Below are 144,179 nucleotides of genomic sequence, written 5' to 3'. Positions count from 1 at the left end.
CATTCATTTACTAAGGAACAGCAAATATGTTTATTTTTAAAATTTCATACATATTTCAGTTCCCCTTTTCAGTCCTAATTTTCTATTTGTTTATTACTTATACAATCAAATTAAAATATAGATTATATAACAAAAATCTTTATATGTGTTTAGTATCCTCTCATGACTTCAGAGTAAATTAAATTTCTTGCAGTTTGAAGGGGCAATTTTTCCTTTCCTACATCCTGCAGACCTTAGATTCATTCAGCTTCTGAGTGTGATGTCCACTATGGATAACACACTTCACCCCACTGCCACATTCAAAGGAGCCCATCCCAAGTGTTATGGCTTACAAGACATTAACACTGGTGTTTATTCTCTCTGGTATCTTAGTTTCCCGATAATAATACATTTTACAGCCTGATTTGCAAGCAATTTTCAAAAGTCTCCCCCACCTCTAACTGAAACATCTTGTGTAATGCCTGGTACAGTCCGCCTTAATCTGGGTTCTTTGAATCCACATTCCTCATGCTTTACACTCTACAGGTGACAAGGAAGAAGAATTTTGCATGTCAGCATGTGTTGGGACCTGGTCTGAGACTGTACATCTGAGGAAGCACAGTGGACCCTGGAGAGAGAAGGGGTGATACAAAGATTGTGTCATTACTGTCTCAGACGGTATCTTGTTTCACACCTTTCCTTTTATTCCTCTATAGACAAACTGAAGTCTCTCCTCCACTCTGTGTTTATTTCTGATTCAAAAAGTATGATATTGCACCATAATTCATGGTTTATATATCTATTCTATTAAACATTTAGCCCATTAAGTAGAGAGTTTTATTCATTTGTGTATTTTCTGTGCCCAGGAAGATGTTTACTGTAAAGCATAGGCCCAATAAATCTGTTGAACGAAAGAATGAAAAAATATGGAATATATTAAGTTTATTGTTATGCAGTGAGAAAGCATCAGTTTGAATGATATGGCTAAAGTGAAACACGCATCTAAGAATTAGCAAATGTTAGGGTGTTCAGTTTCAGAACACCTAGAGAATGCAGTGTATGTGGAAATTGTGTAATTATCCATAAAAATCTGAGTCAAACAAAAACTAAAAAATTTGTATATATGCATATATATTTTTAAAGTAGAAATGTTGTTCAAGTGACAGTTTCTGAGTCAAGAATTACTAGCAATAAAAATGGATGGCTGAATAAATACGCGAACTTTTGAGATTATATGTATCAGGTATAGAAAGGAAAATAAACTCGAGCAGATTACCCCAGTTTGCAGTTTTTAGTGAATTTTTCATGCTAACTGAACTTTACAGTGCAATCAGATATGTTGTATTATTAATGATCCCAGAAAATAACATTTTGGCTTTAAAAAGTTAACAGTGTGGAGAGAGAAGCATCAATTATAGACATAATATGTAGCGAGAATCTGTTTTCTGAAAGTCAGCTTTTTGCATTAAAGTCAGGAATATGAATTATGAAATATAAGTGAACCTAAAATGTAATAATTAGTATTTTTTGAGAGCATTATACATTTAAATATTAAATACTCTTTTGATTTTTGTCCATATGCTGTTGCATCTTTTTTTTCCTCACTCAGCTTTCTAGTTAGATGGTGGTTAATATTTTGATAAGAAAGAGTGAACTGAGTATAATCTTTCTTAAAGTAAATATGATTTTACTTCTGCTCCAATAAGAATGCTCAGAGCTGAATAGGCATATCTAAATCCTTTAGAGGAACTCATTCAATGTGAAATTGAATAGATGTTCTGATAACCAACAAAACATATCTTCTCAGCAACTAAATTCAATATATCCAAACTTGAACCTTTCCTCCAAATCTTCATCCCTGTCAATGGCAACAGCATTTATCTGATACCATATAGACACCGTTCTAGAAAAACTTTTTTATTTCTTCTTTTCTTCTCTGTATTCCTACATATCTGAGCTTCAGTTTCCTTATCTGAAGAAATAAGATATAAGAGATAAGATATATAATAAGATGGAAATAAAGCACCATATAAAATCAACTGACCTCACTGGCATGTGGTAGATATTGATAAACGTTAGCGCTCAATATCAAAACGGCTTGCACCAGCCCCAGTGCCAAGTCTGCCTGAACCTTCATATTCAACATATGGTCATTTGCACAGACCCAGCTGTCTGGATTATTTTAATTTCCTATTAATTGTTTCTATATATCATCTATGAACTCTTAGATCTTTTTCATTTTCATTGTACACCAACTTTACAAAACCATACGTTGTCATCTAATATATAGCAAAAAAATTTCAAATCATATAAGTCAGAAACCNTAGATCTTTTTCATTTTCATTGTACACCAACTTTACAAAACCATACGTTGTCATCTAATATATAGCAAAAAATTTCAAATCATATAAGTCAGAAATTTAGCAGAAAAATCTACATTTGTAATCCTGATATTAAAACTTTGCATTAATTCACTCCCGCATACCTCATCTTTATTCACAAAATTGTTTCTGTTTGATTTTAACTGGAGTTTATTGAGAAACGACTCTGAGATTGTTAAAGCCTGACATAATTCACATTAAGGGTAGGAATGGCAATATTACAACTACTCTAGAAAGCAATTTGCCAATGCTTAGTAAAATTGAAAATTAGAATATTTACGTTTCACCTAACTACTCCTAGGGATACATTCGATGGTAATTTCAGCTACTCCATATGGTGAGATGTGTATTCTATTCATTGGAGAATTGTTTGTAATAGGGAAAAAATAAAACAGATACATCCATACAGCTATAAGTAGGAGTAAATATCACCATGTAATGACTATAATGCAGCATTGTATTGGGAATTGTTTTGGGGTAGCAATGAACTGAATGTTTTCCCCCCAAAATTCATATTTTGAAATCCTAATCCTAATGGGATGGTATTTGAAGGTGGAAACTTCAGGGAATAATTAGATTATGAGGCGAAACTCTCCCAAATGGGATCAGTGGCCTTATAAGAAGAGGCCAGAGAACTAGCTACCTCTTTCCACCACATGAGGATAAGTAGTCAGCTGAGTGCAGCCCAGAAAAGGGCTCTCATCAAAACCTGACCACACTGGCATTCTAACTTCAGACTTCCAGCCTCCTGCATTGTGAAAAATATTTTTCTGTTTATAAGCCATCCGGTCTATGATTATTTTGTTTCAGCAACCTGAACTAAGAGAGAGGTATAAGCAAACGGGATGCAGAGTCATGACTTCAGGATGACTGGAATGGAGAGGAAGAATTCCCATAATGGACTAGAATGGATTAAGAAGGAGTGGGAGCTGGATGGTCTTGGTAGCAGTGTAGAAGTTGAAGGGTCCATAGCAGTTTATGAGTAAATTTCCTGGGCACTAGGGAAAGCATCAGGCATGCAGGTATAATAAGCGTGGTCAGGGCACCTTGTGTCAAATGCCAGAGTAAGATAATTGCCAGTTTTTAGACACCCAAAGATTTTTTCTCTAACCCTACAACCTGCCATTGCAATAGTACTACTTCTTCCAAACCTACTGTGTATCATGATATTATCATGGAAAATACTTGTTGAAATGTAGTGATATATCATGTAGTTTTATCATATAATGAATGATAACATGGTATACTATAGAATAATATGACACAAAAGCAATGACCAGATGATATCACACATCGTTAACATTTATTGAGAATGATTGTGAACTAAATATTTTTGTGTCTCTCCAAAATTTGTATGTTGAAGCATAATGACCAGTGTAGTGGGGTGAGGAGGTAGGGCTTTTGGACATGGTCGGTCCATGAGAATAGCGCCCTCATGAATGGGATCAGTGCCTTTATTTCAAAGAGACTTCACCCCTTCCACTACACGAGGTTAGTGAAAAGATAGAAGTCTAGGAAGAGAGCCTCCACCAGATGCCAAATCTGCCCTCACATTGATCTTGGACTTCCCAGCCTCCAAAACTGTGAGAAATATATTTCTATTGTTTTTAAGTTACCCAGTTTATGGTCTTTTTTTGTTTGTTTAATACCCCGAACAGACCAAGGCAATGGTTTATTTACTATGTGCCAGACACTCTTCTGGTTTCATTTATTGGAATTAATACTTTCAATCCTCAAAACAACCATAGGAGAAAGATATTCTGAAAATTACTATTGTAGACATGTAGTTTTAGGAAGGTTGGATAATTTTTCCAGGATCATACAACTAGTTGGTGGTGTAATTGTAATCTGTTTGCTTTGAGATTACAGATTTTAAATATAATTCAAGTTGAGTTATTATATAATTCTCAGAAGCTATATATATATTTATATACACATATTTTTATGTATTTATGTACATCTTTACTTATATATATATATTTTATATACATTGTGTATGTTCTATGTCGCAAAATTCAAAACAATAATTTTGAATGATACTGGATTGAGTTTCATTAATGGGAAGTGGCAGAGATCAAGGAACAGCAAACTAGAGTAGATAGTGGGGGAGATCACCAAAAGAGTCGAATCCCATCAAGCTGTCTAGAGAAAAATTGAGTGCCAGTATTCTCCTTCCTTCTAACTTTCTACTTCACATCAAATGATTCTATAAGTGAATGAATTGTACTTTAATTTTCCAGATGGATATTTGAAACAAGATAAGGTAATAGCAGTTTTCGATGTAGTTCTTCAGTCTGAGATATCTGATTTTACTGTATCATACATAACTTAAAAAATGTTTAAAGTTTATGAGGTTGGCAATTTAGTTGGTTTTTGTTGTTGTTTTCCTGCTAGGTTAAACATGAATGAATGGTCTGTTCTACCTAAAATATACCTTATGTGTTCAGATCTACTCTACAGTTTCAAATATGTCAAAGCCTGCCTATATCATGTCCACAGCTGGTTCAGACTTACCTAAAAGTCTCAGCCAGTCCTCATCCCTGGTTTGTAAATGTTTTCTTTGCTTTTGTTCTTTTTTACTTATTTGCTATTCTAAGCATATGAACCTAGCAATATAAGCTATTTGCCTGTGTTTGTTGGTCCCATTAAACTGCCTTTTAAGGGCAAGGAGCAAATAAGAACTCTAAATCTCAAACCACCTATTGCAATGTCAGGCACCTGGGAATGCACAATAAATATGAGTGGATGACAAATAGTGGAGCATAGAGAGGCATAAATAAAGACAGAGTGGAAATCTAGTGCCACACAACTCTTAAGCAACTTGCCTTGCCCTGATAAACCTTTAGAGTTAAGGTCAAAACATCACCAAGTTTTGTGTTGATTAGCTCTATACACTCTCCCTTTTACAGTAGAAGGAGCATAATGCTTAATATCGATTTTACTCTGATGATTGCTTAACAAGCACAGTTATGTCTAAGTGACGGATGAGACAAGTGACCTGCCAAAGGGGCAATGGGAGAAAGAAATGTATCTACTGTAAAGGTAAAACAATTAGAATGAAATATAGGGACCAGGCTTTGCCAGTGTTGACTTGCTGAGTCAAACTTCAAGTATGCCTTTTCTTAATAGGAGGAGGAAAATGAATTGCCTGGGGATATTCACATATCTTTGCAAAGTATCTATTTGATTTCTGAATTTGGTTCCAAAATAATTATGCTGATTATTCTTACATAGTGACATTGAGATTATGTAATTTAGGCAGCATGGTCATCATTGTGTTATAGAATGTTCTGCCTTGCTGAAAAAGGTAAGATTAAGAAAATGTAGTCGCTGCGTTAGACAACAGAACTGTTATGCTTTTGCCCCAAAGTGATACTCGAGCCTTTATGTCTTTTTAAAATTATTCTTATTTTGTTAATAAATATGACACAGCAATATCACTCACACTGGTGGTGTAGCATAAGTGTTGGAGTTTCCAGTTCTTATATAGAATAATCCTTAGTTATCTAAACGTTTGCTTACCAACCTGCCCTTCACTAGATCCCATGATAAACTGGAAACAAATGTGAAAAGTTACTAAAGTGCCATATTCTTTTGCCTGGGATTTGTAAACCATTTTAATTTGTTCATGTACCATCATTAAACACGCTTTTCTATAAGAGCTCAAGCTAAATTGACAAAGAATTAAAAACCCAAATTCAGCTTAATTTAGTGATTAAATAAATTAAATGGAGAGAAAAACATGACTGAAGTAAAGCCTGCCCTGAGACACAGGTTAACGGCAAGATTTAGCCCAAAATGGAAGTTTTATATTAGCAGCAGTATCCACATTTTCTGAATTCTCTTTTGAAACCTACTCAAAATTCAGATTGATATTATTCATTATTTCACCTACTATGCCTCTAGACATTTATTAATTTTAACCTGTAGCTGTTTAACTTATGACCTACAACTACTGAAATGACTTCTAGGGTAGTTTAATATTTATGTTGCAAAGGGCATAAAGCAGGTTCAAATAAGCATGGGGTTGGAATTTTTCATGCATTTTTACTGTTTGGTGGTATCAGAACTAATTGGTTTCAACAAAAGGATCTTGGTGGTGGAGAAAAGCTAAAGCCAGGGTACCCATGTTTGCTAAACGTAGCTTTCATTACTTGCAGAAAATTCTGTGGTGTGCCCTGCCTGAAAACAAAATGTGAACGTCAGGAGTTTTAATTTTTTAAATAACAGTAATAATTGGGCTTGCATGCTAGGGACAGGGAATGGGCAATTGGAATGTCTGGTACTTCATTTGACAAATACATATTTTTAATTATTGTGCACCCAGCAATGGGCAGGGAGAAGAAGAGAGAAAGAATTACGATCAGAAGAAAGAAACAAGTAAGATGAAGTACATAAGGGCGAAATGAAAAGTTAATTCTGCAGCATTGAATTCATGAACACTGGTCTTTCCTTTATAGAGGGAGTACTACCGTGTGTTCTTTTTGTTAAGGGTGGAATCATGCTAAAAGAACGGAAACGTGTTAAGGATACTTCGTACTGATTAACTCTTGTTTCCCCAATTTGTTAATTCGCCTTCATTTTTCCCCCTTTCTTTGTTGAGAGTGCTCAGAGGGCATTTTCATTTGCAGAATAAGAAATGATAAACATTAGCATAAATCAATGAGATACTTATTATATGTCAGGCAATCCAATATTCCTCAGATACGTTCAAACCAAGAGGGCGAAGGGCGGCTGCAATAGCGAACAGAATAAGTAAAGAACGGTCAATCTCCTCATCTCTCTTTACTGACAGCTTACTGATTTCCTTGCCTTATTTTTCAAGAAACCAGCTAGAAATATTAGTAAAAACTATCAGAAAGTACAAATTTTTCACTTTTTTCTAATGAAAATCACGACACATTTGCTTTTATCTCATCTTATGTATAAGAGCACTGGTTTTAACCATAATTTCACATGATAGCAGTCAGCTGTGCATCCGTGGGCAGCAAAGGAGTGGAGCCACTGCTACTGGAAATTTTCTGGAAATGCTGACAGCCCTGGCAGCCCACTTTTTCTCTTCAATAGCCACTAAAATGGCGGAAAGCAAACATAAAAGTGTGTCTTGCATAAGAATGCCATCTATTATGTGTGTTAAAGAAGCATTTGAGAGCACTTATATAAGAACAAGTATGCGTAACACCAGCATGCAGACACACACGTGCACATACACACCCAATTCTATACAGATTTATGTAAATTGTACAGCAAAGTATTTTAGGTAGGGTGAATTTTTGTTTTGCATTTTTGCTGTTATAAAACAAACTGCATTTCCAGTTGCTTACCACTTCCCCACTTCTCGGTGTTTTCAATCAGGACACTTAGGCATGTTTGGGATATTGAAATATATATATATATATATATATATATATTCATAAATGTAAAAGCATAGCAAGCAAACCTTATAGGATAACACATATGGTGAACTGAAGCAGCTGGTGGCTGTTTGAGTTGTGCGCATTTTTCTTTTCCTACAGTTTGGTTCAGCTGGGTGCAGTTTTCTGTGCTCACCCAGTATTTCTCACAAATTATAGCATACATAAGCAAACACAGAATTCCCATTACATTTAGAGGTTTCACTAATATATCAATCATGTGGGAACAAATTTGTGGTTTCATAAAAGCATTTTTGTAGAACTGACTAAATTTGTGTATCCTGATTCCTTCTGTATGGCCTCAAGGCTGTGCAGCTCTGAAACAATTTTCAATATAGTACATTTCTTACTTGCCTGTTGAAATCTGGTACTCATAACTCTTTTACGAGAGATAGAAACTAGTGATAATAGAGACAGAATGAGAGAGAGGGTTCAGGAATATTCACTACAACATTCTGTTGTTTGTTCATGGAACATCTACGCATGCAGTTGTAAATCTTGCCTTCCTCTTGCATACAATTTAGAACATTAAATTATTATAATAACTGGTATGGGCATTTCTGACTTGGCAATATGTCATTATTTAGAACTTAGAGAATACACACACACACAAAGTAGAAGTCAGCATCCTTCCTAAAGGGTTCTCCATAAGGTTCTCTGGGTTATCCAAAAAACTATCGGTGGCCTCCACAGCCACAGATGATGAACCCACATTTTCAAGTCAGTTCTAGAAAGGTGCACGGAAAGGTTTAGGGTGTTAACTCAAAGGTGTTTGCATCACTTCAAGCATGTGTGAGACTAGAAAGCTGACAATAAGTTTTTTAAAAGTGAGGAAAGAAAAATGGATGAAGAAGAAAATAGTAGAAGGAGAATGATATATTATAAATCAGAGGTCTCAAAAGTAGTCTAGGGACTTAGGGGTTTTCCAAGTTCAAAACTATTTGCATAATGATTCTAAGACATTATTCCCTCTTGTTCTCTCAAGAGAAAAATGTAAGGTTTCCTAGAGGATGTACATGCCTTGTGACATTGCAAAAAATTAAAGTAGAATAGATTTAATAATCTACTTGTTTTCCGTTAAGCCAAAATGAAATGTAAAATAATGACACTCTGTCACTCATATTTGTATTGGAAAATACAGTAATTTATATATATATGTTATTTATATTAACATATAAAGGTTGTATTACTATTTGTTAAACTAATATATAAATATTTTATAAAATCAGCTTAATTCTTAATACGGTAAATATTGATAAATATAATCCATATAAAAAGTTATTTTAGGTCTTCACTAATTAATAATTTAAAATCGTCTTGACCAAAATGCTTGAGAAACAATGCTATTAATTAGTTTAAAAATTCTACTGTAGAAAAATAAACAGTTGGAAAAATAATTTTGAAATTATTTATTTATTTTTAAAGATTTTATTTATTTTTTTTGTCAGAGAGAGAGAGCACATAAGCAGAGGGAAAAGCAGGCTCCCGACTGAGCAAGGAGCCCGATGTAGAACTCGATCCCAGCACCCCGGGATCATGACCTGAGTGAAAGGCAGGTGCTTAACGACTGAGCCACCCAGACATCCCTGAAATAATTTATTTTTATGTTAGGGCCCCAACACATTCTTGAACTCATAATCCTGGAATTGAGACCTGAGCTGAAATCAAGAGTCCTTTGCTTAACCGACTCAGCTACCCAGGCACCCCTGAAATAAAACTTTTAAAAGTGTTTTGATTAATGCCTATATCATCAGTGTATAATCTCATAAAGTGATCTGTTTAGTAACAATCTGGGTCGATATTTTCTGATTTTTTATTTAAAAAAATTCCCATTAGTTTCAAGTCACACTGAAAATAAATGGTAAAATCAAGGAGAAATAGTTATCTGTTGCTGTTGTTAAATATGCTGAGTCAAATTGCTGGGACCATAGACAATCTTAACTTTGTGAAATCAGGAAATGCTGTTAATTTAAAGATTTTATTTATTTATTTATTTGTTTTAGAGAAAGAGCATCAGTGGGGATGAGGTGGGAGCAGACAGGGAGGGAGAGGGAAAGAGAATCTCGAACAGACTCTGCTGAGCTCAGAGCCCCATGCAGGCCTTGATCTCAGGATCCTAAGATCATGACCTGAGCTAAAACCAAGAGCTGGTTGCTTAACAAACTGAGCCACTCAGGCGCCCTGGAAATGCTGTTAATTGAAATGAAATCTCCATGAAAGCAAAGTACTTACATGAAAGCAAAGTACTTGATCTAAAATGATTATATGGAGGCACCACATTCTGAAAAATAAAATGTGTTAATTACAGAGACACTAGCTGTTTAACAATGACAGCCTATCCACTCGAATTCTGGGTTTGACTATGCACCCTTAACTTGGCATAGACAAAATGAAGCTCTTTGCTTGTCCACAAACCTGTATGCCCTCCAGTTATCGCAATCTAAATTTTACTACCATGAACTGAGTGAGTAGCTCAGGGAAATAAAAATAAGATGGCAAGCTAGATTTTACCTATAAGCTCTAGTCTGCCACCTTTTCTATCTCCTAATGTTATATGATCTCAGGAAAAAAAAAAAAAAAACTAAATTACTAGTCCATTGCCACTAAGTAAATTCTTTAAGAGCAGTAACAAATGTTTTAGAAGTGGTGTCATTTCTGGTGTCTTTATTTTGAATCATTTTCCATTTGTATAGATACCATAATTGATTGGTTCTAGGACTTGGTTTGTTTGCATTGTTACGGATATGTCTGTTTGAAGCATTCATGGAAGCAATATTGGCTGAGTTTTTTAAATCTTGTGAACATTTTTCATTAGATGAATGTACGAACTGGGATGAAAATTATTATATAAAAACAAATCCACTAGCATTTTAAGACCTTTAGAATTTAACCTAAATCAGAGATATTTTACTGCATTGATCCTGTCAATCTTAGACTTTTATCAAGTAGATTTAATTTGGTCCATTGACTTAGCAAACCAAAACCTTTTTGGTTTAGTTAACTTCATTTCCTCCAAGATTCTTTTTTGGAATATTTATATCTAAAATATGATTAAATTCCCCTGTTGCTACTTCTGTGATATGCCAGCTTCTTCCATACCTTCAAAATTGGGCTATTAGTCCATCAGTGTTTCTGATTGGAAACTGTTTGACTCTTGCTTAGAAGTAGATAAGCACAATTTGTTTCACTGACCTCTAGTCTCCCTAGAAGTTCCGGGTTTGGTCTTTTGATGTCATAAAATAAAATAAAGAAAATTATGATCTATAGACCATACTCAGTTTGGTCTAATATTGAAGGTTATTTATTTTCCTCCTCTATGTAGGTGAACAATAATACTTCTTTAGATTTATGTTATTGATATGTGTATCTTTGTTTAAATAGAATTGAATGTTCCCTACCGATCTTTAGGTCTTTCTTTCAGGAACATTTTCTTTCATTTTTTTTTTTCAATATCAGTTTTCTTATGTTTGTAATTATGTCTTTTTAAGGGACACCACTCTTTTTCTCTTTTTTCTTTTTCTTTTACCTATTTTCAAATCGGTTTTTATTTACGTTTGTATATTTTGATTTATACAGTTTTCTCAAGCTTAATTTTGTTAATTTTCATCTTTTTTTGTTGCTTCTATTCAATTTTGATTTCTATAATAATACTTTATTGCTTTATATATTTTTATTTTCTTTTGTATTTTATCACTTATTCTGTACTATCTATAATATTTTTATGGAATCTTCTTTATTTTGACCACATAAATCTCTTTGAGAGCATATACAAAAGAAGAATGATAGCTAACATTTATTGAACACATACACAATTTCTTCAAACCTAAGTGAAACCATTTCACACTTGTTAGGGTATTTCTAATCCATAAATCTTAAAAATGTATCTGGAATTTAATAAACACTAAGATGAACTAGCTTCTCCATTATATATTTTATTTATCCCATTTAATCTATAACATTGCTCTGAAATATTGATTTTAGACATATAGATGAGGAAACTGGAATTATATAGGTGAAGGAATTATATAGGTGAAAAACAATAAAATAAAAATTACAACAAAGACATAGGAAATGGAGATGTTAGATGCCAAAGCAGATGCTAATTAATCTTAGGTGAGATAGAATGTCACTCTTTCTCTGCAGCCTCTCCAGAAGCTACAATGATAAGATAAAGGAATTCATATCAGTTTTATATGTCTATAAAAGATACTTATCTCTGCTTAGAAAAATCAATCCCATGTTCAAAAAAAATGTTGAAGAATAATAAAAATATTTTCATTATATTAAAAGTACTAAGGACCTAGATGTATGTGTATGACTCCCACGTGTCTCTGTGCCAGGAACCCATCCTGAAAAATGATTCTAGACCCCAGTGCCTTCTCAGAAGAAAATAAATTTCTGGATAATGATAACCCTTGAGACTCAAGCAAGAAAGATGGATTAGTATGAAAAAGAAAAGTTAAAGTTAATCAAGGAGGCTTTAGTAACATAAGCAGTTTTAGTATTAATGAGATTTAGTCTCATAAATGAGGTGATTTTTTCAATGATGTAAAATGATTCTGAATTCTTCAGAGAATGAATGCAAGGTTTTAATCCTGCCTTTAGATTACATTATTACCACCAGAAAAGGACTTTTCTAGCTTTACTTCCTGTTACTTATACAATCTAGATATGATATATGTGCTATTTCAAACTCTATCTCTGATCCAATATGATAACTTCTTGTCCTTCCTGTATCAGGTTTGGATGTACTATTATGGTTTGATTTGGAGCAAGAATGTGATTTTCTTTACTTAATTACTTTACACTCAATTCAGAGTTTTGTTTTAGTTTATTCTCGTCAAAATTATACTGTGTTTAGTGTTGATAAAACCAACAAATTCATTGATCTTTCAAGAGGTCCTGTATAATTGGTAACAAAAGAGAGAAAAGGCTAATTTAGCAAAAAAAAAAAAAAATTGAAGTGAAGGCATGGAAGTATTGAATTTATAAGTCAGGCAGAGTCAATTCTCACTGTTCTTTGAAGTGCTCAATACTGAAGTGATATAGATTGAAATTATGTTATGTTATTCCTGGGCCAGTCAAAATTTTGGGGAATTACAGGGAGGCAGTTTAGCTGAGAGTTACAGAGGACGAGCTTTGAAAGCAGGTGGAACCAGGTATGGACATTGCAATTCATATGTGGGAGTACCTTCCATAAGGAACTTGACTTTCATAATTTTCTATTCATTTTATTTAACCTCTAAAACAAAGGCAAGGTATTATATATCATTCAAAGATTTTTGGGAAAATTAGATGAAATAACAGATGTAAAGTATTTAGGCTGCTACATAGTGCTCAATATATGTTAGCTTTTATTTGATTGTTTGTATGTTTTTATGTTATTTGCATAGTAATTTCACATGGCCGGTCATATTGGTAAACATCGAAACGACGTTGTGAAAGCTTTCCTTTTACTTTCAGTCAAGGGCAAGCTCTATGATACAACAGAGAAGAGGTATTGCATCATTTTTAAACACTAGGTCCTTGAATTTTTAATTCCAGTGTTTTGGGACCTGCCTTCATTATTAGTGCATCATTGGGTTCTCTGTTGCCAGACTGTGTATTACAACTTTCTATGCAAATTGCCTCCACATGCAGAGATCTATCTTGCAACTTCAGTACTCAAAAAAAAAAAAAAAAAAAATCACCCTAGCGCTCTAGAGCATTTAACTCGAAATTTTAATCTTTTAAAATTTAACTTAATTATCTTCCCAAATTGCCCCAATCTAGCTTGCCTAGGGTTCTAATCCAGCATTCCTACCCCCATTCCTTTCATAACATAGCATATACTTGTTCTTCTCTTAACATATGGACAGTTGAATTCTAGTGGGATGATCTGGGAACATTTCATTGTTTTGTTATAAAAATTATATCCAAAATGCTCCAAAGTTGAGCCTATGAATAAATATTTCTGATTATTTAGAAAAAATGCTATATATCTTATTTTGTAAGCTGTAGAAATATCAATTAAATGTTATAAAAGATAGTTTTAGCATTTTACTTTATAGATATCATTCTCTGAAATTATAATGAAAATCAGTGTATTCAATCATTAGATAATCCTTAATGCAATTCAGGATCCTTCAATATTCATAATTTAAGACTGAATTGTAATAAAATGGATTGATTTAATGTGTAAAAAAGTTCTTCACAAATATTATTTAAACCTAAATAATAGTGAACAATTTTGTACTCTAATATTGAATGAATTTTATTATATTTATTACTTAGGCTCTTAAATTGGTTAATTTTGTTAACCAAAAAAAGAAATTCATGGAGTCCTCTAGTTTAAAGTGGGAATCTGAGAATGATATTTACATAACAACCTCTTGCTATAACACCTCCTATAAATTACTGAAATGAGTAAAGATCTGGACACTACTTACTTTCTGGAAATTCTAAAAATTTCTGATACATGTCATAAAATTATATTTATTCATGCAAAGACCTACTATTAGGACAAGATTATGAAAACAAATATCCAGTGTTTATTCAATTAATGTTAAAAACAAATATGAACAGTGAAACAAAACTTGCTTGGAGAAAAAGAAGGAAATGAATTGGTAGAATTTAAATAAAACTCACTGCTACTATGCAGAGATGGGCTGAAGATGGCACTGAGATAGAGAGCAAGTGATGGCAGCAAATATCTATTAGGTGCTTGTCCCTGGGGTCTGCACACACAGATAGCTTTCATTCTATGAGAATCCTCCATGGAGTCAGCAGTATGCCCTATAATAGACTATGTGCTGAAAATAATGAGAGTACAGCACATGGGGCTCCCACGGGTGACAATAATGCAAATAGAGAGAACCTCTATTCTTAAATAACTCTCACTATCACGTTAAGCCTAAAAAATAAACCTGTGAGTGCATAAGTGAGATATGCCTTATAGGTACATAAGTATTAATTATATACAAATACGTACTTGTCCTGCTAAATATCCATGTCAAATAGTTTTAACTTAAATATATTTCCTTTAATAACTGTACATAGTTTGTATCAGTTAAATATCTCTAACTCATATTGTATCAAAGATATTAAAAATTCTAATATTTAATTTATACCTTGTTCTATAAGCTGACAATCCATATATACATGAATACATATAAGTATATATGTAAGTACATATCTAGTATTTAATATCACTTTTTCCTTCTTGCAAAATCAAAATGCAAAAATGTGATTATTCTGTAAAAGAAAATACCCATAAGTGAATTATATTGTAAAAATCAGTGAAAAAAATCTAGGCCTAAACTTTATGAATAATCTATTTTATAGAAGTTATTTCTTCTGTGAGTAAAACATTTTTTATCACAGAAAGTCTCAGGCAAGTGTTGTATAAGCACAACTAGAGTACATTATGAATAAATAAAGCAGCACTATCTGTAAGCAAGAATTTTATTCTCTATGGTGGAAATTCCTTAATCGTAAAACCTCATCGATTGGTATCCTTTTAAAAAAATGTTAGAAATAAAAGATAGCATAACAACAATTTATCAATGTATTTTCCCTTAAATGATATTTTCACCGTTCAATATATGCTGAAAATAGTTCAACAACGATTGCGATTGACAGGGTAAGGGAAGAGTGCCCTCTCTATAACATTACATCAAAGGTAGAAGAAAGAAAGAGTGGTTTAGTTTAAAAAATCTTTTATGGTGGGAACCAACACAATCATCCTTCTATTATTAGGTGTTGAATTGATGACAATTTTCAAGTGTCAGTAAACAGGGACACCAAGCCATCTATAGCCCTCTCAGGTGTTTACAGATACTATCGAGTCTCTAGGGATTTTACAACTGCCCTTAAAGCTATACTTCTTCCATTATGATTTTTCCTTTTTTACTATATTTGGGCTTTGCCTGAGCTTTCATCAAAGGTCAAAGTATAAGTTTATTGCCTGAAGGCCTGCTTTTTGAGTCCAAAGAAAGTGTCAACTAAAATAAAAGATCTTCCACTAACATATCCGCTTCTATCCTCAAGTTCACCAGCACCTTTATAATGAAACTAAAGATAAATTCCCTAGCTGGGCAGAGGCAAGTACAGGGCTATAGATATTTCTGTGTTTACAGTTATATAATAATTAATTAAAATGCTTTTAAACATACTACCATGTATACAAGCATAATGTGAAGCATTTCTTGGTCTGTTCCCATAAGAATTGTTGTCACTTCCCTCTTAAATAAAGTAAATGTCATTGTACGTACTACCTGCCCATTATTCCGTTGGGATCACACCAGGTGATTCCCAAGATCAAGGTAACAAGGGTACCATCTTTTCTCTCTACAGATTGAGGTAGCAGCACAAAGCTAAGTCCAAGAGAAACAAAGGAGTGGAAGGAGCTAAAATTGCAAAGAGGCTTGTCAATTTCCATAGCTACTCTCCTTTTTTTAATTATTGTTTTAAGAACACTGAAGATGAAATACACCTCAACAATGTTTAAGTACACAATATAATATTGTTAACAATAGGCACAATGGTGTAGAGAAGATTTCTAGGACTTATTCATCTTGCACAACTGAAATGTTACACAACATTAAATTAACAAACCTCCCTTTCTTCACCCCTCTAGCCTCTGACAACATCCATTCTACTCTCTGATTCTCTGAGTTTGACTCTTAGAGATACTTCATATAAGTAGAATTATGCAGTGTTTGTCCTTCTGTGATTGACTTATTTTGCTTAGCATAATATTCTTAAGGTTCATTCATGTTGCTGCATGTGACATGATTTCCTTAAGACTTTATAAAATGTTATTATATGTATACACAACATTCTTTTATTCATTCATGCATCAATGAACATTTAGATTATTTCCACTCCTTGGCTATTATGAACAAAGCTACAATGAACATAGGACTGCAGATATCTCGTTGAGATTCTGATTTCAGTTCTTTTAGATAAATACCCATCCCTGGGATTGCTGGATCGTATGATACTAGCAGTTTATTTTTTTAGGAACCTCCATACCATCTTGCATAGTGGCTGTACCATTTTTTTTAAGAAGACTTTATTTATTTATTTGTCACAGAGAGAGAGAGAGATGGAGCAAATGAGCATAAGCAGGGGGAGTGGCAGAGGGAGAGTGAGAAGCAGGCTCCCCTCTGAGCAGGGAGCCTGATGTGGGGCTCGATTTCAGGACCCTGGGATCGTGACCTGAGCTGAAGGCAGACGCTTAACTGACTGAGCCGCCCAGGGGCCCCATGGCTGTGTCATTTTTTATTCCCACCAACAGCGTACCTCTTCTATTTCTAAACTCCCAAAGTCCTGGCAGCGGAGTGGTTTATTCTTTTCCTATAATATTCTTCTTCAGAACTTAAATATACTTTCTGCTAGGTCCAACATGGAGGGCCTCAACATACGGAGTGGAGAAAGACCAATGTCCAGACTTCTAAGTGTATTATATCCTTGTTTCAGATGAGACTGGTCATTAATTACAGTGTTTGTAAATGAGAAAATGCAGAGGAGGACTTTGAAATGGCCCAGCCTCAGGAAATAGGAGCAGGAACACTTGTTGACTGAGTCAGTTCACCCAAGTTCATCAGTTAAGGTTCAGGAAAGAGTTGCTATTTTCACATAAAATCATTGTGAAAAATAAATGTAAGAAACTAGATAGAGAAGCCAGTGAGGCAGTTTGCAGAGCATCAGTTTGGGTCACCTAATGCACCCTGATGATCGTAGAAGTCTCCCAAGGAGCTCAGTGTTTTCCAAAGACTAATGGGCACTCATGGGGGGGGAAAGAAAGAACAACAAAAACAATAACAACCATAAGGAATCCATATCACACAAATTCCTGGAGATTTAGAGAAAACACAAAACTGAAATGAAAAACCTAAGCCAAAACCTTGTTCCGTCTCTTAGCAGCAATGTCATATGAAATGTCACTTTACAACAGTTGTAAGGATTACACACTATTAGACTTATGGTTTGCTAAGCCATGTTCTGGAGATTAGTAAAGAATAGGAAAACTGTTAGGTGATGAAGTTGAAAATTCATTGTGGTAGATTCTTTCTCAAATACTTCAAACTTGTAAATACCCTACCACCTCCTCCATCTTTCCATTTGGTTATATGATAGGCACACAGACTGCAACATCTTTGTTCTTTTTTACATTTATAGTCCTATACAGTATTTATTTTTTATTTATTTTTAATTTTTTATTAAATTCAACTTAGTTAATATATAGTGCATTTATTAGTTTCAGGGATGGAATTTAGTGATTCATCAGTTGCATATAACACCTAGTGCTCATTACATCAAGTACCCTCCTTAATGCCCATCACCCAATTACCCCATCCCCCACCTACCACCCCTCAAGCAACCCTCAGTTTGTTTCCTAGAGTTAAGAGTCTCTTATGATTTGTTTCCCTCTGTTTTTATTTTATTTTATTCTTCTTCCTTTCTCTATGCTCATCTGTTTTGTTTCTTAAATTCCATATGTGAGTGAAATTATATCGTATTGTCTTTCTTTCACTTGTTTTGCTTAGCATAATAACTTCTAGTTCCATCCACATTGCAAATGGCAAGATTTCATTCTTTTTGATGGTTGAGTAATATTCCATTGTATTTGCATACCACATCTTCTTTAACCATTAATCTGTCAAAGGACATCTGGGCTCTTTCCATAGTTTGGCTATTGTGGACACTGGTGCTATAAACATTGGGGTTCATGAGCCCCTTCCAGCTGCTATGTTTGTATCCTTTCGATAAATACCTAGTACTGCAGTTTCTAAATCGTAGGTAGTTCTATTTTTAACTTTTTGAGGAACCTACATACTGTTTTCCAGAGTGGCTGCACCATTTCACACCAACAGTACAAACAGGTTCTCTTTTCTCCACATCCTCGCCAATATCTGTTGTTTCCTGAGTTCTTCATTTTAGCCATTCTGATAGGTGTGAGGTGGTATCTCATTGTGGTTTTGATTTATTTCCCTGATGCCAAGTGATGTGGAACATTTTTTCATGTGTCTGTTGGCCATGTGTATTTCTTCTTTGGAGCAATGTCTGTTCATGTCTTCTGCCCATTTCTTGACTGGATTTTTGTTTTGTTTTGTTTTGTTTTGTTTTGTTTTGTTTTGTTTTTTAGGTATTGAGTTTGTTAAGTTCTTTATAGATTTTGGATACTCGCCCTTTATCTGATGTCATTTGTGAGTATCTTCTCCCATTCTGTAGGTTGACTTTTAGTTTTGTTGATTGTTTTCTTCGCTGTGCAAAAGCTTTTTATCCTGATAGAGTCCCAATGGTTCATTTTTGTTTTTGTTTCCCTTGATTTTGGAGACGGGTCTAGCAAGAAGTTGCTATGGCTGACATCAAAGAGGTTGCTGCTTGCCTTCTCTAGGATTTTGATGGATTCCTGTCTCACGCTGAGGTCTTTCATCCATTTTGAGTTTATCTTTGTGTATGGTGGAAAACAATGGTCCAGTTTCATTCTTCTACACTTGGCTGTCCAATTTTTCTAACACCATTTATTGAAGAGACTGTCTTTCTTTTTCCCATTGGATATTCTTTCCTGCTTTCTCAAAGATTAGTTGACCATAGAGTTGAGGGTCCATTTCTGGGTTCTCTATTCTGTTCCATTGATCTATGTGTCTGTTTTTGTGCCAGTACCACCATGCTGTCTTGGTGATTACAGCTTTGTAATAGAGGTTGAAGTCCAGAATTGTGGTGCCTCCAGCTTTGGTTTTCTTTTTCAACATTCCCCTGGTGATTCAGGGTCTTTTCTGGTTCCACACAAATTTTAGGACTGTTTGTTACAGCTCTGTGAAAGATGCTGATTGTATTTTGATAGGGATTGTATTGACTGTAGATTGCTTTGGTTAGTACAGACATTTTAACAATATTTGTTCTTCCAATCCATGAGCGTGGAATGTTTTTCCATTTCTTTGTGTCTTCCTCAATTTCTTTCATAAGTATTCTATAGTTTTCAGAGTACAGGTCTTTTCCCTCTCTTGTTAGGTTTATTCCTAGGTATCTTATAGTTTTTGTTGCTATTGAAAATGGGATCAATTCTTTGATATCTCTTTCTGTGGCTTCATTGATGGTGTATAGAAATGCAGCAGACTTCAGTGCATTGGTTTTATCTCCTGTGACTTTGCTGAATTCTTTTATCAGTTCCACTGATTTTTAAAAAAGATTTTCTTTATTTATTCATGAGAGACAGAGAGACAGGGAGGCAGAGGTAGAGGGAGAAGCAGGCTCCCCACGGAGCAGGGAGCCCCATGCAGGACTCAATCTCAGAATCCTGGTTTTATGACCTGAGCTGAAGGTAGACGCTTAACTGACTGAGTCACCCCGGCACTAATTTTACCAATTTTTTGGTGGAGTATTTTGGGTTTTCTACAGAAAGTATCATGAAGTCTGCAAAGAGTGAACATTTGACTTCTTCTTTGACAATTCGGATGCCTTTTATTGTTATCTGATTGCTGAGCCTAGGACTTCCAGTACTATGTTGAATGACAGTAGTGAGAGTGGACATCCCTGTCATGTTCCTGACCTTATGGGTAAAGCTCTGTTTTTCCTGTTGAGGATGATATTCACTGTGGGTCTTCCATATATGGCTTTTATGATGTTGAGGTTTGTTCCTTCTATCCCTACCTGATGAACATGGATGCAAAAAATCTCACCAAGATACTAGCTAATAGGATCCAACAGTACATGAAATGTATTATTCACCACAATGAAGTGGGATTCACTCCTGGGCTGCAGGGGTGGTTCAACATCTGCAAATCAATCAGTGTGATACACCACATTAATAAAAGAAAGGATAAGAACCATATTATCCTCTCAATAGATGCAGAAAAAGCATTTGACAAAATATAGCATCCCTTCTGGATAAAAACCTGGACTGAAACATCATTACATTGGAGGTCCATATCACGTCCCAGGAAACACCTTCTCTGACAGTCTTTCTCAACTCAATAGTCGCTCAAGCCAAAATCCTGAATTCTACCTTGACTTCAAAATATATGTCCTTAAAAAGATTCAAGGTGATGGAGACACTTTTCACTTGAAATTGAAAAATCCAAGGTCTCTTAAGAACTAGGCTGAGAACTGGCATACTGTCAGACCAGTCTCATTTTAATGGCCCAAGCAAGTCATAAGCTGCATACCAAGTAATGAGATGGAGAAATAAACCCAGCTCTTTTCATAGGCCTTTGTACTTTGTCTCCTAACAAAAGAAGTTGAGATAGGAAGGTGAATAAGTGGAGATGATAATGCAGTCCCCTAAAGGAATTGTTCTACCTCCCTTTTGTGTATTTGTATTTATTCATGGAACAAAATATACCAAATGTCCACTCTGTACCAAATTTATATAGGTACTGGCAAGATAGTCTGCCTTCATTTTTTATAAAGATATGTTTAATTGGAAGAGTTAAAGAATTAAATAAGGATAAGGTAAGAAATTTACAACTTATAATGAGTATTACAAATAGATAATAGGATATTATGACTTTAGAGAAAAAATGTAATTTGTTTAGCCAGGTAAGTGGCATATAGTTGAGATATACAAGGGGCAAACATGGTAGATAGGTAGGTAGGTAGGTAGATAAATTATAGATATGATAATTTGAGACAGAGCTGTACAAGTAAATGTATACCTGTATGCATGTGTGCCTGAGTGTGTATTGGTCAAAGCATAGGTTATGGGATCAGAAATACTGGATTCAAATTCTGCCTTCTGCTCACCAAGTGTGTGACAGGAAGAAGCTGTTTAAGCTCTCCATTGCTGCAGTTATAGATATTTAATACAATATAATAACACTGAGAGCAGATACATATGAGTTATAAAGGACAATTTCAAAAAGTTTTTCAAATGATGATAGGCTTAAACTTTCAGAATTATACTTTATGTATTACAATAATGTTAACATCCTGAATATTTATTTATACAAAAAGTTACTTCGTATATTATGAATAAAAATAAAGGGCATTTTGAATATTTATCTTACTCATTTAATATTCAGGTTATCTGTATGAAATAAATGTGATTACTATCTTCATTTTATAACTGAAGAAACAAAAATTTATAGAAGCTAATCATTTGCCTGAAGAGACAAAGCTAAGACAGTTGAAACTGGAATTTGTGCCCACACAGTCTGTCTAAAACTGTATGCTTAGCTACTGTACTCAATGCCATTGTATGCTTTGGAAAATTTTAAAAACCTTTTGCATTTGTGTCATTTGTGTTACACAAGTAACAGGTGAATTTAAAAAGGAAAATAGAACCATTGCTCTTATTTTTTTTTTCCTACATTTGAAATGTCTCCCTTGGACACCCTCACTTCCATTTCCATATTTAGAGGTGATCACTCAGCAGTTCAGTGTAAGCGCTTTTAAAATTATTTGACTTTATTTTTTAAAGCAGTTTTAGGTTTACAATAAAACTGAGAAGGAGTTACAGAGATTTCCCATATATTCCCCTACCCCACACATGCAGAGAGGCTCTTCTGTTGTAAACATCACTTACCAGAAGGGTAATTTTTTCCTTTTTCTTTCTTTCTTTCTTTCTTTCTTTCTTTCTTTCTTTCTTTCTTCCTTCCTTTCCTTTCCTTTCCTTTCCTTTCCTTTCCTTTCCTTTCTTCCTTTCCTTTCCTTTCCTTTCCTTTCTTTCCTTTCTTAACCAAGAATGAACCTACAGTGATACGTTATTATCACCAAAGTCCATAGTTTACCTTAGGGTTTGCTCTTTTTTTTTAAGAATTTATTTATTTATTTGACAGAGAGAGACACAGCGAGAGAGGGAACACAAGCAGGGGGAGTGGGAGAGGAAGAAGCAGGCTCATAGCAGAGGAGCCTGATGTGGGGCTCGATCCCAGGACCCTGGGATCATGACCTGAGCCGAAGGCAGACGCTTAACGACTGAGCCACCCAGGTGCCCCTTAGGGTTTGCTCTTAGTGTTTTATGTTCTATGGCTTTGGACAAGTGTATAATAACATATATCCTTCATTATAATATCATACTGAGCATTTTCACTGTTTTAAAAACCCTCTGTGCTCACCTATTCATCTTTTTCCACCTACCTTGTGACCACTGATCTTTTTACTATATCTATAGTTTTGCCTTTCCCAGAATGTCATATAGTTGGAATCATATGGCATTTAGCCTTTTCAGTTTGGCTTCTTTCACTTAGTAATAGGCATTTAAGGTTTGTGTGTGTTTTTGTTTTATGGCTTGACAGCTCATTTCTTTCTAGTATTGAATAATGTCCCATCGTGTAGACGCAGTAGTTTATTTATACCCTTTTATTTTCCTCTAAATTTTATATAAAAAGTCAGTTTCCCGAGAATTCCATCCTAAGATTTTTCTTGTGTAAGCTTAGCCCTTCAATTCCAATCATACTAATACTTTATAAATTAAATGTTATGTTGAACTCTCTTACAACTATACTTCTAGTCTTAGTTTACTTATCCCATTGGCAAACATCTGTATTTCTGACAACCTTCCAGACATTTAATCTTAATGATCTACAGTAACTTCAGCAAGAATAACAAGAGTTTACCCAAACTTGTTTTTAATTCCCAATTTTTCATCTAGTTAAAGGGGTACCTGGGGTAGCTCAGTTGGTTAACTGTCCAACTCTTAATTTTGGCTCAGGTCATGATCTCAGGGTTGTGAGATTGAGCCTCACATTGGCTCTGGGTTGAGCATGGAATCTGCTTAAAAGAACAGCAATGTTCACAATAACCAAACTATTTAAAAGCCTACATGTCCATTGACAGATGAATGGATAAAGAAGATGTGGTGTGCACGCACACACACACACACACACAATGGAATACTACTCAGCCATCAAAAATATGAAATCTTGCCATTTGCAATGATGTGGATGGAACTAGAGGGTATTGTGCTCAGCAAAATAAATCAATCAGAGAAAGACAATTATCATATGACTTCACTCATTTGTGGAATTTAAGAAACCAAACAGAGGGGCATAGGAGAAGAGAGGAAAAAATAAAACAAGATGAAATCAGAGGAGACAAACCATAGGAGACTCTTTTTATTTTTTTTAAGATTTTATTTATTTATTTCACAGAGAAAGAGCACAAGCAGGGGGAGCAGCAGGCATAGGGAGAGGCAGGCTTCCCACTGAGCAGAGAGCCCAATGTGGGGCTTGATCCCAGGACCCTGGGATCATAACCTGAGCCAAAGGCAGACACTTAACCAAGTGAGCCTCCCAGGTGCCCCAAGAGATTCTTAATCATAGGAAACAAACTGAAGGCTGCTGTAGAGGAGGGAAGTGAGGAAGTCGGATAACTGGGTGATGGTTGTTAAGGAGGGCATGTGATGTAATGAGCACTGGGTGTTTTATAAGACTGATGAATCACTAACTCTACCTCTGAATCTAATAATACACTATATGTTAATTAATTGAATTTAAATATTTTTTTAAAAATAAGGAAGTTTCTCTAAATTAAATAAATAAATCTTTAGAAAAATATCAGTGCAGATCCTGTTATCCAATTTCAAACTTATTATCAATGCACAATTATTCTTTTCAAGCTGTAATGCCATTTTCTGACTGACAATTTCCCACTGATAGCGATCAGACATTTATTATTTTGAACATTTATTAATATTGTTATATTTGCAAGCTTTTCAATTTTTTTCTGACTTCCATATCTTCCACAGATGGTACTTTTGCCACAAATGTGATCATTTTATCTCTACGCTTAATGTTTTATAATGATATCTGCTTTTTAATGCTTATTGGTCAACAAACAAGATACCTTAACATATGATATATGGCTGTTTATATTTTGTTCCCAAACTTCCTTTCCTGAAACTCCACACCACGTGTTTTCTAGTTTATTAACACTAGAATCATTTCCTATTAATTGTCCTAGTTAATTCTCTTACACATACCAAATTCCCTTATTCTTCTAACCATCTGTACATTTTGGTAGAAATTAACCTTTCAAAAATAAGTATAGGTTTGATTTTATTTACTAGATGTCATGATTCTTCTATCAATAACATCTTTTGTAAATAGATTTAAAAACTGTCTCCTAATAATCTTATTTAAGATATTCAATAGCATCTTCAAAATACCTGCTCACATTTTGAGTCAAGTTTCTAGTTTTGTTACTCATTTATCTGAGAATGTTCTCAATTGCACTGTGCTTTGCATTCTATTGTTCAGTAATAAATTGAGCCATCTAAGGAATAATTAACAGCATTCGTTTAAAAGTTAATGTCATGGCATTAACTAAAGTATATTTTCTCGAAACTCCCTTTGAATGACTATGTTAATATTTACAAGTTTATATTAATAAATTTTATTTACCTTTGTGTATATATAAATTGTGTGTGGGTGTGTGTGTGTGTGTGTGTGTGTGTGTGTGTGTGTGTGTGTTAGTCAATCATTACATTTTATGTATGAGACACCAGTCTAATGGTAAATGTTCTGGTGCAAGTCCTATGATGGTCAATTTTACTTTAATGTATCAGTATGAATATTCATAATATGTAGCAATTTTACAAATGTGCTTGAGTAGGCAGCAATAATTGCTGCAATATGCTGAGAGTTAAATTAACTGAAGAAAACAAAAGTGGCAGGAACTAATTAAAAAACTGGAACAAGAATGAATGGGAATTTTTTTAAGTGCCTTATGAAATGTTTAGTAGCCAATTCATTTGTGGGAGGAAAAACATATTATAATTAAGGGATTATTTTTGTTCAGGATACATTGAATTTTTGTTGTATTTTTACTAATTATTTAGGCATTACCAAACATATAAAAATAATTAGTTGAAACAGATACTTCTCTGATATGCATGGAAGAATTCTAGTTTTAGGGGGAAATAATTATTAATTCGATAAGCATTTTTATTGTATATCTGCTAAATATAAACACAGACTAAATGATTTGTGGGATTGAATACTAACTAAAATACAATGCTTGACCTAAAAAATAGCACAATTTATTAGGAAAGATATGTGTATAAAGATACATTTTTGATTAATTTGTTAGAGGGATCAAATAAATTTGTTAGAGGTATCAAATAAATTTGACCAAAGTGATGAGGTTGGATGCTGAATCATACTGAACATTAGAGAGAGGTTTAGGAAGAAGATTATTTTATGGAAAGAAAATAGAACATGATATTGTGGTAAAAATGCCATGTGTTCACAGAAATTGTGTCTTATTCTTCCTTGGTACCAGCAAGAGTCAACTATGCTCCAGCCTGCTTGGCAGCTGAGTGTTTCCATATTACTGAGCTTTAGCCTGGGGAGCATTTCCAGACCTTCCTACTCTCCATGTTCTTGCTGGGAGCAAAAGACTCCAAAGCCATAGGGAATATGGAACCCAATAATAGAGTGATCCTGATTGCATGATGCTCTGTTTAGTAAACATCATTTTAGTGAATACCATGATAGAGAGATATGAGTGAGAAATGGTCGGTGTGTGTTAAACCACTGAGGTTTGCAAGTTCATCTCTTATGAACAGATGTCCAACTAGAAAAGGAAGCATATTCTCTATTACTCCAATTTACACAGGTAATAGTTAAGATGGAGGAGTATAGTGATAAGTAAAAATACAAAAATTTGATAGCTGATTATAAAGAGAATCATAGGAAAAAGCAACTTTTGAGTTTATTTTCCACTTAACAGGATAAGATGAGATAGATATAATGAGATAAGACAAACAGAACAGATGTAAGCAAGATTTCTCTGGCAGCAAATGAGAGGATCGAGAAGAGGAGATCTGCAAGTAGGCCAAGTTTAGAAGAACTAAGGTGATTCCACAAAATGGAAGTGTAGGTCTAAAATAGTTTTAAGGATAAAATTAATAGGCTTTTATAAAGGAACTTCGTAAGTTGGACAAAGAAAAAATCAGAGTCTATCAACAATTTAACACACAATTGAGAGAAAGGTAGAGAAGCTTGATGGAATAAACCACACTCAGGGTTGAAATCTGTTAAGGGATGGCCTAATGACTGACCTTTGATCTCCCAGGCTCAGAGTAGATTCTCAGGAATGTGTTGGGTCGTTTTGTGCCACTTATTTGTGTGTGGTGAGTGGGTAACATGGGGCCAGAATCTCAACTCAGAGGTGAATGAGGAATGACCTCGCTGGAATATCATGCATGGCCCAGTTTTTATTGTGACAGTTTTTTTGTTTGTTTTTTTTTTTCCTAATGAGAACTGGTGAATCTGGATATCATTGAACAATTGAATTCTGATTATCTGGAGTCAGTCTGCTTTGAGTCAAAATCTTTGAATATCTCTATCACTTGGCATTAAAAATACATCATGTAATTGTGTCTTTTGATAATTTCCCTCAATCTCATCATCATGTGGTAGAGAATCTCCGCACAGAAAAGAGTAAACAGAAAATTAAGCAAAAGAAGATGTCTGTAAGGAACAATGGAAAGTCTGTATTAGTTCTGTCATCTGGTTCAATTGAGGATACATTGAGACAAACAAGTTTTGTCTTAATTGGAATGTTTAATTTATTGACATACATTGTTATCTTTCTTCTTTTGGTCTGATGTCTACTGCCTTACTTTTTTTTTTTTTTTTTTTTTTTTTTTTTTTGCTTGTCTCAACTATTTTATATTCCTTCTCTCCCCAGTTAGCTCCTTTGGAATTCCTATTAGTACTAACATACACTCTTTAACTACTCTTTGAGTGTTACCCTAGCAACATGAATCCTTGACATATTAGACCCCCATTTAAATGAGAAATTTTACACTTCTCAGATATTATTAGTCCCTTAAAACATTTTACCCCTCTCAGCTTTTATGTAATTGTTTAATTAATTCAATTGCTCTCTCTCTATATAAACCTTATAAGACATTACATTTTTTTAGTTTTAAATAAATATTAATTTAGATTTAATTGTATAGTTGCCATCCCCATTGTTCTTCATTTCTTTCTATATTTCTCTACTTCCCTCTGGGACCAGATTCCTTCTGCCTAAAGCACTACTTTAATATTTTTTAATAATAGGTCTGCTAGAGCATTGCTCAACATTGTACTTCTCTATGCTACAAGTTTTATGAAGGGATACCTCTCTTTCCTTTTTGGAGGGAGATGCCAACATTTAACACATTGCAGGGGAATATTAAAAATTAAACAGGAAATGTAATTGCTAATGGCTTACTTTTTTCCCCCTCAACACTTTTTTAAGATTTATTTATTTATTTGAGAGAGAGAGAGAAAGAGAGGGTGTGTGTATGTGCACACTAGTGGGGGGAGGGGCAAAGGGAGAGTTAGCTTCAACCTGACTCTCCTGCTGAGCACGGAGCCCAAGGAAGGGCCCAATTTCATGACCCATGAGATCATGACCTGAGCCAAAAAGAAGAGTGAGCCACTCAACCCCTCAACTAACTGAACCACCCAGGCACCCCTTTCCCCAATATTTTATTGCTCTCAGCAAACTCAAGAACTCATCTCTTACCTCACTCTTGTTTGACAAACTTCTCTTTAGTTTGCAGATGAAAACTTAGACAGCAAGAGGAGCAATTGTACAGAAATCACTTAATTGGAACTTCATTTACTAGGATCTACTCATAGAGATGGGTAAAGATATTTGACCTTGGTTGTTCTTAGAGAATTCTTTGACCTGCATTGGACTGCTGTCATATAGAGAGGTAACTTTAAGTTTAAGCACACAATGGATTGTGACCGTGGTCTACTGTGAAGGGAGTACCTACTCCCCAGGTCATGTAAGCCTCAGCAATGATTTGAGGGCCACATGAAGAACGTAGTAGGTGATGCCCATGTGGAGCATAGGAAGCTCCCATTCTTGACATACTTTTACTCTTGGGACCAAACCATTTGCAGGTAAGATATATTCTCCTGATTTGTTCAGGAAAATTCTACATCTGAGGGGTTGGGGATTGAAGAATAGAGAGGTTGAAGTCTGCCTAAGGCCAGTGATATCTTTCTTAAATGGAAAAAAAAAATCTTTAATAGTGAGTTACTTACGCAAATTAGAAAACATCTATCAGTAATAAAGGTAATACCTTAGACAATGGCTAAAACTTGGGCTGCAGAGAATTGGTGAGATTCAATTCAAAAACAAAAATTTTTGTTTTATTTCTCAATTAGTTCAGAATCCGGGCAATTTACATGTACCAAAAATATGCATATGTTGGTAGATACATACAATAGAGTGAAGATCAGAACAAATGAGGGTGAGATCCCATTCATTTGATGTGTTAAGAATATGGGGGCGCGATCTTCAGAGGAAATGATGTTGTATTCCTCTTTTATAAAATAAATCGGAGTTCTTTAGTAGGAAAAGCTGAAAATGGGTAAATACAGAGGAATTATGCCCAAAGAAATAAAAATACAAAATAGACTTAGATTAAATTTTGGTATGATACCTGTATCTCCTTCAGGCAAGCAGGCATACCTTTCTATCTACCCCCATTCTCTACTCAGAAAGTATGTACTTTTTAAAATATAAATATATTTGATTATTTTATTTCTATAAAGTTTTCTCCCAAAATAATCAGAAATTTCTTTTCTCCTTTTTTATACCTGAAGCACTTTCTCTTCTCGTTTCTAACAGGACATTTCTCCAAATGTTAGTACATATTTGTCTTGTGCCTTGAACTTCACTGTATGAACACTTCAGTTTAGACATATAAATTATGCAGGAATATCACTTTTCAAAATACATATATTCCAACAAATACATAAGCTACCCTTTCTTTAGTCTGGCAACTGGTCTAGCACCCTGCTTACCCTCACTTACATATTTCTAGAAATATAGTTGTTTCCTCTACTTACTCAGATACAGTAACTATTAAATGCATTGTTTTTGTCTTTCTGTTCCATTAAACTGCTTTTGTAAATATATTCCATATCATACCAGTGGCAAAATAAAAATGAAAAATCTCCTGTCCTTATATATTTGCACTCTTCTGAAAATCTTTAACACTATTAACCTTTTTTGTTGTTGTTGTCTATTCAATGTTTTGTTTTGTTTTGTTTTTACTTTCTTTAAAGTTTCTATTTTCTTTTCAGGTCTCTTGCTCTTCTCCATTCACTTACCATGATGAATATTTTTAGTACATCATTCTCTTCTGCAGCTTTTCAAATACTGCATTTTCCAAGGTTCTAGCCTTGGTCAATTCATAACCCACAGTACTCACTCTATTTCTTTCCATAATGGTAACCACAACATAATCATTTTGTGTCAAAAATCAATTTTTAGACCTTTTATTTTTCATGAATTTTGTATTTGTTAAATTAATCAAAACTCATATGGTATTTTTACTTAGATATGTTCTGTATAATCCCAAAATAAATTTATCTACCTTGCTTGATTTTCCAACTTCTCCTATATCTAGAAATGGCACAAATTTTCTCACCTGTTGTGACAACTTCATGAAAATATTATATTTATGTAAAATACATTATTATAAAATGTATGTATGTAGTGTGTAGATATATATGTAATGATGTAACATGTGGCTACATATACACAAATGTATATAATAAGTAACACTTTGTGTGCATGCCTATGTCTTTATATCTTACATACAGGAGTAATTCTCAAATTGTCTTGATAGATATAGATTGATAGATCAATGAATAGATATAAGGTGGAAATTTTGTTTTTTAAAAAATCCTTTTTATATTTTAACCATATAGAACACTATGATATAATTAATAAATGAGTTAATCATGATAGATATTCACTTTACCAGCTTCACTTACATCTTGACAATGATTTTGTTAGTGAGATATACTCATTCTAGACTTTAAATAGAAGAAGAGTGATAAAGGAACCTGCATTATGCAGATGAATTGTGTGTCAAGAGCTAAATGTCATTTGCCGAGATGAAATTGGAAGTGGATTTGGTGGCAGCATCCAATGTCCAGCGTCTGCTGACATTGCTAGCTCTGAGTTCTTGAGGAAGCAGAGGTTAGGTCTTTTCTGGATCATCATCTGGACTATAATAAAAGTAAATTAGTTCCCACTTTTTAAAAGGAAAATTTGATATATTTTTGCAAATTACAGTCTCATGCGCTTTGACCTAGCAAATCCACACTTACTAATTTGTATTAATATATACATGCTCTTTGGCCATAAATAGGAAGATTTTTGCTTATTTAGCAGAATTCTAAAAACGTCAAAATTTTTGATTAGTTTATAACAATGTATGTTCATAATACACAATACTATTATGTTGTTTAAAACAATGAGATAGACTATATATAAATATGGAAATTTTTCATATATGTATATACACATACATGTGTATATGTAGGGAGCATATATGTATGTATATATATATTTTGTGCATACATATTCCTGCATATATATTTGTCTTTTATACACACATATATATTCAAATGAAAACAAGATATGCAGATTAGTATGCATATTATGGCCACATTTTTGCAAATACATTTTTAATAATGTATGTCTTTCTATACACACATATACACATTTATACACACTTATGGAGTAAGTTTTTCCCAGTCATAAGGATACATTCATGAAAAGTGCTCATATATATTGCAAAATTGTATTTGAGCAAATCTATATCTCCAAATGAAAGTGTTAAGGGGGTAAAAAAAATAAAATGACACTAGATACATTTTTTAGCAAATTAAAGTTTAAAAGACTTACTTCCAAAATAAGCCATATTTATAAAAACTTAATGCTTCTAAATTTTATCTTCAATGCTAAGAGCACTAAATGACTTCTGAACAATTCTGTGAACATTTTATTTAAGGAAGAATATTTCTTTTTAAAATTTTAAGACTTAAATACCCTGGCTTGAACTTTCAACATTTCGTCATTATAGATTTGAAGTTTTTTCTGTGCATTTGCAAAATCATGTGAAACAGGATGTCTTTTTACAATTTATCATATGGCAAAATTGATTTGCCTTTTATATGTTTAATTGATAGAGTATAAAAATGAACAAACTCTGATTGAAATTGTAGTATTTTTTTTCACTTTAATGCACATGGGATGATCACACTAGCTGGAAAGGCTAGTATGATTTTACTTACACTCCTTTTGTAAGATGGGTACACTTCTTAACATTAGATCCATGGAAATGGCTTATCTGATCCCTCTAAAAATTGTATGCTTATTATTTTATGCATGTGTTTCTTTTAGGGATGTGAATTATATAAAAATAAACCCAAACCATGTGCAATTAAGAGACACTGTTTTAAAGACTAAAATGAATATTAAAATATCAATATTTAATTGTAAATATATATAAGAAAGTTGTATCATAAATTTAATTATTAAAAAGTGGTTAATTATTACTGTATTTATAGCACTTCTTGAGGTCTTTAATGATAGGGACTGTGATAAAGCACCATCTCTGAAATTTTATGTGTATTCAATCAAGTTTTTAATGCTCATAATTAGTTAAATATTACAGAGATTTCAAGAAAGTAGAGTTTTTTAATATTAGTAGAAATCAACAAAGACAATATAGACTAAACACTAAATAAAGTGTTTAATTTGAATTTTTGATTTGTATATATGGGAAGGAAAAGTAACATAGACAATGGGATCTGATAAGAATACAGTGGTAGGAAAGTGTATTAGTTTTCTATGTCTTATGACTACTAGTGCATATTTAGTGAGTGGCTTGAAAGAACAAAGATTTATCTCAATTTCTGTGCTTTAGGAGTCCAGGCATGGTATTAGCTAGGTTCTCTGTCCAGGGTCTCAGGGGCTGCAGTCAGCCAGGCTGTGTCATCTGGAGGCTCAGCTGGGGAATAATCCAATTCCAAGCACATACAAGCTGTGGGCAAATTGTTTCCCTATGACTGTGGGCCTTGGATTCATGCTTGCTTTCAGATGGAGAATGATCTCAGGAAATTGCTGTCTTTTGCAGTTTCCTGCCATATGACCCTCTCCATAGCCATTTAAAACATGGCAATTGGCTTCTTAAATTCTGATAGGAGAGTAAGAGCTGGCAGAATGGTCTTATATAATATAATGCTGTCACAGGAGTCACCTTTGCCATATCCTATCAGATAGAAGCAAGTAACAAATGAAGACCACACATTAGAAGAAGGGCTTACATAAAGGTTTGAGAATCAAGAGGTAAGAAACATATGGAAAGACCTTAGATTCTGTCCACCAAAAAAGAAAAAATCAAATATTAAGAAGAAGAAAAAATACATTGAATTTGGATAAAACACAAAGTGCCCAAATAACATAAGGAAATATGGTTGCAGGTATTTCTACATTAGTAGGCAAAAATCCCTAGATACTGTATTGCATTTTTAAAGGAATCCTAAACAAGAACCTTCTGAAGACTAAGCCCTAATGAAAAAAATCTTTCTTTACTGTGTGATACAACTCTGTGCCAATAATGAAATGCTCATTTTGTTGACTAATTCCTTATTCATGTTCAGTTTTTATGGTTGCTAATCTATTTCATATATTTTAACTGAAAATACAATACTACTGTTTATATTACAACACTGATTTTAATTCAATAATTATTGAGTGGCATTATTTGTACAGCCCCAGATTGTCATTATTGAACACTTCCAATGCAGTGATCCAGTGTTGGGTATTTCAACTTTGTATGAAAGGGTCTTATTGTCTCTAGGTAATGGCAATGAAGATAAACTGAAGTATCTTGAAGCTTCACAGCACCAAAAAGACAACTAAAATACAATCAGGATGTACTGGTTCTTTTTCATTCTATTCTCTCTTACCTTCCACAAACCCCATTTAAACACATCCCTGTTGCTAATATATAGAAAGTTGCTCAATATAGTCTGGGACAAGGAAATAGGTAAAGAATAACCACATTGCATTAAAATATTCCCTGGTATTATTATCTATATTTTAATAAAATAGTAATAGTTTTTTTGTAAAGTTTATTTGTTGTTGAATATAGGAAAGGCCCTCTAGGGTAAAGGCAAAATTCTCATATTTTATAGCCATATTATCTTTTATGATATTTTAAAATGATGTTCTTGAGACTGAAAAATTAAAAAAACTGCCTTTTAAAAGTAACAAAAATAATTGAGTTACATTGGCAGATGATTTATTTTGTTGTTCTTATAATTTGAAATAATTTACTAGATTAAGAACTTCCAAATGAGGAAAGGAATGTAAGCATTGCTCATTGATATATGGTTTTACGTTCTTCCATCTCTAGGAGTAAAATGCTGGGTATTAAAAATGTGAAAACTTCATAGACATCATACCTATCACCTTCTAGTCTACCATAAAATTTAGTCAATCACTATGTTTATCACTATTTTTATGTCCTTCTGCAATAAAGGAAGCTTTATTAGGTGTGAGAATGTCTGTATTGTTATCTGATGTAAATATCTTGGCTACAGCAGCAGTAGACACATAGTATATGCATAACTTTTTCAAAAATTACTAGATAGTTGCAAACTGTTTACTTTCAGTAGTTTGTTGTTAAAAAGGATAATTTACATGAACTATGAGAAACTATGGACTCCGGGAAATAAACTGAGGGTTTTAGAGGAGTGGGGAGTGGGGGGGATGGGCTAGCCCAGTGAAGGGTATTGAGGAGGGCACATATTGCATGGAGCACTGGGTGTTATATGCAAACAACGACACATGGAACACTACATTAGAAACTAACGGTGTACTGTATGGTGACTAACATAATAATAAAAAAATAAATAAATAAAATAGGGGAAAAAAGGGTCATTTACAAAGTAGACATAAATTCTTAAATACATCCCAGGTTTTTCCACTTGCAGTTATTTAATGTTATGGCTTGTTCTGATAATCTTGATATTTAAACCTTCCCTCTTATCTTCTAAACACAAATCAACAAGTATTACATCAACAAGTATTAAATCAACCATTTGTTACTTGGTCCACACTTTATCCTTATATATATTCATTACTGATTTAAAAAGTAAAAACTATAATTAATGTTATATGAAAATAAGGATTCTATTACTAAACCAGTTTGAAGTACATACTTCTAAAAAATTTGCTTTCAAACCAGTTTGAAGTACATACTTCTAAAAAATTTGCTTTCAAAATCTGCTTTACCTTCAAAACTGGGAAGATCTTATCTTAAGCAGAATCTTGTGGAGAAAAGACAAATGAATACTTCACTGTATTCAGAGATTTTTGCCATTTAACCAGCTTAGAATTTGGAACTTCTACAGCAGTGATAATTTAAAAATGTAAACTAAACTGAACTTTCCTAGGATCAGACTGAAGAGAAATGTATCTATTTTTAATAACTGCTCTACTTATAAAAGTTAGACACCAAAATAATTATTATCCAACCAAATATAAGAAAAATGCTTTCAGATTTCAAAAATTTTATTTTATTTTTAATATACTTTCATATGTGTGTGTGCACACACATGTATGTGTGTATTCTTTTCCTTTTAAATAGACTTTAAAGAAGTTTTACATTTACAGCAAAATTGAGCAGAAAATACAGAGAATTCCCATATACTCCCTGCTCCCTTCTCTATATATACACAGTCCACTCCACTATTGATATTCTTCACCAGAGTGGTACATTTATTACAATTCACAAATCTACATTAACACATCTTATTGCTCAAAGTTAATAGTTGGGTTCACTCTTGGCATTGCACATTTGATGGGTTTTGACAATTGTGTGTTGACATACATCCGTCATCATACTCTGATACAGGACAGTTTCACTGCCCTAAATCCTCTGCTTCATCTAGTCATACTTCCCACCTCACTAATCCCTAGCAACTGCTGACCTTTTTATAGTCTCCCTAGTTTTGCCTTTTCAGAATGCCATATAGTTGCAGTCACACACTGTGTAGCCTTTTCAGATTTGCTTCTTTCACTTAGTAATATGCATTTAAGTCTCCACCAATGTCTTTTCATGATTTATTAACACTTCCTAGCAATAAACACTATTTTAGTGTCTGAATATACACTATTTGTCCATTCACCTGCTGAAGGATATCTTGGTTGCTTCCAAGTTTTGGCATTTATGAACTAAGCTGCTACACACATCTGTGTGTAGATTTTTGTGTAAATACAAACTTTAACTCCTCTGTGTAAGTATCTAGGAGTGCAGTTGCTCAATCATATAATGAGAAGACTATGTTTAATTTTGAAAGACTGACAAACAGCCTTCCAAAGTGACTGTACCATTTTGCATCCCCACAAACAATGAATGAATGTTCCTGTTACTCCACACCCTCACCAGCCTTTGATGTCACTGTTCCAGGTTTGGCCATTCTAATAGGTATGTATTGGTACCTCATTGTTGTTTCAATTTGCATTTCTCAATAACACAATGTGAAGAATCTATTCATATGCTTACTTGCCATACGTGTATGTTTACCTTCTATAGTGAGGTGTCCATTCAAGTCTTTTGCCTGTTTTTTAGACCAGGTTTGTCTTTTTCTTATGATAGAGTTTCAAGAATTCTTTGTACCTGAAACTAACATTACACTATATTTTAACTAAATGGAATTTAAATAAAAATTTAAAAAAAGAGTTATTTGTATATTGTGAATTACAGTCCTTTAACACATATATCTCTTGCATATATTTGCTTGTAATCTGTGGTTTGTGGTTCTATTTCTGGGATCTTATTCTGTTTTATTGATCTCTTTGTCTATTATTTTCCCAGTACCCCACTGTTTTGATTACTATAGATTTATAATAAGTCTTGAAGTCAGGTAGTGTGAGTCCTCTAATTTTGTTCATCTCCTTCGAAATTTTGTTGCCTATTTTTGGTGTTTTCCTTCTCCATTAAATTTTAGAGTTGGTTTTATGATATCCATAAAATAAATTGCCAGGAATTTGATTGGGATAGTGTTGAATCTATAGATTAATTTGAGAAGAATTGACACCTTGACAATATTGAGTTTTCCCATCCATGAACATAGATTATTACATAGTAAATCTTCATTTATTTAATTTTTTAAAAATTTCTTTTGTTAGAGTCATATATATATATATATATTTTTTTTTTCGTATTGATCTTGTTCCATTGTTTTACCTACTCCCTGGCAGTTTCCTGGGTATAATCTGAAATTGGTGCCCATACGTTCAGGGTAGGGAGACACCAAAGAAAGAGAAAGAGCACTCCATATTGGTAGATAGCAGGCTTAATAAACAAAGAAGTTACTTGTAAGGCTTGTCTTGGATGGCTGCAAGATGAGTAGGTCTCCCCACCTACCCAACAGAATCATTAAAGTTTAGATAGAGGCTTAACTAGGCTCAGTCATATATACAGTCCAGTTAGCCTCAACACCGCATTTCTATCTCAAAGTTGTGTCCTTGGAGTAGCTTCTGGAAGTGGGGAAGGCAAGCAGGATGCACATTTCAAGACCAAGGGAAGGGGTAAAGAGCCTGTAATTGCCAGGGTCCAGATTGAGAGTCAACTGGTTGTCACATCTTCTTGATTATCTCCTCCAACAAATACAGATTTTGTTAGGTTTATATGTAAATATTTTTCTTTGGAGAAGGAAGTTTAACATAAATGGTATTGTGTTACTAATATCAAATTCCACATATGCATTCCTGGTATATAGGAAAGTAGTTGACTTCTGTATATTAACCTTGTATCCTGCAACCTTGTTACAATTGCTTATTAATTTAAGGGGAATTTAGCTGATTCTTTCAGGTTTTCTACATAGACAATTATGTCATTTGCCAACCAAGACAGTTTTATTTTTTTGTTCCTAATCTGAAGTTCTTTTATTTCCTTTTCTTGTCTCATTGCATTAGCTAGGCTTCCAGTATGAAGTTGTAAAGGTTAATGAGTGGAAATATCCTTACCTTGTTCTTGATCTTAGTGGGAAAGTGGTATGTATTTATCAATACTTTTTGTACATGGATTTTGGAAGAAAAAACATTGAAGCTTCAACATAAGCTTTAGTCAATGAAAAAAATTGTATTAAGCACTGCTATAAGTTAAAGATTGCACTACGAGTATGCAATTACTACCTAATCTAATAATGGCTAATCCTTTGCTTACTTTATGTCAAGGGCTGTTCTTAAAAACTTATACTTATTAGCTCATTTAGTCTTGATTATTATTCTCAGTTGCCAAGAGGTAGCCTGAAACAGGAAAAGGTTTCACATGTTACTAAAGGTTTCACAGCCACTATGTTATAGAGCCAGGTTGAAAAACCATGGAATCTAGAAACAAAGTCTTTGTGCTTAACTGTGAAGCTATACAATATCTAATAGAAAGTCATGACTTCTAATTAGTTATAAGGTTAAGATATATATTTTAAAGGTTAAATGGTCTTAATATGATTTTGTAATGAGTAACACCAACATTAAAAGACTTTCAGAAAGAAGATGATCAACTTGGATGAGATAGACTTTAGATTAGTCAATAGAAGAATGCAGGATGATTATTCAATTTAAGAGAAGAAGAGGTATTGCTGAGTAGGGCCTATATTCTGAGCTGTATGCAGTTAGAAGGAAGATGAGGTAATTCAATGGAAAACAGATTGTTCAAAGTGGTGTAAGGATAAGAGACAATCTTACATCCATCATTGCTATTGGATAAAGATGAATACTCATATAATTTTGGAATGTGAATGGTATTTTTAAAATATAAAAGAAAAGCCAAAAATCAAATCATAAAGTTTAATCTCTCTGACTACATTTTCAAATATTAAAATTTGTGTATTAAAATAAACTATAAATACAGTAGAGAACAAATGATAAACTGAAAGAATATTGGCAGCATATCTGACAAAGGGGTAATATAATGTATTTGTACATAAATTAAAAATAGTAAATCAGTAAAAATTAAGACCAATATAAAAATGGAATAATAGTAAAAATCTACAAAAGAAAAAAATTTACAAAAATTTACCAAAGAAAAATTTTACAAAATAAATACATGGTTATTACACAAGGCAATATTCATAATAAATTTTAAATATTATTTTTATTTGTTTTTAGACTGTTATTCTGTCCAACAAATTGCCAAAACTTATTTTAAATGACAATACAGGTATTACAGAAATATTATAAAAGTGGCATTTTCTTCTGGAGGAAGAGTAAATTGTCAAATGCATCCAGGAAACTTGGACTTTCTGTCAAGGAAACTTGACAATTTAATATAGTCACTCCATTTTTTAAAATTCTAAATAAAACAAATTACAATGAATATACACAGTTTTGCTTATCTGATTTGTCAACATTATCAACTTAGAAATAATATACACAATATAGAGGTTTAAATTAATGTTTTGTTACAGTAACGTATTAGAGCACTGTACATTCATTTGAAAAATAAAAAAATGTAAACATGGATAATTTTCTATATAATAAATTATCAGGAATTAAATAGAATAAAAAATTAAAAGTATAAATTTAAATTTTAATTAAATCTAAACTTTGTTCTTAGAATATGATAGCAGTGCGGATCATAGCTAAAAGTATAAGTATCAGGCACTGATTTCCATGCAAGTTTCATTTAGATATTTGTTCAAGGAAATGTCTGGTGTTTACCCTCATGGATATTTAATCTTTTTTCAGAATTTTTATTGAATACAAATGATTAAAAATGCACTTAGCATGTGTTAGATTGACAAAAAGATGATCTCCTTGGGTAAACATCATGTAAACATTGAAATAATTAAATAATTCATGTTCCTATCTGTGAAACCCTAAAAAAGTTACTTAAACTCTGTGCCTCAACTCTGGCAACTATAAAACAATTATAACTGTAATTCCTACTTCACCGATTTTTTGTGAGGAGTATATATTAATACTCCTATAATCCTTTAAAACTATATCTTGCACATGCTTTTCCTTTGTTTGGAACACTTAAAAAAAAAAAAAGATTCTTGACCTAAAAAATTCTACTTGTCCTTAAAGATGCAGATTCCATGCCAACCCTTCTGAGAAGCTGCATTCCGCTTCCATTTAATTTCACATCTGGTTGTTAACAATACAGGTGGGATTGTATTTTGTCTTTTTAGAGGTCTGTTCTCCCAAAGATCGTGAACTCCATAAACACATGTGCTAGCCATATTTGCATTTTTATTTTGTTTCTGCATATTGTTTTGCACATAAGGACAATAAGTGTTTGCTGAAGATATCCGTAGGTCAGAGATTCATGAACTAAAGGGTCTTTCCAAAGTAAACACTATTCATGGGCTTAAATGAGGGAAGAGAGAGCATCTGCGCACCTGCTATGTGCTCTACATATACTGATTTAATTAACCTTCACACAATCCCAATTAAGGGCATTGTAGTCCCATTTTATAGATGAAGAAGGTGAAATATTGTGCCTTACCCAAAACATAGAATTCTCCATTCTGTTTCCAAAACATTTTTAAAAATTTTAATGTTTAAACTAATTAAATAAAATCATTATGATTGTTAATGTAATTTATAAATAAATAAGATTGAAATTAAAACTGATTTATTTTTGACATAATAGGTAATTTGATTAAAATGTTTAATATTTTAAACAAACCACTTTTTGTGAGATGACGTATTTTACAATAGCTTTCTTGTATATTTATCACCCAAATGATGCAATTATGAAATTTTCAGTTAGTCTAACATTTTTTTTTAAGATTTTATTTATTTATTTGACAGAAAGACAGCCAGTGAGAGAGGGAACACAAGCAGGGGGAGTGAGAGAGGAAGAAGCAGGCTCCCAGCAGAGGAGCCTGATGTGGGGCTCAATCCCAGGACTCTGGGATAATGCCCTGGGCCGAAGGTAGACGCTTAACGACTGAGCCACCCAGGCGCCCCAAGTCTAACATTCTTAAATATACTTTAGTGGTAGGAGATTTTATTAGAATGCTATAACTACCTATGTGACAGTGATATGAGGAAAATGAAAGATATTACACTTTATGTCAAACTCATATAAATGGAGATTTAAAACTTTGATGGCCAAAAGTATAAACAATTCTTGTAAAACAGAACTTTTCGGGGAGCCTGGGTGGCTCAGTTGTTAAGTGTCTGCCTTTGGCTCAGGGCATGATCCCCGCGTTCTGGGATGGAGCCCTGCATCAGGCTCCTCCACTGGGAGCCCGCTTCTTCCTCTCCCACTCCCCCTGCTTGTGTTCCCTCTCTCATTGGCTGTCTCTCTCTCTCTGTCAAATAAGTAAATAAAATCTTTAAAAAAAAAAACAAAACAAACGTTTAAATTTGTAACCAAAGTAACCAATGTGTGGTAACACCTTTTTTTTCCCCGGCAGCTCTCAGGATGATAATAATAATAATAACAAAAGTTATTTTATATGCTCTTATGCAGACATCACCTCCAACGTGATGCATTTCATGCTGCTCTTTTTAAGAGAACAAAGAAAAAGGAAGGTCAAAATCTTAAAGTACTCTGTTGCTATAATCTGGTTAGGTGTGAAAAGATTAAATGATAGCTAAGGAAAAACTGATTTGGTAGCAAACATAGTAATCTGGAATTGTTTTCCTTAGTGAAATGAAAATATCCTTGCAAAATATTAGAAGCACAGTGCAATAAAGTAAAATTATAACTTTCTCACAGTAAGTTTTGAATAATTGCTGATCTCAAGAATGTACGGTCTTTGGGGATATGTTTCATGACATATGCAGAAGTTTTATGGAACTGCAATATTCCTATAAGTACACAAGATATATGTACAATGAATAATATTTAGTAAGAAAATATGGTGAGTGTGTGTGAAGTTTTAAGTATATGAGAAAGCTAATCCTTATGGTTTTGATTAGGAACAAAACCAGCGAAGTTGTTAAATAATTATTAGCATGAACATGCACAAAATTGCAAATATGAGAATATAAAGTGGAAATCATACATATTAGCTTTCAGATTATACTATAAATAACCCTTATATTTTTGTGTAATAATCTCAAGAAAGAAAAGCTATGAGGATTATAAAAGAAATCTATGATAAAGAGCCAAGCATGAAGCCAAAAACATCTGAAACAGACCTTTTTTAGTATATAAAATATAAGTCATTTTTCTTCTGACAAGAGTATATTGGTGTCGTAATAAATAAGATCAAGGTTAGAAACCAGTATGGGCTCTCAGCGGAAAGACTTTCACCATTAAATATTTTCCGAATGAGAACAGTAGGTGCCTGAGCCTAAATAGTGTGTCTCTTGCTTGCTTTTGCTTGAAATGTCATGAATAGATGTAATGGTAAACAGCATAAAGAAAGCGAAAAGAAACTGTTAAAGCTTCAATATTAAATTGGGTGTTAGGAAAAGGGATGAAGGAGGCATTCTATGTATGAACCTGACCAAATGAATGCAGCATATTTTCAACAAAATTAAATATGTTCTGCTTAACATTAAGACAAAAAGAGTGTTATAAAATAACAAACCGTAGTTACCACCTCACTGAAGGGAAAATCTACCCTAACCATTAAAAAAAAAAAAAAAAGCAGGACATTTTGCACATTCTTCCCCATCTATAGAAAACTTGGTAAAACAGTGCTTAAGATTGTTAACGAAGAGTTAGTAACAGAAGTCACAAAGATGAAACTTGCACCGTGAAACCCTTTCAAAGAACTCAGAATTTCAGTCTGTGTTAAAATCTAATTCTGGCACAAATGTAATGAGCACTAAGAGATAGTCACATTCAAAATTCTCAAAACCCTATTCCTTAATATATAGAATGCATTAGGATTTTAAAATCGTTAATCTTTTTACCCATGATAAGCCATTTAAGCCTTCCATTTTCTTTCCAGATTTCTAGAAAGCTTTAATTGGATAGAAAGAAACATTGAAGCCTGAAAAACTGTTACACTTCCTAGGGATAGATACTATGTCACATTAAAACCCTGGGGTTCACGGCTCTTCAAGAAAGCAAAAAACCTCTTCATATGCTCAAAGTCCATCCTTCTGTCATTTTTTCAGTTTCCTCATACATTCTTTTAAAATACTATGTAAGGACAGTATTTCATATATAGAAAATTTTGTTATCTACAAAGATAAAATCGTCACTCTAATACACACTAAAATGTCATACAGAATTTATTTAAATTGTATCTCTTCCATGGGTCCTTACAGAGCACATTTGTAGTAGTTTAGTAAGGTCCTGGAATGACTTTGTAAATACACTTGTTCTTCTCCTGGTGTTTTATATCTGTACAGTATAATATACAACAATACACATTTCAATGTGAAAATGGTAAAGCACTCGCAGCCAAGCCATAAGAACTTAAATGCTTTGTTTAAATTGCATGATGTAATAAATAAAAGCAATGACAGTATTTCTCTGGGACAGAATTCTTAAAAGTAAAATTGTTGGAACAAAAGAATTATATATTTTAGATGTGAAAGCTGCCAAATTAATCTCCAAAAGTTTATACTACTTTAAAATTCAAACAACAGCACACGAAAGTGTCCATTCTTTTGATTCTGGCTAGTTCTGGCTTTTATTGACTTTTTTTTTTCATATTATAATGTTTATTTACTCTTTGGCAAATGCAGTTAAAAAGCATATCTTAATGGGGCATCTGGGTGGCTCAGTCCGTTGAGTGTCGGACTTGATTTCGGCTCAGGTTGTGATCTCAGGGTCCTGAGATGTAGCTCAGTGTTGGGCTCCTTGCTTAGCAGGGCATCTGCTTCCCTTCTTCTCCCTATGCCCCTCTCCCTGCTCACACTCATGCTCTTCCTTTCTCAAGTCAAACAATCAATCTTTTTTTAAAAAGATATCTTAGTATTATTCTAATTCTCATTAATTTAGAAAACCATCGCCTTATTGCAATCTTGATCAACTATTTTTTTCATTTGTGAAACTCAATATGTATTTTGCCAAGTTTTCCTTTGGGTTACTTGTTTTAAACAATAAAGAGAGACTTTGTATTTTAATGGTATTACACATTTATTCTATGTATTACAAGAGGAATCCATTAGTGATTTGTTTGGTTTTTAACTTTTTTTCAGGTGAGAATAATTTAATTATTTCCTAAGTCTAATATAACATCCTCTGTGTTTTCAAAAATTGAAATTCAACAATTTTATTTTAAAATTAGACTAGCTGTATTCCAATGTTTCCCCTTTAAATAATTTCATTCACTTTAAACAAGATATTTATTGGCGATATCAAAGTGCAATGACAAAGTTTTGAAGGAAAAGTATCACAGAAAAAAATGGCATATTTGATAAAAGAAAAGCCAATACTTTCTATCTTAAGTAAATTTTTGTGGCAGCATCAAAATAATAATCTCCACTATTTTACTTAGTAACTGGAAAACTACATGGATGATTAACATATTTCACTGACATATAAGATAAACCTGCCTTATTTTATCAAAGTCACAGAAAATGTCGTTCCATGTTGCTTCTCCTAAATAACTTTTTCAAAGAGTGTTGTCGATATTTCCCCATAGTAGACACCAAGGATTATCTTGCATATAATACTAAAAAATATATTCATCTCTGCCCAATATTCACTCTTAGGAGTGGCAGTTCTTGGCATTTGCAGCCTGACGTTAAGGAAGAGTTGAGCATAAAAAGTACACAGCAAGTCTTCAAATACTAAAAAGAAAAGATTTCTGTGAATTCTAAATTCTAAAATATTAGTAATTAATTCAAAATCATAAAACACTGTACATTGAGATATATGATAGTTTACTATGAAACCTAATCACAGGCAAGCAAAGTGATCCCATATTTGGTAGTCAAACATCTGATACATTTAATCGTATAACATGGGAAGTGTAAAAAATATTCCATGTTTGTGAATTAAGGGATATTTTTAGTTTAGGCCCAAATCAGAAACTAAATCTCCCAAACAAAAATTATCCTAATCTAGTACCTAACCTTATATTGGTGACTTGTTATTTCTGTCCCACCATTAAACTATAAGTATTGCAAATTCAGTCACTGGCTCAAAGGTGGCCTCTCTCAGAGTCTTTGCCACCTAACTTTTTGGAGATCCTTAACTGTTTCTAAATCTGAAGCTCATATAAAGTGAAATTGCAGGCAGTGAGCCTCAGAAGGATTTTTCAGCTTCTTTTCATTCACTGAGGAGTTGGAGTCCCATCCCAACACTTGCTTTCATGACATGAACCCAGCTCTGATTCCCAGCAATATAGACAACTTTATTTTCCCATTACCCAACAGTACCCAAATTTTGGGCCACTTCTGCCTGCTCCTGCACTCAAGGTGGGTCTGAAACCTCAGCCTATCTCACCTTTTTGCATTTCTGCCCCATCTTTAGACCACAAAGATAATATTTTTTGTTTATTTAATTAAAATAGAGATTTTTTTCTGATTTGTAAAATGTCTGCATGTAGGAATAAAAGATGGAAGGAAATACTAGCCAGAATCCAGCAACCAGCCAACTTCAGTTTTTAGCACATCGATTTCGGTGATTCTATTTATACACGTGTACAACTCAACATGTCCTCCCCATCCAGGAGTTGTTCTCACATGAAAACAAACCTGAAAAAAGTAATAATGGGCATCCACTACATATTTTAAAACCAAAAGAGTTAGTAACAAGGTGAGATGCATATTTGAAAGGAACTTCATGTAAACATTTGACAAGAAAAGGAGTGTTGGTATTCATTTAGAAGAACAAGTTGGACTATGATACTGAAGTAGTACATTGTCAAGGACTTTTTTTGCTAGTTAAATTTTTAAATTTTGGAATGCATTATGTAAAGTTCATCAGATCACAGAGGGCTGAATTTATCATAGTCCTCTTTTTCTAACGGTATAGATGTACATTTTTATACCTTCATGTTCATGACATTGGATTTATTATATCTTTCCAAATACTGCAATATTTATTTATTTATTTATTTATTTATTTATTTATTTATTTATTTTTATTTATTTATTTTACCATCACCATTAGAGATACCTGAGTGATGAAAGGGAGGTAAGCAGGTAAGCACGGATGTAAGCCAGGTAAAGCCTGATTAATTCTATAGTCACTGTTAGGCTAGTAGTTTCCAATTCATGCAAAATGACCTTCAGCTTTGTGTCTTGTGTCTCCTCATTCTGTCGTGGTGTTCCCTTATCCAGGAATAGATAAATTCTAAATTCTTTTGAAAATTTTAGGCCAAAACTCTCACAGAGTGATGAAAATACTGAAGTTTTCCTCTAGCCTTTTGGTCAGAAATAGAATCTGTGATTTGTAGAAAATTCAGATTCATTTTATTTTGATGTGGTTGTGGTGTATCTAAAGATCTCTGCTGGTTTGTAGAACAATTTGCAATCGAATGCTCATATCTGCAGGAGGATGGCCCAGAAATTTCCACAGGGCACTGACTAATTAGCAGTCCTTTCTCCATAATTCCTCTCCATAGTTCTGATCTTCCAGCTAGAATATGTCTGTTTATATCAAGTCCAGTGTGGACCTGGCAGCCACTTAAGCTGAAAAGGAAGTGATCTTTGACAGTGACAAGAAGGTGTTTTCCAGGTGGTGGAATTTTTTTGAGCCTCCTCCTAACAATTTCCTGTAAGTTGCACATAATGGTCTTATGAATCACAGTCTGTAAAATTATGATAACATTTGGAAAGATCTCAGTTTTGTAGCAATTTTAATGCCAAAATTTTTATTACTTCAAGAAAGGAGTAATCGTTAAGCCAACTTTTCTAGATTGTTTACCTGACTTTTCTGTGGGGGAAATAGAGGTCCAAAGTTATTATTCAAGTTGATAAAGCACTAAAATAACTAACGTATTTATCTTTCTAATTCTACATCTTTGTATGATAGAAGACCCTAAGAAATGCAGTTTTCAAAACTTTATAACCAACTGAATCATACATTTATAGATGCTTGAAGATACCTAAAATTATATCTAGTTGAATTTGGATATTTTATAGGTCTTTATCTGAGGGCAGAAAACTCCTTTACTTAATAACATGTTTAACTTACTAATTTCTAGGTTAATAAAATGAATGAATAAATAATACAAAGGAGACAGAATAACAATATTCAATAGGACAGTTCTAGCCTACTCACCATTACTAATATGTTAACTTCTTTTTTGATCATCATAGACTGATGACTTTTCAGATTTACTGTATGTCACTTGATCTCAATTAATATTCCCCCAGTTTGAGAAATGGCCAGTGGGAGCCTGTTTTAGATGGGTTTCTATGGCCTTTCAACATGATTTCCTTAGTCTTTGAGAACTGCTTTGCTTTTTGACACAACAAGATGTTTCAAAGCCAACTCATCCCAGACACGAAATCAACCATTTTTCTAAGGAGAACTGGTTCCTTTAATAAAAACTAATTTTAGAAATAAGAATCTGAGGGACACTTGGGTGGCTCAGTTGGTTGAGGGTCTGGCTTTGGCTCAGGTCATGATCCCAGGGTCCTGGGATCCAGGCCCACATCAGACTCTTGCCTGGTGGAGAGCCTGCTTTGTCCTCTGTCTGCCATTTCTCCTACTTGTGTGTGCATTTGTTCTCTCTCTCTGACAACTAAATAAATAAAATCTTTAAAAAACAAAAAACAAACAAACAAACAAAACCCCCACCTGTTCTTCTCTTCTCCCCTTTCCTGTAGCAGGAGGAACTTTTTCTCCAGTATTTACCATGAAAACTTGGTTGAACTCATAGAAGTAAAATTCACTAAAGTGTGACAGCCCACCTATAAATGGGTCTCATTAGAGTTTTTAAATCTCAGACTTTCCACACTGAACTTCCTGCAATTCATCAGTGATTGTTTAAGTTTCCCTATCCTGATTCCTGAGGTAGTTTCTCCTTGCAAGTCTCTCCACTCTCTCCCTGTATTCACCTGTCATTCTCTCCAGTCTTGGACTGCAGGTTTTCTCCTCTGTCCTCATTTCTGTCATGAATTTTAAAAAAGTTGATTTTTTAGTCTGTTCATCTTTTTGCATCTTGGTGGGATGAAGTGGTAACTTCCAAGCTTTTTACATGGAGAATGGGGGTTGAATTTTTTTTAACCTGCATACAGGAAAACATAAAGAAAACAAGTATTAGAAGTCAGACAAACTTTCCCCCACATTTCTTTTTGTGTCTGAATTTTAGATCTTTTAAAATTTTTTGCTCTTATATTTAATCATTGTTACAATTTTCACACTTGTAGGGCCTAAATGCACAAAGTTTAATGAGCTTTTGAGTGTAATTTGTGTTTTACTTGCTAAGACATGTGGTGTGAAAGTAACTCAAACTCAAAAGAGAAATTTTATTCTACATAAAAAGTGACAGTAGTTGATAGCCCCATGGTGAGATCCAGAAGTCCATCCAGAAAGTTCAGTTACTATGAGAAGTAGGACAGGGACAAGACAAGGATAGAAAATCTTTGCCATTTCTGCCTCCATCTCTCCAATTAAGATGTGGTTAAAAAGAGATTAAAGGAAACAATTATAATAGAGTAGATTTATGTTCTATGAAGGATCCAATATAACCCTAGCTTCCTATATAAATTTTTCAATTACTACCGATACTGTCTGAAGCTTGATTGTTTCATTTTATTAAAGTGAATTTTTTAAGGCTTTGTCCTCCTTCAGGATTGAATAAAACTAGAAAAGAAAGCAGCCATGAAGGAAAATAGACTGCCAGGATTTACGAGAATTTTGTGGAGAAATCCATGAGCAACAGCTCTGGAATAAAGACAATTAGATGATTCTAAGCATAATGATCAAGGTCATACTGCTGATTATATTAATGGTTTAGTAGAGGAAGTTTTATGTGCTTTGTAAATGTACATTAAGGACTGCATGACAGTGAGCTAAAAGTTTTGTCTTTATGCTTTTCATGACCATGATAATGAAAACATATAAAGAAACACAACTTTATAAACTCATTCCAAACCTTGTTGAGCACTTAGTAGCTATGCTTAGAGTTCATTCTAATGAAGAATGAATGTGATAGTGGCTAATCCCAGAAAAGATATTTTATAATTCTTTTAACAAATCAAGAGGGGCAATTCAGACTCCCTTGCTTTACCATCATACTGTTCTCTCAGATTCATGAAACTTGCTCTTGAGTAAGTTGGCTTTCTCTTATATTAGCCTAATAAGTAAATGCAGTCTTTACAAAAATGATTTTGGTGGTTCTAGATTATTTGTTAACAGCGCTAATCCAAACCCCTAACAAAACCCGAACAAGACAGTAGAATAAAATGGGATATGATGCATTAATGTACAATATGATTAAGATATTGAATGAGAAGGGAAATAACAATAAGCCATAGCCAAGTACAAGCAGGCACCTGAGATGATTCATTGCTAATATTAAATATTGAATTTAGCTACTATGCGTGGTAAATTTATTAATATAAACATAAGTTTTCAGAAGCAAAGGCACTTTCTCTTGACAACACATTTGAAGAAGACTATATGACAAGAGCTTTTAAAAAATGATTAGTATAATATAAATGATCTTCAACAAGTCTTTTGCAGAATAAATACATGATACTAATAGAGTATGGATATGGTGAACACAACTTCTCTCCACCTTATAATAACAAGAATCAGATTCATGGTATTGCCTAAAAGGATGTTCAGTAAGATAGTCTTCTATATCCAGAAAGAAAATTAAAAAAACCTTGATGATTAAGAGTAATAGCTCTATCTCAGTCTATCCCTCTACTCACTAATTATACAACTCCTGTATTTCCTCTCACCTTAAGCTCAATCACTTCCTTTTCAGAGGGTTTAACCAAAGTCCCATTTAATCCCTGAAATCAGCTTGAAATTCACATTTCTGTTTGATGTGTAATCTTTTTATCATGCTCAGATATGGCTACTCTTAGACTAACAGAGATGAGAGAAGGAGAGAGAGAGAGAGAGAGAAAGAAATCTTATTAACTCCCAACACGCAATAATAGAGTCAAATAAAATAACATTAATAAGGTTTTTAAAGTTCTCAGCAACAAAATGAGAAGATGTAGAAATCAACTGTCCTAGCAATGTTGGTCCATAGGATGTTTGAATCTTATGCAGCCGTCATTGCAAAGGCCTTCCCTGAGAGAGGGGAATGTTCTTTATTAATCTATACATCTGCTGTGGCAGTGGGGGGAATCCTTTGTCCAAGGATTTTTGACTCTGTATTATGGGAAGTTCTTTACTTACGTCTCAGGGCCATGTCTAAAATAGGTGTTGCAGAATATCCAGTCAGGGTTAGTAAGCATTTGCAGCTCCCTTCCTGAATATGTAAGGAAGAAATAAATCTGTTTTCTGTCACATTCAGTTAAGGCTTTTTGAGTCCACGCTGGGAATTTCTTGGCCGTAGATTTCTCTCACTATTTCAGTAGGGTTCTTTCTACTCTCAGTCAATTTCATGTGCCAAGAAATCCAAAATTCTTTCCTAAATATTATTCTCAAACCTGGCTTTCTGCACTCAATCCTTCTTTCAAGTCACTGGTAACTATTTTGAAGCTATCTAGAAAAAAGAAGGAAGGACTGCTCTTTTAAGCTTGTGTTTCCTTTGAAGCACTTTATTTAGCTGAGACGTTTCACTATCATTTGTCACTGAAAGCATTAATCAATTCTACTTGTTATTCTTTGAGGTCTACAAGAAGGCAGTGTTTTCAATCATAAAGAATGAAGAAATAAATAGGCCACCCTTACTTTCTCCTAATCTCTGATCTTCTGCCTCTGCTCCACATTGGCCAAACACATCTCAATTCCAGGGAGCACAAGACACCTCTGGGGCAGGTAAACCTGCCAGGGCACACAGGATGGAGAAGAATGGAAAGTGGACTTGGAGAGGCAAATGACAACTAGCACAGTACTTATTTCTTACGGTTTTCTTACATATGGATATGGAGCACTGTGTTTCTGTAATTCCAGTTTAGATCTTTCTTAATCTTTGTATTATTTTTTTTTAAAGACTTCATTCCTTTGAGAGAGAGAGAGAGAGAGAGAGAGAGAGAGAGTGGGGGGGGCAGAGGAGCAGAGGGAGTGGGACAAGCATGCTCCACTCTGAGCACAGAGCCTGACTTAGGGCTTGATCCCACAACCTCGACATCATGACTCCAGCCAAATACAAGAGTTGGACCCCTAACCAACGGAGCCACCCAGGCACCCCTAAACTTTGTATTATTAAAGAACCACAAAAACATTTAGTAACATGCTCTTCATTAAAGTTAATACAATTTTATAATCTTTCAAATATATAATTAAACTTTCCTTTAATTCTTTTTACTGTCAGCTTCAGAATCATTCAAGATTTTTGTAGTTTTGAACTTGCAATTATAATCACTTGAAATTCTCAAAATAATACCAAATGATATATTCAAAGTAATTTAATTAGGATTTTTTTAAAAGAAAAATAAAAAAGATATCCTGGTATTTCTCCCATACAATATTATTATTACAGATTGTTTTAATTTATTTGTTTTTGTGTGTGTGAGAGAGAGAGAAAGTGTGCATGAGTGGGGGAGGGGCAGAGGGAGAAGCAGGCTCCCTGCTGAGCAGGGAGCTGGATTAGGACTTGATCCCAGGACCCTGGGATCATGACCTGAGCCAAAGGCAGATACTTAATTGACTGAGTCACTCAGTTGCCCTCCTATACAATCTTAATTGATGGGTATAATGTAGTAAATATTAGAGTTATTCAACTTATAATATGTAAAGTTTTCAGTAATGTTAAAATAGAGCTTAAATAAATATATGAGAAGGACTTAAATTTTTGTCTTGTGATTTTAACTTTGATAATGGCTTCTTGGCATTTCAGGGTTGCCAAGAAAACATCTAGGAGAAGCACCAATGATTCTAGTAATTCTTGTATATTTTACACAATATATCACAATTTTAAAAAATGAATATATTAGTATGACTCTTATGGGGGATAGTATGAACTTATTTAAAGATTATAGTAGGACACCAATAAATTATTCTCATTAGTTTTAAGCATAAAAATTAGCAGTGTTTGATTCTACTGGTTCAGAAAACTCAAATAAAAGCCCTTTGTGGGTAAAAAAAAAAAAAAATAACAACCCCCCCCCAAAAAAACCCCATAAAAGCATGTTGTAGGATATAACAAAGCAAATGTGTATTCAGATTTTGCCTACATAATAGAGTTGTTTTGTAAAATGTATAAATAAAACTATTATTTTAAATACCTTCATACCGATCCAACATAACTTCTTTCAAAATGAAAAGGTGCATGTATTTTTAATGCCTTTCTGTTACATGTTTCTGCTTTATTTCAAATGTCATCAAACTCTATTAATAATAGTAAATAAATGGATACTAAGGGATTGACTCAGAATGCTTAATGGAAGAACAATAACAATCTTCAGAAATGTTTAACTTTATTTCAGCACTTGGTTGCTGGAATTATTTTAGCCACTTCTAGTATCTTGCTGAGGATTGCTAAAAAAATGTTAGCAATTTGTGAAAATGCCATCATGTTAATGCATACAGCTTTTTTCCTGTTCACATTTTGTAAAACAGCATACTTTATTTTTCTTTTGTAGATTGCCAAAATAAAATATGTCAGAGAGTTTTCCTGTATAAAAGCTTAGCATTATCATTTTTCCCCTTGCAATTTTGTTGGTAATTCATTTTTTAAAAGAGCAATAATGATAAAGTTTATTAAAGGTTTAACTTAAATGCAAAAAAAAAAAAGTGTGAACAGGAGTTAATGTCCACTTGAATGAGAATTTGCAATTTCTTCTTCATATGCATTTCCAAATCTTCCTGGATATTTTTCCTTCAGGAAAAATCCTTTGTTTTATAATCTTGTATTGTTCTCCCTATGACAGCCTTGTCAAAATGATTAGATGTCATTTTGAGCAATATTCATTCAACAATATTCATTTAACAATGTGTATCAGCAATAGCTTTGGAGATACCATTGCTCCACATTTTCTCCCTAGGGCTGTAGTTTAGTAGATAACTTATAACTGGAACTTAATCAGAATTCTACTATATACATAACATTTTATTTTTTCCTTTCAGTAATCTACTCTATTAAGAGAGACAAAAATAAGAGGAAAACAAGGTGACACCATGGATTGTGTTGAGAAAAGAAGAAATAAAGACTCCAGAATACTTCTGAGACAAGCATATGTATCTTGCAGATGTGGACAGTAAAACACAATTGTCAAAATGAGTATCCTGAAAAGTAAAGTTAAACACACACACACACACACGAGTCTTCAGATATTGAAGATAAGACTTGATTATATTCACCATATTCTAGTTATAAAGGCCAGAAATTCAACCAAAACTGGTTGAAATAAAATAAAGACAATTGTCCATCAGTGAAAGAATTGTCAGATTTGACTGGCCTTTGGGCATATATCTTGGTTATAGATACATATATATTTATACATTTCATATATGTATGTATGTATGTCTATAACTGAATATGATTATGTGAATACTAAATATGTATATTGTATGACTGAATATGGCTGAATAAACATACACATGTGAATAAACACACTTTATGTATGTGTCTGTAACTGAAAATAAAATAGTGCCATTTTCAAATGTGGTTGTGTTCAGTGACACTATTTCAAGCTATATAAAATTCACAAAAGGCTAGTTGTTTTTTAAAAACATTGAAGAGTCTAAGAAGGCTAAAATTTGCAGGAATTTAAATATTAAAATATTCACAACTCTTGTGGTGATGAGATCAACTAAGCACTGCAGGGCACTGAATATCTCTTATTGAGTCTATCTCTCACAGAACAAATCCAGTGAGTCAGAGTGCACTTAACAAAATTCATTTCAAAGAAAATGTGGGATAGAAAAAGAAATACCTGAATCATCTAATAGTGAAAATTATTTAATAAAATCAAAATCAAGAATAAAGGAGGGATCAATAATACGCCTCACACTACTGTTTACCAAAGTTTGCAACTTTATCTAGTAACGGTGAATTCTCAATGAATGCCAAATGGCCCCTCAATCAATCAAAGTGTATTTTGCAAATGGTAGCAGAATTGAGCTATTAATAATGGAGCAAATGCATTCAGTCAGTCATATTTACATAGTACACTATGCTTTGGGGATATGTTTTTAAATAATATATTAAAATTTTTAGTGTTTTGGAACATAAATACTTAAAAGATGAATAGAAATAATTAGTTCATGCATCAGTTTCGGCACCCCTGAAACACATGAATGGGAGGTGTTGAAGATCATTTTAAAAATGTAGTATGTATCCAGATATGGGGCATGTGTAATATCAGGCTAGAAGTTTATACTTTACTAGATATATAATAGGAAGCTAAGGAAAATCCATGAATATGGAACAACCTGATCAGAAATAAGAATAAAGTAACTGAATGCTAGGAAAACATGAAAACAATGTAATATTTGCTCTTATGGAGTGAATATAAATTAAAGATAAAAATGTGAGCAAATAGTTAAAATTCAATAGGAAACAATGTAATAGATTGATTCATACATGCTATTTGAGGTTCAATTTATACGTATCTCTTTCTTGGAGAAACCACAGAAAACATTTGCAACATGATGTTATTCTACCTTAGTCATTAAGGATTAAGGGAAAATTTCAAATTCTATCTGTTCTTCAAATCCAGGCTCAAATTCCTTTATCACAATGTATCAGATCCAGGAAAACATAAGTAATCTCTATCTCCTTTGGATGTCCTGAAAAACTACTTGTTCTAGTTACTCATTGTTTGTATGCATTTAAGTTGCCTATCTTACTAAATCAATTTGTATTTGATTGCAGTTTGATTACTTTTTATATCTCCCTAAGCACCTACCTACTGCTCTAAATGACTGTAGTCTATTTAGCAGAGGAAATACCAAGAGTCTTTCAATGCTTAGATTAAATACCTGAAATATTTGAAGACTCTATTAAGTACATGTAGTCTCAGTATCAGATACCAGTCATAAGAAAATTACTGGAACCCGGAGTTATGAGTTTTGCTTGTGTATATATGCATGCGTGTGCATGTGTGTGTGTGTGTGTGAGAGAGAAAGAGAGACAGAGACAGAGACAGAGATGAGTACAAACTGATTGAAAAACATAGTATTTTAGCAGCCACAGATTCTTATTAGTAGGTTTAAGGCAATTTTTAAAATTTGTGTTTTGTCTGTTTTTAGCTCAAGATCCGACATTGCATGACTTCATAGGCATTGCATGGTACTTGAGTACAAAGAAAATTTAAATAATTAACTTGTGTTCTGAAGGCAAATTTTATATTAACGGATATTTAAATGCATTTAAAAGTGAAATTAAAGCTTAGATTTTTTTATAGTTGCTAGTATTAGTCAGTTTTGTTCATAATGCCCTGTCACAGTTATGTTCCTATTTGTACCCTACAAATTGGTTTAGAGATTTATCTTAAGTACAGATAATTGTTTGTCATGTAATTGGATTTTGGCAAGGGAGGATTTCCGACATTCTACATTAGAATGCCATCGTGTATAGGGTGTAAAGAGGCAAATGGCAAAATTGGGCAGAACGTAGGATTGACTCCTGGGTTGAATTCTTTAACTTACAGTAAATGAGACACAACTATAATTACAAAATTGTTAGCATCAAGTCCTCTAGAAGATCAAGACAGATGAAGAAATTAGAAGATGGGAGACAGATGAATGGATAAAGAAAACATGGTTTTACATATATATACATATATATGAATATGAACATTATATATGTGTATATATTGGAATATTGGTTATATATAATGGAATTTTATTCAGTTGTAAAAAGAAAGAGGACATCTTGCCATTTGTGACAACATGGATGAACCTAGGGGACATTATGCCAAGTGAAATAAGCCAGACACAGAAAAAAAGTATCTAATATAGGTGCGTGTGTGTGTAATGGAAAGTAGAATGGTGGTTATCAGAGTCTGGTGGGGTGGGTGGGAGTTGGGAGAATAGGAAAGTAGGAGGAGCTATTAAATGTACAAACTTTCAGTATTCAGATAAAAACATTCTGGAAACCTAATGTGCAGCATGGTAACTGTAGTTAATAATAGTGTATCATGTAGTTGAAATTTGCTAGGACAGTAAATCTCTAGTTCAAAATAATATGTTGTGCACTTTAAATATATATTCATTTATCAAAAATAAATAAACAAAATATTTTTAAAAGAAAATTTTCTTTTTATTATTATTATTTTATTTATTTATTCGACAGAGATAGAGACAGCCAGTGAGAGAGGGAACACAAGCAGGAGGAGTGGGAGAGGAAGAAGCAGGCTCCCAGCAGAGGAGCCTGACGTGGAGCTCGATCCCATAACGCCGGGATCACGCCCTGAGCTGAAGGCAGAGGCTTAACCGCTGTGCCACCCAGGCGCCCCTATTATTATTTTTAGATGTAAGCTGCACACCCAGCGTGGAGCCCAACATGGGGCTTGACCTCATGACCCTGAGATCAAGACCTGAGCTGAGGTAGAGTCGGATGCTTAACTGATTGAGCAACCCAGGTGTCCCTAAAAGAACTTCTAAAGTTGGGGGGGGGAAGAGAAAGAAATGCACAAGTTTTCTGAAATGACTACTAAGTAAACTACGTGTTTTTTGTTGTTGTTGTTGTTGTTGGAATTACAACTGCCAGTATGAGAATTTTTGAATATAAAAATAAGAAAATGAAAAACAAATATTTGCCCCAAAATGAATAAAAGATATCTTTGATCTGTAGTCACATTATGGACATATAAAGAAAACAACGTATTTTCATAGCTAAAATGTCTGCAAAGAAGTTGAAAATTAATTTGACCCAGCCTAATAGGTAATTTAATATACAGTGGTGTGCTTCCATTTTTGCATGCTTACTTGTGCTGTACTGTATAAACCTGGTCTGTGGAGTATAACACATCATTGTAATTAGTATGCACACTGCACCTGGGAAGCTAGCAGACTGTGGTTGTTATCTGCGCCTTGTCCCGGCAAGGTGTAATATTTGATAAACATGGTGTACTCCTGGGAGTTTACAAGGAGAATTGTCTTGACCAATGCTGTGACTTTTCTCTGTATTTTCTACTATCATCTCTGTCACATTTTTAAATTCAAAGGAAGAGCAATTATTTCTCTTGGGACTGAAATGAGATGAAAATGTTGCTGCATTGTTGAAATAAAAAAATAACTCTTCCCCGCCCTTCATTTTTCTTTGCACTGAGCTTGCTTTCTTTTCTGAATTTTCCATTTTCATTTACTGCATGGGGTCTAGTCACTGTCTTTCTTGCCATCTGTTACCCATCTTGTTTCCACTAGAGAAAACTTAATAGTATTTAAAGCCAATAACTTCTACATTTCCCTTTCAATTCTTTTCTTTTTCCTTTTTTTTCTTTCTAATGTCCATATTGGTCTAAAAAATCACTATCAGGAACAGAGGCATTTCACATAAAACTTTTTTTGTTTTAATTTTAAATAAGGGAGAAACATTTCGGGAGCGTCTATTTGTAAACTCTGAATTACATTTTAATTCAATATTTCCAATTTCATTTAGGTATGCATTACATGAAATTCTTTGTTATCTTTTAGTACAGAACCCTGAGAAAATCATTTAACTGCTCAGGATTTTTTTTTTCAAGTTTAAATGCCAAGTTATTAAAACATTCCCAGATCTTTCACCTGCACACAACCTTAGCATTTATTATTGCCCTGGGATATGGCATGCAACGTCCAGATTGAAAAGTGCACTACGCCAGCATCTCAGGGCACTACTGTCTATGGCCAAGAATCTATAAACCTATATATTGAGAGGATATTTAGAGGGCCAAATTCTTTCAATGTTAGCAAGTCACTTCGGAGACTTCTGCTATCAACCTCTGTGAACTGGGACTGTTGATATTTTTTCTTTACTGTCCATCTATCTATCTATCATCTATGTGTCTATCATCTATCTTCCTATTTATCACCTATCTACATAATTTTTAATTTATTTTACATTTATAAGTTGGGAGAATGAGGATTTTTAAACACTTTTACTAGCAAGCAAAGGAAACATTTGTGTAAGTGTTAAAATCCATTGCACTTATTTGTGTAAGTGTTAAAATCCATTGCACTTATTTTGTTGGACCACGATTTAACATTTGTGTAAGTGTTAAAATCCATTGCACTTATTTTGTTGGACCACGATTTAAATTTCTAATGTATGAAGATATGTCTGAGGTGTTCTCTTTATATTGCGTTTTGTGGGAATAAGGACAAATTTTCATGATAAATTTGGGGGGAATGTTATTTTATTTTTAACTGATAAACCTGTAAAACATGGGTAAAGTCTGATCATAAATATCTATATAAGATATATGTGCATATTCACACACTCTGGTGTGTGATATTCAGCAATCACTAAACATCTGAATAAGTTATATTACTAAAAATAATAATTGGCATTTCAATTAGTTTTTTCTACACTTGCATATACTCACTCTGAAATCAATGTATACACATTTGGAAAAATACATTCAGAATCCAACCTATTCTCATGATTTTTTTTTAAGATTTTATTTATTTGACAGTGAGAGAGAAAGAACAAACAGGGGGAGTGGCAAGGAGAGGGAGAAACAGGCTCCTACCAGGCAGAGAGCCCAATGTGGTACTCAATCCCAGGACCCTGGGATCATGATCTGAGGCAAAGGCAGATGCTTAACCTACTGAGCCACCCAGGTGCTCCTCTTCTCACCATCTTTATGACCATGACTTTGGTCTGAGTCACCATCATCTTGCACATGATCAGAGATAATCATATAAGTATTCTCTCTAGTTCTTCCCTATTGCTCTACAGTCTCAAAATAATGATTCCCTTTAAGATCATTACAGAGATTTGAAGGAAGAAAGTTTCCTCTACTCTCCTAACTCACCCAAGTAAGAAGATGGGGGGAAATTCCTTATAGGTGAGAAACAGTGTACCCACCACCATAGTGATATAATTTAATCCCAAATACTAAAGGTTCCAAAGGAAGTCAGCAGGGTCAAAAAACAAAACAATGGGATTAAAAATATCTCCTAGCATGTAAAGGAATCACTTGTCTAGATCAATGATCCATTCCAGAGAGTAGGTTCACAGTTAAAGATGATAATTCCTGAATAAGTGAACGTTACATCAAACACAGTGGGCATTCAACTGCTCCTTTCTAAACTAAAATTTAAAAATTAAAGTTGACTTACTTGCATACTTGACGAATTTGGACATGCTTTTGATATTTCACATCTGAGCTAGGAGTATCATATCAGGCTCAGTGTATTCAAGGTGCAGTGTGACTAGAGAGAAGTTGGTAAGGTCACAGTTTCCTCAGCCACATAAACATATGTGTACTTTTCTCACCATCAAGTGAACCTACTTCTTTCAAACACTTTTCTGAAATTAGAAATGTAGAACTGGACCAAGAACAGAATGGTAACCATTCTTCAAGACACTTACATGAACTATTAGGGTCTATATTGAGGCTGAAACTCATACAGCAGTATTCCAAAAGTCATTTTTTGCCTCTTGATGTTATAATCACAAGTAGATTTATTTTCCTTTCAGCCCACAGATCATTAATACCTGAGACAATGCTTTTAGGCAGTATGCTACTCTTCTTCTCTCAGTTGATTCAAGTCTTTTCCCCTCAGACACATCTGCCCTCATAGGTCTGGGGACCAGTGCTTCAGGACCCTTGCAGCATAAGAAAGGGTTTTCCTCTCTCAGAATGTCTTATGTCTTCATATACACAGTGCGTGTGTGTGTGTGTACATATAGTTGTACATAGAATACCTGCACTGATATTGACCACCGTGGTATTTCTCGAACAATCCATTTTACTGAAAAAAAAATGGTATAAGCTAATATAATCCACATGAGTTCTAATAAAGCTTCCATTACAGTTAACATAAATTGTCTATTCAATTTAAAATCATACAAATCACTGGGATGTCATATTTTTTTTTCCTTTGGAAGTGCAATCATGAAAAAATCAGTGGGAAATCAATACCTGAATCGGAAAATTAATTGAACATTAAAATCAGAGTCTATGTAACATAATTATGAATTTCATTTTACCTAGAAGTCTTAATAGCAATTTTGAATTTGCTTTTTGCTTGTGGCCAGATATTAACAGACCATAAGTGAATGGTTCCACATTGATGTGAATGACAGCCACAATTTCATAGGGTTTTATCTAAAAATATAATAAATTAACTTTAAAATATCTTTGATAAATATTATTCAACTGTACATTAACTGGAGAATGGATATGTTTTCATTGCTTTTATATATATTTGAGAAATATATTCTTGAACCATTTTTTTAAGTGTGAGCTTTAAAATATGTATATAACACAAACAAAACAGTGCCTGGAATGTAGTAATCATTATAGAAATACTTTGCAGTTATAAACTCATTTAATCATCATATCTCTTAACCATTATATTACAGGGTATCTTGCTTGAATGAATTTAACTGAAGACCTAATTTTTGTTGATCTTCCAATGAGAGCTAACCTTTCCATATAACCGTCATATTTATTCAGGCTTCAATAACATATTAATTGAGCCATCTTAACTATTTTCATTGAAAGCACTGTGTTATTTCCTAGCCCCAAAGAAAGATTCAGGGGAGCTCATTTAAATCCTACCAAGTGTCCTCTTTATGTAAATTTCCCCTCCCACCTAATGACATTGTCCATTTGACAATATATTCTTAGATTGGGGGCTCAACCCTCTGTAATCTTCCCATGAATTGCTTGCAGTTGGCTGTCCACAGGCAGCCTAATGATGATGACCAACATCCATTAATCTTGGCAAGGATACAACAATGATACAGCTACCAATTCTTTAACCACAGGAGCAGTGCCTCTTCACACAGTCTGTTCATCATTCTCCCCAGCTCTGCTCATCAGGCCTTGGAGTATATAGCTTTGTGACATAACCGAGGGACTGTTTGGTAGCCACATGAGAGGGATGGCCACACCCTTCCTACTTTGAGTGAAAAAGACCATGCACTCTCAAACTCAGTCAGTCCCAATATGTGCAAGAAAATGCACCCACATCACACCAAAATTTTACAGCAGAAGCAATTTTGCATCATAATTTTAGCTTACATGAAAATATCAATATAGCCCATCATGAAGAATAGCTCTAATTACATAAAACTGAGTAGATCGAACACTGAATAAAGGGCAAATTATGTCCTACCTATAGGGTGTCAGTAATGTGTAATAAGGTACATTCCCAACTACATCTTCATGAGTTCAACAGCCTTCCTCCATTCGATACTCTCCCTTGTCCCGTTTAGTACAAAATGGCAGTGTTTCTAATAATACAAATTTATCAAGAAACTTGGTTGTTGTAAATTGGACTGAGTTTTACTGCATTAAGTAAAAGACATTCTCACAGGTATTTCTGAGATCATATTTTCTTTATTTTGGGGCTTTATCAAGATAGTTAGTTGTGTAACAATACTTCTAAACTTTACAGAGTCCCTCTGATTTGATTGAGATTAAGGGCACACTCTTAACCTATTATGAAGTAATATTCTGACCTTTGTTTTTCTGATGTTTGACCCATGGATTATACCGTCATATGCTTCCTTTACTCTATGCCACACTTTCAACTGGCATTTGGACTTTTAGCATTGTTGTCTTCTAGTAAGGCTAAAATTTCCAAATTCATCAAACTGGTTTCTTTTTGTTTAATACCTTTTGCTTTAATTTCTCTCTCTCCTTTTATATTTCACTACAAGTGGCAAGAAGAAACCAATCGATGTATTCAACACTTTGTTTAAAAATCTCCTTGGCTGGGGTACCTGGGTGGCTCAGTCCGTTGAGCGTCAGACTCTTGATTTTGGCTCAGGTCATGACCTCAGGGTGGTGAGATTGAGCCCCGTGTAGGGCTCTGGGTTCCCCTCTGAGCGTGGGGTCTGCTTGAGAGTCTCTCTCCCTCTCCTTCTCCCTCTCCCTCTGCCCCTACTCTAAATAAATAAATAAACAATCTCTGGCTCTTCTATTCAAATTTGTCACAAGTTCTGCTGTCCAAATAACTGTAAGACACATGATCACTAAGTATTCTCCACCATACAGAAAAGATTCTTCTTTCTCTTCTTCCTCCAGTGTGGAATAACGTGTTCCATTACTTCAGAAACCTCCCTGGAAAGTTCTTAAAGTCCAGATTTCTACTAACAGTCTGCTCATGTCAATTTAGGCTTTTTTTTAAGGCAATTAGGATTTCTCTATAATGTTCCTCACTTGTTTACGAGCTCTCACCAGCAATGTTTTCAACATCTATATTTTTACCGACAGTTTGTTCAAAGCCATCCAGTTTTTTTTTTTTTTTAAGATTTTATTTATTTATTTGACAGAGACAGAGACAGCCAGCGAGAGAGGGAACACAAGCAGGGGGAGTGGGAGAGGAAGAAGCAGGCTCATAGCGGAGGAGCCTGATGTGGGACTCGAACCCACAACGCCGGGATCAGGCCCTGAGCCAAAGGCAGACGTTTAACCGCTGTGCCACCCAGGCGCCCCTATCCAGTTTATTTTTACCATGCTCCTCCTGATTCTCCTAGCCTTCAGCTCCAAAGCTTCTCCCTTCCAAATCCAAAGCCACTCCTGCATTTTAGGTGTTTCATTCAGTGTCACTCCGCTACCATATTAAGTTATTTTAGTTCTCTATTGTTACAGAAAAAATTACCACAAACCCAATTCAAATGCTTCAATAATTATTCTCCCTACCTAATCAACCAGTTACCCAGTTACCAGTTACACTCTACCTTGTAATTATAAAATTTTAAGTCAAACACCTCACTGCATTTCCCTAATATTACATAAAAGCAGAGTTACCACAGGTTTTTTTGGAGTAGATTAGGAATCAATTTGATGAATTAATAAAATGTTTTCAAGTGTTATGATAGAGTTACAGCTATAAAAAGTAAAAAACAAAAACATTTTTGAACTTTCCTATAAATAAATAATGCAGTAATAATATGAGGGAAAAATTAATCACAAAATGATCAAGGCAAGTATAGTCATTGGAACAATCAAATGTTAAACTAATATCAAAACAAAACATCAAAAATGTATTTATCATTTATTACTAAAAAACTAAGAAGCCAGATCTCAAAAACATATTTTCATAAGTATAACTCCTAAAATAATTTCAAAAAGTGCCTGCTGACAATTTTCACATAATTTTACATACTAAAACTAGTTAAACAATGATATTAAACATTTCATGGGACTCCTGGGTGGCTAAGTCAGCTGAGAACCTGGTTTGATTTCAGCTCATGTAGTGATCTCAGGGTCATAGGATCAATTAAGCCCCGGATTGGGCTCCACACTCAATGGGGAGTCTGCTTGAGATTCTCCCTGCCCCTTCCCATGTTTATGCTCATTTTTCTCTCTCTCTCAAATGAATAAGTAAATCTTTAAAAAAATTTATAATGTAAGCTGACTTAGAATTTAATTCTAATCAATTTTAATTTTTCTTTGTGGGTCGAAATTGAAAGATTGATATGGAAATTGATATGTTTTTCATTCAGAAATGTGTTAGGCTCAACAAATATTTATTGATGGAAAGATATTTGCCAGATATTTTCAAGTCTACTGCTTCATTTAAATATCACAAGGTTGGTTATTATTAACCATAATTATAGATGATGAAACTTAAGCTCAAAGTCCTTAACAGCAATCACGACAGCCAGGTAACTGGAAAAAGATATTTATATCCAGGTGTAATTAAAATAAATGCAATTTTTCTTATTATTCCAAAGAATAAGAAATAAAAAACTGGTTACTTCAGCAATGAAATCCTCATCCCTTTAGAATGGTAATATGTGTGTCCAAGACCACAACTGATATACACTGCCTTAATTCTTTGTATTAATTAGATAATACAAACTAGGTATACAATATTAGATACTATATCTGATATTTATGGTATCTAATATGCAATATTATGTGTTATATATTACATATGAAATTACATATTTATATGTAATATATTATGTGTATGTGTCTAATATATATATATCTAATATTAGATATCCAGTTAATTTAGTTTGTATTAGATAATGCAAACTTATTATCAACTGGAAATGTATAACTTATCAGTAGCCACTTTTATTTTTAATATTTCTCCATATACTAAAATTTTATTTTCAACATTTCACCTATCGTGTTTTCCTTTGATTTTTGGTATAATTTATCAAGATAATTTTTATAATGATTTTATTTATTTATTCGACAGAGAGAGAGACAGCCAGTGAGAGAGGGAACACAAGCAGAGGGAGTGGGAGAGGAAGAAGCAGGCTCATAGCTGAGGAGCCTGATGTGGGGCTCGATCCCATAACGTCGGGATCACGCCCTGAGCCGAAGGCAGACGCCCAACCGCTGTGCCACCCAGGCGCCCCAAGATAATTTTTTTAATACACAAGTTTGTTTCTAAATCTTTCTGTATCATATTGGCAGCCTTTATTGGGTTGTGATGGTGTTTAAATTTAGAAATCATGTTTTCATCTTAATAATTAACATTATTAACTTCCCATAATTACTTATTTTCTATTTTTTGTTTTGTTTTGCTTTGACATGTCCAACTTTTTCTCAAAAGTTAAGAAGGTTTTACAGTTTTTTTTGAGGCTTCTTGAAAGAATTACTTTCCAGGTGTTATGCGTCATCTCCTGCTAGCTGAACATCAGAATTTTCTGCTCTTTCTGGGTGGACAGATTGAATATATTTTCCAGCCTCTGTTGTTATGTGTGTCGATGTGTCTAACCCAATGGAATAAGAGTACAAGTGATGTGTGCCTATGAAAATCCTGGCCCATTAAAATCACCCATGCCAAGTCCCCCATGTTCTTTTCCCCTTAGCTTCCTGGAAAGCGTACAACTCCTAAGGAAAACTCAGAATCCATATGCGGGAAGTACAAAGGTCTCTGGCAGCCTGGGTCCCTGAATGGACATGGAAGAATGTAGGAGGCATGTCCTTACAACATGCACATACACCCTGTACTGTAACATGATAAATAAATACATTTGTGTGTATGTGTACTGAGCTATTAAATATTCTGGGTCTATTTGTTAAAACTATTAGCACCTCTCCCCTCTCCAAAAAACCCTAAAAACCCAAGTTGTTCTGAAGACAAGTTCGGTTCCCTTCTTTAAAACTTGGCCATGATCACATTTGTTAATCCTTAGAGAGTGAACACTATTAATTTGGGGGGCTGATTTAGGCTCTAAAAACTATTTTTTTGTCTTCTTTCAATTATTTATTCAGGCATAGTTTTTTTTCATTTGTATCTCTTCAGGATGTCAGAAACCAGTGCAGTACCTTACTTGTTTTCAGTTGCCTGGCTTCCTAGAAATTCACTTCCTTATCGCTACACTCATTCTTTTATCCTGACACTTGCGAGGAGTACCTTGCTTCATATTATTCTGCTTCCCCTCCGAATCTGGATCCTTAGAGGATCCTTTGTTTCCTCTTTCTTTCCCATCTTTTACATATTTCTGCCTGAGTTCAGTTTTATCCCCATGTCTGGAGCTCTGATAGGATGACACTTAAAAAAATAATAATAATTCCCTGGAGGATTTCTACCAAAGTTTAGGAGCCAGTGTCTTTCCAGTAGGGTCTACAAGTCCCCATCTCTCATTTTGCTGTCATCACCACCCACTACCTGTCAAGTTTGTGAAATTTTCAGTATGTGGGTGGAAACCCTGAATTCAAGCAGTGTCACAGATGATAACATTTGATTTATTACATCAGTTTGGTCATTTCACTAGGAAATTGATGGGGGAAAAACGTGTCTATTATTTGGGATTAGAATGCTATCTTGAATGTAGAAGCCAAAATTCTATACTAAATAGTTAAATGGTACTGGAATTGCATATAAATAAATGAGCATATTAAACTATAAAATCTTACAAAAGAATACAGCATTACAGCATTTGGGAAGCATATAAATTCTGTTATCATTTGTCTTTCACTTCAAATACATATTTGCATTTTCAGCCAGGGCTAAGCAACACCGGAATAGACTTGTAGGAAAAAAAAAATAAAAAAGAATGGTACAGCTATTGCCATAGAAGGGCTAGCAAGAATAATATTTAAGGATGCAATATGTGGAGCTTGGGTAAAAGAAAGAGGCTATTTCTTTATGTAAAGAGAAATAATTTTCTAGAAGTCACCTATTGCATCTAATGTTAGAAAATATTTAGACTCATAGAAATAAATTCTTCAAATGGTTTTCGAGGGACTCACAGCCAAAGAAAATAAAAGAGGGTGACTGGGTGTCTCATTGGGTTAACCATCTTCCTTCACCTCTGGTCGTGATCCCAGAGTTCTGAGATTTAGTTCTACATTGGGCTCCCTGCACAGCGGGGAGTCTGCTCCCTCTCCCTCTGCCCTTTTCGCCTGCTTGTGCTCTCTCTCTTACTCTCTCAGTTAAATAAATAAAATCTTTAAAATAAAAAAAATAAAGAAATGTCTTTTTAATATGAATCCTGACAAATATCAATAATCAGACAGATTCCTTACATCAATGAATAAACCAGTGATAATTGAAAACAGGACAGATAGGGTCGCCTGGGTGACACAGCGGTTAAGCGTCTGCCTTCGGCTCTGGGCGCGATCCCAGCGTGATCGATCCCCACATCAGTCTCCTCCCCTGGGAGCCTGCTTCTTCCTCTCCCACTCCCCCTGCTTGTGTTCCCTCTCTTGCTGTCTGTCTCTATCTCTGTCGAATAAATAAATAAAATCTTTAAAAAAAAAAAAACAGGACAGATAAGTGAAAACCTTCTTTCGTAGCAACCAAATGTTTAGGGTCCATATTTTGTGTACTAATTCTGCCAGAATCCTTGAAAAATCTGGAGCTTTAGGAATATATTTTGGAGAAATCTTCTAATTTCACAAACATGGTCATTTGGGAAAAAAATTTTTCTATGAGAAGCATTTTAATTCTAATCATTGATATATATTGACCATCTCTCTATTAAGAAGAAATACATGAATACAGTTTAAATGTATTTTAAGATATTCTGCTTAATTTGGGGGAAAAAAAGAGGATTTTAGTCAAGTGAAATCCTGGCACATTGGTTGGCTGGAAGGGAAAAATAAATAAAATATTTTAGTTTAATACTTCTGCCACATGTTATGTTTATATAGAATTATCTATGATACATGTCAATAAACAGACACGCTGTCAGAGTAAGGATGATGTTAGTTGATTAAATTCTAATCTTTTGAAATGACATTTTATAAATGACTACATAGAATTTTCAAGTGGTTTTGTAGCATAGTAATTGTGTTACAAAGTATCAGGAAATGAGTGACATAAGCAACAGAAATTTGTTGCCTCACCATTTTGGAGTCTAGAAATCCAATATCAATTTATTGGCATGTTTGGTTCTTGATGAAGGCTGGGAGGTAGGATCTGTTCGATGCCTTTCCCCTAGAGTCTGTTGGTACACTGACACTCTTTGGTGTTCTTTGTCTTCTGCTCCCTCAAATTGATCTCTGTCTTTGTCTTCACATGGCATTGGGTGATGCCTAATCTCCCCCTTTATAGGGACCCCAGGCATATTGGAGTCCCAGCCTGTTCTAATGTGACCTCATCTTAACTAACCATATCTATAACAACCTTATTCCCAAATGAGGTCACATTCTGAAATACAGGGGTTTAGAATTTCAACATTTGAATTTTTGAAGGACACAATTCAACTCATTACAGCAAAAATAACACTTTCCCCAAAATTATCTCCCTACAGATCCCTGTATAAAATTGTGACTAGAATATGAAATGAGCTAAAACATCTTTTGAGCATAATAAAATCAAAAGGCCTAAGGCTCATCACATTAATTCTTCAAGGGAAAAAATAAAGATATTGAGACATCACAGGGCAGAAAATATGAAGTACTTTGTTTCATTCAATTGAATATGTTTGCTATTAAATTAATAATGTATTTAAAATATATTGTGCCATGTACCATCCTAAGACTGAGGGGTATTAAAATGTTTGTATTTCTTACTGATACAGATGATGATGGTAATAAATATTGAAAGGGCAATATAGGGGAACATAATGCTTTGAACTAGAAGTGGGATAGGAAAAAATGCAGAGGACTTCTGTAGACACTGAATTGAATCAAGAATGCCTACAGGCATACCTCACAGATATTGCTGGTTAGGTTCCATACCACAGCAAAAAAGTGAATATGGCAACAAAGTGCGTCAAATGAATTTTTTGCTTTCCCAATGGATATAAAAATTATCTTTACATTATGCTATAGTCTATTAAGTGTGCAGTAACACTATGTCCCCCCAAATAATGTATATACCTTAATTAAAAATACTTTATTGCTAAAAAATGCTAGCTATCATCTGAGGTTTCAGTGAGTCATCATCTTTTTGCTGGTGGAGGGTCTTGCCTCCATGTTGATGTCTGCTAACTGATGAGCGTGGGGTTGCTAAAGGTTGGGGTGGCTGTGGCAATTTTTCATCAGGAGACTATAAAGTTTTCCACATCCATTGACTCTTTCTTTCACAAAGGAAGCATGTGATGTTTGATGACATTTTATCCACAGAACTTCTTTCAAAATTGGTAGTCAATCCTCTCAAACCCTATCACCTCTTGATCAACTAAGTTTATGCAATATTCTAAATCATTCAGTGTCATTTAAACAATCTTCACAGCATCTTCACCAGGAATAGATTCTATTACAAGAAACCACTTTCTTTGCTCATCCATAGGAAGCAACTCCTCATCCGTTCAAGTTTTATCGTGAATTTCAGCAACTCAGTCGCTTCTTCAGTGCCATTTCTAATTTTAGTTCTCTTGCTATTTCTACCACATCTATAGTTATTTCCTCCACTGATATCTCGATCCCTCCCAAAGTCATCCATAAGGGTGGAATTAGCTTCTTCCCAACTTCTGTTATTATTATTTTGACCTATTCCATGAATCATGGGTGGTCTTAATGGCATCTAGAATAGAGAATCCTTTCCAGGTTTTTAGTTTATTTTGTCCAGATCCATCAGAGGAATCATGATCTATAGCAATTATAACCTTATGAAATGTATTTGTAAATCATAAGACTTGAAATTCAAAATTACTTCTTGATCCATGGTCTGCAGAACTGATGTTATGTTAGCTGGCATGAAAACAACATTAATCTCATTGTACATCTCCGTCAGAGCTCTTAGGTGACCAGGTATAATGAGTCATAATATTTTAAAAGGAACCTTTTACCTGAATGGTAAGTCTCAAGAGTGGACTTATAGTATTCAGTAAACCATGTCGTAAACAGATGTGTTGTCATTCAGGCTTTACTGTTCCATTTAGGACACAGGCAGAGTAGATTTGGCATAATTTTTAGGGGCCCTAGGACTTTCAGAATGGTAACTGAGTATTGGTTTCGACTTAAAGTCTTCTGCTGCATTATACTCTAATAAGAGAATTAGTCCATCTTTTGAAGCTCTGAAGCCAGGCATAATACTGCTCCTCTCTACCTATGAAAGTCTTAGATGGTACCTTCTTGCAAGAGAGGAAAGTTATTTTGTCTGCATTGAAAATCTGATGTTTAGTGTGGCCACCTTCGTTAATTATCTTAGCTAGATCTTCTGGATAACTTGCTATATCTTCCTATCAGCCCTTGCTGATTTACCTTGCATTTTTATGTTATGGAGATGGCTTCTTTCCTTAAACCTCATGACCCAGTCTCTGCAAGCTTCAAATTTTTCTTCTGCAGCTTCCTCACCTCTCTTGGCCTTCCTAGATTTTAAGACAGTTAGGGCCTTCTACTGCATTAGGTTTTGGGTTAAGGGAATGTTGTGGTATTAAACTTTCTCCATGTCAGCAATAAGGCTGTTTCACTTTATTAATATTTTTATATTCACTGGAGTAACACATTTAGTTTCCTTCAATAACTTGTCCTTTGCATTCACAAGTTGGCTGACTGGTGCAAGAAGCCTAACTTTTGGCCTCTCTTGGCTTTCCACATGCCCTTACCAAGCCTAGTCATTTCTAGCTTTTGATTTAAACATTCCTTCCACTTGAATGCTTATAGACCATTATAGGGTTATCAATTTGCCTAATTTCAATATTCTTTCATCTCAGGAAATAGGGGGGCCTGAGGAAAGGGAGAGAAATGGAGGAACAGCCAGTGAGTGGGCAGTCAAAACATACAAAACATATATTATTTAAGTTCACCATCTTATATGGGTGTAGTTTGTGGCAGCCCAAAACAATTGCAATAGTAACATCAAAGGGTATAGATTACAGATCACCGTAGCAAAAATAATACTAATGAAAAGGATTGAAATATTACAAGGATTACCAAAACATGACATAAGACAGGAAGTGAGTAAATGGTGCTGGAAAATGGCACCGATAGGCTTGCTCAAGGCAGGGTTGCCACAAACCTTCAGTTTGTAAAAAAAAAAAAAAAAGCAATATCTGCAAAGTGCAATAAAGTGAAGCACAATAAAATTTGTGGTTTGCCTGTAAAATGAGGTTTGCCTGTACTAGGAAAGTGTTTCAACCTCAGAGGAAGAAAGAAACTCACAGTTGAATAAAGATGACATTTGAGGAGCGCCTCAATGACATTTGAGGTGGCTCAGTTAGGTAAGTGTATGCCTTCAGCTCAGGTCATGATCCCAGGGTCCTGGGATTGAGTCCTGGCATCAGCATGGCATTGGGCTTCCCGCTCAGCGGGGAGCCTGCCTCTCCCTTTCCCACTCCCCCTGCTTCTGCCCTATCTCTCTCTGTCTGTCTGTCTTTCTGTCAGATAAATAAATAAAATCTTTAAAAAATATGTTTAAAAAATGACATTTTATCGTGGATATCTTCTGGGAAATCATGGCTCAGTTTCTATAGAGAAAGAGTACAAATTATCAAAAAGTTTTCAAAAGAGGCTACTAGAACTTAATAAAAACAGGGTAAAAGAAGAATTGGAAAGAGAGACTTTATATCTTCAAATTCTTCACAGCTAATGTAATGAATATGAAGTAAGAGATTATTACCACATTTAAGTTCAATGTTAAAAATTTTGAATGTTCAGTTAAATTTAGTAATGTACCTTTTCTTAGTTTTCCTGAGTGCATAACTTGTAAGTCAATCTAAAATCACTTCCGAAAACAGAATTAAACTTTAAAAAGTTGTCTTTTAGGGTAATATTTCATTTTTTTTTTTTAAATTTTATTTTATTATATTGTGTTAATCACCATACAGTACATCCCCAGATTCCGATGCAAAGTTTGATGCTTCATTAGTTGCGTATAACACCCAGTGCACCATGCAATACGTGCCCTCCCTACTACCCATCACCAGGCTATCCCCTTCCCCCACCCCCTCCCCTCTGAAGTCCTCAGTTTGCCTCTCACAGTCCATAGTCTCTCATGTTTCATTCCCCCCTCTGATTACCCCCCTTTTCTTTATCCCTTTCTTCCCCTACCGATCCTCCTAGTTCTTATGTTCCATAGATGAGAGAAATCATATGATAATTGTCTTTCTCTGCTTGACTTATTTCACTTAGCATTATCTCCTCCAGTGCCGTCCATGTTGCAGCAAATGTTGAGAATTCGTTCTTTCTGATAGCTGAGTAATATTCCATTGTATATATGGACCACAGCTTCTTAATCCAGTCATCTGTTGAAGGGCATCTCGGCTCCTTCCATGATTTGGCTATTGTGGACAATGCAGCTATGAACATTGGGGTGCATATGGCCCTTCTCTTTACTACGTCTGTATCTTTGGGGTAAACACCCAGTAGTGCAATGGCTGGGTCATAGGGTAGTTCAATTTTTAACTTTTTAAGGGACCTCCACACTGTTTTCCAGAGTGGCTGTACCAACTTGCATTCCCACCAACAATGTAGGAGGGATCCCCTTTCTCCACATCCTCTCCAACAATTGTTGTTTCTTGCCTTGTCTATCTTTGCCATTCTAACTGGCGTAAGGTGGTATCTCAGTGTGGTTTTGATTTGAATTTCCCTGATGGCTAATGATTTTGAACATTTTTTCATGTGTCTGTTAGCCATTTGTATGTCTTCATTGGAAAAGTGTCTGTTCATATCTTCTGCCCATTTTATGATTTGTTTATTTGTTTCTCGTGTATTGAGTTTGAGAAGTTCTTTGTAGATCTTGGATACCAGTCCTTTATCTGTGGTGTCCTTTGCAAATATATTCTCCCATTCCGTGGGCTGTCTCTTAGTTTTTTTGACTGTTTCCTTGGCTGTGCAGAAGCTCTTTATCCTGATAAAGTCCCATAAGTTCATTTTATCTTTTATTTCTCTTGCCTTTGGAGATGTGTCGTGAAAAAGGTTGCTCTGGCCGATGTCATAGAAGTTGTTGCCTATGTTCTCCTCTAGAATTTTGATGGATTCCTGTCTCACATTGAGGTCTTTCATCCATTTGGAGTTTATTTTTGTGTATGGTGTGAGAGAGTGGTCAAGTTTCATTCTTTTGCATGTAGCTGTCCAATTTTCCCAGCACCATTTATTGAAGAGACTGTCTTTTTTCCACCGGATGTTTTTTCCTGCTTTATCAAAGATTAGTTGCCCAAAGAGCCGAGGGTCCATTTCTGGGTTCTCTATTCTGTTCCATTGGTCGATGTGTCTGTTTTTGTGCCAGTACCATGCTGTCTTTGTGATCACAGCTTTGTAGTACAGCTCGAAATCCGGCATTGTGATGCCCCCAGCTTTGTTTTTCCTTTTCAACAGTTCCTTGGAGATTCGGGGCCTTTTCTGGTTCCATACAAATTTAAGGACTATTTGTTCCAGTTCTTTGAAAAATGTCCTCGGTATTTTGATCGGGATAGCATTGAAAGTGTAGATTGCTCTGGGTAGTATGGACATTTTAACTATGTTAATTCTTCCAATCCATGAGCATGGAATATTTTTCCATCTTTTTATGTCTTCCTCAATATCTTTCAAAAGTGATCTATAGTTTCTAGCATATAGGTCCTTTACGTCTCTGGTTAAGTTAATTCCAAGGTAACGCATGGTTTTTGGTGTTATTGTAAATGGGATGGATTCCCTAATTTCTCTTTCTTCAGTCTCGTTATTCGTGTATAGAAATGCAACTGATTTCTGGGCATTGATTTTGTATCCTGCCACCTTACTGAATTGTTCTATAACTTCTAATAGTTTGGGAGTGGATTCCTTTGGGTTTTCCATATAGAGTATCATGTCATCTGCAAAGAGAGACAGTTTGACTTCTTCTTTGCCGATTTGGATACCTTTGATCCCTTTTTGTCTTCTGATTGCTGTTGCAAGGACTTCTAGTACTATGTTGAATAATAGTGGCGAGAGTGGGCATCCTTGTCGTGTTCCTGATCTTAAGGGAAAGGCTTCCAGCTTTTCCCCATTGAGAATAATGCTTGCAGTAGGCTTTTCATAGATGGCTTTTATGAGATTGAGAAATGTACCCTCTATTCCTACACTCTGAAGGGTTTTAATCAGGAAAGGATGCTGTATTTTGTCAAATGCTTTTTCTGCATCAATTGAGAGGATCATATGGTTCTTGAGTCTTTTCTTGTTGATATGATGTATCACATTGATTGATTTGCGAGTGTTGAACCATGCTTGCATCCCAGGTATGAATCCCACTTGGTCATGATGGATAATCCTTTTAATGTACTGTTGGATTCTATTAGCAAGGATCTTGTTGAGGATTTTGGCATCCATATTCATTAGAGAAATCGGTAATATTTCAAAATATAAATACATTTCATATAAATGTTTATTGTTTATTTTATTTGTATTTGTAATTTCTAGGTGAATTATTTGATCTATAGTCTCCGCATATCAAATATATTCAAACACAAAACAGTATTTCCATAAAAATAAAAATGCTAGTGAAAAATAGGTCAGTTTTAATAGTCTATTCATTTAGCATTATTGCTTAGTCATATTCATTTATATGTTATTTTTCTGCATTTTCTGCAATGGTTATCCATATCTCAAGCCAACAGCTTCTAAAATTAATATTGAGTCCAGTTCTTTTTGATGGATGTAGGTGGAATTGATTACCATCTCCTTCAGTACTCAAGTTTTTTTTGTTTTTTGTTTTCCTGAATTGCTTTACATAAGCAAATATTTAATACCTGTGCATATAAGGCTAAACACAGAATAAGTGCTTAGGAAGTTTTAAAAATAAATGAATATGTTATGAAATGGATTAAGAATTAAGAAATAAGAGAACAGATGACAGAATGAGTGTAGGAATCAGTTTAAAACATACACTTGGCAACCTGCTAATCACAAATTATGAAGAATATTTTCCTCATGTGGACTTGCCAAATTTTATCAATTGGCTATCATTACCATTTATACTTATGAAGTGAGTATTAATAAGTTTGTTTCATTATTCAAAATATTACTCTTGAAGAAATTAACATAAAAGATATTACCAGGAGATGAAGACTATCTCCAAGTATGAAAACTCAGAGATCATTGTGTACTATCCTCAATTCAAAACATAAAAAAGAAAATTATACAAGAGTGAGTTTATTTTATTTGGAAGATAAAACAGATTTCTATTTAATTAGTTTTTTGAATCACACTTGAGCAAACTTGCCTAAAATAATTCCTTCATCTTTTTAGAGTAACTTCTAATACTTTGTTTTGAAAATTTTTCTACAAGTAGACATATATTACAAAATATGCAGTAATTCAAATTCTTTATAGCCTGATAGAGTCATCTTTTCTAAATAACTTCAGAGGTATATTATTAACGATTTACATATCTCAATGCTATCTGATGCACATTTCAGTAAAAATTATATGGCCCTGTTTTGTTTTGTTTGACTGTTTGATAAAACTTATTTTAATATTGTGGATGATTTCTAGCTTAATCTTTGAGCAAATGTCTTTTATTTTCTGATTATTTTGATTTCTGCTTTACTTCTTCATCTTTTTTTTCAAATTTTATTGTGATAACTTACCTGAAAACTAACCCCTCAAAAATCATGTTTTATTCCTAACTCAGTAAATGAAATAGGTAGTTCCTTATTTTCCCATGTGAAATGATGTTTACAATCAAACAGTTTTCATCCCATTCACTGAAAAATCATGGCCACTGTTCTTTCTTAGTTCATATTAACAACTTTACCTATAGTTATGGTTTTATTATGTGTGAATTAGAGTACTTCTTAATACCTTATATACTTTCCTTTGTGGTATTCATTTAAGTATTTATTTCCTTTAAAAGAAATTAACTTGATCTTTGAGAGATAGCTCTATAAAACTATTTTTAAGTTTTATTATGTGGTATTTTTTGCATTTATTTTTTAATCTGGGGAATAAAATTCAATTGGAAAATATCAGTGAGTAAAGAAGAAATAAAAGCAGAAAAACATCAGATTTCTGAATTTCATTATCTAACATTAGAAAAATACAGGGGATGTCTAACCATTTTCTTAATAATTTTGAAGATATTTTTAATATTTTAAATCATATTATAAGGACTTTGCCCATTATATACCATATGTTTTCTTAAAACATGATGGTATTACTGCTTTTATTTTAATTCTTATTTTGCACAATATATAAATTACACCCTTGAATAGTCAAAATGATATTATACTAAATTATTTAGAAATAATTTTTAAATAATTAAATGTTATATATATGCTGTATTAAATATTAATTTTTATAGACAAAGTTGGGTTTTGCACAAAATGTATAATGTTAGTGAATTAGAAAAATATCTTATGAAAAATATAATGATAATCTCAAGAAAAGTAGTATAGTAACAGCAATTCAAACATTTTACTTTATGTTTCACAGTAATTTTTACAATATAATGACTCCAAGCTTCTCTTTCAAGTATTTTGTAATAAATTGTTTGCATGGAAAACATTTTCTTTATTCTTGCTGTTCCTAATTGATATTTCCATGGCTTGGTTGAGTATAAATAAACTCAAAAATATTTACCTAGATCTTTCCTTACTCATACTTATGTTACCCTAAGCTAGAATTTGTCAGTGTTGTTGGTCAGAGACAACTAGGTGAACTCCAATAAAATTGTCCGCCTAGACATGGTAAGAGAACCTTTTAGCCATAAATATAATCACCAAAGATTTAAAAATATAGTATTCAGTTTCTCTTGCATGAAGTCTGCAAAGTCTAAGTTCTAACAAAGGAAAAGTGATGGAAACTTCTAGGAATGCTCACTGAAAGAAAGTTCAAATGAAGACTTTGTGCTTTCTTCCTCTTCTTGGAGCTATGGACAACATCTTTGATGAGGAATGAAGTGTTGAGCTCAAAGGAACCTCAATCTCCAAGGACGTCATGAATTAAGACACTTTACCATCATTAGGCTTCTTAAGTCTTGACAATTATGAGGGAAAATAACTCTATCTTGTTGAAGTCACATATTCTGCATATGTGCAATTAAGAAAGAACCTAACATTAACTGCTATATATTTGTAGTAATACACACTCTGTTTAAAGTTTACTGCATAATACAAGTACATTGTTACATCTAACAAGTATCATCATAAAATTTCCATTTTATATAAATGAATGTAGCACTTACAACACAATAATGCCTCTTAGCTGAAACGATTTTGGCTGATACTGAATAATGGATACTAGTTATTTTTTTTATCAAAAAGCTGTTTTGATAACAGGTTTCCCTATAGATAGCTCCAGGGTACTTCACCATCCTACCTAAACTCTTGTAAACTGTATTAAGACATTGTAAATTACTCCTTCTGGAGAGTACTACCTGTTTCTTATCAGATACTTCACTAGCACACTTAGATAATCTCTATGCCAGGAACAAATGGAATACTAATAGTGGCATCATTCACCCTAAGCTCATTGCTGCTGTTGGCATAGAATGGAGTACAGGTGGATGCAAAGAGTGAAAGATCAAGTACTGTGACAATTATTAACACTACATGATTTAGCTTCTTTTTAACTTTCCTACAAGACGTAAAAAGGAGTTAAGTATAAAGGTCTTGAATACCAAACTTAGAATACATATGAAAAATTAGAAACCTTGGTACTTGCAGTTATAGATCCAATCAAGAGACTTAATTTCAGGAGTGCAGAGTTGAAAGCCCATTACATACACATTTCACAGTAGGGAGAGTAGAATACTGAGATAGTTGATGGACACATTGGGCAGACCTAGATAAGGGTGATCATTCTGATCTCCAAAATAACTCATTGTTCCTTATCTTGGAAACAGCTCACCCTGTCTGTCTTGAAGAACTGGTCTTTCCCTTCATAAATTCCTTCCAATGGCTTCACTGGGAAAGTTTCTTCATGAAGAGTTGCTTATTGTACTGGAAATTCACAATCATAACTTCTCATCCTGCGTCTAGCCTTTAAAAATTGGAATCCAGCATAGCCCCAACAGAAAAAGTACAAGACGTACACACACTAAAAGTAGACTACACACACTAAAAGAATGCCAATTCATATCAGCAGGAGTTGAGAGGGAACATATAGGGGAGTGGGCTGAAAGGTGTTTGACCAAAGAGGACAAAATATGAAACTAGTGAGGCCAAATGTATTTATATAGATACACCAACTCAGGATTAGGGATTGGTTTAAGCACCTGGGAATTGTGTTGGTTAGGTGAGTTAATTGTATCCTTGACTCAGAAGTGACCTTCAGTCAATGAGAGAGAAATTGAAGAATATACGTAGAGTATTGAAGAGGAAGATTTCCAAGGACTCGGAGAGAATAGTGGTCTGTTAGGAGTAATCTGTAGATAGCTGTGTGCCCTTTTCCCCATCCACCTCAATTTTTAGACTGTGGTCCATGTATACGTCAATCATGGTGGCAAATATAGAAGCTATTCATGGGCACTTGAACATGGATTTTCCCCTCTATAGGAATGATCTATTTACTGTCCCTGCTAAGTGCCTAACCTACCAACATTCAACCCCAATAGAGCATCTTTCCTTAGAGGTAATAGAGAGTTACTTGCAAGCAAATTACCTGTATTGAGCTATTTAATCATGGAGGGGGCAAAAGTTTGTTCTTAACTGTTTAGACATATTCTGAATCTTAGATTTTCCTTCCTATCTGTAGTGCTTCTGCCATTATCACTGTCAATGGTCTGACAGAATGCCTTATCCATCAACATATAATCCCATAGAATATCTCCATTTACCTATGGTAAAAAGTAGTATAACAATGGGATCACATGCACAGGATTGATTAGCTGAACCCATGATTAGAAAAAGCAGGCTTAATAGAAAAAAAAGAAAAGAAAAAAGAAAAAGCAGGTGTAATAGAATAATGGGATGATATGCTAAAGACTTAGTTATAAGACCCATGTCTAGTAGGTTAGATGTGATGACATCTACTCCTTATCTGGACTACAGGGATCCAAGAATCAGGCAGAAGACAGGGATGTGGACCCTGTCAGTATTACAAGAGATTAGCTGATGAAGACACTTTGTCTTCCAAATCCTGATGGAAGTTGTGCTCAATGGACAAACATTTCCCCCTAGAAATGATTCTTATCTCCAGTGGTTTAGAGACTCACTCCTCACATACATACCAATATTTTTGACATCTCATACCACTAAACCAACAGGAAGAAAAAAGGGTCATTGTACTTACTGGCCAAGATGAATAATTCTAAGTATGAACTGGAATGCTGCTACAAAATGGGAGTAAATAGGACCCCAAGGAATTCACTGGTGTTCTTAGTACTCCTTTGCTCAAAAGATGTGGCCAATGGAAAATTAACTTCTATTAAGATGGTACAGAATTAGACCCAGATAATTCAGGGAAAAAAAAAAACAGTTTTAGGTCACTCTTCCCACAGTAAATAAACAATTTTTTCAGGTTTCCAGCAAAGTATAAAAAGAACATGGAACAAATCACTGACAAAAATAAATAAATAAATCACAACAAAACTGTAGTTCTATTAAGTCAGGATAAGCCACAAATGTGTGGCTCTGGGGAGTAGAAGAGTTAAACACCAGCTATGTTTTCAGTTAATTTGTTTTATCTTATTGTGTCTCGAGTTAATTTTTGTTCCTCTCTTTTCCCAACCAATCTTTGCCCAAAGATTCAGAAGTAGTCAAGAACCTGAAAAAATTAAGTCAACTTCACAAGGATAAGTTAGCTATGGTACTTTGTGTATCTTATTTTGGAAAGGTGCACTTTTTTTACCTTAAGAAAGGAGATTATCTATCATCTATCTATCTATCTATCTATCTATCTATCTATCTACCTATCATCTATCATCAATATATATATATCACTCACATACACATATAGACACATTTATTTATATATAATACATTTTTATAATACAAATTTGTATTTACACATATTCATAAAGCACAAATATATATGTGTGTGTGTATATATACATATATATATATTCCATATATATTTATATTTTAATTCAAGTTTAGGCTAAAGTCTAGAAGAAAAACAATAGAATGGGGGCTCAAGGTATCTAATTTCCTTTCTTCACCATGAAATTTTTTATAAAATGCACTCCTTATAAAACTTTAGGTAAACAATAGAAGACTAAGAGAGATTTTAAAAACCAGACTAAAAATATATATACTAATCATATTTTACTGAAATAAAATAAAACAAAATAATATTTGTTCATCAATTTTTTCTTAAGTTTGAGTTGAATAATGTTTTCACCTAAATGTTAGCTCTGAATTTTCAATATTTATTTGCAGAGAATTGTGTTAAGAAAGCTTCTGATATCACAACCAGACTCATCATCAAAATATGAAAAAAAAATCAATGTCAGTCATAGGCTATGAAGGAAGCAAGAGTACATTTTTCCAGGTATTATGATTCCTGTTTTTGAGTTTATTGTTATTATTTATAGTTATATGATATTTTAACACCAAACTGATGTTAAATATAAATAATGTACAACCAGATCTGAGTATACTTTTATTACCTCAAATAGTGGTAAATTCTGATTAAAGTTAACACCTTAATAATAACAATTGTATGCAGTGCATTTAGGATGTAATAAGTAAATTGGAATTTTGAACTTTCATTCAAATGGATTAATAAATAAGACAAAATTTTCTTAAGGTTGAGGTTCCATTGTTCAGGTAGTATATTTATAATACAATTATATTTTAAAAGTTGCTATGGTCAGACCATAATTTATAGTGATAGTACTGATGGTTATGTAAATATACAAGAAAAGATATTTCTAGATATTTTACTTGCTAACCTCAATGATTTATATATATTTTTTGCTTTCTAAATGGTTTGAACAACTTTCAAATAAACTATGTTAAAAATACAACAGGTGGTTAAAAGGTAATAAATAAATGAATAAATAAATAAATAAACAAAAAACCCTCATCAATGAGGCCAGAAGTTGCATTTGAAACCTAAGCATTATTTCTTATCAGTTAAGAGTCAGAGGGAAATTTTCAATGAGTATTTATATTGAGTATATATTCTCACTCTACTAATGTACTTTTAACAAAATGAATATGTTAGTTTCCCAATATTTAATATATACAAATATTGACATCTATAAATATTTACATATATATGTATATCATATATATTATACATATATAAATACACACACACACACATACACACATTGATTGTTTTCAGCTTTCATCTGTTTCAAGAAGTGCTGCTACAAATACTGAGAATGGAATTACTGAATACTTAATCTAGTAGAGGAAGCCAAAGGGTTTTCCAAGCCATTTTTACTGACTTGTACGACCATCATTAGTATATAAGAGTTCTAGTTACTTCACATCTTGGACAACACATGCTCTTGTCAGTCTTTTTCATTTTATCTGTTCTAGTGGTTCTGAAATGTAATTGTGTCTCGCAAGTTCCTGCAGGCTCATGTATAAACTGATTCATTTTGTAAGAGTTTCTTCCAGTGTTTTTTTACATGCTTCAATCTGTTGTTATTTATCTACTATGGGTTGAATTGTGTTCCACAAAAATTCATATGAAGTCCTAATCCCTAGTACCTAAGAATGTATTCTTGTTTGGAAATAAGGTTCTTACATATATAATTAGGTAAGCTGAGGTCCTGCTATCTTATGGTGTACCTTAACCTATTATGCCTGGGCCTTGTAAAAAGGTAAACATTTGGACACAGATGAATGCACACACGGGGAGACTGCCAAGTGAAGATGAAGACAGAGATCAATTTGATACAGCAGAAGCCAAGGAACAAACATTAAAGACAGCTAGCAAAAGCAGAATCTAGAGAAGAAACGGGACAGATTTCTCCCTCACAGCCCTCAGAAGAAACCAATACTGCTGACACCTTGATCTAAGCTGTCTAGCTTCCAGAACTGTGAGATAATGTATTTCTCAGTTTATGATACTTTGTTTCAACAGCTCAAGTGGACGAATACACTGTATCTTACTTATTGAGTTATAAGAATGCTGCATATATGCTGGTTATGAGGTCTTCGTCAGTAATCAGGACCTTAAATTAGTCTGTGACTTGCCTATTCATTGTCTTAATGGTATCTTTTGATGAATAAAGTTTGTTTAAATTAATGTAGGTCAAATTATCCTTTTTGTCTTCACGTCCTGTTTAAAATAGATTTGCTTACCGGGGTGCCTGAGTGGCTCAGATGGTTAAGCATCTGCCTTTGGCTCAGGTCATGATCCCATGGTCATGGGATGGAGCCCTATGCTGGGCTCCCTGCCCAGCAGGAAGCCTGCTTCTCCCTCTCCCTCTGCTGTTCCCCCTGCTTGTGCACTCTCACTCTGTCAAATAAATAAATAATTTTTTTAAAAAAATTTGCTTACCTCACTTATCACGAAGATCATAAATATCAAGACATTTTCTTCTAGATAGTATTGTTAAATCTTTCATATTTAAGTGTACAATATGCCTGGAATTATTTCTTTGTGAATGCAGTGATGCAATTAGGTATGCGTTATCCAGGTTATTAAAGTGATTTTATTTACTTAACATCTCTCATTCAGAATACTTTTCCACTACGTTTCATTCATAGGGTTTAAAATACCGAATAAATGCATTTGTTGAAGGTGACTTAAAGTATTTTAAAAGCAATCTTTTGCTAATGGTTAATGAACTGTCTTACGGATGAATACTATTCATTAAAAGATCTGTGAAATAATTTACACTTGATTGTTATAAAATAGCTACATTTTTATTTGGCAAAGTCATTCAGTTCGAAAATCAACAAACATTTATTAGATGCTTTCTGTTTGCCACGTACTTTAAACAAATTATTTTCATGTAGTACTCAGAAATGTTAAAATGTGATTTTTTAAAACTAAAAATTTTTTAATATACATCGAGTTTTATATTTTTAAGTAACCAAATCTAATTAAAAAAAAAAACACAACAGGTTTACTAAAACAGGAGCAAAAGACAACACAGGAGTTACGTTGTACATCCAAAGCATGACGCTCCTCGTCAGCCCCTGAGCCCCACAGCCCTGACAGAACGCAGGGACCGAGAACTCAATCTACACACACACTTTAGGTTTTGTTTTGACTTGCGCTGCGCACGCAACCCATTCAGCCGCGCTTTCGGCCCAGCGTCCTCTGTGTTTGCGCTGCGCCGCACGGGGCCCCACGTACTTGGTACTTGAGCATGTAGGCAAAGGAAGGCTTCGGACCCACCTGTAACGCGCTGGTTAGGCAGGGCGTGTTGCGTGAGTCCGTGGTGCGGGCTGGCCGGCTGGAGCCCCCGAACCTGTGGAGAGCTGAACTCCTCTCAGGACGTGGTGCGGCTCCCTCTGGGGCCATGTCTGGTAAGCCCAGAGTTTGGGGTCCGCTACTGAGTGGGTCTCGTGCTTTCTGGTTTTCTTTAATTTCCTCCACGAGTTAAGGAAATAAGTCGCAAAACATCTTGTCTTTTGAGTGAAACGCTAAAACTTCGGGCTTCCAGTTGTGAGTGTGAAGCCTCTCTACTGGCCGGGGTGGGGCCCTTCTCGGGCGTGAAGCTAAGGAGGTGAGGACGGTGAGACCGACCAGGCGGTGTTCCACGTGTCTGCATGGAAATCTGCGGTGGAAAGACACAGCTCGTATTGCACTTGAACCTTCCATCGGGTGTTGTATAAATTCTAGGAGGTTTAGAAAGATATTCTCTGGAAAGAATTAGTTGTCTACGGTAATAGCCGCCTTCCTGAGGAGTCAGTCATCACAAGGCCTTGGGCCACATAAGTGCTATCCAAGAGTATGGGAACGTGGGGAGCTAGGACACGTGTAAGGCACCAGGTCTCCTAATTCGATGGCAGTCCTGCTTCAGTCTCTGGGTCGCTGTTGTTGCTTGTCTCTCCTCGTTGTAGCTTCTGGGCCACTGCCTTGCTCAGGCTCCGGGTGATGGGGGAAGGAGCTGGGTGCGTGAGACTGGGGCCTGGGGCGCGAGAGGAGGGCTGCACCTGCGCCAGCCCCCAGCCCGCCGCCGCCTCAATATTCATGTGTTTGCAAGTGGCTATTCAATTGGCCCACTCCCAAAAACAAATTATTCCCCACTTCACAGCGTATTAACTTTTTAATGACAGATTATTGGGTACTTTATTGTATTCCCCGTGTTCGTCTACTTCTGAACTAATGGTATACGATCGTATTTATTATATATTTATAATTCATCTTTACATCTGGGAGTAAAGGTTCTTCCTCTTTTTTATACTTCTGCAAGATTGCACAAGCTCTTCTCGAATCTTTATTTTTCATATAAATTTTAGAAACAGCTAATTTTGTTAAAGTACCTGCTTGGATTTTTATTGGGATTGCTTTGAATCAATATATTAATTAGGAGAAAATTTATATGTTTACCGTATTGATTTTCCCAAACCTTGAACCTGGAGTAGTGCATTTATTGAGATCTTTAATTAATGTTATTCACATTTTGTAGATCTTAGGGGAGGACTGTTGCTCATCTTCTGTTAGATTTATTCCTATACACTGTTGTTTTTTTTTTTTTGCAGGAAATATTATCTTTTATATTTTATTTCCTAATTGTTTTTCCTCCTATATAGAACTTGATTTGTGTTTGTTGCCATTTCTAAGTTCCACTGTTATGATTTGTATATAATTTGTTCATTATATATATATATATAAAATCGTATATATGTACATACACAATCGTATTATTTGTGAATGAAATAGTTTTATTAATTGCCCTTCGATCTTTATTTCACATTAAAAATTTGTCTTATTGCACTGGCTATACCTTCAGTATTATATTGGTAGACTATAGTATCATTTTTTAAATAGCCATAAAATATTCTCAGATGAAAAATCCATACAATTCTTTTTAAATAAGCATCCTCTAATTTTCTTTCCTCACAGTGCAGTTACTCAAAATAGCACAGTTAGTATCCCTTGTTCCTTACTTCTCAATCATTTTACCAACACACACATACTGACTTTAACCCATTTCAGTGACGCTGCCAAAAGCCATCCATCATTCCCTCCAATTGTGTAATTTTCATTTCACTTCTCTGTTGTATCTGTAATCCTTTCGAAAATCTTTATTGCCTTCTGTGAAGCCACGCTCTTACAATGTTTATTAGTTTTAGTTCTTAAAAGAGGAATTTCAGAATGAAGAAAGGCTTATGTTTCTGGCAACCGGGAGTTTCTTATTTGATCGTCTTAATTTATCTAAGCCTAATTTTTTATCTTGATATGAGATAGTATCTGCATACATGATTTTTTTAGGTAAGTTGTGTGAAGGGCCTATTAGATGGCCAGGCACATGGTAGGTGAGTACTTTTACTTCTTTGAAGCGTCTACTTCTATTTTTGTACACCTTAAAATTAGAGTTTCCTATGATTTCATTGAGAGCTTTGTTCTCATTCCAGTCATTGTTCTTGAGTGATAGGATTTTATTAATGTCTTTTAAAATTCAGAGTGATGGGTGTTAAGGAGGGCACATATTGCATGGTGCACTGGGTGTTATACACAAATAATGAATCATGGAACATTACATCAAAAACTAAGGCTATACTGTATGGTGACTAACATAAGATAATAAAAAATTATTATAAAAAAACTTATAAAAAATAAAATTCAGAGTGAACTTTTCCTCCCTCACACTTTCTAAGCAAATCTAATTTATATTTTTTTTATTTGTGCTCTCATGCTATTCTCACATATTACTTCCTATACTGTAATAACATATACTTCCTATTTTTTCAAACTTGTTAACTTGTTTTTTGAAAGGAAAATCGTGTTTCTTTTCTTTACCTGAGGATTTGGGACTTGAAGTTTTATCAAGCCATTCAGTCTTCCATTTGCGGATTGATTGATTAATTGATTGCTACATTTTGCAGATTATCACTTATGTATAAGGCTGCTTATCTTTATACAAGACTTTCATTGTTGCTATTCACTGGTAAGTACGTTAGAAAACACACAAGTTATCCAGAAAAGTATAAAAGTAGAATAGTATATACACAGATTATGGAATTATCATTTATGTGCATTCTCTACTCTGCTCCTCCATTCCTAGTGAGAATTCTTTCCAAATTTGTTTTTCAAACGGTGCTGCATTGAATCTTCACTTCCCTATGGCACTCTTAAGGGGTGTAGGCAATGAGCACTTTAAATCATACCAATTTTTCAGGAAAGTATCTCTTGAATATTTAGAAAATCTATGATCCCACCAGCAGTTATAATTACTTCTTTTCCATTTTCCCACATGCTGGCCAACGTGGGAGATTTTGAGAGCACCTAATATTTACTAATTTATAGAATAAACTGTCATCACAGTTGTAGTTAATTCATATATTCCTTAGCCTCTGGTTTTTCCTCTTATGCTAATTTTCCTTTTCTGTTGTTTGTTGTTCTTGTTTGTATTTTTCTTTTTGATATATGCTTGTTTTTTAATTTTGTATTTAAATTAGCTACTTGTTGTCTTCTATGTGACTATGTTTCCCCAGTTCTTTATTTTTTAACATTACTCATTATGCTTTTGACATAACAGAGATTTAAAAATTTTAATAGAGTCAAATTTTGATACGCAATGAAATTTAGCAAACTTTCCCTTTAATTTTTGAAAAGTTTTTGTAGAAACTTTTTTTGTAGAATCATATAACCCTTGGTTTTTGTATATATAAGTTCTTTGTTATTGTTGATTTATTTGAATGCTATTATTTTTATATTTAATACAGTTACTCTGCTAAGTACACTTAGCTGTAGAGGAGTGAATATTGACTTTCTTGAATTTTTGGCATCATTATGTAATTTTTAAGAAAAACCTCTTTTCTTCTCATTTTTTGCTTTTTGTTTCTCAACTTCTTAGTTATATTTCTTTGGCGAGGACTTTTAGTACTTTGCTGATTGTAAGCTGCAATAGTGAGCAAGCTGGCATTTTGCTTACAGGAAAGGAAATGACTACATTTCCCCCCCCTTCAGTATGATGTTGCTTTGATTCTTGGCAGAGAGGTTTATCAAGTTGCTAAGATTTATCATGATTGGTACATTTTTATCAGATGTCTTTTCTGGATCCACTCTGAGTTTTTCTTTTTATATTCAATCAGTTAGGGTGTTGATTTACAATGATAATTTTTAAATATCAACCCATTCTTGCATTCCTAAGGCAAATTATGCAAGGCAATGAGTTTAACAGCTTTCAATTTTTATTCTTTGTCCAAATTATTTGTATAATACATAGGCTCATCTCTGTCCCTGATATTTTCCTAAAATTAAAATTAAAAATTTGTGGAACAGCTATGTTTTCATTGGAAAAGTTTTGACTATTGATTTGATTTGTAAATACTATTTCTTTTCTAGAGTTTCTTATTATTAAATCACTCCTGTAGTCTTGGGTAATTGTATTATTTTTCTGTTTCTGCCTAGCAAGTTAGCACAAATGTACTGAGTTACAACATCAGACATTTTTATCTCCGTTTCCATTGGTGAAGAATCTGGGTGTAGCTCACCTGGGTTCTCTCCTTAAGCCATCCAAAGGCTGCAGTTAAGGAATATGCAGAGAGGTATTCTCATTAGGGGCTGAACTGGGAAAAAGATTAGTTTTCAAGTGACCTTGGGTTGTTGGCAAAACCCATTTCCTTGTTGATAAAGAACTTACAGCAGCTTGCTTCTTCAATACCAGTTGGGGGAAAATCTCCCACCTCAGGGAAAATCCCCATCCCTTCTTTAAGAACTTTAAGTTGTAAATGAGATCTATCCAAGATAATCTTTTGATTCAACTCAAAATCAACAGATTTAGGACTCTAATTACATCTGCAACATTTGCCTTTTCTGTATTTTTCTGGCTACCAACAAGTCACAGGTTGCACTTAAGGGGAGAAGACTGCAGAAGGGTGTGGCTTATTATAGGTAACCTTAGGGTGTGTCCATCACAAAATATGCCCTTATAAAAATGATTTTCTAGGGTATGTGCAGAAGTGTCCCATTTTTATATGCCTAATATAATTGACCTCTTCTTTCCCTTTGTTTTTCATCGGTCTTGCTACTGGTTGGTATATTTATTAAGAGTTTCCAAGTCCTGCAATTTTGGCTTGGTTGATATGGTCGTTTTCACAAGTAAACCGGAACATAATTATGACAGTGCCTAGTTCTACTTATGTAGAACATTTCAGTTCCTGATTCAGTTAATTTTTGATAAAATTTATTTATTTATTTATTTTTAATATTTTATTTATTTACTTGACAGAGATAGAGACAGCCAGCGAGAGAGGGAACACAAGCAGGGGGAGTGGGAGAGGAAGAAGCAGGCTCATAGCAGAGGAGCCTGATGTGGGGCTCGATCCCATAACGCCGGGATCACACCCTGAGCCGAAGGCAGACGCTTAACCGCTGTGCCACCCAGGCGCCCCTGATAAAATTTATTTTTTAGAGCAGTTTTAGGTTCACAGCAAATTGAGCAGGAAGCACAGAGAGTTCCCGTGTATGCCCTGACTCCACGTCCACGCAAACTCCCCCACTATCAACATCCTGAGCTACAGCGGTGTATTTGTTACCGTTGATGCCCTTGCACTAACATGTTATCACCGAAAGTCCGTAGTTTATATTAGAGTTCACTCTTGGTGTTGTACATTCTATAGGTTTTGACAAATGTGTAATGACATTTATCTACCATTATAGTAGCATAAAGAATAGTGTCATTGCCCCAGAAATTCTTTGTGCTCCTTGCTCTGGCCTCTTTGGCAACTGCTGATCTTGTTACTGTACCCATCATAGTTTTCTCTTTCCCAGAATGTCCTATAGCTGGAATTATACAGTATGTAGCATGTTCAGATTGGCATCTTTCACTTAGTAATATGCCTTAGAGTTTCCTCCATGTGTTTTTCATGGCTTGGTAGTTCATGTCTTGAGCAATGAATAATGTCTGCTGTGTGGATGTACCAGTTTATTTATCTCTGTGTATTTACTTGCTAAAGGACATCTTTGTTGCTTCCCAGTTTCAGCAACTAGGTCAACATTTGCTTGCCGGTTTTTGTGTGGACGTAAGTTTTCAATTCCTTTGGATAAATATCAAGGAGTGTGAGTGCTCTACTATAGGGTAAGATTATGTTTGGTTTTGTAAGAAACCACAGTCTTCCAAAGAGTCTTCCAAAGAGGCTGTACCATTTTGCATTGCCACTGGTAATGGATGAGAGTTCCTGTTGTTCCACATCCTCACCAACATTTGGTGTTGTGGATGTTACAGATTTTGGTTATTCTAATAGCTCTGTAGAGGTATCTCATTGTTGTATGAATTTGTACTTATCTGATGAGAAATGGTGTGGAACATCTTTTCTTATGCTTATTTGCCTGAGATGTCCCTTCAGGGTTTTTAGCATTTTTCTAATCAGGCTGTTCATGTTCCTATTGTTGAGTTTTAAGATTTCCTTGGATATTTTGGGTAAAAGATTTCCTTGGATATTTTGGGTAAAAGTCCCTTATAGCATTTTTCTAATCAGGCTGTTCATGTTCCTATTGTTGAGTTTTAAGATTTCCTTGGATATTTTGGGTAAAAGTCCCTTATCCAACTATGTGTCTTTTGCACACATTTTTCCCAGTATATGGCTTGTCTTCACTTTCTCCTGACAGCGTCTTTCTCAGACTCAGTCTATGTGATGAGATGAAGAGAGAAGACTGACACGGGCATTGTGATGTGGTGTTAGGCTATTATTGACCTTCTGACAATACATCAGAAGGAAGCTCATCTGCTTCTGAACTGCAGTTGACTGTGGGGAACTGTAACTGCACAAAGTGAAACTGTGGTTGAGGGGGAACTACTGTATATATACACCTTTATCCATTCACCCACTGACACTCACTTTGGTTGGTTCCATCTTGGTTATTACGAATAATGCTGTAATAAATATGGACATGCAGATATCTCTTCAATATCCTGTTTTCATTTCCTGTGGATCTATACCCAGAGGTATGATTGCTAGATCACATGGTAGTTTTATTTTTAATGTGAAGAACCTCCATACTATGTTCCACAGCAGCTGCACCAATTTCCATTCCAACCAACAGGGCACAAGAACTCCCTTATACTCTTCACAAATGGAATTCTGAGTGAGATATGAGAGGCACATTTCAGGCTGCCTCTGCATATTCAAGCACAGGAGCTTTGTGTACCGTTCTATGCCCATTACCTCCAGCAGGGCCTGGTCATAGTAGCAGTCAATAAATGTACATGAATAAGTGCATTTTTTCCTGGGAAAAATAGATGTGCATATCTCCTCAAGTGTTTTCTTGCACATTAGTGTTTTGCCGAGAGCTACTGGCAAGCCAGATCTAGAGACTAATTACCTGAGAAGATGCCTGAATCCTCACCCAAACTTAACAAAAGGGAAAGTAAAATGTGTTAAAGGCCCTATTTGTCAAAGAACCAGAGGAGTGTCCTTTTAGTAAGTATAGGACTTATCCTTATCACTAGTTCCTGAAAAGTAGTTTCATGGAATTTCGATGGCAAGCAAAACATGGGATTTCAATGGCAAGAATCAATATTGTTTGTTTTCAGAATGGGGTGTGGGCGGACTGAAGTTCAGGATCCTTGTGGTGCCTATGGTCTCCTCCATTAAACATAGCCATAGTCTCAAACAATTATATTACTGGAGTGCAATGTTTGTTTGCTCTATTATTGAAGACTAATTCTGCTAAAGATGATGGAAAAAAAAAAGGAATGATTTGAAATTTAGAGAATGTGTTAAGCCTAGAGAGTGAGTAATCAAGTAGCTTGTGAGACCAAGGAAGAATTCATAATTGTGTTATGAATAGAAAGTAAAGCAAAGTAAAAGATGGAATAAATGGTCTATATAAAGGCATGAAGAAGAATGCCATAGATAGAAGGGGATTAAAGGAACAATTAAATCTGAAATATTAATAAGCACAAATCCTGCCACCTCCGGTTTGACAGTCAATCATCCTTAAATTAGACACCCATTGGTGACAGTCCTTGTGGCCCCATCTGGGACTCAATGTGTGCTTTATCCCAAGAATACAGTCATAAGCACAGCTGCTCAGCAAAACATAGGAAAAGTGTAGTTATTGGCGAGGTGTACTCGTCCCACATCTCTGTAATAGAACTAGTGCACTTGGCTCCAGGCACCTTCTTTTTCTGAGTCTTCTTGCTCAAACCTCAATTATGATTTTTTAACCTTGTCATTATCAGGAAATAATTTTCTAACAGCATAAATTGCTAGTTAAACTTTGTATCTTTGATTGATGAGATGGCCATTTACCTGGAGATAAAAAGAAAAATTATCTCAAGTTGTTTGTGGAATAGAAGTTCTTGACCCAAGAGGATTGATGATGGTAGAGATTGTGTTAAAGAGGTACAGAGGTGGGGCGCCTGGGTGGCACAGTCATTAAGCGGCTGCCTTCGGCTCAGGGCGTGATCCCGGTGTTCTGGGATTGGGCTCCCTGCTCTGCTGGGAGCCTGCTTCTTCCTTTCCCACTCCCCCTGCCTGTGTTCCCTCTCTCGCTGGCTGTCTCTCTCTCTGTCAAATAAGTAAATAAAATCTTTTAAAAAAAAGAAAGATGTGTAGAGTTGTTAATTTCCTCAGTGGACATGTGAACTGGTTTGGGATCGAGTGACTCAGGGCTCTTTGTTCTGGCACCTCAGCCTAGGAGCAATCTTTGACACACCATTTTCTATAAAATATTATTTTATAATAATATTATTATCTTCTATGTGAGCTGTGATATGAAAAGTTTGAGATTCACTGGGTTGTGATAATATATTGGAAGATATCCATGGCAGTAAGAGCCCAATATGTAACAAAAATGTCCATAGTATCCATGTGTCATAAACTATTAGGCTGTGGGGGACCCTCTTAGCTACCATCTTACTCTGCAATACCCCCAAAATGACCCTTGGTATTTTTTCACTTACCACTGATATTAACTTTTAAAGATCGATTCTATTACTTATGTTACAAATCAGTAAACAGAGGTTATTCAAAGACTTCTAAATATCCTCTCTCCCCTTCTTTCTTAGAAGCAGCCTAACCACAATTTTTAAAATTTAATAATGAAGTATAATCGAAAAACAATGTAATATTAATTTCAGATGCACGACCTATTATTCAACAATTCTGTACATTACTCAGTGCTCACCAGGATAAGTGTAGTTACCAGTGTGCCACCATACAACATTATTACAATATTATTGGCTATATTTCCTATACTGTACTTTTTCATCATTGTGACTTACTTATTTTATAACTGGAAGCCTGTAGCTCTTAATACCCTTTATCTATTTTGGCTGACCCCCACCTAACTCCCCTCTGGCAACCACCACTTTGTTCTCTATATTTAAGAATACTTTTGGGTTTTTTGCTTTTTGTTTGTTTTGTTGTTGTTATTGTTGTTGTTTTTACATTCCATATATAAGTGAAGTCATATATATTTGTCTTTCTCTGATTTATTTCACTTAGCATAGTACTGTTTAGGTCCATCCATGTTGTCACAAATGGCAAGATTTCATTCTAGTTTTGGCTGAATAGGATTCCACTGTGTGTGTGTGTGTGTGTGTGTGTGTGTGTGTGTTGTATTTCACATCCTCTTTATCCATTCATCTATCAATGACCACTTGGGTTCCTTCCATGTTGTGGTTATTGTAAATAATGCTGCAGTAAATCTAAGAGTGTGTATATCATTTTGAATTAGTATTTTCATTTTCTTTGGGATAAACCACAATTTTTGTAGAGGTAAAATACACTGAGATAGAGGACTAGATTTTTCTGAGACTCAAGTGCAAAGTCAGGAGATTGAATTTTCCAAAAATAAGAAACATATCTCCCACATTATGTGGTTTTCTAGAATGTGCCACTGCCCCACTTAGAGTGAAGTCTAATTATGTCCTTCTTTAATGTGGGAAGGAAGGTTTTAGTATGCATACAGGAAAAGGTTGCATTCAGATGACACTGTGATACCCAAATCTAGATTAGAAAAGAACATACAACTTCTTCCTGTTTTACATTAAATGCTTACTCTTGGGTTCCAGCCCATTTTCTAAGGAAGCCCAAGGCTCCCATGGAGATGACACAAGTAGATGTCCTAGATAAAGTCTCAGTCATCAGTGATTATCAGTGTCCAGACATGTCCGTAAGATCCCTCCAGATTATACCAGTCTACAGTCATCAAGTTGCTCCTAGGTTTTGATTCTGCCTAGCTGAGGCAACAAACATTGTGGAACAGAGACAAGTCATTCTCCCTATGCCCTTTCTAGATTCCTAACTCATGAAAACTATCAACAAAATAAAATAATTTTTCTTGTATTCCACTTAGTTTGCAGTGGTTAGTCAGTGATAGTAAATGAAATAGTGGCTGCTGATGGCCAGGTGAATAAGTTTGAGCCAGTAAAATGTAAGTGAAAGAAATCACATAAAGGCTCCCAAAGGAAACAAATTGCTGGCCTGGGTAGTACTATTTGTCCTTCCCTTTTTCCACCTTTTTGCTTCCTGAAATGAAGATATAATTGCTGGAGCTTCAGCAGCTATCATGTAGCCTTGAAGATGGAAGCTTGAGGATGGCAGTAGAGATAGAGAGATAGAAGGTGCCTGGTTTCCCGATGACTTAATGAAGTCATCCTAGCAATTCAAGACCTCTGGCCATTGTAATTAAACTATTTGCAAGGAAAATAGCTACTTATGCATTTAAGACTTTATTATAATGGGTTTTCTTGTACGTGTTGCCAGTCCTATACCTGATTCATGCATCTAAAAAGACTAAGTCACTTGCACAAATTAGTAAGTGGAAGAGAAAATATTTATACTGCAATTGTCTGATTTATGACCTACAGTTTCATTGCTGCACCAATGAATGCCCTTATTCCAAGGGCAAAAGTGCAATTGTCAAAAATGGGAAAAAACATAATTTTTTTTTAAGATCAAAAATTGTAAAATATATCAGAAACAGAATTCTAAAAATATACAGGATATGGAATACCATCTTGTGGAGAATATACAGCAGTGTATTGGATTCCCTGCCACCTGCACTTGCCATAGTCATTATTAGTCACAAAAAGAAATCTTTAATATACTTCAAAACCTAGACTAGACAGAGCCTTTGGTATTCTATTCCATGGGTGCCCAGGAAACTTAAGTTTTATATGTTAATGTAGTACTACTTATGGGAAATATCTTAAAACTTATTTAAAAGAAAAGATGAATGTTTGATCAAGTTTGTTGTTTTGTTTTTTCTCATCTAAACTCATTAAATATTGTTAGGCATACAAACCAAAAATCCTGGTTGTATATCTAATTCTAAAATGAGAAACTTCCTTATGGCCCTGGGTTACAAATAATTAAGGAAACATCCAATTCTTTATAAGTGAAAAGTTCATTCTTTCTGATTTTCTGTGCACTTGCACATTTGTAGCTCGTTAGTTTCATTTGCAGCAGGGATATTGAAAACACATTTCAAGTGCTCCTACTGATTTAAGAAATTTATTGTACCTTAAGGGCTGTCAGAGGAAATTTGCAAATTATTTGCCCAAATTATTTCAACAAGAAAACATAGTGATATGTTCAGGTAATGGAAAGGGGAAAAAGATTAACATAAGTGTCATAAAAAAGCTATTGTGCTGCATAAATCACAGGTAGTCAAAGATGTTTTGTAAGAAAGATGCCGTGCTAAAACATGAGAAAGAATCTCTCTTTTACACTCTCTCTTATTCCACAGAGAATATCCTTTTGATTTCAATGTTAAAATAAGCACTTCTCTTTTTCTGTCCCATGAAGAGGACTTTAAGTCATTTCTTTCTTCTTTGAAATACTATTTGGTGAATGAAAAAACATTGTCTTTCACCTAAGTACCTATGGATATATTTCTATATATGTGAAAATCTTAATTAAAATATTTAAAGATTCAGTAACTCAGGAGAATCTATTAAAGTTGGCATCCTGTGTAACCTCTAATAGCAGAGATTAAATTCAGTTGTATTTTAAAGAAATGAGTTATACGATAATAAATTCTTTACAAATCCCCGTAGGAACAATACACGTAATTTTTCATTAATATGGTCACATATAAGATGTACTCTTCAACACATACAATTGAGAAAAATGTGTTTAAAGTATCTTAAAAGTTGGCACCTATCAGTGGTAGGGCCATTCCTGAGTTAGGAAAACACCTGCTAGCCTATTTGAAACAACTAGACCTAGGCAGTGTGTATGAAAGGCGAGGGTGAAAGAATAGCATTTCCATAAGAGCTGAGTTACTTTGCTTACAAAATAGGAAACTTTCTCTTCATTTCTATTTAGTTTAGTTAGTTTAGTTAGTTTTTTGTTTGTTTGTTTTAAGAAATTTCCTTAGGGGAAATGGCACTGGTGGTAGTGATAATGGATAATGGTAGCGATAATGGTGGTAGTGATATTGAGATGATGGTAGTGACTTGGAAGGAGGTGATGTGTTTGGTAGACAAGAGGTGGCACGTAGTAGGAGGATGGAAATAGCAGAATGGAAAGGACTGTGGGGCTGCCAAAACACCCAATTTTATTTTATGTTTCCGTTGTGTTGTAATTTAAATTTCCATCATCCATGCTTTTAGTAATATTTCCACAGAACAAAACCTTGGCTGCTTATGATATGTTGCACAGTGAAGGATGTACCTATTCATTTTTCACATATTTAATTTTAAAGAACCCAAGCAAAGTGACTGAGTTCCATATGCAAACAGAGGCAAGGAGAAGATACCAATCAAATTGAGCAGAGCAAAGAGTGATAATTTGGGGATGATTTAAACAGCTATAAAACTATCAGAGTTGCCAAATCTCTCAGAGATTAGCAGGGATGTGGTACTCTCATGAAACATTAGAGAGTCCTTGACTCCTGTGCATTTCAGAGGAAATGTGGTTATCTGGGTTACAAAACACCCTCTACTGAAAATATTCTCAAAATCTGTGTGTGTGTGTGTGTGTGTGTGTGTGTCTGTGTGTTTAACTAAAGAATCTTGAACTTTGGCAGATGTTTGATTAGTCCAAAAGATATATTTAAAAAAATAATAAATCTACTTCACTAATCCCACCATATTTAAAGTTGTCATATGTTTCTTAATATTTTCCAAGCAAACTTTTCTCTTTAATTAGGAAAAAACGTCTACATCTTTTTTTTTTTCCCAATTGAGGGTGATGATGAAAGGCTATAGCATATTCCAGTTTTTAATACATTTAAGTAATTTTTTGGTAGTGTCCATGTTCATGTGTGTAGTAATTTAGAGTGAATTATTTGGTGAGACCTCAGTGAGGCAGGCTGAATAATTGCAATAAGATACTTAGAATTATCTTGGTCAAAATATATTCGTAGGCCAGTCTTTCTGAAGCATAGAACCAATTTGTTGAAAAGAATTTTAGTGGTGATTGTGATATATTATTGGCTTTAGATGAAAGTAGCTCACAATTTGTGCTCAGTGCAATCTTTAAGGAAAAAATACTGGTGAAATACTATCTATTAAATTATTATTCCTAATTTCTTATAATTAAAAATATTGTTACAGTGATTAAACTGAATGCATTTTAAAGAGAACAAAGGCATATAAAGGCATCTTTTATAAATAAGACCTTTAAATAATATCAAAACTTAGTATGATTGAGGAAATAATATTGTGCTCTTGGGGTAATTGTTTTGTTTCCCAAAACTAATCCATAGTTTATTTGAGGTAATTTTTGCAAGTTTAAACCAGAAACTTAAGACTGCTTCCTATTCCCAAAGTATTATTTTACATTGATAAGCTTCCAAGTGCAGAAACACTCGTAAGTACTATTGGAAGTAAAAGACTAGTAACATTGACCCACATCTTTTTGAATGTACCAAACTCATAAAAATAATGCCACTGTGATAATTAATTTGAATAATACATGGCAAGTTACTGCAAATACACTGCTGGGTAGTATCATGAATTAGTGCTCTAGGAAGTCATTTTAAGTTGGAGGAGGGAGGAGGGGAGATTTATGTAGGTCATAAGTAAGTTAATGTGGTGATTATTAAAGGAGTTGTAGTGGGAATTCCAAATGAATGAAATATTATGACAAAGTAAGAAGGTGAGAGTGTTGCATCATGGTTGAAATGAGATTTGGGTTCAAGTTGTTGTCCATAGCTTATGATGTGTGTACTCAGTATGTTACTAATACTGCTTGAGTTTCACTATTCTTATTTTTATACAGTCTAATTGATCTCCTTAATATCTCAATATAAGAAAAGTTACATCCCTTTATCCAAATAAAATTATAATTAAGCTTTAAGCCTCTCATCTACTGGTTTGGTAGAATGTCTATAATCAGGTTTGTTTTTTTTTTAATTCCCCCACTTGGAATAAGACAGACTTAAATCTAATTTCTTCTTCTGTTCTTATAGATATACTATTCTGGTTAAGTTACTTAAACCCTTAAGTCTCAGTAATATTTTCTGGAAAATGGAGATAATACTAGCTGCCTCCTAGATTTCTGTGACTTTTGATGTAGAAAGTAGAAATGGACTGCTTGTATAGCATCTATTGTATGGTAAATGTTTGATATATTTTAATTAAATTTTTGTAGAGTAAGGTTTTTATTATATTATTTCATGAAGAAAGGAGAATTTCCTCTAATTTGTTCTCAACTTGAAGTTTTGAAAAATCACTTAAAAGTGATTTTTAAGATAAAGCACTCCCCCCCTTTGTTAGATTTCTATATTGTAATATAAAAGCATGATATTGGATCCTTCATATTTCTTTCAAAGATCAGAAAAATAGTTTTGAATTAACCTTACTTCAGATATATTGCCTTGTTCATAGCTCATCCAAATGTGTAACAGCCTTGACATTATGCTAAGGGAAAATTATATAGACAGTTTGACTCTTATTTTGTTTATTTAACGCTATTTTAAATAGATGGCCTTTAACTTGTGCTGGTTAAAGTTTTGTTATAGCAGGCTTCTATTTTCAGGTGATATGCTCTCATAAACCAATAGTTCAATGACATTGGTAAAACATTTACTGTAGTGCGTAGTAGTATGCATTCCAGAAAGACTTTCACAGAAACTTCAGACAAAAACCCCCTGGCAGGGAAAGCCATAAAATTCTTCCACTCCATTTCCTACTATCCCTTCCTGGTCCTGTCTAATTCAGTGCCAGTCACTGACTTGTGAATTTTGAATGGTCTTATTTTAAAATGGTGTCATATAGTCTCAGAGTCATAAAAGGATAATTTCTTATATTGTAGGTAGTATGCCCTATGTTAAGATGTAGAATGATCATTGTTAGTCATTTGAGTTGTATTCAAGAAGAAAGGGAAACTGGTTGAAGAAAAGGATGAAGAGAGAGTTGGAGCAGATATTTAGAGAGAAGCAGTGAACTGCAGACCATGTGGCTCCAGAAAAGGAAAAAAAGATAGTGATAGAGATTGAAGGATAATCAGAAGGTATAGGTGTATGTGTATGCTTTAAAAAGTGGCAGTAAATTCTTTGACATTCTTGCCATTGAGAAATAGATCAGTGTCCCTCCTAATGAGCATGGGCAGACTCTTAACTGCTATGACTATAATAGAGTATGGCAGAAGTGATGTGGTGTGTCTTTTGAGGATGGATAATAAAGCCAATGAAAGTTTCTCCTTGGCCACTGGAATATTAGACCAAGTGCCCTGAGCCTCCAGATAGAAAGTCCAAGTATCCTAAGACCACCATGATGCGAGGAACCAGAACAAATCAATTAGTCAGCTAGACGTGATCTGGTTGGCAGTCTTTGTCTTCAGGTCAGTTCATCTTAGGTGCCAGACTTCTGAGTGCAGGAGCTTCTATTAATATCAGTCTCCAGCCACTGTGGCACCTCTGGTCTTCAAGTCATACAAGCTGATTTATCAGACATTGTGGAGCAATGACAATCTACCTTTGCTATACCCTACCAAAATTCCTTATCCACAGAACCCAAGAACATTGCAAGAAAAAAAGGCTGCTATTTTGACTCACTATATTTTGGAGTAATTTGCTTCTGAAGGTAATATTAGTTGCTTTGGGGTATTCAGTTCATTATTTCATAAGTAGGCTTGTTTTCCTATTTTAGAATCATGGACTCTCTACAAGTTTATAAAATTCTTTCTAAAATTGAGTTTCTAACATGTCTTATATGGCAGGTCTGCTGGTGATGAATATTCTTTAAATTTTTTGTTTGTTGGTTTGCAAAAGATTTTATTTTGCCTTCATTCTTAAACAATAGTTCATCTGATACAGAATTTTAGGGTTTTTGGTTGTTTATTTATTTTGCATGACTTCAAAGAGTCATTTCGTTATCTTCTGGCATGCACAGTGTTTGACAAGAAATTGGCTATAATTCTTTTTTGGAATTCCTGTGTGTGATGTGTCATTTTTCTGTGGCTGCTGTTAATACTTTTTATCACTGTTTTTCAGTAATCAGATTATCATGTTTCTTGTACTTTGTTTTATTCATGTTTCTTTTGCTTGAGGATCATTGAGATTTTGGATATGTAATAAGATTTAAGATTTTTCTCTTTATCACTATTTTTCAGGAATATGTTTATGTAATACTTTGGTGTTTTTCCTTTGCTTAATTCCATATTTGCCAAGAGATTTGTTAAGTTATTTTTAGGTGTGAGGTTTGATATTTTTCCTCAAAATTTGAAAAATTTTAACTGTTCTTCAAATATATTTTCTTTCTACTACTCACTTATATATTAGACCACTTGGTATTGTCCATCTGGTTGTTTAGTATTATGTTAATGCAGCTAGGATCTAGGTATATTTAATGTTTGCTCTGTCTATAGGTGCCAGAGACATCACATTCCTCTAACGTCCTCATGTTTGTCTTTTTGCCTTTGGTCTTTCTTGACCACACCTCCCTAGAGACATTTTGTGTCTTATATGTCCGTCAGCCATAATCAACTGTTACTATATAGCCAATTCGTATTATCCACGGTAGTCTATGTTCTATAAAAGTTACCAGGAATGCTGAATTAACTAATACTGAATTATTAGTGCTGGGGGCATACAGGATTAGGTTCCTGTGCATTTCTGATCAGAACATTTTCACCAACTGAAATGGTCTTCGTGTTATAGTTGGTCCATTTGCCAACATTCTCAAAGACAAGCCAGTTTTACAGTACTGAAAACCTCCTTGTTTATGTAACCCTCTTCCTGTATAACATTTAGCAGATAAATATTTTTAAAATGTTTTTCTACAGCTTCAGATCTGCAGAAACTCCCTCACCTGTAAGTTTAACATCTTTATGCTACAATTGGGTTTTGAAATGTGTGAGCTAGCCAGCACTAGCTGAGAAGGGTTTAGTATCTTCCTGAGCCTGGATTATGCTTTTTTGTTGTTGTTGTTTTCTCATGAATTAAAAAATTTAGCCACTTTTCCATATTTTTAATAGTTTTATCACATACTACTATGGATGTTACTTGAGCATTACGTAAGCAGCCTCATACACATTGGTGAAACTCCTTTTTTTAATGGAAGTATCACTGTGACTCATTAACAATAAATTCACAACCAACAGCACTATAACTCCTGCCTGAATGAAGCTGATCTAACACTCACGTTTTTTGGAAAGGCACATCACAGCCTTCTTGCATTAGAAGTGCTAGACCCCATTTCTCCACTTAATTTGGGGGCTGTTTTAAACAGCAAACTCACCAAAACCAGCATAACATTTTTTAAAGGGTAGTATTGAATAGACCCCCCCCCAAAGAGGCATATTTACAAGATGAACAAAATGAGAAGGTAGAGCATCTCCTTGTTGCACTTCAGTGTGGACGCACATGTCAGGAGACTACAATTCTTCACCATTTTGTGCATATCTGTAAACAATCACGGTCTCCATGAGTCTTGATTTTGAGGTTACAAATAAATTTTAAGTAGGTAAATATACAAATACAGGATCCACAAATAATTTATTTACATATAGAAAAGTACACACATGCTAAGTGTTGGGCAATAAATTGTCATGAAATGAACACACTTGTGTTCCCAGGCAATCAACTATACTTTGTCCCTGCTGGTGTCATAGTAAGATGTGTGGGAGAAGAATCTTACAATTAAATGTCAGTCTTTTGCTGGGCCTGTGTCTCTGGGGTGTGACCTTCACAAGTCTTCCTGCAAAGGTATAGCTTTTTCACACTTTAGTTGAGATAGGATGGTAAAAGGAAGCTATGGTGGGTGGAGAGCTCTTCCTCAGTGGGATAAGACTCTGGTAAAGTCTTTTCTGCTGAAAAATACATCTTTGTTATACAGAAATTTCTGAAAGGTTTTCAAAATGATTATTCTTGGTTCTTTCAGAGCCAAAAGGGACTGTTTTTGAACTCTTCATCTTAAGAACCTGGTGGGATTCCTGGAATTAAAGCCTATGCAATAGTGGGGTTCTAGGGGTTGGTTAATTTTGTGTATCAACTTGACTGGCCCCAGGGTGCTCATTTAAACATTATTTATGGTTGTGTCTATGAGGATATTACTGAAAGAGATTAGCATTTGAATTATTGGCCTCAGTAAAGTACATAGCCTTCTGCAGTTGGGGATACGATTCCTTTATTTCTCACATTCAGATTCCAACATACTCATACTTATTTCATCCCCATGGAGGGCTGGGAGGGGATTGCAGAGACAGCTTGAAGCACCAGCATTGAGACCCCCACACAGGAAGGGACTGACCTTTCAAGCATCCACTCTTGTAAGGGGCTAAAACACAGGTGCAGCACCTGCCAGTTCCCCCACAAAAGTATCCACATGGCCTCATAATATAAGTGGACCGGGGATACTGAAATCACCTATATAAAAGATCGTGTGGTAGCCTTCTGGATATTGGATACCAGATCCAACCCTGCCCAGGCCTGGGGAAATGGGGCAGCAGCTTCTTCTGCTGCTGTGCTAGCTCCTTTGCCCATCACAGAGTCCACCTGCCACCAGGACTATAACCAAAGGTTCCTGGAATATAGATCTGAGCTGGGCTGGGTTGACAGAGGAGCCCTGGGTCATCAGAGGCCAGCAGATGCCAGCAGAGCCTGTCCCTGTGCTGTATTTGCATTTAGTATTTGCCCAGAGCATGACCCTGCTGCACACGCCCATCACTCTCAGCTGCAGACCACATGGAACCTTGTGCCAAGGACTGAGAGGGACAAGGCCAGAGGCCTGCTGGTGCAGCCTCCACATTGCCCAGGCCTTCAGCTGGCAATGTGTAGGTAGCATGGTCCTTTTAAATGGCCCTCCAGGGTACAGGGAGCATAGGAGCAGTGGCAGAGCCCAGACCAAGAGGTCTGCAGCACTCACATCCATGGGCTTGTCTTGCTTGCTCCCTGTCACATGTGTACACACATACACATAAAATATGAACCTCCTGTTGTATAAGTATTTAAATTTACAAGTTTAGCCTCAACTTACAGGCATGCCAGAATAAGTAAAGCACCTATGATGGTGCTCATAATAGTATTTTAAATCTAATAAAACAAATAGGTAACTTTAAGAAATAAATTTGCTATGATAAAATGAAAGAGGTATGCATCATAGTTAATTTAATTAGTAGTAAATAATGATTCCAAACCAAGGATGAATAATTGAGTTCGAATGATAAGGAATGTATAAATGACTTAAAAATCATCATGTCATTTTCAAAACATCCCACCACCTTCATGTAGGCATATAGCAGATGGGTATCTATTCTTAAGTGACAGATCTTCAGTAAGAGATGTAAAACTTGATTTGGTAAAACTTTAAAAAATTATAATTTTTAATGAATCTAACTTATGATAGTTATAATGAATTATCTTACATAAGATTTTTTTCTTCCTTCTATACCACAAGAAGTTTATTGTTTTAAATTCGTATAACACATACAATGAAATGTATTAAAATGTGTAAATTTCTGCAACTACTTTGGAAAGCTGATTGACACTATCTACTAAAATAAAATATTCATCTAACTAACCTAGCAATCATAATCCTAAATTATGCCAAAATGTATATGATTAAAAATGGAGGGGGTTAGAATTGCCATTGAGTAGTAAAAAGTATTTGATTGTGGTATCTTAAGCATAAATCTCAAAAGAAGTGATTGAATGAAAGAGCCAGACACAAAATAATAAATGATGGATGATGCCACTTATATACATTACAAAAATAAGCAACGCTCTATGAAGGTGGTAGTAGTATAATATAGGCAGTATGATAGTTACCTTGAAGAAAAAGGATGAGCTAGTGATTGAGAAGGGACAATAGGAGTATTTATAGGCTCCTGTTTAAATTCTATAACTTTAAGTCACATTTACACAAATGTAATTACTTCATAATTATCAGATTCATTATCTGTATGTATCTTGGATTTGCATAAAGCTATAATTTAAGAATTCCTTAAGAAAAATAATAGGACTTCGGCTTCACCTCTAATATGTAAAGATCTTGGAAATCACCACTCTAGTCCTTAAAAGAAGAAAAAAGTGGATAAACTGAAAATAAATATTTTTCTTGGACCCTTCAGAGAACTGAGGTTGCAGGGTAAACAAGTACCCCAAAATCTGAGTTTCTAGATTTGGAGTGTTCAGAGAGAGAGTTACAATCTCTGACTGCCTGGAGCAGAAGCTGTTGGTTCATATATACAATGAATATTATTCAGCTATCGGAATACCCACTATTTGCGGCGACATGGATGGAACTGGAAGGGATTATGTTAAGGGAAATAAGTCAAGCAGAGAAAGGCAATTATCATATGGTTTCACTTATATGTGGAACATAAGGAATTGTGCGGAGGACTACAGGGGAAGGGAGGGAAAACTGAATGGGAAGAAATCAGAGAGAAAGACAAACCATGAGAGACTCTGGACCCCAGGAACCAAACTGAGGGTTAGAGAAGGGAGGGGAATTGGGGGTGGGGTAACGGGTTGATAGGTATTAAGGAGGGCATGTGTGGTGATGAGCACTGGGTGTTATACGCAACTAATGAATCGTTGAGCACTACATCAAAAACTAATGATGTACTATATGCTGGCTAATTGAACATAATAAAAAAAATAATATCAGTATTTACTAAAATAGAAAAAAAAGAAGCTGTTTGGACCATAATGTTATAGGAACACTTAAATGGTAATTTTGATGAATTCATGGAGGATGAACTGTGGGGTTAGCTTGAAAATGAGAGTTTCCTGGTATCCACAGTCTTAGGAAGCTGTATTAGTCAAGGTTCACCAGAGAAATAGGACAGACAGGACATATGTATAAGAAAAGATTTATTATAAGGAATTGGCTCACACAGTTGTGAAGAGTGAGAAGTGCCACAATTTACCACCTGTGAACTGACGACCCACGAGAAACAGTGGTATAATTCCGACCAAGTCCAAAGGCCTGAGAAGGGGGATCACCAAGGCAGGAGGTAAATGTTGGCAGCTGAAGTAATCAGGCAGGAAGAAAAAAAGGGCAAATTTCCCTTTATTGCATACATTTATACATATTTTTTCCATTGTGTTACATACAGCTGCATTCTCCAACAAACTGCATACTTGGTTATTGGCCATCATATACTAATTATCTATAGAACATGAGATATATTGCTTGTAAGACTTCTCTGAAGAAATAGATCATGTTAAGAGTAAATTTCTATGACAAATGAAACACCAGGCAGCCTGAAGTTTTTATATAACCTTTGTTCTAAGTGAGAAATATGTACATGTGCATATTTCTCTAGGATAAGTTTAGTTTTAAGCTTAAAATTTTTAATATTCATAGAATGCATAAAATGCTGAGTCATTGTATTATATAGATTATATAGATTAATCACAAATATACACTATTAGCTTATTAATTTGGCAACAGATCCAAAGCTTGACAATATCCTTGGTTAGCAATGCTGTGGGAAAACAGTCATCTGATACTTTGCTTGTGGCAATGCCGAATGATACAGTCTTCTTTGGAGTGATGTTAGAACTGTATCATTAGTATCTATACAGTTAGTCTTTTTTTGTTGTTGTTGTTTTTAAGATTTTATTTATTTATTTGACAGAGAAAGAGTGGGAAAGTACAAGCAGCAGGAGCGGCAAAGGGAGAGGGAGAGGGAGAAGCAGGCACTCCACTGAGCAGGGAGCCCAATGTGGGGCTTGATCCCAGGACCCTGGGATGGGGACCTGAGCCGAAGGCAGCCACTTAAATGACTGAGCTACCGAGGTGCCTGTATCCCCTTAGTCTTTGACCCAGCTAATCTTACTTCTGAAAAGTTACCCAGGCTATATACCTTTAATATTACAAATATATGTATGATGTCCTTTGGGCCATTATTTATTATTGCAAAATAAAAAGGAAAAAACCTTACTTGACTGTATATGAAATTGATTCAGTAAATTATGGTTGATTGAACTGACATGGAGTGATTTTAGGATATATTAAGTGAAAAAATGAAAAAAAAAGCACGAAAAATATAGCATGTATAGTTTTTGAGAACTCTTTTTTTTTTTTTTAATGAAAAATAACAGGAACTTATGAACTCTGTAAAGGAGTGGATGGGTAGAAATGGAGAGGAAGTTACGGCAGATGGTGCTCCAGTTCACCAGCATGGAGGAACACTGATCTCATACCTGCCTCCTAACCACAAGAAAACTCCAACTGGACTTCCTTTCCGTGCTCTTAAGCCACTTTGAGACCTTCTGGGAAGCCTTCCCTCCTCTCCCCAGAAAGCCTCATTAGGTGAGTAATAATAACATTTTCCCTACCCTCCTCATTTGTGTGTGTGATGTCATCAGCTTCAACATCTGAACTAATTTGGGGTGCAGGAATCTATGCCATGCCTATGTAAAGTAACCACAACAGTTTCTAAAATACCAGGCTTTTAAGAACCTTATTGTAAGCTCTCATATTTGCAGTTCAAATTATATTTGAATATTATTACTACCATTTTAAGATCCTTGAAGAAGGAATTCATCATTTGTTATATCTAAATACAATGATAAAGTGAGAATTTGGATCTAAGTGGTTGTAGTGTTTCTGCAGAATCACTCAATTATCACTTTAAATAATTGTTGAATATCTGTAAGTCAATCTAAATACACTATCTTGCTCAGACATATTATGCACTTTAATTTTAGCCTTTGGGAAATATGATTTATCTTTGGATGGTTTGAATCAGGAAGTTTATTTAGGACAGTTAAATACATTTTGAAATTATGTTCCTAAACTAAAACCATATGCTGATTTATGAGCTCTGTCTTTGAACTTACCTATAAATTTAGCATTTTGTAAATGAAAATTTATTTCTTCCACATGGAACATATTTTTCTGTTAGCTGTGCTTTGGTGAGCCACAAAGTCAAAGATTTGAACTAAAGCAACTATATTCTGAAATATATTAAGCTAAAGCTGCTTATTTTCTCAACTTTCTCCTTTGTTATAAAAATTACCATCTCCCTGGAATGGTTATATCTTCCCAGTAATGTGTGGAAATACAAACTTTTCACACATTTATACATTATTAAAAATGTTTATTATTCACTATTCTTGTGCTGATACATAAACCAGTAAATCATTTTAAAGATATTACCATGTTTTGTTCTTTAACAGCCCTTACAGTCTTATAATATCAGTATTAAGGAAGGCTGTAGCCCACTAGGCTGTAACAGCTTGTTTGAACCACTTATGATCTGTTTTGTCAATAAGGTCCTTTGAGATCTTTGAACCTGTGCTTATATGGTGTCAAAAACCAAGCTTTGCATACTGAATAAAATAAGGCAGAAAGATGACTTCATTGCAAGGCTTTTAACTTGCAAGTTAGAAAACTCAAGGCCGTAGGAGCAATCAGTTCTGAGTTACTCACAGACTAAGGGTTTTGATGGGATAAATGCAGAAGTCATTTGACTCTTTCAGCTGATTGGTTGCCTCGTGGTGTTCTATGTTATTTGAATCAGGGTAGCTCAGTCAAGGGAATGGTTAGTCCAGAGATAGCATGAACAAACTTGGTGTTTGGCAATTGGGTGGTGTCCTCTGCTAAATTCTGAGATGAGCTGTAAATTCCTGTAAGGTTAAAGTTTCTTTTATTCACCTGTGTCGACTGTCTCCATTTTGTCCTTGACATAAGTAACTCCATTTTAGTTTGGTTCTACAATGGCTATTGGATATACACATTAAACATGTATTTTGAATTAATGTTTACAGCATATAGGTGAAAAAGAAAAAAAAAGGAACTTCTCTAATCTTTTAAGTCAATTCATCTTAATGTGCTGAATTTGCTAATACCAATATTATTTTTAATATTATGAAAATGAATTAATAAACATACCTTATTTTCTGTATCTTAACACACTTTTAAAATATTTTCTAGTATACAGGACCTCTTAAAATAGCATCTTCACTCTACAAATATCATGCTTCCTTGTAATCAGAGAGACCTTATCTGTTTGTTAAAAGTTTAATCAGATATTTTCAATGCCTGAAGTCAATATACAATGTGAGTTTAAAGGGTATTTATGGATAACATTTAGGCATAACATAAGTTCACTTTAAAGCTGAAGGAAACAAGGACCCAGCATTCTTGAGTGCTTAAAAAAAAAAAAAAGATGCAAATCCAAATTTTCTGCCCCCAATCCAATTTCTTTCTACAACTTTTCCAAAAATTGATAATTTCTTCATTTATTTTTCATAGGTTATTAATTTGTTAGGTATCTTTAAGAAATCTTAACCCTTTATTATATTTCTATGTAATTGATACATTACATAATATCAAATAATTTTTTATTCATGCAATCATTAATTTCTTTATCTATAAAATAAATACTTTTTGACCCCCAGTACTTGCAAAATGTTGTACTAGGCAGCTAAGAATAAAGACTGATAAGAAATAAGAATAAGAAATGACTTTTTATTTTCTTCTCCATGTAGCACATTATTTTGTTGATGAGGTAGAACATGAAAGCAAATAATTACAATGGAGAAGTTGCTTAACTGAGGAAGTGAGAAGCTCAGCCAGGATTAATAAGAGAGTAGAGAGAGTAATAGAAGTCTTTGTAAAGTAACAACTGATTTGGAAATTTAAAAATACTAATTTAGGTGAAGAATCAGGGATCAAAAGTATTCCATGCCAAAGACAAAAATGTTTGATTAATGTCTGGTGTTATTTGCATGAAAATGTTAAAATTCTAACTGGATCACTTGGTATCAGGGATAATTTGTATTCTAATAAACATGCATATAGGGCATTCTTAGTACTGGCTTTTCTAGAATGTGAACATTACATCTGCTTAAACTTCATCGCATTATATAATGACAAAGCAATTCAAAGAACATTTGAGTTGAATATAAGTGAAAATATCATCTAGTAGAAGAAACTATCGGGCACTAAAGTTGACTGCACATCTTATCTTCCAAGGCATTGTCCATTTGCTTGAACATCTGCCATCTAGGAATCTAAATGCCTCATAAGAAAAGTAATTTTATTTTGGCTGCTGGAGAAGTCTTCCAAACTATGTTTCCCCATTGAGTCTATGTATTGTTCTAAGTTTACTCCTTGAAACAATTTAAAGTAAGTCAGTTTTCTCTTCTATATGTCCATTTTGACCATTCTGTAGGTCTTAAAGAGATAGCTTATGGGTCTGAGTATTTAGGTGATCTCATCTTTTTATTATCCATCCAGTTTATATGTCCTCTTAGTCACTTCAACTGTGAAATTACATGGTTCAATTTACATTATTAAACAATAGAGTATATTAATATCCATTGCCTGGATGGCCATATTAGAATTCAGGATAGACTAGAAAAGATAATAGAAACAAAAGATGGCAATCAAAACAAGTTTTGAGCAAGTGTTTTGATATCCTTAAACTTTGTTTTTTACGTTTATGAAATAAAGATAATACCTACTTTACACAGATTTTACTTAGATTAAGCAAGTTTGAATTGAGATAAAGTACACAACGGGTGACATGTATCGAAAAAATAAACTGAGTCAAGGCAGTCTTCTGAAAGAGAAACTACTTATTGGAAGAGATTAGTATTACTATTGAGATACAATAGACAAGTAACATTGTGTAAGCCTAAAGTGTACAACGTGCTGATTTGGTATATTTTATATACTGCAGTATGATTACCACCGCAGCATTAGCTAGCATCTCTAACACATCACATAATTACCATTTCTTAATTGTGGTGAGAACAATTAGGGTCTAGTCTCTTAGCAACTTTGAAGTGTTTTTGTGGGTAGCAGTTTGGGCGTATCTTTATGTTCCGAGATTTTGATGATCCTGGGCCATTTGTCTCTTCAAGCTGCTGGTGCTCTCCACAAAAGGTAGATTATTTAAGCCATTTTAGTGTGAAGAGACAGTATTTGATTGGAATGTGCTTTGAAATCAATTGGGTAGAGTCAAAAAAATTCAGTTATCTTACAATGCCTTTCCAGTGTTTCCTGTCTGCTTCAGATATGTTCAAGTTCAGTTGGACCAATTGCTCAGTGATTAGAATTTCTGCACAAGATGTCCTCAGAATCCTATATATAACTTGGAAAATCCTCTGGTGCACGTTTGTAAAAAACTTTTTGGACATGTTTTTAGGTACTTCTGCTTTTGGCTGCAAAGCCTGAAAGGAAGAAATTATTGGCAGTGTTGAGTGTCTGGAAAAGTTTTTGACACAATGGCTCATATAAGCTTGAATACGTTTTTTTGATGGTTCCCTTCAGTTAAACTCATTTAATAACCCAATACCACAGTAACACATAGTAGTGATGGAGAAGTCAGTCACAGCAGCATGGGACTTGCAAGTACCCTACACATGAAACACGCTACTTTTCCTAGAGTGGTACCTTGAACTTTAGTAAATCAATTTCTTTAAACTTACATTTTCCAACCAATACAATGATATAATAATAACAGTTCCTACTTCACTAGCTTGTTGGAAAGATGAAAAGAGACATGAGATCTCATGGAAAGCACTCAGCCTAGTGTTGAGCATACTTACCATACTTATCAATAAGTTTGAGCCTTTATTATTTATTAAGTATTGCTGAAAATGAATGTCTTTCATCTTTGGGTGTTGCAGAGCATGTGGAAATAATGACAAGCTTTTTTGTTGTTGTTTTGGGTTTTTTTAGAGAGAGTGCATGAGTTCACAAGAGTGGAATGGTGGGGGGAGAGGGAGAGAAGAGAGAGAATCTCAAGCAGACTCCCCATTGAGTGGAGCCCCATGCAGGGCTCGATCTCATGCCTCTGAAATCACGATCCGAGGCAAAATCAAGAGTCAGACACTTTACTGACTGAGCCACTCAGGTGCCCCAATAATGACAAGTTTTGAGGAATCATTCTGTAGATTATTTGGAGCAAAATTACTTCAGATTCAGAGACGTACCAATTAGTCAATTAATTGTATACTAGTTAAGCACTTGTGGAGTACAATAATTAGGTAGAATTTTTTTCTCTCCATTTCACTAAACACTATGCTCCAGAAAGCTAATTTTACCAAAGCAGTTAATTATAAGCTGTATTTACATCTCTAGATCACTAAATCTTTAGATTTGGGGAAGCTGAGGAATAAAACCCAGGTAATTCCTTCTCTTAAAAAAGTACTCATGACAGCTTAAACACTCTTTTCTCTAGAATGCCTTTAACTTCCAGGATTCTAGTGGGGTCAGTTTTATGTTTCACCCGTAAAACCCAATGCCTTTTCTTCTCCCTGTCCCTCTCTGGTTTTCTCTATCTCTATCTCTCTCCCTCTCTCTCTTTCTCTCTTACAACTGACACAAAGACACACAACCTTTTTCCTAATTGTAGTCTTCATACTCACCATCTCTTGTGTGATGGAAAACACTTTTTATTTCACCTAATGGCTACCCTAAATTTCTTCTTTGACATCAAGAAATTTATTTATTGAGAGGCATCTAAGGAATAGTTTCCCTCTACCTGATGATATTATTTAATACAATAGCATTAATCAGACTTGGTGGGGACATTTCCTTTCTTAAGCAATTAAGATTCAATGTATTATCCCAAAAGTATATATTTAAGAATACTTATAGATACTTTATGTTAAAGACTATTCTAGGTAGTATTGAAAGACAAATCAGAAATTCTAAAAGAAATAATGTATATTTACCAGATACATTTATTTACAGTCACTGTTACACAGTTTTGTTATTTAGTTAAACAGCAAATATATTTAAATTCATACCCCTGTTTAACAATTGCACTTTGACTGTATTTAGAGATGGTAACAAAGATTAGGGGTTTTGACTTAAATTGGCATTGATTTTTCATTGATTTCAGAAGCAAATAATTTAGCTATTTTTATCCTTACGTGGCTTACATTTTTGCCTCATGCCATTTATCCCATCTCCAAATGGCCATTTTTTAGAAAGAAAATAGGATTACTACCAACATTAAAATGTTTTAAATCAAGGAATCCTTATGCATAGAAAGGCCTTTTTATCAATACAATTTTTCATGGAAGTAGTACTTCCATATATACTGTTGCTTTATGAATTCTAGATACTAACGAATTCTCCAAGAAGGGAGAAATAACCTTGTATGTTGCAACTGAATGCATTGATAACAATGTATTGTTAGATTCAAGGATTTGCATTTCTTTATCAAGTTTTCAGTTTGTGGAAGAAAGAATTTATTTTATAACACGAAGAAACTGGTGTTTTACATTTAACTTCACCAATTATAGAAATATCCATTTCTAGTTACAATGTTTACTTTCTTTGCACCTAACACATAAATGGTGTATGTATCCTGAATTCGGTCCACAGTCATTTTAGTGATGTTTTCTGTGAAATGGGTGCGACATGGTTGGTTACATGGAGTTTATTTAAAGCTGTATCACTGACAAGTTAGACAAGACAACTCAAGCTCCTAAGATACTCTATTAGTTAAAAGGTACAAAAATGTATGAATTTTAAAAACTCAATCGCACATAGTATCTGGCTTATAACTCAAGTAATACTATAACTTCTTTGATGCTTTTTTTGCTAGTTGTGGTTCAAAACAGATGTAGATTTTGTGCAGTTGAAGCTTATACAGTTTGAGAGGAGGGGTCTTCAAGTATGTGATTTTCAAATGGGCCATCCTCCCCAGTCCTTTGGCTGGGGAGTTTAGAGCTATCTGGACATTTTTTATTGTCATAGTTACCGGTATCTAGTGGGTAGAATATGGGAATTTGGCTAAGTAATGTCTCATGTACAGAACAGGCTCCCCAAAACAGAATTATCCATCCAAAATTGCTAATAGTGTTCCTGTTGAGAAATGCAGCTTTACATTAAAAATGTAAAATTAGACACAGGAATAAGTGAGGGACTCTGAAGGATAAGCTTCTTTAATTTCATAGGTAAAACTGCTTCAGCTACGGCTCCAGTACAAAATCCCAAATCAAATGTCTTTCTTTTTGGATACGGCGTTAGACCTTTTAAATTTCCACCTCCGGCTAAAGGTTTCAGAAGAGTGGAGGAACTAATGTGCTTTAAATGGAAGGTCTCTGTCTAATGAATTTAAAAGACAACTACATAATACATGATAATGAGGTTGGCAAGCACCAAGTTACAATGATTTGATTAAGTTAATGGAGTCTACGGGGGAAAATCAGACAGAAACTTCACATATTGAAGGTAACATTTTCCTAGAAGTAGCAAATTAATGAAAGTACGAAGTATTTTAAGATTAATTTTTTAATTTATTCTATAACTTCTGCACTTCATTGTCATTCAATAGTTTTGCACAACTTATTAAGGTATATTGCCAGTCAGGGATTCACCCCTTATCGATGACAGATAACGATGATAAAAGCATGTGCAGGTGGCCTTGGTACCTGTGGTACCAACTCAGACACTCCAGTCCACTTCCCTTCACACACACACACACACACACACACACACACTTTTCTTTCAGTCTTTGCAAAAATAGCCTAAGTCAAACTACCAGAATGTTAAAAACAAACAAAAATAAACTTCAACTGTGTAAATTTTCCTTATTGTTTTTAGTAAATGTAATATTGCTTACATGTGGGTTACTCCAAAGTACCAGGGGAACTGCAGGGTATTGGTGTCTAGTCTAGCCAAACTCCAGCTCTTCTCCGTACCACTTACACTTGAACACCATTTGACAGGCTCATCACTTAGGACTTTGTGGAATCACTAATTATTTAACTTGTGTCCTGGTGCAACATTACGCTGTCCACAGAAACACTGTCAGAAATACTGATTTATGTTATTTTAAATAGTGATTCTGCACTGTGGGCTATTTTGTTATTAAATACAGCTGATTTCAACCTTTCAGAAAGTTAAAAAATAAATAGATATTGCTTTGGTTATTTGAGAGTTTAAATTTAATAAGGGAGAAAGAATCTGGGAATATAGGCTTACATATATATGAAATATATTAACTATCTAAAGCAATATTCATTTGTACCTAAAAATAAAACTGATATTAGCTTCCATACTCATACTTATTTATATCTTTATCTTTTTCTTTTCTTCAACAGTAGGTTTCTCAAAAGAAAACTGTGTATTTGCTCTCTCAGTATTCCTGCTATATACAGAGTACTTAATATATTCTGCCACCTATCCTCCTCCCTGGCCCCACACCAAATCAGAAATGCTTTCTGGAGGAACGTCATTGAGCTCCAAGGTTCACATGTAGTTGTAAGTGTGCCATTAAGGTCCTCATTTTCTTGGCATCTCTGTCAACTGACAAATTCTTCTTACCATTACTCTTTTTTTTAATAATTTTCTTTGCTTTTTCAAATAATGTTTTCATGCATTTCGTGTATTCAAATAAGGTTTTCATGTATTAGATTAAAATAAAAAATCAAAATATAAGTATTGGTGAAGATGAGAAGAAACTGGAACTCATGTCCACTGTTGGTGGAGCCGCTCTGGAAAACAGTATGGAGGCTCCTCAGAAAAACTAAAATAAGAACTACTGTATGATCCAAATATGCCACTTCTGAGTATATATCCGAAAAAATTAAAATCAGGATCTCAAAGACATACCTACATTCCCGTTTCCATTGTAGCATTATTCATAATAGCCAAGATACAGAAATAATCTAAGTGTCTTTTAATGGGTAAGTTGATAAATAAATTGTGGGGTACATATATAGCTGATTTATTTATTTATTTATTTATTTTTAGCGAAGATACCATCTCTTTAAGCAAACAACCTTTTAATCTCTAATGAGTTCGTATCTGCGTGAACCTAGGGAGTACCATACGTTTGCAATTAGGAGCTGTATCTCCGTGTTGTCATTGTCCATTGCATAAAGGGTCTAGGTTCCCTCTTTCTGTTTTTTGTTTTGTTTTGTTTTATCCTTGTTTCTTCTCTGCTTCTCTTGACTATCTACAAACTAGACTGCCAGGTTGGTTTTACTTCATTTTTTGCACTGCTATACTTTCCTCTTCCTACATTTTCACTTATTAGATAGGACTGTGTTTCTAGTCCCAAGATCCAATGCTGTATTTCAGGCTGACTGTTTATAAACTAGGAAATTCTTAGCAGCTAAGTTTCTCTTCTTATTATCACCATTTCCCGTAAGGCTTCCCTTTGTAGCTTTTGTATTTTCTGTATTTTGAATTTTCATTTTATATTTTGTATTTGTCTTAAATAAAGCTTCAAATCAAGGAATCTCAAACTTTAGATGTATGTTTTAACATTTAATTTTCTTATTCCCTCATAGCATTTAAATTATTAACAGCTATTAACTGTCACTTCCTCCTTTTCTTAGTTTTCATTTCTATGGCCATTTTCCTGGTAAGTTGTCATTGCCATCAAAACAAAACTGAAGCTGCCCCTCTGTTTTCTGATTAATAGTTCTCATTCTTAGTTCTACATTTGATTCACACCTGCTTAAATACTTTCTTGAGTCCCTGACAATAATGATTTACCTATGCAAACTCCATCTCACACAGGAACTTTTGACTGAAAATAGGTTGTAAATTATGTTTGGGCGATTATGTACCTTGATACATATTTGTTTGGGAATAACCATTCAGTAACACAAGCTCTGTGACAGCTTTGGTTAATGAGATATAATCATAAGTCTACTTGGAATTTGTGGGAAAGTTTCAAATTTCCTGATACAATAGGAATGATGTAGCTGATATCACCCTTCCACACTTCTCCTTGATTATAGGAACATAATGTGTAGAATTTCAGCAGCCATCTTGATTCCAACGGCAAAAATCATGAAAACAAAGCCAATATGCCTAAAGATAGCACAGAATATATTAATCACTGAAGTCCTTGATAACATTTTTAAGTAACTGAACCAATGGCAGTAACATCTTACTCTGCAATTTCATGGTATGCAAGAACAATAAACTCTCTTTAGATATCCTTGGTTTGTTTGTTTTCTAAACAGATGACCATATTCACAATGTATTCATCTAAAGCCCCTGACATTCAAAACCATTTCTGGCCCTGAACCTCAGTTTTATATATTTTCCTCTAATTACTACATACACATATTATGCTTCCAGAAGCCAAGATTCTCAGTGTTCTGGAAAACCCCATCTGAGCTTAATTGCACAGGAATTATAGCAAATTGGTTATAGAAAAATAAACAAAAAAATAAAAAATAAGAAAAAATTATTCATATTCTTTCCTGAAATCTGGTAATGAAGATCATCATGGTAATGAAGTGGATAATTCTGTATTACTTAACAAACAATAGGGAACTATAATGATTTGGAGTTCTAGGCTATTTAGTGACATTCCTGGATTTATTTAATCTTTATAATAACACAGAATAACACTTTTTATAAAGATTCATTTCACATATTTGTGTCCTCCAATCTTTTCAGGTCCTTTTTGATTCTTTTTTTTTTTTTTTCTTTTAAAGATTTTATTTATTTGACAGAGATAGAGACAGCCAGCGAGAGAGGGAACACAAGCAGGGGGGGGGGGAGAGGAAGAAGCAGGCTCATAGCAGAGGAGCCTGATGTGGGGGCTCGATCCCATAACGCCGGGATCATGCCCTGAGCCGAAGGCAGACGCTTAACCGCTGTGCCACCCAGGCGCCCCCCTTTTTGATTCTTGTTAAATATTTTGAAATACAAGTTTAGATGAATGGTATCTCTTGTGTAATGACAGCTGCTAGGTAACTGGAGTGGTCTTTTATATGTTTAAAGCAAAAATAGACAAGTAAAGCTTCAAAAATCCTGCAAGAGAAAATTGGTATTGTCAGCTCACTTTATCCATATCTGATATTTCACGTGTGAAACTAATTCAGGCTTTGCCACACATAGCTGTTAAAGAGATAAGTATAGTTAATTTCAGCTATACTGTGATCAATGATATGATAATTAAATTCCTCATATGTGAATACCTATATCTCACTGGAAACGTGGAACAAGCAACAAATGACAATATAAAAAAGTGCAGTATCAAGTTTGAAGTTGTCTGTTATCTTTCTTATTTAATACATCATTGACCATCCGATCTACTTCACTTTTTAAAAGATTTTATTTATTTATTTGAGAGAGAGAGAGAAAGCATGTGCAGGGGGAGGGGCAGAGCAGGAAGCAAGATCCCCACAGAGGAGGGAGCCTGATGCAGGGCTCTATCCCAGGACCCGGGGATCATGACCTGAGCTGAAGGCAGAGCTTAACTGACTGAGCCACCCAGGCACCCTTATAATTCTTTTTTCTAAATTTTAATTAATTAGGAGATCATTTAGGAATGCTATTTCCCCTTATAAATATTCATTTTTTATGCCCAAATATAATCCAAATGGACTCAGATCTAATTTAGTAGGAAAACTGATGAAGGGAAAATAATACTATGACAGGGAATAGAAAAGCAATAAATAGCAATTCCCCAAAATTAAATGACTGTACTGGGGGGATGTCCCAATAGGAATTGAGAAAGGTAGCCAATCCTAGGTATTCGGCAGGCCTAAGCCATTCCAATTTGGACAGCCATGTCTTTTTCCCAAAAGGATGTTAGAGCAAGTTAGAACTTGGTCCCACAGCATTAGCATCAACAAAAATAACAATGGTATTAGCAACAAGAAGTTCCTCTACTGTGAGGGAACAAGCACATTCTTGACTATTTCACCCTTCTTAAGTAGAAAGGATAGTGGACATTTATTTTTTTTTTAAACTTGGAGATCATATGAAGCATTTGTGTATGATTTGGAGGTCAAGTGCCCTCTGGTTTAATAGCTCCGTATCAATCAATAAAGGTTTTTTTGAAATACATTTTTGACAAATATTTGAAATATACAAGAATATATGTGGGATATATATCTAAGCCATAAAGCATTGTAGAGAATTGAACACTTATACAGCACAAAACCACACCAACACTGTTATTAATAACATCAAGGTGATGTCTGTATTTCTTCGATGTCCCTTGTTGTCACCATCCCTGCATCATCCCGCATTGAAAACCACTGATGAGAATTTTGCTTATCAGTTTCTTTTCTCCTTAATAATTTTATCTATGTGAAGATCTTATAAAGTTGTATTTTATTTAGTTTTGCTTATACTTACTCATTATAAAAACGGCTTCAGGGATGCCTGGATAGCTCAGTCAGTTTAGCGTCTGACTCTTGATTTCAACTCAGGTCATGAGCTCAGTGTTGTGAGATTGAGCCCCCCTTGGGGCTCTGCATTGGGTGTGGAGCCTACTTAAGATTTTCTCCCTCCTCTCCCTTTGCCCCTCCCCTCCATCTCCATCTCTCTCTCTCTCTCTTTCTCTCGCTCAAATAAATAAATAAATATGGCTTCATACTCTATAGAACATTCTAGGGCTGGCTTTTTTTCCCCCTTTTAGACTATATTTGTAAGATTCATGAAACCATAGTTCATTTTCTTTTAAATATATTAATCTCATGGTAGACACATGTAAGAGTTTCTAGGGTATACAGCTATGAAAGGATTTTTTGGATCATTGGGTTACTTTCATAATAAAATGATCGGTTTAGACATTTCTACTCTCAAGTTCTAGCTGAGGTTTCCAAAATGCAAAACAAACATTTTAACATATTAAGTCATTTAAAAAAATACTGAATAACATGTTAGGAAATATAAAAATTCTACCACAGTAAGCTAAAAATCTGATTCAAAGTTTCATCCTAACCTAAATAGCAGGAATATCTTGCCTGCCTATTTAGAAATCCATAGGAAGAATCATTAATTGCTATGATTTTTTTCTCAGTTAACATAGCAATTATAAGTACTAATTATTTAATGCTTTGATGGAATGCAGAACTATACTCAAAATGAATGGCAATCTATCAGATTGATTTTTTTCCTGATTGTTTCATCAGGAAAGATCATTCTAAATTATTAAAATCTGTCTTAAAATCACATCTCTTTATACCTTAGAGAAGGATACAAGAAACTAAAAGTTCATGTTTTTATTCACATTTCTTTTTTAAATGTTCTGTTTTCCTTAAGAGAAAAAGTGTGCATATGGATAACAATTTTTTTAAAAGATTTTATTTATTTGTTTGACAGAGAGACAGCCAGCGAGAGAGGGAACACAGCAGGGGAGTGGGAAAGGAAGAAGCAGGCTCCCAGCAGAGGAGCCCGATGCGGGACTCGATCCCAGAACGCCGGGATCACGCCCTGAGCTGAAGGCAGACGCTTAACGACTGCGCCACCCAGGCACCCCTGGATAACAATTTTTAAGAAATGAAATTTAGAAAAATCCATTCTTCATTAGGAATCTAAGGAAATGTTATCTTTGCTATGGATATGTGGCCAGTTGGCAAATGCGACTCATACTTATTGATGAGAGTTGTTTTTAAGTGTATAGCTATGATGGAAAGTACAACAGTCATCCATCTAGAAACACTTTATCAACAGAAAAGATAAATGGTAGTGGTGATTTCTTTTTCGAAAGATAGAGCAACCGTGCTTGATAAAACTAAACAAAATGAAGTTTTAAATCATCATTGAAATTCCATTTGCAACTCTGTGGACTTCAGAGAACATGTGAATATTGATTTGTTTGATTGTGAATATTAAAGTGAATTCAAGTAAGTTGCTAAAATCTTTAAAATGCATTTTAAAAAGCCCACAAAATTTTCAGAAAAGTTGTACTTTCCTGCTAGTTGCTGGCCAGACTTTTATGCGCTAAGGAACTCGAACTCTGATTGAACAGGTTAGAAAATGAGGCTGGCAGCGCTGTCACTGGGTATTCTCTATCTCTGTGAAGAAATCTCCTGGGGCTACTGTTCATCTGCACTTCTGTGTGTTCTGCATCTGCAGACACTCATTTTTCTTCTTAGACCACCTTTTATTGCAGTGGAACATAGTACACAATTTCTGCCTTCTTTCTAAATGGCTGAAGACACTCTGTGCTCTGTGGTGTAGTGCTAGCACTAGTCTCTCCTTTATCCGAAGTCAGTAAAATACACACAAAGGGCATGCTCTGGGATGGGGATATTTTAGCTGAACAATTAAGGGGAATTTTTCCACACTTCTTAAAAAAAAAGAAAAGATTAAAAAAAGATGTCAAGAATGGGTAAGAAACAGGAGATTCTGAAGCACTATAGACTACTCGAAAATGATGTGATGGGGTTCAAGAAAACCTAGATCATGCAGAGTTCCTGGTTAGATGTGTCATGAACACAAGTTGAACATTAGCGCTGAAAAAAAGCTCATCCTTATATAGTTGAGTGTATCATGACAAAAGATAAGGACCACAAATACAATATCCATGGAACCTCAAAGCAAATTTGATATGTTACCTTAGTGCAAAAATTCTTTATTTCAAAGGTAATTTCTTTTTAAAAATCTTTTGTTCCTTGACATATACTATCTTTTTATAACATACAGGAAATGGATGCATGGAAAATGAGTTTTGAAGAGATGCGAGGGTTACTCTATGTTTAAAATTTTTATTTTGCAGTACTTTCATATTTTTAGAAACTTTGCCAAAATAGTACAGAGTTTTCATATACCCTTGACCTAGTTTCTCTTAATAGTAGCACTTACATAACTTTGGTACTCGTGTCAAACTGAGAGATTGGACTAGAGTCCAGTGGTTTGTTCGAGCCTCTTTTTGCTTATTTGTAACTTTTTTTCTCTGACAGCAGGAAATCTGGCTTCAGTTACCTAACATTTATTCACCTTTTGTTTTCAACTCTGGTAGAGATGTAATGTTCTTTCAGAATTTTTAATCCATTCCCTTGTAGGTCTCAAATTTACAGACTATAGTGCAGTGTTTACATACAGTTGTAATTGTCTTATAGTTTCCATTAAAATACTGTTATCCACAGTTACTTAGTTAAGTCATCTGGGTTTTTTGTTTGTTTCTTTGTTTTTTGTGTTTTGTGTTTTTCCCCCCAATGTTTTTTGTGACGTTATATTTATAACCCAGATTCATTTAAGCACAGTCTGCATTCCATTCCAGCCCAGGATTCTCCAACATCCTGGTCGGTTGTTTTGTTTTATTTGCTTGTATTGAAGTTCACTTTTTATGATGTACAGTGTTATGGATTTTGACAAGTACATAAAGTATTTATTGCACAAGTGCCATACAGAGCACCTTCTGCTTTTACTGACAAAAACTTATAATTTACACATGTTACTTCCATCTGGAACACTGTCTTTCAGTTCTCTTTGCCAGGTAAATATATGTTCTCCTTCCAAGATTTATCACAAACATTACCTCCTTGTTGAGGTTTCTCTGACTCAGGAAATTTTAGGATCTTCTGCCTCTAGGCTCCCTTCAGCTGTGTGCAGTCTGAATGTCCGTTTATCTTTATGTTTTCACACTCCTCCTTTCATCTCTACACCACAATGCAGAAAGCAGAAACTGGAGGAATTATAGCTGGGCTATAACGTGCTACTGAAACAAGGGTCCTCCAATTAGGCAAAAAATCATGGCCACGTCTTAGTTTTCCTCTGGTTCTGCCCTATGTTTTATACTCTAGTATCCTTCTTTTTTTTTTTTTTTTTGACCTTCATCATTTGATGATCTTACATTTTTTTTTAAAAGATTTTATTTATTTATTTGACGGAGAGAGAGAGCAAGCACAAGCAGGGGGGAACAGCAGACAGAGAGGGAGAAGGAGGTTCCCCAGTGAGCAGGGATCCAGACGTGGGTTTCAATCCCAGGACCCTGAGATCATGACCTGAGCTGAAGGCAGATGCTTAACCTACTGAGCCACCCAGGGGCCCCAACTTGATGTTCTTAAATGATATTGCTTAATGCCAGTTTTACTCCCAGTTTTCAGACCACCCCTTCTATCATATTGTTGACTACTGCTCCTCACGTACTTAGGAAATGTTGATACTCACAGGTATTTTGTCCTTAGTTTTCAGAGAACATAGTCTTCCTGGGAATTCTCTGTCTTACCTAAAATAACCCTGCAAAGAATAATAACCAATAAAAATATGTCTCTATCCCAAACTGAAGTAGTCACTGTACATTTTCATATTCAACTACCTACAGGGAAACTCTATTACACAAATAACCTAAACTCATCATTAACTAAGGACAATTTCTCCCAAATCTGCTCATCCTAGTCTATTGACCATATTAATTAATGGTATTGCCATTTATTTATTCTCCTAAGTCAGAAATCTGGGCATTTTCAAATTCAAATACAGGTTTTTAGTAATCCCTTTCCAATTACCATCTTTCTATATAGTCTACTTCCACCAAGAATCATTTAATCCCTGCTGAAATTGTTCATGTATTGATTTTGTCAACTTTGTATAGTTTCTTATCCCACATTTTCTACCTTATTCAGAATAGATTTCATGGGTGAGGATTACAGTTTTCCCCTTGCTTTCACTCTCTCACTTCCTTGCATTGGTTTGTTCCTTTGGAAGAAAAATAAACTGTCATTCAATCAAACATAAAATCACACTAACTGGTCCCTCCTTAATTTCAGAACATCTCTAAATGCTGCTGCTACTTTTAAAACTTGTTTTCCTGTAAGGTTATTCTTCCCTATGGAACATATAACTTGTTTTCTGATGAGTACTCATCAAATATTACCTTAGAATCACAGGTTATCATATTTGCTCATATTTTTCTTTGAAGCTCTTTTTAACTTGTCAAGAAATCACCTTCAGTTATACAAGTTGAATTATGATGGAATCCTTTGTGTTAATAAAGTTTTAAGCACTGCATTACTTTATGTGTATGTGTTTGATAACTAGGAATGTTGCTCTTTATTATTGTGGAATTTTTTTGTAACTCATAAGTTACATAAGTGGTTTGTAAGACTTCTTTATCCAACTATTGTTATTATTTGCAGAAGTATCATCTTTGGAGGGGATTGATGACTTGTAACCATAGCATGATGTAGTATTTTTTCAGATTAAGGGTTGTGTCTGAGAAGAACTCTCATGACAATTCAGAGAAAAGAGAGACACTTAGTATACAATCAAGAAACAAATATACAAAATATTGGGACCTTCCAGTGGAATGAGTTAAGGACATGGCCAGTGGCAGGTGGAGTTACATTGAAGCTCAAGGAGAAAGGGAGAATGTGTGTCCTGACATACACGTTTTTATTAATATTTATTAAACTTCACTTTTAAAAACAGCTTTATATTTACAAAAAATAGAGAATATAGCACATGAAGCTTCCACTTACTACACATCCAGTTTCTACTATTATTAACATTTTACAATAATATGGTATATTTATTATAATTAATGAGCCAATTTTATACCTTTTTATTTACTAAAATCCACAGTTCATTTAGATTTCCTTATTTTTTACCTACTGTCCCTTTTCTGTTCCCAAATCCTATGAAGGATACCATATCCCATTAACTTGTCTTGTTTCCTTAGGCTATTCTTCACCATGGCACTTTCTCATTCCTTGGTTTTGTTTTGTTTGTCTGTTTTTTATGATTTTGATGTTTACCTCATTAATTTTTTAAATGTTATTTCAGTAAGTAAATACTTCAAAGAATAACTCGTGAAAAAATTTCTCTTCCTCATTTTTAGAATCTGATGATATTAAATGTCTATAAAAAGTTCAGCTCATTTACATGTTAACAGCTTCAGAAGGAAAATAAGACAAAAGCCTCTAACAATATTGTATGGTACTATAGAGCAATGCAGTTTATACCTTCTTTACATGTCCTTAGGCAACTTTGAAACAATTTAAAAATCTATGCCCAATGAGCTCTTCATTTGTTGGATGTACATTCTAGTTCCATTTTTTTTTTTAAAGAAACAACGAGTACGTTAGCTCATTGAAAATCTTTTCTTTAGATATGCAAGTATTTTTTTAAATTTCTTCTCCTAAATCAAACAAATATTTTGAAACATAGAGAGCCTGTGAGATCTAAATTCTACTTGCTTTTCCTTCACAGCATTTTCCTATAAGGGGTAGTTTAACATTTCTGATATTTGTTTTTAAAGAACCACAGGAAATAGTAGTTAAAAGAAAATGTATGACACCTTGGAATTATTTCTTTCTACCATGAAAACTGCTGTCAGGGGGACACATAGAACTCTCTTGTCTATTGGCAATCATGGATGCATAGGTCAAGCATAGTATGTGGCTGCAGAGTAAATATATGAGATGCAAAAATGAATAGTTATGTCTCCCTTTCAGGGCATATTGCTGTCCTGTGATCCAGTCACATGCATTCCAGCCTGCATACAAATTCAGTGCCCACTTTATGCTAACGACTGTGACAGTTTTAAATATTTTAAGAGTTACCGTCCTCAGGAAGCTTGCAACTGGTAGGACACAGATTATTTCAAGTTTATATGTTTTATACAAAAATATGTATTGGTTGCTAATAGGAGTATAGTAGGGTAGAGCTTGAGCCTGCTTAATAAGAAAAGCCTAGTGGACATTCACACCTAACACTCTAATAGTACTAAAGAAAGACCTTTTCCCTTCAAATGCCTACATAAGTTAAATCCACCTGCCATTAATAGTTTTGTGCCAGAACAGTTCTGGGAATGAAATCAAAGTTGCGCATATGAATTTTGGCCAAGATGTGATTTTGTAATGCAGATGGCACACCTGTGTGGTAGCCTGGTGTTCATCTCATTGCCATCCTGAAAAATGAGCACAGAAAGAGTAAATGGAATTTGATTAGCAAGTCTTCTTTTTTAAACAGATGTTGTGCCTGATATAAATTATTCTTTTAGAATTTCTAACATATGCCAAAGTATTTAACAGAGATTAACTGCATGAACTTGCATGCAATTACCAGGCTTTCTGAGTATGAAATAGGTGGATGCATTTTTTACAATTCCGATCAAAAGCTATATGAGATTATCTAATTGTAATTCGGGTGAGAAACATGATTATTTAAAAACCTAATAAAATATTGTATGCAAAAAACTGAAACATCATCTAACTTTTTTCCCCCCTACTTAAAGTGATTGATGCTGAAAAATTCTGGTAGAATTATTGTACTGTGTGTTAGAAAAGCACCTTAAAATTAAACATTTCCTCAGAATTGCTCAAAATCTTTATATCTGCTCTTCTCTTACTTTCCATTGTCCATCTCCTTCACAAATGAAGTCCTTAGTCCCAGAAATTACCCATTACATTATATTTCAGTTCATTAATTTGTATTCTTGACTTGTTGGAAATCGTCAAATACATATTTCCAGATCAAGCGGCAGCTTACTAAGCATCAGATATTTTGAAACATAACAATGAAAATAGAACTTTAAAAATTAATTTATTTGCTTTTGGGATTATTTTACATCTCATTTAAAACATAAGAGATTGTGTGTGGGACAAATGGGTAATTTCCTTTTAATCGTGATTAATATTTTCCCATGTTAAAATGAACTTATATTAAATTTAAAGTTTCAAAATATAAGCACTAAGGGATCTGTATCATTAGAGAGAAATGGGCTAGCTATTCACATTAGATACTACTTGTTTTGTTGTTGTGACATGTAAGATAACTTCTAATTTCTTGGCTCAGGCCACCACAGACTAATATGAAGAGGAGCTATGTTTTCTCATTAATTTGTTCTTTAGTGATTTTCTTTAAAAATTAAAGAAAATCAAACTGGAAAAAAATCAATGTCAGTATTCTATTGCTTCCATATAAGCTCCGGATTGAGCCTCGTGAAGTTATAGTTGCTATGGTAACAGAAGTGTGCTCTTTAAACAGTTTCTATCCTAACTACTCTGCTACTTATACTGAGTGATTTCTTCAAAAATAGGACTCGTGGGGGCGTAGTTATGAGAAATTGTATTCTCTATAAGGATATATATCCATATAATTTGTTGGGAGTAACTCCAGCATATGGAGGTTAATTAGATATAAATGTGGCCAACATGAATTTTAAAAACACAGTGTTCCCCCAGTAAGTAGCCAAATGTGAGGAAATGTAAAAACAAGAGGTATCCAAAAAAGAGAACTCAGATGACACTGGAATTGATACAGACATCTTTTAGATTTATGAATCAATATGGAAATATCTTTCAGAGAATGTGAAGATGCTACAGAAATTTATATGTTAGATTTTTACCTGTCAAAATGGGTGCAGCATGTTTAGCAAATTGCTTCAAAAAGACATAAAGCAGTGATTTTCCTTTAAGTGTTTCAATGTGTTGAAGTAAATAAGGCTCAAATCTCTATCATCTTCACAGTGATAACTTTCATACCATTTCGTTACCCTCCAATTTTTTAAGATATTGACAGACTATATTACAGCTGTTCATTTTGATTTTTTTATTTTGCTCTAATTTCAAGGAAGAGTTTCTTTCAAAATATTTTCTCTCACATATGAAAAAGCTATTGTTGAGCCACTCAGGTACGGCTATTTTCCACTCGTGGTATTCTACGGGACCGGCTGGTAAAATATAAAGCTTTTCTGTATGTAAAGGAATGGATCTTGAATCATAAATCCATCACTTACTATCTAGGTGATTTGAGGCAAATCGCTCAAACTTTCTGACACTTAATTTCCTTACCTCCAGTATTGATATAACAATATAGTTAACCATTTTGCTTTATTATTATGCAAAATAAAAATAAACATGGCAGTTGTATTAGCTTGAGCTGCTATGACAGGTTTTCAGAATGAACGGCTTCAACAACACAAATTTATTTCCTCAGAGTTCTGGAAGCTACAGGTCCAAGATCAAGGTCACCATCAGGCTTTGGTGTCTAGTGAGACCTCTCTTTCCAGCTGGCAAACCACCACCTTCTTGCTGTGTCCTCATATGGTCTTTCTTCTGTGTTTATGGAGAAAGATCTTGGGTTCTCTTCCTCTTATCAGGACACCAGTCCCATCAGATTAAGACCCTCATTCTTGTGACTTCATATACCCTTTATTACATTCTAGTAGGCCCTAGTTCCACATATAGCCATATTTGGAGTGAGGGCTTCAACATATGAATTTGGAAGGAGGCACAGTTCAGTCCCCAGAAACAGTGCTTTGTAAACTGTAACTTATAGACTAAATCTCTGTGTCTTATTTCTGTGCTTTCTCTTGTTATGGGAGTGTCTCCCTTAGGCAAAAACTGACTAGCAGGACAGCTCATGCCAGACTAGTCCATCAAGCTAATAAACTCTGCACATTCTTTGTTTTTAATGCATGTTTAACTAACTGAGCTGACTAGACCACTTTAAACAAACAAAAAAATGGCGAGTCTCACACTTGAAAAAAACATCTCTTTAAGAACAGTGGCTCTTTATCAATTTTGAGTTATGGTGACCTCTAGTTATTATTTCTTCTCATTTTAATTGAGCTCTATTCAGTAACTTTTTAAAAAGATTTTATTTATTTGAGAAAGAGACAGAGAGGCAGAGAGAACATGAATAGGGGGAGGAGGAGGGAGAGGGAGAAACAGACTCCACTCTGAGCAAGGAGACCAACACCAGGCTAGATCCCAGAACCTTGGGATCAGTCCCAGGATCCTAGGATCATGACCTGAGCCAAAGGCAGACGTTTAAGTGACTGAGCCACCCAGGCGCCCCACTATTCAGTAACTTCTATTACTTATATCATCATTAGTTCCCTTCCCCCCAGCTTAGGTGATACTCTTGTATTACATATTTATTTTGCAGTTTGTGCTCATAACCACTGCTCTTTCTTTTGACCAAGCTTCTGGTACAAGGTGGCTCATGAAACAGAAAATAATTTGCTTTTTGCTACAGAAAGAAGGTATGTGTCAGAGGGAATAAGGGAGCCCAAAGCCATCCCTAATAGGTCTGAACTTAGAGGTTACTGGCAGCCCACATCACTGAAGTATAAGCAGCGGCTGCCAGGGCGCTCCAGGCCTGGATGGTTCCCACCACAGTCCAGCCCCACAGACATGAGCTTGTCATTTTGGGGCATATTAGGGTTCCATCATTAATGGGACTCAGAATTCTACACTAGGCACAACACTTTTAAGTATAGACACTTTATTTTCTCCCCACCCATCTCTATAAATATGTTTTAAAACAAGTCAAATCATTTCTATGCATATAAATACATGCTGGGTAGAATGGCACTGTTTTAAATATCTGGAGGATAATGTGACCTTGAGAAAAATGCCTGTCTTGTCATTGAGAAGTCAATCTACGGAGGATGCAGCAATTGCTGTGACACGACTAACCTGACACAGGATAGAAACTTGATGACGATAAATGACTATAGAAAAAATTAATTTGGGGGGTAATGAATCATCATAAGTTTTACATTAGAAGGTGAAAACCATATCCTTATAACTCCCTTGTAACATTATGAGTACAAGTTAAAATACAACTGAACTTTTTTGATACTGAATGGAGAAGAAGCATCAATTAATGAATAAAAAATGCAAGATAGAGTTTATGCATAGTATTTAAGTCATATTATTAAAGTTTTTCTAGCCAATGTTACATTTAAAAGGAATGTACTATCCTAAGTATAAACCACGTTGTTGCTTTTTTTTTTTCTAAATTGATTCTATTTCATTATGGTATATTGAGGAACAACATATTAAAGCATGATAGAAAGTGGTAGGAAGATATATATAATTTGCAAATCTGAAAGCATTCTTTCAAACTAAACCTATAACTGTAAGAGCAGTAAGTTCTCTTCTGTTTTGTACCATATTGACACATCCTTTATTCCAATGTTCCCTCTTTGGTTATTTGCACCAAGCTCTGCTCTCTCCGTGTGCTATTCATAACACTTGGAATAGTTAACCTGTTCTGTGTCTCTATAAACCCAACTTTCTACTTAAACCGTTGTTCTTTTATAGCATTTGGATTATACATGTTAAAATGTTTTGGGATGTTTCATTATTTAGTCAGCAGGTTGATAGGAAAAAAAATGAGCCATATGTTCCTTAAATTGAGAGAACATTTTGTAAGAAATCAAAATATGAAAAAAACTGTATATTTTAAATTGACTCCAAGTTGTGATGTCTTTTGAAATGAACATTAAAAACTCCCGAAAGTAACAAATCCTGTGACAAATGTATATTTATAAATTAGATGTAGCTGTTAGTCACACATTTGAAAAAAAATAACTGTTTTTTTTGGTACCAAGTTTTGTACCTATACAGTCTTTTACCTCATGGGGTAATAATCATATTGATATATATTAAAACATATTTCTGACAATCATTTGTATGGAAATAAAATATTTTTAGGACTGAAAAGTGATTTATATGCATAATCATTTCAACCCTGGAAAGGTAGACCCTATTGACAATTTTGTCTAAAACTATGAAATAATATTAATAAGTCATAGGGATTATTTTTATGCTAAACTTAAATATTTAGCATCTAAACTTGAGAAGTATATTTAAATACTGCACCTATTATTTAGATTTTTAAAAACTGTTTTGAAAATATAAATCTAAATACATGTGTTGAAATGATGGCATATTATTTTCTAATCTGGTACTTTAAAAGATATAAATATATTTTAAAATGATTCAGCCAATGCATGTTCTTTTCTTACATCTTCAGTATAAGTCTATTACATCAAATACCAAAATATTCTATTTCTTTTGACTAAAATTTGGCAGGATATTAAGAACTACGTTTCCATTAGCAGATGGATCCTAGAATCAGTTCTTCTGTTCACTATAACCTTTGGCTATGTACAGGGCTAAATTTTATACACTAACCTTATGACTTCACCTTAATGTATCTTTGTAGATCCAGTACAAAAACATATATTATCTTGGGGTTTATTAATGAATATTCCAATTCTCCACTGGGGCTGGAAATAGTCCCAGAATCTACCTCAATCAGGACCCTGACATCATTTTAGGACCTTTTCCCAGAGCACACAATTTCCCTTAATATCAAATTCCTGTTAGTCACTGGTTAGTGAACTGCTTCAAATTGCTTGACCATCCCGAAGAGACAGCCCTAGGTAGAGCACTCCTTAGAGACAGGCCCGTTTTATCCTAAGGATTTTGTAATGTGAATAATTTGGGTATCTGTTACCAGATGGCCGTTTACAGGTGGATAGTTGATATCCAGTGTACACACTAGACATGGGTATATGAAAACGTTCCAACAGCTTACTGAGCTATTCACTCGTAAATTAATATATAATTAGGTGACTGTTCCCACATCTGAGCGAGCCATTATCTCAGTGTCACTATCTCTAGGAACTTGGATACTGGCTAAGATGTAATAATAGACAATTCATTTGAATGACTATAAAAATGGGACATGGAAGAAATACAGACATCACCTTGATGTTATTAATAATAGTGTTGGTGTGGTTTTGTGCTGTATTCTCTACAATACTTTATGGCTTAGATATATATCCCACATATATTCTTGTATATTTCAAATATTTGTCAAAAGTGTATTTTTAAGAAGCCTTTATTGATTGATATGGAGCTATTAAACCAGAGGGCACTTGACCTCCAAATCATGCACAAATGCTTCATATGATCTCCAAGTTTAAAAAAAAAATAAATGTCCACTATCCTTTCTACTTAAAAAATAGAACAGTATAGCTGTATCTATCTATCAATCTGTTTATTCAAATATCAGAAAGGAATTTCTCAAAAGTCAGAGGGAGGAGAGGAAGGGAAACAAGATGAGGCAAATAGGAAATGCAAAACAAAACCCACATAGCTCAATAATTACTTTAAAATACAAACACTACCTGTATGCTGTCAACAAGACGTACACTTTAAGTATAGAGACACAGGAGGGTTGGAAGTAAAGTGGGAAAATACACATCATGAAATCATTAAAAATGAAAAAGTTTGAGTGACTATTAATATTGAACAACATAGATGTCAAGATGAGGAGTACTAATTAAGATTAAAAAGTGGGATTTCATAATGGTAAAGTGAAAAATTTATAAAGGAAGATGTAAGAATTCTAACATGGATTCTCCTAGTGAGAGAGATTTAAAATATATGAAACAGGGCTCCTGGGTGGCTCATTTGGTTAAGTGTCCAACTCTTTCCACTCAGATCAAGATCTTAGGGTCATGAGATCGAGCCCTGCATCAGGCTCTGTGATGGGTGTGGAGCCTGCTTAAGATTCTCTCCTTTCCCCCTCGGTCCCTCCCCCTGCCCTTGGCCCTTCTCTTTCTCTCTCTCTAAAATAAATAAAAAATAAAATAAAATAAATGAAACAAAATCACATAATATTAAAGGAAGAAAAAAAAACCTGCAATCACAAATTTGCCACCACTGTCCCCATGATTAATAGAATACGTAAACTAAATAATCACTAAGGATATAAAAGATTTGAACAAAAATTGTCTATTAAATTTACTAATCAACATTTATTAAACACTACACCCAACAGCTGTAGAAAACATTAAACAAAATAGATAATATCTTGTGCCATAGAAAATGTTTCAAGGAATTTTAAATGAGTGGAATTTACAGATAGGTTAAGAAGGTCGTAGGATACAAGTTCAACATAAAATTATCTGTTTTATTCCGAAATAGTTGCAGCCCCAAACTGGAAAATAAAAATTCAAATTGTGAAAAGATTAAAATACATAACAATAAGAATGAATGATATTTGCACATCTTCCACTGAAAATTATAAAACATTAGAGGCAAAATTTAAAAAATAAATACATAAACCAAGTACCATCATTATTAATTGAATTTAAGACGGTTGGCCTCAAATTGATTTATAGGCATAACGCAATGCCAATCAAAATCCCAACACAGTATTTTATAGCAATTAAAAAGTTGATTCTAAACCTTACAGAGAAAATGAAATGAGAAGACTAAGCAAAACAGTCATGAGAAAAAGTACAAAATTGGAAGGATCAAACCAGGATGGATTTGAGACAAAAGCTGCAAACATATCTCATACTCTATAAATTAATTCATAAGGATTTATAGTCCAAATTTATGGTCTTCATTAGTCTAAGTAGTTTAAATATGGACAAAAGCTATAAAGCTACTAGGAGAAAATATAGAATATATTCATAACCTTGAATAGGGCTTATATTCAATATATATAAAGAAATCCTTCAAATCAATAGCAAGACGTTTAAGGTAATAAAATGTTAACAAAAGACCTGAACAGATGTCTCACAAAGGAAAATATGCAAAGGCCTCAAAAATGTATGAAAATGTGTTCAGTATCATTATTCATCATCTGTCAGCAGGGGATGTAATAGATTCAACTCTGCATTAACTAGAGGAGCTAAAATTTAAATAGACGGCAACAACAAATTTTGGAGACAGTATGTAAGATCCAGTGCTCTCATTCATCTGCCGGGCGCTAGGGAAAATTAGTGCGAACATTTTACCTTTTTTCTTCTATTTTTTAAAGTTAAGTGTTTGTCTACCCTATGACATGGTAATTTCACTTTCAGGTATTTACCCAAGAGAATTTTTTTTTTTTATGTCAGTAAAAGATTTGTACAAGAGTGTTTATAGAAGCTTTATTTAAACACATAAAAGGGTCGTATTAAAGCACCTGTCTAATAAACTAGGGATCATAACAAAGGGACACAATTTAATGTAATAAAAAGAAGAGTAAAATTATAGCAGAAAATGGTGTCTGTAGAAAATTGCAGAAACAGAAGAAAACTTAACCCCAAGGTTTCTAGCAGCCAGGGCAAAAAGTGAATATAATGAGCTACATTGTTATTATTGTTTACTAAAAGGAAGGATGTTTAAAAACCAGATAATGTAAATTATTTCCTGGAATCAAATTCTACATATGATATTAAGCAATATAAAGAATTATAGCCAGGATTCCTGGGTGGCTTAGTCTGTTAAGTGTCTGTCTTCGGCTTAGGTCATGATCTGAGAATCCTGGGATCAAGTCCCACATAGGGCTCGCTTCTCAGGGAAGACCTGCTTCTCCCTCTGTCTGCTTCTCTCACTGCTTGTGCTCGTGCTCTCTCTCTCTCTGACAAATAAATAAATAAAACCTTAAAAAAAAAGAATTATAACTTTAATAAAATTTGCACCAAACCCAGAGTCAGTACTCTTAAAACTGTTTCTTAAATTTTCATCAACCAAAGATGAAAACATGATATTGTCATAATTTGCCAATACAATTCAATAAGGATTCAGAATTCTCTGGTTTAAGCTTTTACTGTGATTTTATTTAGTAGAAGAATAATCCTGGATTTGCACTTGTATATGTTACCTCCTATTAACAACTCTAGATCCCGCTATGACTGCAAGAAAATAGCCCACTTTAACATGGGCATCCGTGTGGATACAGGTACTCATTTGTATATACATCATTGCTGCAGTAAAGAGTTGTGTGTGTCTTTTAGACTTTCTCTTAGTCACAGAGGTATTTAACTTACCTCCAGCTCAATAGTAATCAGGGGAGTAATAGACTCCCCACTGAGCCAGGAGCCTGATGCTGGGGCTCCATGCGGGGCTACATCCCAGGACCCTGGGATCATGACCTGAGCCAAAGGCAGAGGCTTAACCAACTGAGTCACCCAGGTGCCCCTGGATATTTCTCTTTAAACCTTAGTGTTGTCCAGGGGTACATTCTTGGAACATGTCAATCTCCTTGCCCTTGACCCATCACGTGGAGCTCACCTGTGATTAGATTGGTACATGTATTCAAGCCTTACCTTTCCAACTAGTCTCAAACACAGAACTGCAAACTCAAAACACTACAAAATATATTTGGAATCAAGTAAATGTCTTAAACTCAAAATTTCCAATGTCAAAGTACCTCAGATACCCATATGAAAATATTAATACATCTTATATCAGAGAACTGCAAACTCATAACACCCAAAGTGAAAATCATCAAAACTTGTTTATCCTTCTTTCCCACTCCACAGTAAATGATATTGCATTATTTTTCAAACAAGAACCATTAGGACTGTAGATTTTATTTAAAAAAAAAAAAGTTATTTACTCACTTTATCAGTTCTCCTACTGCCCTAGATCAGAATTTTGTTATAGGAATGATCTAAGAACATAGCTTTTGGGCCAACCATGAGAAACAGACAGAATTTAATCAGATGTCACGTTCTCTTGGATGGGAAGAATATAATACAATTTAGAATAGAAAGAAGCGATCAATAGTTGAATTCAAAACAATGATAAAGCAACCTGGAGAAGTAGCTGTAATCTCAGGGCAGAAATGAGCATTAGAAATTTTTATACTGGAGCACAGGGAACTTGGGGTGTGGGACTCCCACACTGATATCAAGTATGGGGTGGCAGCTCCTATTAGTCCTGTAAAGGAAGACTCAACCTTGACCCTTATAATCATTAGAAATAGTTCCTGGAATTTCTACAGGTCCAAAATGTATGTCCCGATCAAATTCCCAGGACTGTAAACAATTTCAGCCCACCAAGAAAGTTACCCTAATTCAATTTTGGGAGAGTTGTAAAACATTGTTTAGGATTGTAAAATAATCTTCTTAATGGATTATTTTAACACTGGAGAATTTAAAGTTAAATAGAAATAAAAATAATTATAACATTTTGATAAAATATTACAGGAATTATCTCTATATTTTATTTTATTTTTTTTTTTTAAAGATTTTATTTATTTATTCGACAGAGATAGAGACAGCCAGCGAGAGAGGGAACACAAGCAGGGGGAGTGGGAGAGGAAGAAGCAGGCTCCTAGTGGAGGAGCCTGATATGGGGCTCGATCCCACAACGCCGGGATCACGCCCTGAGCCGAAGGCAGATGCTTAACCGCTGTGCCACCCAGGTGCCCCAGGAATTATCTCTATATTTTAATCACTTAGCATATTTAAGAGATCCAAGTGTAATAGAGTATCAAATAAATTACTCCTACAAGTAAAATTTAAAATCTTGAGTAACAAATTCAAACTTCAGATTTAAAGATAAAAAAAAACTATAAATTTTTAAATACCACTGACATGTTTAGATAGCATAAGATTAACCATATTTACATGTTTAATTTATTAGATTTATATGTGGGAAGGCTTTGTTTATTGGTGTTTAAAAATCTAATATATTACACTTATAAATGCTTTTCAAATTATTTAATTATAGAAACTGTATAAACCCTTAAATCTGCCTGCTACCATTTGCTAGAATTATATATGGTGTGATAAGTTTGTCAAAATGAACATATGTATATATATATGTATATAAAATGAACTTCTTAATTTTCCCATTTAATTTTTTAATTAAATGTTAACTTTCATAACTTTTATGTCACAAATAATGTTTTTATGCGCAACTAATAAGCTGAGTTCAACGTTACTACAAAGGTTGCACTGGTAGCTTTTTTTGTCATTTGAATTATTGCTATTGTCTTCATAATATTTTCCACGTCCAGTTTTGTAGCCATTAAATTCTTTCTCAATTCAGTAGACAGAAACAGTCTTCTGTTTAAAACAGTGATAATCCCTTGTCTCTACATAGGGAGGTGGAGACGGTGGTTATGAGCGAGTTCAAATGCACCATCTGTGGACTCAATTAAATATACATGTTTTTTATATATACAGTTGACCCTTGAACAACACTGCAGGTAGGGATGACAACCCCTTGCACAGTCAAAAATCTGCATATAACTTTTGACTCCCCCAAAACTTTATTAATAGCCTACTGTTGACCAGAGGCCTTACTGATAACACAATTAACACCTATTTTGTCTATTATATGTATTATGTACTATAGTCTACTAAAGTAAGCTAGAGAAAGTGTTACTAAGCAAATCGTAAGGAAGAGAGCAGTTAATGTACTGTCCTATAAAAGATCTGCATATAAATGAACCCACATAGTTCGAACTTGTGTCTTTCCAGAGTTAACCAGAGTTAACTATTTTATATCTATATATATATAGTCAAATACACATACATACATATACATATGTGTGTAAGTAAAAATATGGATTTTTCTAGGAAGGGAGACCAAAACTTTAATGAGATTCTCAAAGAAAAAGAACACAAATGTAAAAATCACTGATCTTTAAGATCAAAATATGTGTCTTTAGTTTTCTTGAAAGAACCTCTAAGAGCTCATATTCCCAAATCTTTATCTTATTCCAGGACACTTTCCCTACACACTTGACACCTGGAAATACTATACTTTCTCCACACACTGTGCTACTACCCAACCCTGTTACTTTGTATTTTTTTTAAATTTTCTAACCATTTCTTAGGATTCGTTGTCTTGCTAACACTTTCTCAGTCATCTTGTAGACCAATTTCAGAGGCCATGTCCTTGAGAAAATTCTTTCTTGAATCTCAAGATGAATCAATTGGCCCTCATTATGCTTTCAGAGCACTTTATAAGTACCTCAGTGTTAAGATTTTCTACATGTCATTACAATTACCTGTTTATATTTCTACATATCACTAGACTTTAAGCCCTTTGAGTGTTTTTTTTAATGTTATTTAGCCTAATTGCTACCATAGAGCACAATGAAAGTCTTCCCTAAAATGTCTTTTATTTGAATGAGTGGGCTCTTGAATGCCAGTCTTCTTATTTAGCTACGTTGATACAAACCAACAGGAGACTAATGAGAATTTATTTCAAATTGTTAATGAAAGAAATTTCCTATTGCCAAGAAATTTGTTTCAGAACTATTGATGTATTTTATTGGATCCTTGCCTTTATCCCCTCACCTTTCCCCCACACCTAGTAAGGACCAAAACTTCAGAAAGAGCAAGTCAGACAGCAAACTAAATCGGTTCCTCTGAAACCGGGACAGTCTTGGAATCCAGAGGGGCGATAGGTGCAACGGCAAGTCAGCTGGAGAGGGTAAGGGAACTGATTGCTACGCTGAGCCTGGCCGATCAGCAGAATGAAAGATGGGCCAGGGACGCCTGGGCAGCCCAGTTGGTTAAGCGCCTGCCTTCACCTCAGGTCATGATCCCTGGGTCATGATCCCGCAGGTCATAATCCTCTATCCTGGCATAGAGCCCCACATCAGGGGAGTTCCTGGGATCGAGCCCCATGACCTTCTGGGGTTCCCTGCTCAGAGGAGAGCCCGCTTCTCCCTCTCCGTGTGCCCCCCCACTTGTTCTCTCTCTCTCTCTCAAATAAATAAATCAAATCTTTAAAAAAGAAAAAAGGAAAAAAGAGAATGAGGGACAGGCCAGTATTGCCAAACAGTTCTCTCTTTTTCCTCAAATATGCAGGTTTAAATTTATTCTTCCATTCATAAATCATGTATTCTTTCTTTCATGATCATAAACTCCTTCTAAACTATTTCCCTGCCTTCCTACAGAGGCAGAACAAACAAATGAGGTCCATGCTTCTACCTGTTGGTGAATGTATTTGCCTAAGATTATTCCAATTACCATTAGAGGAATTCAAGCCACAGTGAGTACCACTGTAAACCTATTAGAATAGCAAAGGAAAAGCAAAACAAACAACAACAAAAAAACAAACTTACCATGTAAAGTACTAATAAAGTAACTCATATATTGTTGGTGGAAATGCAAAAATCATAGCCACCTTGGAAAATGTTTCTTAATAAATTTAAAAATACACTTACTGGATGACCCCAAGTCCCCTACCTAGGTGTTTACCCAGGACAGAGAAAATCATCTTCACCCAAAAGCTTAGAAGCCAGTATTTATAGTGGCAGTGTTCATTTGGTAATCCATAAATGCTGAACACTGAAAACAAATGAAATGTCCATTAATTAGTAAATAGATAAAATTATGCTGTACCCACACCATGGGTGACTACTTTGGTGTTAAAATAAGTGGATTAATGATACATGCAACAATGTAGTTGAATCTCAAATGCATTATGCAAGTGAAAGAAGTTTGAAGTAAAGGCTGTAAGCTATATCTTTCCACTTATGTACATCTGGGAAAAGATGATATTCATTCTAGATTACTTTTTCTTCCCTAAATGTCTATGCTTCCATTTACCTCTGGTTCTTTGCAAATTCTGTTCCTTTTGTTTAGGCATTTTTTACTCCTTCTGGCTCATCCAATTCTCTTTATATAACCTGCTAAAATGCCTTCATTTTTCAGATTTCCACATATGCATTATTTATTACTTCTTCTAAAAGACATTTTCTGATCATTTCTCACAACCTGTATTAACAATGTCAAAACATGTTTACAATTGTCTGTTTACTTGTCTGCTATGTTGATTGTAAATATATATACATATATATGTAATATATGTAACTAAGATTAAGATGTCCTTTATAATTTATGTTTTAACAGCAAACTATATCTGTATATATTACCATATATGGTCAATTAATTGGAATGATTTTTTAAATGTTCCTTAAAATTCCTGTGAATACAATCTGGTGCAGCTACTCTGGAAAACAATATGGAGCTTCCTCAAAAAGTTGAAAATAGAGCTACCCCATGACCCAGCTACCCAGCACTACTGGGTATTTACCCCCAAGATAGAAGTGTAGTGATCTGAAGGGGCATGTGCACCCCAATGTTCATTGCAGCAAATGTCCACAATAGCCAAGCTATGGAAAGATCCTAGATGTCCATCGACAGATGAATGAATAAAGAAGGTGGGGTGTGTGTGATTTTATATATATATATATATATATATATATATATATATAATGGAATATTATGCAGTCATCAAAAAATGAAATCTTGCCATTTGCAACGAAGTGGATGGAACTAGAGGATATTATGCTAAGCAAAATAAGTCAATCAGAGAAAGACAATTATCATATGATCTCACTGATATGTGGAATTTGAGAAACAAGGCAGAGGATCATAGGGGAAGAGAGGAAAAAATGAAACAAGATGAAACCAGAGAGGGAGATAAACCATAAAAGACTCTTAATCTCAGTAAACAAACTGACAGTTGCTGGAGTGAAGGAGGGTGGGAGAGATGGGGTGGCTGGGTGATGGACACTGGGGAGAGTATGTGGTATGGTGAGCGCTGTGAATTGTGTAAGACTGATGAATCATAGGCCAGTACTCCTGAAACAAATAATACATTATATGTTAATAAAAAATTTTAAAAATTCCTGGGGCGCCTGGGTGGCACAGCGGTTAAGCGTCTGCCTTCGGCTCAGGGCGTGATCCCGGCGTTATGGGATCGAGCCCCACATCAGGCTCCTCTGCTATGAGCCTGTTTCTTCCTCTCCCACTCCCCCTGCTTGTGTTCCCTCTCTCTCTGGCTGTTTCTATCTCTGTCAAATAAATAAATAAAATCTTTAAAAAAAATTTTTTTAAAAATTCCTGTGAATAACACATGAAATAGGGTTGAGAAGCTTTTTGTATAAATTATGTTATACTGTTCTTGATAAGACAGAACAAAGTATCAAATGAGATTGTATATAATAGAAACATTATCATTTACCACCGTAATTACTCTCAGCATAGCAATTGAGTGCCCAAGAAAATAATAGATTACAAGACATAATCAGTGAGAATAGATTTTGGGAACTTCATGGCAAAGCTATGGTCTCTCTGACACTGTACAACTGACTGCATTGGAACTGTGAAATGGAAGAGATAAAGCAGTCTTTCATATGGGAGAATATTTAAACTGACCAGGCAATAAAATATCCAGATTTTAATCTAAATATAACTGTCTTCTAACTTTTATAAAATACTCTTCATATGGTGTCCTTCTTCATTTGCTCTAGTGATTTCTATAATGATAATTTTTTTCTCTAAAAATTTTCATCCTTAGCCATTTTAATGCACATACCACATTGAAATAAAGGTAATATATAACCAATAGAATTTCTATTTCCAGCAGGGGCGCCTGGGTGGCACAGTGGTTAAGCGTCTGCCTTCGGCTCAGGGCGTGATCCCGGCGTTCTGGGATTGAGCCCCACATCAGGCTCCTCCACTATGAGCCTGCTTCTTCCTCTCCCACTCCCCCTGCTTGTGTTCCCTCTCTCGCTGGCTTCTCTATCTCTGTCAAATAAATAAATAAAATCTTAAAAAAAAAAAAAGAATTTCTATTTCCAGCAAAATAAAATGAAGTACTTCAAACAATTAAAAAATGTAAATCTGAAGAGATATATGAGCAATGAGTTACTTAAAAAATTCTCAGAATTTTTTGTTCTTTGAATAAGAAGGCAAAGAAATATCTGAGATTTCTGAGAAATGGTAAGTTCAGACCATAAAGCTTGTACCCTACAATCCTCGCAACACATACCAACAGGGCACATATGTGCAAAATAATTATCACATGTGACATCTCAGGCAGAATTAAAACAATTACTAATAAATGACCTAAGATGTAAATATCTTAGATTTTATTAAGAGTAATACTCTTAAAGAGTAATACTCTTTTATTAAGAGTAATGTGCATTTTGTTTCTACACCAAGTATTTCAAGTTTAAAGGAAACCGATGAGTGCCCTTTTGCTTCCTGATTATTTGTAATAATGCAGTTTTTATTATCTTTCACATTTAAGTGCTTTTTTAAATTTTCTTTTTGGTTTATCTTCCATCCATGGATTATTTTAATTTCCAATTATTTGAGGTTGTCCTAGATAGCTTATTGTTTATTTTTATTTTAATTTTGATGAGACAATATACTCTACAGTGTTTCAGTCCTTTGCATTTGTTGATTTATTCTATAACTAAGATAATGGTCAAGTTTGGGTGAGTATTACCTGTGCTTTTGAAAAAAAAATGTTCTCAGTAAGTTGTGTGTTCTGTAAATGTCAGTTTGGTCAAAATAATTGTTAGTTTACTCCAAATCAGCTCTGGATTTTCAGATTTTTTTGTTTAATTATATCAAATGCTTAGAGAAAGATATTAATATTTTCAACTAGAATAATGGGCTTGTCTATTTTTTTTTAATTTGCTAAATTCTGCTTTATTTATTATTAAGCTCTACTATTAGGCACATGTTTATGATTCTTATGTCTTCATGATGTCTTGACCCTTTTACAAATGCCCCTCCTTATTTCTGATAGCACTTTTGTCCAGAAGTCTTCTGTATTCCATAATAATGTAGTCATCTCATTATTTTTATGTTTACTCACCGCATGATGTAATTCTCTTATTTTTGCATTATCTGTGTTTTATGTTTAAAACATGTCCTTGCAGACAGCATGCACTTAGGTTTTACAATTTTATTTTTTTCACTCTTTGTCTTTTAATAAGAGTGTTTAGTCCATTATCATTTAAAGTTACAATCCTTTAGGCTGTATTATTTCTAGAATTTTCTGGGCTTTTTTGGTCCTCTTTCTTTTTGGTTTCTTTTTTCTCCTTTTCTTTATTTGAACTTTCTGATATTTAATTAGAATTATCTTTTCTCTCTCGGCATTTTAGCATTTATCTATTTGCAATTATTTGTTTCTCTAGGATTATAATCTTCATTCATAACTTTTTACAGTCCACTTAGAGTTAATACTGTTCAACTTCATGTAAAATGTAGAAAATGTAAAATGGTGTAGGATAGTTTATTACCTCTGCCATTCTGTATGCCATTGTTCCCATGTATTTTATGCCTCTGTTGCTCATAAATCTTGTAAGACAAGATTTTTACTGTTTTACTTTAAACATATTTATTTTTAAGAAACATAGATGAAAAACATAGTCTTTTATTTTAACTCATATATTTTATATTTCTTGTCCTCTTTATTCTTTCCTTAAAATCCAGTTATCCATTTTCTATAATTTCCCTTTGCTTGAGATACTTCTTTCAATATTTTTTATTATTCAAATCTTCTTCTTTATATTTGGAAAATATTTTATTTAACCTACATATTAAAGTGCATATTCACTGAATGTAAAATTGTTTTATCGTTTTCTTTTGATTTTGATTTGTTTTTGTTTTTTTTCTTCTGGCAGTTAGTAGATACCATTCCACTGTCTTCTGGTATCCACTGTTTTTGATAAAAATCAACCAGTTATACAAATTGCTTTTGTCCTTTATACATTGGGTTATTTTTCACTGCCCCCCTTTTAAGATATTGTCTTTATTTTTGGAGTTCAGAAATTTGCCTATATCGTGGTTGGTGTAATTTTCTTTCTTAGTGATTGTGCTTTTCTAATTCTCTTCACTATGTAAATTTCCATCTTTCAATAATCTGGGGTAAATGGTTGGCCATTATCTCTTAAAATAGTTTCCCTGAATGTTTGATTTCTCCTTCTCTTCTTGGTCACCATTTAAAACTAAACCAAGTATTTTATACTGCCTCATAATTCCTTGGTATTATGTTCATTATTTTTACCCAATCTTATTTCTTTTTAAACTTCACATTGGTAAATATTTTATTGATTTATTTTCACTCTTAATTTTCTGTCATTTCTAATTTTATGTTAGGCTCAAGCAGTGATTTTTTTTGTAATTTCCTATTTTTCAGTTCTTTAATTTTTATTTTCCTTTTATAACAAACATATTCTCCTTTATATCCTTGAGAAGAGATATAATAGTTTATGGTGTATTAATTCCAACACCTAAACTACCTCTGGGTTGGTCTCCATTTATTGTTCTTTTTCTTCAGTTGGGTCACATTTACTGCTTTCCTTATATGCCTGGTAACTTTGGATTCTAACAAAAATATTATGGGGGCACCTGGGTAGCTCATTTGGTTGGGCACCTGACTGTTGATTTCCACTGGGGTCATGATCTTGGGGTCATGGGGTAGAGCCTACATCAGGCTCCCTACTCAGTGGGGAGTCTGCTTCTCCTCTTCCCCTCCTTCTGCCCCTCTTCCCCTCCTTCTGCCCCTCTTCCCCTCCTTCTGCCTCTCCCCCCATTTGCACTCTCTGTCAGTCTCTTTCTAAAATAAAATAAATCTTAAAAAGAAAAAAATACTATGAATGATACAGTTTGTAGACTTTGGAGTCTGTTCTGTTTCTCAAAAATAATTTTCTTTTTTGCTGTTTTAATCAGGCAGCAACTAGGCTGTACTCAGCTCAGTTACTTTAGCCTTACCTGGCTGTTTGGACTGTGTCTGTGCATGCATTCTACAGAGATTTGGGCAGAATCTATACAAAGATTTGAGTTCTCTCTGTATGTTTCTCCTTCCAAGATTTGCCCTTTTTGTGGACTTCCCAAACTCAGTCCTTTAGTTCTTTAAAGACTGTAGAACTTCTAATTTGGATTTGACTAGCCCACAGGGTACAGTTGGAGCCCGCCCTTGAGAAAAAAAAATTAGTAACTCAATATATTTTCCTTCTGACAAGGGACAACAGTCCTTCAGTATCTGCCTGCTTTTGTTCGTTCTCTAATGCTGTCAATTAGTTGTGTTTTTTTTTTTCCATAACTTATAGTTATTTAGAAAAGAGACTGGTTAATCTGATAGGAGGTATTCAACCATTACAGTGAAAATACCTTTTAAATTGTATGGCAGGAGTGAAGTTTTGTTTTTGTTTTTGTTTTTTTAATGTGCAAAAATTGTTGTTTTCTTGTATGTCTCCTATATTCTTTATTTGTTATTCTATACACACACTTGGAAAGCTATGTTATTGCTCCCAATATCCTATTTGGGGTTTGACAGTATTTATTGAATACCTTAGCAATAATTGGCCAAAATATCCTGAACTTGCAGTGTTTTAATCTCATTTTATTTGAACCCTGTAGGCACAACACAATACAGATATGACTGCATTTTTTTCATTTCTCCATTAACTTATGTTGTAAAATTCAACTGCTTCAAGGTGAAGCTGTTGCTATAATATTTATGAAAGTCATATTATTGCAGAGTCCGTTACAAGAAGGGATGCAGCTGGATCACAGGTTTTGAGATATAACTTTCACTGCCTGAGGCTATTATTTAAACTCCAGGACTGACTAAAGTGATGTGAACACCATTTTTAAAACATACATACTATTTTCTGTGAGTATTTACTATGAAGTCAGGACCAAAGCATAAGAAGACAACTACATTAATACATGCATGTATATGATATTCAACATCCTAGTATTTTTTTATTTTTGTAAAAATAACAGAAGTCTTAATAGTGTTTATTTTGTGATTTGATAAAAGACATTAAATATTCTGATGAGCAGATGTTTTCCTAGTTGACTATCAACAGTAGATGCCCTTTAAGAGAATATTATGAAAATCATTTAGTTCACATGTGTAGTATAAGATATGATATTTTGCTGACTATATAGACAGAATGTTGGGGAAAAAACCAAAAGTAGACAAACAGAATTTTAAAAAATTTCTTGTTAGTTATAATTTTGGAACAAGGTTTTTCTGTGGCTACCTGATCACTGCAGGCCTTTTGGATAATCTAATTGCAGATTTTCTTATTTCAGCTTTTAAAAAAATATGAAATTTTATAAATTAATGATTCTATGAATACATTGTTGGATTTGTAACATATGTAGGTGTAACATGCAAAGCAATGATAGCACAAAAGGGCAGAAGAAGGAATAGAGCTACATATGAATAATGTTTCTACATGTTGACTCCTCACTTGAATTAGGTTAGCAAAAATCTGAATTATACTATTAAGACTTATATGGTAAACCCTAGACAAACCACTGAAAAAACAGTTCAGGAGAAATAATGAAAAAAATCATTAAGGCATTATGATGTTACACTAGAAAATACCCACTTAATGTTAAGAAAAGTAGTGAAAAGAAATATGGAACAAAAGTTATAGGACATATTAGGAAAATTAATCAGCAGACATAAACCCAATTATATGAATGATAACACTAATGCATATGGATAAGAAAATTCAATGCAAGATAAAGGTTGCCAGACTGGGTAAAGAAGTTGACACTTCTAACACTTCTTCTGAATAAAAATACTCAACAAACTAGATAAGAAAGGAAGTTCAGTAATTTAGTGAAGGACATTTACACAAAAACAACAGATAACATAATATTTAATTGTGAAATATTGAAAGTTTTCTCATAAGATCAAGAACAAAACAAGTATGTCTTTTTTCACCACTACTATTCCCCATTAAACAGTAAGTACTAGTCAGGACAGTTAGACAAAGGAAAAAATAAAAAGTACCCAAATTGAAATAGAAGAAATAAAATTATCACTATTGGAAGAAAACAGTGCTGTATATAGGAAATCCTAAGACATACACACACACACACACACACACACACACACACACACGCACACACACACACACAACCTCTCACTGCTACTCTAATGAATATGTTTGTCAAGGTTTTAGGACAAAAGAAGAATGTACAAAAATAAATTATATTACCAATAAAAGATTAAAAGTGAAATTGAGGAAATAATTCCATTTACAATAACATCGAAAGGAATCAAATACCTAGCAATAAAATTAACCATATATACGCTTGTAAATATGAAACACTGCTATGAAAGAACTTTAAAAAGACCTAATTAAATGAAAGCCATTCTATGTTCATGGATTGGTAAAGTTAGTATTGTTAAGATGACAGTAGTACTCAAGGTGATCTACTGATATAATGCAATTCCTATAAATATTCTAACAGCTGTTTTTCAGAAATATAAATGTACATCCTCAAGTTTATATGGAATTGTAAGGGATTCCAGTTGAGACAATAATATTAAAATAGATGAAATTGGAAGAGTCATACTTTCTATTTTAGTGCTACTACAAAGGTATGGTATTGCACAAAAAGGTAGTATTAAATAAGTAAACAAGTAAATCAAAAAGACAAAAAAGATACAGTAGTCAACACTGTTTAGTGCTGAAATAGGGTTAAACATATATATAAAGGGAATAGGACTGAGAGTTTATATATCAATTCTTACATTGACAGTCAATAAATTGATTTGACAAGGTTTCCAAGAAAATTCGGTCAGGAAAAAATATTCTTATTTTCAACAAATGAAGTTGGAACAATTAGATATTCACATGTAATAGAATGAATTTGGGACCTTTCTTTACACCTTATACAAGAATTATTTCAAAATGTATTATAGAACTAAATGTGAGAACTGAAAATATGAAAGTCTGAGAAAAATACATAAGAGAAATAATTCATGGCCTTGGATAAGGCAGTCTTTTTATTTATCATGCCCAAAACACAAATGACAAGAGGATGATAAAAAGAAATGTATCTTCATCAAAATTAAAAACATTTGTTTTTCAAAGAATACCATCAAGATAGTACAA

This window comes from Ailuropoda melanoleuca, chromosome 1 (assembly GCF_002007445.2).
Source record: "Ailuropoda melanoleuca isolate Jingjing chromosome 1, ASM200744v2, whole genome shotgun sequence".
Classification (NCBI taxonomy): Eukaryota; Metazoa; Chordata; class Mammalia; order Carnivora; family Ursidae; genus Ailuropoda; species Ailuropoda melanoleuca.
Note: the sequence above shows the minus strand (reverse complement) of the source record.